We start from the raw sequence: 115,223 nt of genomic DNA on the forward strand, positions 1-115,223 counted from the left end.
CCAGTTCTTAATGAGCATTCAGTTGCAGAATTGTGGGCAGTATGGCATAGTTTGCAGAAACTCTCCCTTGAGAGAAAGCTGAGGAGCTCCATCAGCTGGTAATCAAAGAGCAGGCATGTGGAAAGTACATGATCCAGACAACCTATGATGCTTTCAGTGACCAGGGCCTCTGCTATAGATATTGGGTTAAGTGGACTCAACTGGCTTTGTGCCTCAGACCTAGAACCAATGTTTCAGGAGAAGCTGGTGGACATTGGTGGAGGGCAACAGAGAATCTACTAAAAGGTATAGGTTCATTCCCCTCTCTCAACCCTCACAGAACGAGGAGTGGCCTAATGATTAGAGCACCAGTCTTGACATCCAAAGGTGGCCGGTTCAAATCCCACTGCTGTTCCTTGTGATCCTAGGCAAATCACTTAACCCTCCATTGCCTCAGGTACCATCTTAGATTTTGAGCCTCCTGGGACAGAGAAATAGGAGAGCATAGCTGAAATTTCTGTGACTGTCCCAGATGACCTTCTGGTAGGAGGAAGGCTGAATTTTTCCAGGAAAGGCATCCCCTTGTAACCTCAAACTGGTCGGATTTCAAAATAGTCTGGGCAGGTTACATACTGTAATTTGAAAGATCCACTCCAAATTATCCACCAAGAGAATCAAAATTAAGCTCTCAGCAGCAGGAATTGCTTACAAATAAACCCTTTTCCCTTTTACATGCTAGCACTTTTGAACCCATTCCACCAGAGGAAAAAGGGAAGGGACTTTATTCCAAGTACTTCTTGGTCACCAAAAGGATGGGAGTTTTCCATCCCATCCTATATTTAAGGACAATGAACAAGTACATGACCAAGCAGAAGTTCAGGATGGTTTCCATGGGCACCCTACTCCCCATGATTCAGGAAGGAGATTGGCTATGCTCTCTGGACTTGAAGGATGCCTAAATAGATACTTCCCAGTCACAGGAAGTATAAGATCCTGAGTGGGAAAACTCCACTACCAGTACTGTGTTCTGTCATTCAACCTCATATCAGCACCCAGGATCTTCACAAAATGTCTAGCAGTAGTTAAAGTGTCACAATGCAGACTGGGGGTGCACGTGTTTCCCTACTTAGGCAATTGGCTGGTCAAGAGCACATCAGAGGAAAAGGCAAGAGAATCAATGCATACAACCATTCAGGTGATAGAGCATAGGCGCCCCGTATAAGAAGAGGCTTGGGGAGGCTAAGCCTCCCCAACCTGAACCGTGACCTTACCTGCATGCCAAACCCACTGCCTCTCTTCTCCCATCTACCCCTGATCTGCAAACGTTTGGCTCCCTCCCGTTGCACTGCTGCTACCGGACCAACGCTCAAAAACAATGATAGAAGAGCACAGGAAGCTCTCTGCAACACCGCTAGCGCATCTTATGCCAGTCCCGGAAGTTTATATCGGAAGAGGCAGAACCGTCACAGGAAGCACTAGCGCTAGTGGTGCTGTAGAGAGTCTGGTCCCGCGCTCTTCTATCATTGCTTATTAGCGCGGGACCGGTGGAAGAGGTACAAGAAGAAGGAAGAATGAAACTGTGCTGCAGGGTGGCAGTGAATAGGTGGGGAGGAAAACAGAAAAGAAGCGTGACTGGATGGGCGGGGGTGGGAGAGAAGAGAAAGTGTAGTGCAATACTGGATAAAAGTGAGGGAGAGACAGAGGCTATGGGCTGGAGAGTATCTGAGACTGTGGATAGAGGAAATTCTGCTTAGGAGGGAGTGAGATGGAAATAGGGACGATGATGGGAAGAGAGATAGACAGGGACATAGATAGATTGTAAGCTCTTTGAGCAGGGACTGTCTTTCTTCTATGTTTGTGCAGCGCTGCGTATGCCTTGTAGCGCTATAGAAATGCTAAATAGTAGTAGTAGTAGTCTCTTGTAACCAGAGCTAATATTGTGATGTCATAATGCCTCAGGCCACCAATAAGAGCCAACCTCATCAGTGATGTCACAATGGCTTGATTGTCCTATACTTGGCTTACTTTTATTACATAGCTCTTTGAGCAGGGACTGTCTTTCTTCTATGTTTGTGCAGCGCTGCGTACGCCTTGTAGCGCTATAGAAATGCTAAATAGTAGTAGTAGTAGTAGACAATGATGAATAGTGTGGAGAGTAGAGGAGAGAGAGAGAGACAATGGGCAGTGCTGGATGATAGGGGTATGAGGTATGTGGAGAAACATAGAGGAGATATTGGTTGCAGGGAGAGACAGAGAGGAGGTGAGAGAGGCAGAAGCAAAACTGCATGGGGGGGAGAGAAGGGGCAATGCTGGATGGTGGGGGTAAGGGAAAGAGACAGAGATGAGATACTTTATGGTGGTAGGGGCAGAGATACAAGAAGGGATGATAGCTGGTGGGGGAGGTGAGAAAGAGAGACAAGAGACGGGATGCAGTTTGGCAGGTGGGAGAGAAAGAAGAGAGGTAATGCTGGATGGTGGTGGGAGAGGTGATAGAAACAGAAATGGAGGAGATGCTGGATGGCAGGGGTAGAGAGGGGAAATGCAATGCTGGATGGTGGTGGGAGAGAGAGGAAAGATGCTGGATGGCAGGTGGGAGAGAAAGAAGAGAGGTAATGCTGGATGGTGGTGGGAGAGTGAGAGAGAAGATACTGGATTGCAGGTGATAGAAACAGAAATGGAGGAGATGCTGGATGGCAGGGGTAGAGAGGGGAGATGCAATGCTGGATGGTGGTGGGAGAGAGAGGAAAGATGCTGGATGGCAGGGGATAGAAACAGAAAAGGAGGAGATGCCGGATGGCAGAGGTAAGGAGAGAGGAGACGCTGAATGGCAGTGGGAGAGAGAAAAAAAAGCTAGTGAAAGACTGAGGAATAAGAGAAAGGAGAATGGTAGGGCCAGAGTGAGGAAAAGAGATGAAAAGCTGTAGGTAGGTGCAGTAAAAAGAGGGGGATGGAAGACAGGATAATATGAGTGAAATCTGAATGGCTAGGTAACAAAAAATGGAAGAAAGCTGAAAGGAACAGATTAGTGTTGATGTTAGTTGTTATGGAAGAGGTGAAGAAGACAGAAGAAGAGAACAAAATGGCACTTGGACAGGAGACCTATGGAAAGAGAATTAAAAGAAAACAGGGAAGCAGTAACCAGAGACCAGGACCAACACAATTAGAAAAATTAAATGGGCAGACAGCAAAGGTAGGAAAAAGAATTTTATTTTTAATTTAGGATGAAGTAATGTGGCAGCCATGTTAGTCCACTTTAAAAGTTAATAAATAGTTATAAAATTAAAAAAAAAATAAGGTGACACCTTTGTATTGGATTAAATACATTGTTGTGACTAGCTTTCGGAGACCAAAACCTAATTCTCCAGGTCAGGACAGTATGCTCGTTCTGACTTAAAGGAATTTTTGGCCTCTGAAAACTAGCCAAAAATGTTATGTTAGTCAAATAAGAAGATATCACCTTATTTTTTGGTTTTGTTTTATTTGCTAATTTTTAATGTAGCAATTGAAATATGTTAGTTTTTTTAAAAATTTACATCTGCTCTCTAGATTTCCCACGGTACAAAGGGATGTGTCGCTGTTTCTATTTCTTTGGTTTAGCATTGTATGCAGAGTATGGCTTCTTTGAGTTCAGTTTAGTTTTTGTCTAGATATTTCTATTTTTAGTTTGTGGTTACTTATTCTATACTTGATGAGGGTCTACTTGTGATCATGTATGAAAAAGGCTGGGTATTCTGTTAGCATTGAGTGTCTGTGTAGGACTGATCTGTACTAATCCAGCTTGTTTAGCTTTCCAATAGGTATATTGATGATGTTCTGCCCACTGCAATTCACGGTGACTCCTGAAGGTTAGTGTTATGGTCGAATTGCTTTATAGGTCCTAAGTGATTTTTGTTGGGTTTTGTATTACTTCACAGCATAGGCGGTCGGTGGCCCAACTGTTTGGGGAGGCTAAAGGGGGCGGGGTTATGGGTGGGGCCAGGGGTGGAGCTTAAATCCATAATTGTCTGATAACACGCAGAAAAAATAAATAAATAAAAATAAAAGTCACAATTAATACCTTTTATTAAATTTAGATATTAGATATGTATCATATGTGAAAGAATAAAGTGGTTGCTCAAAGCATATTCTAACCACAATCGCTCAACTGCAAAACACTATGCACAATTTTGTCCAAAAACATATTCAGAACCTTACTGTACCATTAATATTACACTGGGCAGCCCTAATACACCAATATACCACCCATACGGAAAATGCAGACTGTCAACAATATGAAATAAGGGATCATATCATCACAATTCTCATGTAGAGCCACAAAACACCCTAATTCATGTTTAATGTGGGATAAAATGCCATAAATAAGTAAATAAATATACACTTTTAATGTTGAGCACCTGATTCTCAAAGTGGACATATTCCAAACATTATAATGAAAATAAAATGATCTTTTCTACCTTTGTTGTCTAGTGACTTTTTCTGATCATGCTGGCCCAGTATCCGTTCTGCTGCTATCTGTCCTCAGTGCAGGTCAGGAAGTCATCCTCGTTAAATATCTCCCTGGCAACCCAGGACACCTCCAGCCAACCCCCCCTGCTTTCCCAGCAGTAAGGTAAACAAACCATAAACCAATTTCTACAACTGCTAGAGGGCTTTCACTGCAGCTCCTGCTGTGAGGATGGAGGTGAATCAACAATTTAATCCCCTCAGAGCAGCTGGACTCCACAGTTGATCCATTCTGCTGCAGCAGGGGGGGAGGCTTAGCCTCTCCAAGCCTCTTATACCGGGCGCCTATGCTTCACAGTATGCCTGGTACTGGATTTTGGATTTAGTTCATGCCTTTTTCAACTGTAGCTCAGTGAGACATATTAAGATGCAGTAGGTGTTTTCCTATCTGTGGAGGACTTACAAATTTGTGCTAAATAATTATATATATTTCCAGAATACTGCAAATATTGGCCTGTTTAATATGTTGTATTATTTTGGTTCACTATATTCATTTTTTGACACATAATTCCTGGAATGTATTCAGTGTGCATATTACAGAGGTACTGGGGAGACAGCTCATAGAGCTGCACCAAAACCACACAGTGAAGTATTCATTCTTAGCAGTGTTCAAAAGTTCTCCACTATCCTTTTACTGCTGACATAGGTGTTTCCCCCCCCCCCCCCCCACTGCAAGGATTTTAACATACTCTGTCCTGTTCCATCTGTCCCATACCATGATCTTGGCCCCGCCCTATAACTTCATCTAGCCCCACCCTCTTTAGCCTCCCCAAACAGCTGAGTCACCGACCGCCTATGTGCTAGAGCTACTAGGGTTTGTCGTAAAACTACTCCACATCCCATCTCAGCCATGCCAGTAATTGGCATTCATTGGAGCCCTGCTAGATTCCACTCGGGGGATGGGCGTTTATGGCGGGAAAAACCGCCACACCGGAGGAACAACCGGGATACTGACCGGCCTCCAAACTGACACCCAACAAGGGCGAATCAGACTTTAAGACCCCCGCATCCCCGCTAGAAGCGCACACGCGGTCCAGGGAGCGATTCTTCGCGCCCTCGCCCTCCGACGCCATAGGCCACGTGGAGATCGATCGGGGAACCCCCTGCCCGCTATGAAAAGGTAAGAATTACCTGCTTCTCGCTCCGAGCTGTAACGAACTGGTGTCCCAGTGAGTAGCTGCAATAAACGTTTAAATAAACGTTGAAAAAACGCCCTTAAGGACGTCCAAAAATTTTTTTTTTTTTTCAACGGAGCCAGCGGGAGGGGGGAGAAAAGGAGGGACCTGGCACCACCAGGTTTGCACTTGCTCAAGAAGAGCCCTCAACCCCAGGTACTCAACAAAACCTAAAGATTAGGCTTGGAGACCTAGCCAGAGCTGCTGCTGTGTGTGACCACCACCTGCTGAGATAGAGAACATACTGAGGAGTTTCCAGCAGCACATGACCACATATAGGGAGGCAAAAAGATTGCTCTCTATCTCCACCTGCTGGTAGATGGACACAACCCAGTCTATGGATTGATCAGCATGATGATATGGAAGCTATGCTTTTCTCCGAAGTCAATGAATAGAGGCTCTCACCTTAATGGTTTGGGAGGTGAACCAGAATCAGCAGGTGTCAACTTGGCAGATGTTGAGATTGCTAGGGCACATGACCTCCATGTTTGGGTTACCTGAAGCAGCTAACAGTGAAACACAGTCCATGTTGGGACCTTTTATCTGTCTAAAGATAAGGTCTGTTAAAAAGTTACAAAAGAGAGGGTAAAACAGCATACAAGTATAAACAGAAACAGAAAAAAAAGCACCACTGGACCTTCAGGATGGAATAAATACAGTCCTTTTTATTGTGAAAATGACCCGACACGGGCCGTGTTTCGGCATACAAATGCTTGCTTCAGGGGTCAAAAGTTCTTATAAATATAATCACAGAAAGTTGGAAAGAACCAAACAGTCAGGGTATATTGCCCAGAGTGTAGTAACAATCCATGTAGTCGTCAACAAATGCTGTCGGTAAAAAAACTTATAAGAACTTTTGACCTCTGAAACAGGCGTTTGTACGCCGAAACACAGCCCGCGTCGGGTCATTTTCGGAATAAAAACAACTGCATTTATTCCATCCTGAAGACCCAGTGTTGCTTTTTTTCTGTTTCTTTTAAAGATAAGGTCTGAACATATGTTATTGCCTGTTGCAGACATCAGTTGTACCCCTCTTTTCTTTTCAGACATCCTGGTAACTAGGTATTCCCATTAGTGAGAAGACTATATCCTGCTTGTCCTCGGAGAAAGCAAAGTTACTCATCTATAGCAGGTTTCTCCAAGGATAGGCAGGATGAATAATATGCTCTCTACTCCACCCATCTCAGAGTTGAATTCTATCAGCTTTTGTATCAGATTGAGCTGGTCAAGATGCAGGCATGTGCAGTGAGCAACTTCCAAAGGCTTCTGGAACAGACACTGGGGAGCATTCCCTGTGCTGGGCTCCACTGGACAATGTCAAAATACTCATCATGCTGTCTTCGAACACCTGCTACAGGTGAGTAATTTCACTTTACCCACCAGAACCTTTGTCATTTTAAAATGTTTTCATTATTCCATGGAATAATGAAATAATAATTACACTCAACATGTAATTGGGCTTTGGAATTCATTGCCAGAGAATGTAGAAGGGGCGGTTAGCTTAGCGGAGTTTAAAAAAGGTTTGGATGGCTTCCTAAAGGAAAAGTCCATAGACCATTATTAAATGGACTTGGGAAAATCCACTATTTCTGGGATAAGCAGTATAAAATGTTTTGTACTTTTTTGGGATCTTGCCAGGTATTTGTGACCTGGATTGGCCACTGTTGAAAACAGGATGCTGGGCTTGATGGACCTTTGGTCTTTCCCATTATGGCAATACTTATGTACTTATGTAATGAGAAAAGTCACGCTCCTCAATTAACAGTGGTTACAACTTAGAATTTACGCATAGTTGGCTATATTTGTGTTCTTCAGAAAATAATCTTACATGTTTTTTCTTCCCATTCTGGGAAATTTGAGAAAAAATAACATAGTTAAGGTGATCTAGGTAAAGTTAACTGTGTGACTCACTTAAATTTTACTCATATTGGGCAAGTACTTGGTACCAATGTTCTAAAGTTTCATAATCGATATTTTTATTTCAAAACTAGCTGTGTTGAATTTGTTTTCTGGTTAAGCAAGGAAGGATGTGAAAAGCTTGCATATACATGAATTTTCCAGTACTTTCCAACTGTACTCTATAGGCTGAGTTGTTTTTCAACAAAGTAACCTATAGGTTCACGATTGTCCTTTACCCAAATTTCATCCTGTTTAGTCCACTCTGAGGAAAGATTTGGTACCTCTGGACAAATGTACAGATGAATGAATGGATCTAATTCTCATGGAAGTTCCTTACTGACTTTGAGTTGAGAAGCACTACAAAAGAATTTTTATTAGAGTCCAAACATTATGATGATTGGTTCCTAAGGAAGCAGTCAAGATACCCCTAGGGTGGTGAAGACCTTTAAGAGATGGTTATTTACCTACTGAGAATTTGTTCACATTAAAGAATGGCTTGGGAAGAAAGGACGAAGTCTCATTGTTAATACCTTGTAATAGCATAATATATGATAACAGCAGTGTATCATGTAAGGCATGGCTTAATTGGGGGGAAGGGGGGTTGGGCGGAAGGGGGTGGAGGGGGGAGAGGGTAAGGGAGAGGGGGGAGGGTAAGGGAGAGGGGAATGTGGGTAGGACAGTTGAGAAGAGAAAAGGGGGATTGCATTATCTTGGGGGCGTTAACTGTTAACTTTGTACTAAAGCAGAGTAATTGATGTGCAAAATTGTAAACACACCATGCATGAAGTTTGTATTGTATTATTTTGATTTATCTATAATAATATGTTGAAACATAAAGAATGGCTTGGGAAAGGAGAATGTAACTTTGTGGGTCATGAAGCCACATAATGACTTATGTTCATTCAGGTATTCTTGCAATCAATAACACCAAGTTGAAGAAAAATTTGGAAATTGACTTGAAGTCCTATGAAAATACAAATAGACAGTCTTCTATCTGGCAAAATAACGCGGATCACTGAACATCCCAGATTTCACAAAGAAGAGGTGTAAATTTATGATCGTTCACTCTCCATGACATTAGCATCTCTGCATGATGATGGTTGAAAGTCCGTAGCTCCGTGAGACGTCCCAGGAGGCGAGCAAAGTGCTGAGGGTTTTCAGGATGTTGCACCTGGCAGAGCTTCTGTAGTACATCAAGGAGTGGTTCCTGCAGTTTTTCCACCGACTCTTTATCTTTTATGTATTGTCGATCTGTTTTGTGATAAGGAAGATAATAGAATGTGCATTAAGGTGTCAACTTTCTTATATATGTGCTTCGATAAACATAAAACACCAACCTGCTTATAATCGAACGAGAAAAACGCCCAAGTTCCGACCTAAATCGGGAGATGGGCGTCTTTCTCACAAAAACAAATAAAGCGGTATAATCGAAAGCCGAACTTTGGACGCTTTCAACTGCACTCCGTCGCGGATGCGGACAAAGTGGACGGGGGCGTGTCGAAGGCGGAACTGGGGCGTGGTTATCACCCGAACAGAGATGGGCGCCCTTCGCCGATAATGGATGCGTTTGTAGCTAGAATTTAGGGCACTTTTCCTGGACCCTGTTTTTTCACGAATAAGGCCCCAAAAAGTGCCCTAAATGACCAGATTACCCCCAGAGGGAACCGAGGATGACCTCCCCTGACTCCCCCAGTGGTCACTAACCCCCTCCCACCACAAAAAATGATGTTTCACAACTTTTTATTTTCACCCTCAAATGTCATACCCACCTCCCTGGCAGCAGTATGCAGGTCTCTGGAGCAGTTGTTAGGGGGTGCAGTGGACTTCAGGCAGGTGGACCCAGGCCCATCCCCCCCCTACCTGTTACAATTGTGCTGCTTAATGCTTAGTCGTCCAACCCCCCAAACCCACTGTACCCACATGTAGGTGCCCCCCTTCACCTCTTAGGGCTATAGTAATGGTGTAGACTTGTGGGCAGTGGGTTTTGAGGGGGATTTGGGGGGCTCAACACCCAAGGGAAGGGTGCTATGCACCTGGGAGCTCTTTGACCTTTTTTTTTGTTTTTGTAAAAGTGCCCCCTAGGGTGCCCGGTTGGTGTCCTGGCATGTGAGGGGGACCAGTGCACTATGAATCCTGGCCCCTCCCACGAACAAATGCCTTGGAGTTATTCGTTTTTGAGCTGGGCGATTTCATTTTCCATTATCGGTGAAAAGCAAAAACGCCCAGCTCACACCTTGGCGAATAAAACATGGGCGTCTATTTTTTTTGGAACATACGGTTCACTCCGCCCCTTCACGGACCCGTTCTCGGAGATAAACGCCCATGGAGATAGGCGTTACTGTTCGATTATGCCCCTCCAAATGTTCCGAGCACTTTTCTCAGACACAAAATGGGAAACTCTTCAATACTTCTGGACCATAATGCGCTCAACCTACTTATTGGATAGAGATTGAAAATGTTGAGACTTTTTTTTCTCTTTTGAATTGGACAATCACAATACTTTAAAACTGCCAGTGAACGTTAAGGATGCAACCACGGTGGTAAACAGACTTGCTTTTGATAACTATATTGTCCACTTAGGGACAATATACTACACAGCAGTGGCGTAGCCAGACAGCCAGTTTTGGGTGGGCCTGAGCCCAAAGTGGGTGGGCACAAAATGTTCTCTGCTCCGCCCTCCCTCCACCACTATACCCACCATTTCTCCCTCCTCTCCACCCCTATGCCTACCATTTCTCCCCCTCCCCACCTATCCCCTCTGTATGCAGCATGTGTCCCTCCCCTCCACCTCATACACAGCCAAGACTTCTCCCTTCCTCACCCCTCCACCCCTTTGCTGCATCTCCCTCACCCACCAACCAAGCCTCATCTTTCCATCTTCCCTTCCCCCTGTGCAGCTGCTGTGTCCCCCCCCATCTTCCCTCCCCCATGTGACATCTCCCCCCCCCCCCCCATGCAGCTGCAGCATCTCACCCTCCTTGCAGGCCCACCCAGCAGCAAAGTTCCTGACGGCGATTCCAGTCGCAGCAATTCCCACACGCTGCCTGCCGGCTGCCGCTCAACAATCTCCTCGCGCTACTAAGCGCTAACCCGGAAGTCTCTCCTGCAGAGGAAAGACTTCCGGGTTAGCGCTTAGTAGCGCAAGGAGATTGAGCGGCAGCCGGCAGGCAGCGTGTGGGAATCACTGCGACTGGAATCGCCGTCAGGAACTTTGCTGCTGGGCGGGCCTGACCCGAAATTGGGTGGGCCCAGGCCCACCCAGGCCCGCCCGTGGCTACGCCCCTGCTACACAGTCTGTGAAAGAATTGGTGAGACTGTTAAATCATCAAGGAGTAAAAGGGGAATTTTTAACAAGTTACTAACCATAGTCTTCAGAGATTCATTTTTACCCAGTCTCTTGCTAAGACAAATAGTAACATAGTAACATAGTAGATGATGGCAGAAAAAGACCTGCACGGTCCATCCAGTCTCCCCAACAAGACAAACATATGTGTAAACCTTACCTTGATTAGTACCTGCCTTATTCAGGGCACAGACCATACACAAGTCTGCGCAGCAGTACTTCCTGCCTCCCAACCACCAGTCCCACCTCCCATCACCAGCTTTGGCACAGACCATATAAGTCTGCCCTCCACTATCCTCGCCTCCCAACCACCAACCCCTCTTCCCCCCACCTGCTCCGCCACTCAATTTCGGCTAAGCTTCTGAGGATCCATTCCTTCTGCACAGAATTCCTTTATGCATATCCCACGCATGTTTGAATTCCGTTACCGTTTTCATCTCTGCCACCTCCTGCGGGAGGGCATTCCAAGCATCCACCACCCTCTCCGTGAAAAAATACTTCCTGACATCTTTCCTGACATCCAGGCTAGCTGGAGGTTGGGCATGGACCTTTTTGAGATTCACATCCTATGTATGGAATGAGCTATCAAAAAATATTTGCTTAGAGGATATGTAGGTTAGGTGAAACAGAGACCTGGCTTTTAAAATTTATAGATGGCATTTCATGTTTTTTATTGGTGCTTTTATGACTGCTTTAACTATGGGGGCTTTTACCAAAGTATTAACAAGACTCTAGTTTTGTAGAATGCTGACCATAACAGGGTTCCAGGCTTTTTTTTTTGGTTCATAGTCTAGAATTTCAGTTTAATCCAGTATTTTAATTAAATTATAGCAAACAACCTTCAAGTTTTTCTTGCTTATCCCCCTGCTTACAAAGCCACGTGGCAGTGCCGACACAGTCCATTCAAGCTGCTAGCACGGCTTTGTAAACAGGGGAGTTAGTGATTCCCTTCCCTCCTTGTACCCACACTTTCATCCAACTTTATCCCAGCCCCCTCCCTGTACACAGATACCATCCATATTTTCCAGCCCCCACACTTCATTCACCTTACTGTCCTCCTCCCTGTACAGATACCATCCACTTTTTCCAGCCCCCACACTCCATCTTTTTCCAGTCCCCCTACCCCGCACTCACTAGTCCAGCATGGGGGGAGCTGCAGAGTACCTCTTTGGGCAGGAAAGAATCCCGCTCTTTCATGCCCACTGCCACTTCTATGGCCAGTACCAAGTTCTTCAAAATGACCGCCAAGACTTTCTGTGGCAGCCTCATAAGATTGCCACCTGAAGTCCTGGCTAGGGTTACCATATGGCTCCAGAAAAAGGAGGACGGATTGAGCCAGCCGGGTTTTACTTCCATTGCTTTCCAAAGCAATGGAAGTAAAACCCGGCTGGCTCAATTACTTCCATTGAAAGCAAATGCTTTCCATTGAAAGCAATGGAAGTAAAACCCGGCTGGCTCAATCCTTCCTCCTTTTTCTGGAGCCATATGGTAACCCTAGTCCTGGCGGCCATTTTGAAGAAGTGGCAGTACCGGCCAGTGGCAGCAGTGGGCAGGAAAGAGGCCACTTGTCCACCAGGGCACATTAAGGGAGGCCCAGAGAGAGCCCACCGAGGCTCAGGGGTGAAGTGGGATAGCCTTCCTAATTATCCCCATTACCACAGGATAAATTGTGGTCACCGTTCCTGTGGTGCTACCACAGTAGTACCGTGTGAGTTTTAAAAAAATTCTGTGCAAAAAAGTAAATCCTGCATGGCCGGGGAATTCTGGGCAAAGTTTGCATTGTGGTTGCACAGAATTCCACCAGGCGTAGGTCATGGGATGGCACTGCAGGGGGAGCCTTTTCAGCCCTCCTGCCCTCAGGGGAGGGGGCGCTTAGGGCCTCACAAGCATGGTGTGTGCTTTCCCTACTGCATGGGGGATCAAAGGGGTTATATTGGGGGGGGGGATGCATAGGCTCCGACTCCATGGGTGCTCGACCACCCCCAATATTCCACCCACCGGAAGTTCGTTCACCCACAGGAAGTTCGTTCCCTCCCTCCCTTCCTCCCTTCAAGTTCCAGGCCCCCTCCCTCCAAATTTTAAAAGTCATCTATTTTACCTCGTCGGGGTTAGGGCGGCAGCAGCAGTAAAAAGCATGCAGGCTCGGCTCGGTGCTTAGTTGTTTTCCCTTCTCTCTCTCTCAGCTCTGGCTCTGCCCTTGCGGAAACAGGAAATGAGGACGGGACCAGAGCTGAGAGAGAGAGAAGGGAAAACGGAACTAAGCACCAAGCTGAGCCTGCATGCTTTTTACCGCTGCTGCCGCCCTAACCCCGATGAGGTAAGATAGATGACTTTTAAAATTCAGAGGGAGGGGGCCTGGAACTCGAAGGGAGGGAAGGAGGAAGGGAGGGACGACGACCCTGGAACTGGGAGGGAGGAAGGGGGGCCCCTGTAACTCGGAGGGAGGGAGGGAGGGAGGGTGGGGGGCCCCTGGAACTCGAAGGGAGGGAGGAAGGGGGCCTGGAACTGGGAGGGACTGGAACTGGGAGGGAGGGAGGGGGGCCTGGAACTCAAAGGGAGGGGGACAGGGGAGGGGGAGGGAGAGGGGATGAGGGAGGGGGACAGGGGAGGAGGGGGAATACACCACCTGTAAAAAAATTCAGCACCCCCACTCATTTTGAAAAGTTGGCTCCTATGATTCCATGGGGAGGTCACCTGTTTGGGGGTTTGTTGATCAGGGAGGGGAGTGATGCTGTAGGGGAACAGTTTCCTGAGGGAGCAGTGATTTTACAAAGCTGTTCCAACATCTATGTTTGTATGGGGGGGGAGGGGAGCTATATTTGATTTCCCCATATGCAGCTTTGTGAAATCAGTGTTCCCTCTAGACAAGGAAGGGCAGAGATCTCCAGCCCCGCTCCTGTTTTACAAGAGGAATGCTACATGTCCTGACTTGGATGTCTGAATTCCCTCTCTACACCCCTTCCTAAAATCTTGCTCCATACCTCCATGTACCAAAGAGGCTTTGCAATTATTGCACATAAAGTACTGCAGCTAAAGTTCGGTAACTGCAAATTATTATCTCACTTGAGTAAAAGACCTCTATTTTAAGTGTGTTTGCTTTTAGAGGAGGCTAGTTTGTTTCGGGTAGTGTCAGTGGCGTACCAAGGGGGGGGGGGCGGTGGGGGCGGTCCGCCCCGGGTGCACGCCGCTGGGGGGGTGCCTGTTGCCCTGTCTCCGAGTTCGCAATTCGCTTGTGTTTACTGCTCCCTCTGAGTCTGCCCCGGAACAGGAAGTTCCGGGGCAGACTCAGAGGGAGCAGTGAACACATGCGAATTGCGAACTCGGAGACAGGGCAACAGGCGCGCGCCGTGGCACAACCCCCCCCCCCCCAGCGGCGTGCACCCGGGGGGGGTGTCATTTTGTCGGGGGGGGGGGCGCATCGGCGATCCGCCCTGGGTGTCAGCCAGAGTCGGAACGCCACTGGGTAGTGTTACTAATTATGTTTGGATCTGTTAGCAGTTACCTTACACCCCCCCACCCCCACCCCTTTTACAAAGCCAAGTGGTAGTGCTGGCAATGCCCATTCACTTTGAATGGGCTGTGTTGCCATTACTACATTGGCTGCCACTAGTGCAGCCTTGTAAAAGGGGGGGGGGGGTTAATTTGTAATTTATCAGCTGTTTTTATTTTTGCTGTAATTGGACTTTATAATTTGGGTTTTGATTGTAATCTATATTTTAATTGCATATCAGTTTGAGCAATGAATGTTATTAGAAATGTCTATATATTTACAAAATAGAATAAAATGAGCACTTAAAAAAAAGAAAATGTATAGTGAGCTTTGTTTATCTAATCACAGTTACAGATCACTTTTGTCTACAGACCAGAGGTGATGTACACACACAATAGAAAGATACAGAGCACACTGGAAACCCTGTGGTGTGTTGAACTGAAGTTTGGATCTCTTTCTTTCGTTTGCTGGATACCCAGTTTAACTGGTGTTTGCTTAAAATTACCTGGAGTTAGAATAACTACAGCTGTGAGAAGAGAATATTCTTCTTGGGTCATTTTCAGCTCTCCAAGACTTTTATAAAAATTAAACATTGGCGTAATGTAGTCGTTGGACATACCTGTAAGAAAAAAACATTCATTTCAGGATAATGATCCCTTTGGCAAAACTCCTATCAAACCAGAACCTCAACCCATACATATATGCTGATGATGTGACAATATACATCCCTTTCAAGCAAGACATCAAAGAAATCTTCAACGAAATCAATCAAAGTCTACATATCATGAACACATGGGGCAGATGCATTTCGTCTGAAATTAAATGCAGAAAAAACTCAATGCCTGATACTCACCTCCCAATACAACACGAAGGAATTTACCGCTATAAACACACCAAACCTAAACCTTCCAATCTCAGAAACGCTAAAAATCCTTGGAGTCACTATCGACCGCCACCTAACACTCGAAACTCACGCAAACAACACAACTAAAAAGATGTTCTACTGCATGTGGAAATTGAAAAGGATTAGACCATTCTTCCCAAGATCCGTCTTTCGCAGCCTAGTGCAATCCCTTGTACTCAACCATCTGGATTACTGCAACTCACTATACGCAGGTTGCAAAGAGCAAATACTGAGGAAACTTCAAACAGCCCAGAATACATCAGCTAGACTCATCTTCGGAAAACCAAAATATGAAAATGCAAAACCATTAAGAGAGAAACTACACTGGCTTCCACTCAAGGAACGCATCACTTTTAAAGTATGCACATTTGTTCACAAAATCATTCACGGCGAAGCCCCAGCCTACATGTCTGAGTTAATAGACTTACCACCCAGAAACGCTAAAAGATCATCCCGAACCTTCCTTAACCTCCACTTCCCTAATTGCAAGGGCTTGAAATACAAGATGCTACACACATCAACCTTTTCTCACATGAGCACTCAGTTTTGGAATACACTGCCGCACAACTTAAGAACGATCTACGAGCAAGCTTCCTTCCGCAAATTATTGAAGACCCATCTTTTTGAAAAAGTTTACGGAAAGAGCCAAAACACATAAAGTCCACACTCTCTGTTCATTAATGCATCATACATCCACTTCTGAACTCTCATCCCCCGTAATCTCACATCACTCATACCTTTACTCACAGAAATATGTATACCATATGTCTTCCTGTCTTAATATTGCCCTTTAAGCTTCCCATTGTCTCCTTCCAATGTTTCAATGTTTGTGTTCCATTGTTATATTCCTCAACGATACTTCAATTGTCTCGCATAACTCTGCACAATGTAATCCATAACCAAGTTGTAACAAATTGTATTTCCACTATTCATATCATATTGTAAGCCACACTGAGCCCGCAAAAAGGTGGGAAAATGTGAGATACAAATGCAATAAATAAATAAATAAATAAATAAAAATAATGGACTTAATAACATCCATTTAAAACATTGATTGCCCATTTGAGTTTTCCCCAAAAATGCAGTAACATGGCCAAAATTAGGAAGGGCCCTTTTACTAAGGCGCACTGAAAAATGGCCTTTGCTGGTGTAGGCGCATGTATCGGACACGTGCAGGTCCATTTTTCAGCGCGCCTGCATAAAAGGCCTTTTATTTTTCCAAAAATGGACGTGCGGCAAAATAAAAATCAGCACACATCCATTTTGGGCCTCAGACCTTACCGCCACCCATTGGCTTAGTGGTAAGGTCTCACGCGTTAACCAGGTAGTAATTGTCAGCGCATATACACTGCCGATTACCGCCCAGTTAGCGCCACACGGTAGAAAATAGAGAATTTCTGCCGTGCATTTTGGACCCACGTCAAAATTAGAATTACTGTCTGGGGCCTGTGGTAGCCAGATGGTAATTCTAATTTGATGCACATTGTACATGGGTAGACCAGGGGCGTAGCTACATGGGGCCATGGGGGCATAGCTACGTGGGGCCACGGGGGCATAGCTACGTGGGGCCACAGGGGCATGGGCCCCCACGGATTATGCCCTGGCCCCCTCTACATTTGACCTCCCCCCCCCACCGCTGCCGCTGCATCAGGTACCTTGTTTGCTGGCGGGGGTCCCCAATCCCCGCCAGCCAAAGAGTCTTCTTCAGCGCCGGTCAACTCCGGTGCCTTCGTTGTGTGATCATCTGTTTCTGACACCTTAAGTCCTGCAGGATGTAAGGCGTCAGAAACAGATGATCACACAACAAAGGCGCCGGAGTCGACCAGCGCTGAAGAAGACTCTTCAGCTGGCGGGGATTGGGGACGCGCGCCAGCAAACAAGGTACCTGATGTGGCGGCGGGGCAGGGGGGCGGGCCGGGTGGGCAGCGGCACGGGGCGGTTGCGGCAGTGGGCTGGGTCCAAAGTGGTGGGGGGAGGCGGCGGCGGGGGGAGGCGGCTAAACAGTGCCCCCCCATCTCGGGCTCTGGCCTCCCCCTCCCACCGAGGTCTGGCTACACCCCTGGGGTAGACGCCTACACATCTTAGTAAATAGGCCCCTAAGGCACTTGTTTTCGAAGCATATGGACATCCATGTGCTTGAAAAGTCCAAATCCCAATTTTGCAAAGGCAGGATGTGCAAATAGCAGGGGGAGTGTTGCGTGTGTGTTTTGGGTCTGACTAGGGAAGCCTCAAAATCAGGATGTCCAACAGCAATTACCAAAAAGAAGGAAACGTCCAAGTCTAAAAAAAAAAAAAAAAAAAAAGGACGTCCTTCAAGCTGTTTCAGTTAGGGCCGCCAAGCGACAAAGCCGGGCCCAGGACAATCTTATGGCCCCCTCCCCCAACCCCCTCCCCCCCCCCCACACACACCATCAGTCAAAAGTAACATTTTTATAATATTTATAACTTAATATATTGTAAGCTTTGTCAGCTTTTTTGTTGACAGATGTTTCTATGACAGTGTCAGAGTTGATGCATCGTCCTAATTCAGCCTCAATGGCAAGCAATCCTAAACTGCTGAGTCTCTGCTGCCCCATTGTTGATCAAAGCATGCTTTTTACTCCTTTCAAGGTGGTGAATTGATCGATTGGCCTGAGCCACAGATACTGGTAGAGTACAAAATATGCATAAAGCAATACAGACATTTGGAAATGGTGACAACAGATTCAAACACTTTAACTTGTTCAATAGTTCAAGTGGTTCCAGTGGTGTGCTGGAGCCGGCTCGCAACAGCCGGTTGTGTAGAAATATGCTGTCACTTGCTCTCAGTGAAATACAGGCCAAGGGCTCAGGCTAAGAGCTAGGCCTCTAGAAATCATAGATCACTTCTGACACAGATACATTTCACTGCAGCAAGAGCTGAAGTAAGTTCTCAGAGAGCTGACTGGGGACTAGCACTAGCAAGAAAGTCATAAGCATGGATGCTTTGGCTAACCCCCAAGAGAGAAACTTCACTGGCTCCCACTTAAGGAACGCATCGCGTTCAAGATCTGCACGATTAGACACAAAATTATTCACACAGACATCCCAACCTACATGCTAAACCTCGTGGACCTGCCTCCCAGAAAAGCCAAAAGATCATCCCGCAAATTTCTCAATCTGCACTTCCCCAGCTGTAAAGGACTAAAATACAAGCTGATACATGCCACTACCTTCTCATACACGAGCACGCAGTTGTGGAATGCACTACCCACTGTCTTGAAAACTATTGACGAAATAACCAACTTTCGCAAAGCTCTGAAGACACATCTCTTCAACAAAGCCTACAAAGAGAACCCATAGCCTTACTAAATTACCTCGCTACCTACCCAGTTATGAAAGTCCACTTTGTTACTTACCTGACTCACACTTTTCCTCTTTCCTCTCCCTTACTTAATCTTTGTACTTCACTAATTGTATCGGCTATCCTGGAATGACAATACCATAACAGGACTCTGTAAGCCACATTGAGCCTACAAATAGGTGGGAAAATGTGGGATACAAATGCAATAAATAAATAAATAAAAATAATGAAAGATAGCAGTGCGTCAGGTGCAAGTAGAGGGGGGAGCTGAAGAGGACGAAGTGACATGTGAAGTCATTGATTCACAGATGTTGCCATGAACATCTTTTGGAAACATATGAACTCATCGTTATCAACTGATAATGGCCAAAGAGTTCTGGTGAGAAAGTTGAATGGTACCACAAAAGTATAAAAAGGGTAAGTCTGCTGGGGTATAGTCGGAGAAGAAGCAGAAGGCTGGAGAGAGAGGACAGACTGCACCTGCCGTGTGTCGTGAAGCTGTGTTCCACCATGTTCCAGAAATGAATGCCCACTTGCCTGTACTGCCTTTGGGTAAGATACTGATGCTAATAAACCATATTATTATATCTGCTGACTACTGGGTGTCTTTGTGATTATGAAGCTTATTAGTGCACAGACGGTGTAAAACAGTCTGAACAGATACTAGGTCAGAATAATTAATCATCTAAAGAGAACATGCCATTCTATTCAGGGTAGAAGAAATCCTATTGCTTCCCCTACCCAAACCGTTAATAGTACGGCCCTATAGCTTCCGCAGCCCCTATTATATACAGTTGTTAAATTTTTTTAAGATCTTGCGAGCCGGTTGTTCTGCATGGCGAGCCAGCTCCGGTAAACGAGGTAAGCATGGCAGGAGGGCGCCACAAGCCATGCTTATCCCGCTTACCTCATGTTTGCCTGCGCCCGCACTGCCCTGGGGGGGGGGTTAAATCTTTTTTATTACCTCCGTCGAAGCAGCCGTGTCATTGAAAGCCCTGCCCGTCTCCAGCCTTCCCTTTGTGAGTTCGTTCCCTCAGAGTCCCGCCTTCTGATGTCATTTCCTCTTTCCGTGAGGGTGGGACTCTGAGGGAACGAACTCACGAAGGAAAGGCTAGAGACGGGCAGGACTTTCAATGACGCGGCCGCTTCGACGGAGGTAATAAAAAAGATTTAAACCACGCAGGGTGGCACTGTGGCAGGAAGATAAAGGGGGATGTTGGGGGGAGAAGCAGTGGCATAGCCAGACCTGACATTTTGGGTGGGCCCAGAGCTAATATGGGTGGGCACTGTGCATATAGGTATGAATAGTGTTTCTTGGGATACTACAAAATAATGCCTTAGAATGCTGGCCAACAGCTGCCCTGCATCGACATAAACCACAGACATACTTAATGGAAAACCCAATATTTTTAAATATATTTACATTATGCCATATCAAATTTGACCAGACATAGATCTACTATAATGGCAAACATCTCAATGCACATGACAGGATCCTGCAATATAATTACAACAATGACGTATAGCAATGTATTCAAATTCTAATAGCACCTCAATAATAGCAACAAAATCCCTTCACTGCCAGGTACTTTGTAAAGTAACACTAAATCCTGCAAAGAGGCTTCTCAGATCCTATGCTGCAAACCTTAACACCAATTTCAATAACAGTACCTTTACAAAGGCAGCAGTGAATATACACAACAGCAATACACATCTCATTGGAAAAGCCAGACAAGTCATACTCATAGATCCCCACACAAACCACATGCCAGCACAATCTCTCACCTACTCGGACACATGCAGGACATACACAGACCAACCCTCATCAATTACAGAATAATGGACCAAAAATTAGAAATTGTTCTTTAACCTGGCATCAGCTTTCCCCCTCCCTATTCTAATACTACTACTACTACTATTTAGCATTTCTATAGCGCTACAAGGCGTATGCAGCGCTGCACAAACATAGAAGAAAGACAGTCCCTGCTCAAAGAGCTTACAATCTAATAGACAAAAAATAAAGTAAGCAAATCAAATCAATTAATGTGAACGGGAAGGAAGAGAGGAGGGTAGGTGGAGGCAAGTGGTTACAAGTGGTTACGAGTCAAAAGCAATGTTAAAGAGGTGGGCTTTCAGTCTAGATTTAAAGGTGGCCAAGGATGGGGCAAGACGTAGGGGCTCAGGAAGTTTATTCCAGGCATAGGGTGCAACGAGACAGAAGGCGCGAAGTCTGGAGTTGGCAGTAGTGGAGAAGGGAACAGATAAGAAGGATTTATCCAAGGAGCAGAGTGCACGGGAAGGGGTGCACCCCCCCCCCATCCATCTCCGTAGCCCAGAATCTGCCCTTCTTTTACTTCCCAGTAGCCCAGCATCCATCCCATAGCTAGGTATCAGCCCTACCCTACCCCCCACCCCTCTCTGTAGCCTAGCATCAGCCCTGTCCTACCCCCATCCATCCTCCCCATGGTCTGGCATCTCCCCACCCCCACCCTGAAGGACACATGCATTAAATATAAGACCTTTTTTATTTTAATGTCCTGGGCACTGCAGAGCTCACCTCCACCCAGAAACCCACCTACATTAAATTTACAACTTTTTCTTAAAATTTTAACCAAGGCACTGCACTGCAAAGACCAACCGCATCCAAAAACCCACAAAGGCACCAACCTGGGCACTATTAAAATTTATTGTTGATGGGTTTCTGGGTGGGGATAGGCTCTTCACTGCCTAGGGGGAAAAAAGGTGTATTTAATGATTAAATACAGTGCAATCCGCTTAAGTGCAAGGGGCTGGGACCAAAGAAATATATGCAGTTAACCGGAGCGTGCACTTAGCCGTTGTGACCCAAAGAAGCTTGACATCTGATAAACATATGTACAGTACTGTTTATTATACATACAGTATACAGTCTCCATTAACTGATGTTATACAGTCTCCGTTAACTGACGTTAGGCTTACTTGAAGTAATCAGTCATAGTCCTCTGTACACTCTTGTGTCTGTGAGTTCCATAGACTACGTCTGCCAGACGGTAAAAACTGTCATAGCACTGACATCCAGTGGCCTCCAGATAGGCCCACATGATGTTGAGACTCTCCAGCACTTGCAAAAGTGACAGGAGGTTGTTGAATTTCGTCAGCATGTGCCTCGCTGCTCATTTCATCATCTGTTTCATCATCAGCCATTGCCTGCATGTAGGCGCATAATTGGACATCAGTGCTGCGGTCAGCTGTTTGTAGATCATAATCAACAACTACGTAGTGATGAAACACCTCTTCAGTAATACCGGCTGGGATGTCAATAGCCTGTTCATCTGACGCGTTTGCAACAGCTGCATCTGTTTCGTCCCTCTCCACATCCCTAACAAAGCTTGCCCGCTTGTAGCAGTTCACAATGGTTGCCTGTGTAACATGATTCCAGGCTTTTTTCTGCATATGTAGGGAATCCAACAGTGATAGATTACGAGCCAGTTCAACAGCAAGTTTATCCTTTCCAGTCTGGTCATCCATAACGCTCATCAGACGACGTAGCACAAGAGCCCGATAATGTTGTTTGAAATTGGCTATTATGCCCTGATCCATAGGTTGGATCAGAGAGGTAGTGTTTGGTGGCAGGAAGACCACCTTGACGTTAGACAGCCTGACATCATCCCTGTGTGCAGCACAATTATCACAAAGCAACAAAATCTGACGCTTTTGTGCCCGCATTCTAGTGTCTAGCTACTTCAAAATTTTCCCAGTCATCCATGAATTTGCATTAGCCTCGTATGACACAGGAAGTCGCTTAACATTCTTGAAGCAACGGGGCTGTTTGTGCTTTCCAGTGATGAGTGGTTCCAACTTCTCACTCCCATCCATATTGCAGCAAAGGAGGATCGTCAGTCGGTCCTTCGACGTTTTACTTCCTGTCGTTTCGGCTTGTTTGAATGCAAGTGTTCCATCAGGAATCGCTTGCCAGTAGAGACCGTTTTTGTCAGCATTGAAAATGTCACAAGGTGCAAACTCATTCAAGATGGTAGGAAGAACTGAAACAACCCAATTTTCAGCACCAAAGTCATCAGCGTCTTGTTTTTCACCATGCTGTTTCTTGAATTTTATGTTGTTCCTCTCCTTCCATCTTTCCAACCATCCAACAGTGGCTTTGAATTCAGTTAGTCCAGGACTTTCATCTAGCTGATTAGCTTTCTCCATAAGCTGTGGACCACTGACAGGAAACTGTCTGCTCCTGACTTGAGAAAAACACTGAAGAAGAGCATCTTCTACTCCTCAGCTTTTCACGCCCGTTTTCGTTTCGGTGTGGATTTGTATTGTTTTGCCAGTCTTCCAGAAGCTGGTCTTTCTGCTTCAAGATACGTGAAATTTGACTGGGATTGACACCATATTCTTTAGCAAAAGATGCTTGACTTTGTTTGTTTTCTAATTTTTTAAGAACTTCTATTCGTTCAGCCAGTGTTAAAGTCTTACAGTTGCGCAACAACGATGACGACAACTCCAGTGTACACTCTAACAACATTCTTTCGCAGTTAACCAATGAGATTTCAAATTTACCGCCCCCTTGTCACGCGCCAATCGGCTTCCATATTCCGTGTGTGCACTTATGCGGAGTCTTTCCTGCAGAGCAGCGGTCTTAAACCATGCATATAAGCGAATCTTGCACTTATCAGTGGTGTGCTAAACCGGTTTGTCCCCATAGAAATTGGTGGCGCCAAAAACGGGACCGAACTACAGCATGCAATTAAACAGAGCATGCGCTTATCCGACGTGCACTTAAATGGAGTGCACTGTATATCTTTTTTGCCTTACGCAGTGAAGAGCCCACCCTCACCCAGAACCCCACCACCAGCCAGCATTAGACTGTACTCATTAAAATTTTAAAAATATATTTTACCTGGGCTGGGTAGCTGGGCTTTGGTGGTGGCAGGCACTGGTGCAGACTCAGAAAGTACTGTGCTGAGTGCTCCGCTCCGTGTGAGCTGTTGTGGGGCCGCAGGGGAGTACTGAGGCTAAGGCCTTGAGGGGGGGGGAGGAGATCAACAAAAAAGGCTGATTCATCCATCGAGGGGTCAATGAGGAACGCGACACTGATTGCGACGAAAGCCAGCAGATTTTCCCATGCAGCACTGCAATGCCATCATGCGTACTGTGGAGGAGGAGCACAAAGCAGCAGATTCCAGAGTGAAACCAGACAGGGAGTGAGCGACAGAGTAGCGGTGCCGATGTGCGTGCTACAATGGCCGCCGCCTACGCCTATCCATTTCCGGATCAGGACCCGGCCCGCACTTTAAAAAAATGTGGTAGGTAAGAGGAAGACTGGAGAGCTGTCAGTTGCCTGGGTGGGCCTGAGCTGAGATTGGGTAGGCCTAGGCCCGCCCAGGCCCACATGTAGCTACGACCCTGGGGAGAAGAGGGCGGGCAGATGGATATGAATGGGAGGGGAGGATGGGGACAAAGGAGAATCGCTGGACATGGATGGGAGTGGGAGGGGAGGGCAGGGGAGAGAAGAGAATTGCTGGATATGGATGGATGGATGGATGGATGGAGGGTAGGGGAGAGGAGAGTTGCTGGACGTGGGTGGATGGAGGGGAGAAGAGAAGAGAGTTGCTGGACATGGGTGGATGGAGGGGAGGGGAGAGGAGGGCTGCTGGACATGGATGGATGGAGGGGAGGGCAGGAGAGAGAGGAGGGTTGCTGGACTTGGATGGATGGAGGGGAGGGCAGGGAGAGAGGAGGGTTGCTGGACTTGGATGGATGGAGGGGAGGGCAGGGAGAGAGGAGAATTGTTGGACATGGATGGAGGGGAGGGAAGGGAAGACAGGAAGGAGATGCACATGGATTGAGGGGAGAGAGAAGAAATTCTGGACATGGATGGAGGGGAGGGAAGGGAAGACAGGAAGGAGATGCACATGGATGGAGGGGAGAGAGAAGAAATTCTGGACATGGATGGAGGAGAGAGAGAAGAAATTCTGGACATGGATGGAGGGGAGATAAGACAGAGAAAGGAGTTGCACATGGATGGAGGGGAAGGGAGAGAGAAGAAAATGCTGGACATGGATGGAGGGGAGGGAAGAGAGAGGAAGTGTACTATGAACCAAAGGACCCAGGTTCAAATCCCACTTTAATTCTCTTTTCTTCTGCCTGTACCTGCCACCGGAAGACTGAAAAAAGCAGCTTTTCCGATTGCCGGTGCTGGGTCCCCATTGAAGGCTGGGCCTGGGGGAATCTTGCCCCCTCTCAGCGGCCCTGGTTTTAGCCATGTCTAGTGTACAAAAAAGGTGCTCTGATTGAGCAGATGGCCACTGGAGGGATTAAGATACAGCACAATCTTAATCCCCCAATGTCTGCTGTCCCCCTTCCCCTCCCCTAAAAATGAAACTGGAAAGAAATACTAGACTCTGTGACAGCTTCAGGTATTATGGGTATTCTGAACAGCGCTGCATGCAGTTCTGAGGAGTAGCCTCGTAGTTAGTGCAGTGTACTATAAACCAAAGGACCCAGGTTCAAATCCCACTTTAATTCTCTTTTCTTTTTTTAAAATTGTGTGCCCTCCAGGAACAGAAAAATGCCTACTGTACCTGAATGTATAAGACATCTGCAAGTCTGAACCTTTGAATAGTGTACATTCAGGCATTCAGGTATAATAGGTATTTTTCTGTTTTTGAGGGCTCACAATTACAAAAAAAAAAACAGTGTTATATGAGGCTGGGTCCCTTGGTTTACAGTTCACTGCACTAACCACTAGACTGCCCCTCTGCTCTGCGACAATGTCTGTTTGGTCATTTTCTAAGAATGCTGCCATACAGATGTCCATCCCCACCCTCACCCCCATTCATAATTTAGACATTCCAGTTTGTAAAAATTCTCCATGTTAATACTTTTTTTTATTATTATGACATTTGTATCCTGCATTATCCCAATCAGAGTTCAGGTTCAGTGTGGCTTATAATCCAGTTATAAGCAAGTACTATCTCTGTCCCTAGAAGGCTCACAATCTTGGTTTTTGTATCTGAGGCAATAGAGGGTTACAGAGTCAGAAGGAGCTGCAGTGGGAATCGCACCCAGGATGCTGGGATCAAAGTCTGCTGCATTAACCATTAGGCTACTCCACTTTTCAGCATCTAACTTTATAAGATGGACTTCACTGTTTAGTGGTGCAACAATCCAGCTGTAAAAGACAATAAGCAGGAAGCAGGGACAGAGTAGCTGCTATATCCCAAATAAGTCTATTTTGAACTGTGTGGCAGCCAATATTAAGCATCAGGTTTGTATGGACCATATCTGCTCAAAACACTATCTGTCCTTCTGGTGAACTCTTTCCATGTGTCTTATTGTATTTCAATGAATAAAAATTCATTAGAAAACTTTTGCATGGTAGATGTATAAAATGGAAAAGACTGCAGCTTAACGTCAGTGTACAAAAATTATTTCCAAATGTGTAATGCTTGTCTATGACTGAGAGTGCAATACCAGATACAACCACACAATGCCAGTATTGTCAACGTTTTTTTCATTCGTTCTTGCTATTAATCTTTGCTATTCTTATCTTTTTGGTGAACACTCAACAGTTTGTTTGTTTGTTTGTTTGTTTGTTTGTTTGTTTGTTTATTTGGATTTTGCTCACACTTTTTTCAGTAGTGGCTCAAGGTGACTTACATTCAGGTACTCTGGATATTTTTCTGTCCCAGGAGGGCTCACAATCTAAGTTTGTACCTGAAGCAATGGAGGGTTAAGTGATTTGCCCAAGATCACAAGGAGCTCTTGCTTGATTTCAGTGAAGCATTGCTCATTTGAGCACTTTTAAGGTGCAACTTTGATTCTTTCTTTTAAAAAAATTGAATGAGTTTCAAGATCAAAATTTGACATTAATTTGACATAAATATTGGAGGGGCATTAACCATAATCCCAGATTTGCTTGTGCTTCCAGGTTCATCCTCCCCAATCTTTGATCTGAATTTTTTTGCTCCCCCCCAACTCAATCTTTAAACCTCACCCCTGCCCCCCCCCCCCCCAGAAAATAAAAATTCATGGTTTGAACTGTGGAGTACCCTGTTGCCATGCAGAAGCTGCCACTCATAGTTCAGACTGTAAGTACATAAGCATCGCTATGCTGGGACAGACCAAGGGTCCATCGAGCCCAGCACCCTGTCACCGACAGCGGCCAAAAGAACAAGCAATTTGTCCCGCCCATCCTAGAAATACTGTATTCCCTCATCCATTCAAAAACATTCTATGGCATTTTCCTCCAGGAAGCCGCCCAACCCTTTTTTGAAGTCCACTAAGTTAACCGCCTTAACCACCTTTTCTGGCAGCGAATTCCAGAGTTTAACTACGCATTGAGTGAAGTAGCCTAATGGTTAGTGCAGTGGAGAACTGGGTTTGATTCCCACTGCAGTTCCTTGTGACCCTGGGTAAGTAACTTCACCCTCCATTGCCCCAGGTATGTAAACTGCTTTGGTTGTATCACAGAAAGGTGGTATATGAAATACATGACCCTTTACACGTATTGAAGCCAGCCAGTAGACATGTGCTGTCCTCCATGAACTAATGGGGGAGGATTGAGAATCAAGACAGGAGGAGGGAAGACCATGATTATGCATTTGAGAGGTAGCTGTGGGTACAGCCTTCAGACCGACGACCCTCTCAACCCTCTCTCCCGCCGCCAACCCGCCATCGCCTACCTTTGCTGGCGGGGGACCCCCAACCCCCGTTAGTCAAGGTCCTCTTCTTCCTTCATTCTGTTTCTGAGTCTGACGTCCTGCACGTTGTAAGTGCAGGATGTCAGACTCAGAAACAGAACAAAGCCTTGCGATCTGCAAGGCTTTGTTCTGTTTCTGCGAGTCTGACGTCCTGCACGTATAACGTGCAGGACGCCAGACTCAGAAACAGAATGAAGGAAGAAGAGGACCTCAGCTGGCGGGGGTTGGGTCCCCCGCCAGCAAAGGTAGGCGACGGCGACAGAGGGTTGGCGGCGGGAGGGGGGTCGATAGGGTCGTCGGCGAGGGGGGGTCAAAGTTGGTGGCGGGGGGGGTCGGCAATGGCGGGGGGGTCAGCAGCGCGGGGGGGCTAAAATGTGCCCCCTCACCTCAGGCGCTGGAACCCCCCTCCCGCCAAAGTCTGGCTACGCCCCTGCTTCAGACAACTACTAAAATTAACAACATGTATGCAATGCATTGGAGATGGAGGGGGGGGGGGGGGGTTAACAAAAGGTTCTTTTGTGGTGCTGAGCTGATATTATATGTGCAGCAGAGTCAGTGCATGTAGGACCTTGTTCAGTGGAGGCCTTTGTATAAAACCTGTGGGCGATAAACAGATATTTCTCAAGTCAGCTGCTGTGGAAGATTTGTGACACGGAACTAGACACATTTTGAATGTCCCTGCATAACCTTGTGGGCTGTTTAAGTAAGCAAAAAATGACTCTGAAGCAGAGTCCAAAAGTACCATTGCATCAGAATTGGAGAAGCAATGCAAAGTGCTGCTGTTTAGTAGGTTTTGGTGAATACGATCTTTTAGTGTACGCCCCATAACACTAGATAATGAGGGCAATTTTCAAAGCAGTTGCCATGAGTAAAACAGTCCTTTACTCACAAAAATGATGTATCTGAAAATGCCTCCCCCCCCCCCCCCCCACTTGTAGATAAAAGTACCTGCACTGGTTATAGCATATGTACTTCTACCCATGGCTTAAAAGGGGCAGGGTTAGGTCAGAGGACAGGCAGTGTACGTAAGGCTTTCATTTTGAGAGGCCCTATCCATATTTTCCCATAGCTGCCAAGATTTTCAAAGGAAAAGTCCATGGCGAGTTTCTCTTTGAAAATTGTCTTGCAAACTTGTGAAGAGAGACGTGTTTGTATTAAGTGAAATTCTGCACGTTCACATACCCAGCTAAGATATAATAGAACCTAACTTGGATAAGGAGCGATATTTATTTGGCAGTCTCTGTATTTCGAATTCTGTAATTGTTTCAACGCGGGTGCAACAACCTCTTAAAATCAGCACGATGACTAAGTAGTCGCACCACAACTAAAAATAAATCACAGTAAGACACCATTTGTGGATCATCTGGTTGGCTTCTTCAAGACCAAATACGGTGTATAGTCAATTCATTTCATTGAGAATATACTTATTGTCCAGATTTTAGTTAGAAATAATACATCTGATTACATTCTCTCTCTTTTAAAAACCAGAAATTATTTAACAATACATATACTTAAGTCTCTAATGAATTAGATGAGTAATATCTGGGGATAATCAGGTTAATACCATGTTTTCTTTTTTCTGTTTACTGTTTAATTGATCTCCTTGTCTTATCTCACTCTCCCTATTTTTCTTCACTTTGTGGTCTAAGAAAGAGAAAGATTGTATATAATCCATATATCTAGTTGGGATTGTTTTCTTCTTATATTGTATTAATGTGCAGTCATCTCTGTATTACTGTTTGCAAGTGACCCTTGTAAAATGAAAAATTATAAATAAATGATTTTAAAAAAACGCCATTTGTGGAATCCACCATCGGAATTAAATGCAGTAAGAGCTTCCCAGCTAATGCCAGCTACATGTGGTGGGATTTATTTTATTTTTTTATTTTGCTGTGCTGACAGCTTGCAACCCACAGTTTGGGATCCACTGCCATACAAGTTCCCATACGTATGGGCCGATTCTCTGAGTTTGCTCACACATTCTTGTGTGCTGAACACACTGCGCAGGACAGGGCGACACCATTTTGAAGAGGGCGGCATCAGAAGCAGGGTCAAGTGGGCATCGCTTTTGCCTCTTATGAGTTATAGGGGTTGGGGGGAGGCCTGAGGCTTGGGGAGGGGTTGGGATGCCACTAGACACCAGGGATTTGGGGGGGGAAGGGGAGGGGGACTTGGGGGGGGGGGAGGGGGAGGGTTACCATATGGCTCCAGAAAAAGGACACATTGATCCAGTCCGGGTTTTGCTTCCATTGAAAGCAAAACCCAGACTGGCTCAATCTGTCCTCCTTCTTCTGGAGCCATATGGTAACCCTAGGAGGGGGACTTGGCGGTATGGAGAGGACTACCAGAGAGGGGGAGTCTGGGGCAGGGGCGTAGCCAGACAGCAGATTTTGGGTGGGCCTAGTCAAGAAGTGGGTGGGCACCAATTGTCCCCCCCCCCCCCCCAATGCGATGAGGCCAGTATCAGCAGCTTAGGAAGCTTAGACTGCTGAAGTGGAAAGCAGTGTTTTCAGCACCATCAGGGGGAGGTCTTCAGCTGGCGAAGCTTGGGATCCTCACTAGTTAGCACTAAATATGTGCTGCTGTTGGGTGGGCCTGAGCCCTAAGTGGATGGGCCCGGCCCACCCAGGCCCACCTGTGGCTACGCCACTGGTCTGGGGGTCCAGTAGATGTGTATCTTCTCGATTGTATTTCTGCTTCTTTAGATGACATCTCAAAAGAGTCCTTTTTATTGCTTAACAGATGCTAGATGTGTAATTGCTCGGCTGTGGAAGTCACAGACACCTGCTTTGGTGGAATGGAGGCCTCATTTACGACACCTGTTTTTGATGGAAAGGTTTACAGCAATTAATCATGAGAGGGAACCGCAGTTTGACCTTTCGTGGGCACTACTACAATCCTACTTCTTTACTTGATGATGTTTAAGTTTTGTGGTAGCTCTTATAACTTTTATTTAGTATATGAATCTTCTTTCTCTATCTTTTTTTTTTTTGCGAGGGGGGGCGGTTTTTTAGGGGGAGGGAGGAGGGTCTAAGCAGGGGGATGAAGTTTGCATTGTTGTGGGTTTTTTTATTACTGGTGGTGGTCTTCTTTCTGGATTTTTACCTATTGTATTTCTGTGACTCCTTACTGGAAAATGTTTTCAATAAAAATTTACATGAAAAAAAAAGGAAAGGGGGGGTCAGGTCAGGAGGGGGTCCTGGAGTCCACTAGACCACCAGGGTATTTTTTTAAAATATATCTTAGGGGAAAGGGGAGTGGGATATGTGGGGCTGGGGTGGGTGCTGCTAGACAACAGGAATATATTTGGGGGCAGAAAGAGGTGTCGGGTTGTTCGATATTTGGGGGTCACTTGTTGCCGTGGCATGCTTGTGTATTTTTTTTATGTCAACTTGCCTGAGCCAATCGCCACTCAGGTATTGACAGGAAAGTTGACGCATCTCCGGCACTATGTAAGCCACATTGAGCCTGCAAATAGGTGGGAAAATGTGGGATACAAATATAGCAAATAAATAAATAAATTTAGCACTGAGTCTCAGATTGCTGGCACTATTTTAACGCAGCAGTAATCTGCATGTTCAGTTTGAGCATGCCGAGAGTTCAAGCAGTAGCCTCGTGAGACTTCCGCAGAAGTCTTGCAAGGTCACTGCTTGAACTCTCAGCAGCCATTTTGAAGTGGCACCGGGAGCAAGACAAGAGGGGGCTCTTTCCTGCCCTGAAGAGGCCAGTAGACCACCAGGGCATTACAGTAAGCTAAAGGAGGGAGGGGTAGTGAATGGAGTCATGTGGGTGAAGGGAGGCTGAAAAATTGGGGAGGGGATATACATGGGGGAGAGAGAGGGAATGTGGCTCTCTTTAGGGGGGGTGTCCTCTTTTTTTTCTTAGTCTCACGTATGGTGAATACATCAGATAATTACTTTAACTAATATGGATTTATATATTTAGATTTTGCTCATACCTTTTCAGTTGTAGCTCAAAGTGAGTTACATTCAGGTAAACTGGGTATTTCCCTTTCCCTGAAGGACTTATAATGTAAGTTTGTACCTGAGACATTGGAGAGTTAAGTGACTTGCCCAAGATCACAAGGAACAGCAGTGGGATTTGAACCAACCACCTCTGGATATCAAGCCTGGTGCTGTAACCACTAGGCCACTCCTCCACACCAAATCTGAGATCCAATCTTTAACAAACATAATTAATGTGCTATCCAGTTCAAGGTTGGAGATTCTGGGACAGTCCTCAATTTCTGACCACCCTATCCTGATGCATTATGGGACTTGCAGCACTAATTTCAATGGACAGGATCAGCCACTACAAATCCCACACTGCTTTGGGATATAAGTTCAAACCATTACTGGCCCAAAATCTCCAGTCTGGAACAGGATAACTTGGTATTTCACTGTTTATTCAGTGGGGGTGGGGGATTGTTTTAATTAGCACCAAGGATGTTTTCTTTCATATTGACAAAAAGTCATCTCATCCGAGTGCCAAGTCTTGTGAAGGGGGCCTGTTTTTAATCAAGAAATGATGGGCCGAGTCAACAAGAAAAAAAAAAGATTTACAAATTACTCATTAAATTCTGGCTTATCTTCAGAAGTATCTGTCTCAACAGCGAGGCTCAGAAACTTTCATTAAAAATCCTACTTGCTTTTGTTTTTTTGTAGTAAACAGAAACAAGAAAAGGCATATCGGATCTGAAGAGCTACAGGAAATATGGGATGCAGCGAGTGTGGAAAAATTAACTGGAGATTTCAGAGGGCAACCAGATTAGGCTATGGGCTCCTTTTAGTTCATTAAAAAATATATATATGTATGTGTACATATATATATAATTTATTTTATTTATTTATTTCTGCAATTTCAAACACATGTAAAGCTTGTTACATGAAGCCAAGATGAGCACTTAAGTAAAAAAAAAAACAATTCTCTACAATTCAAAAAAATACCCCTGAAAAGCTACAGGCCAGCCTACTTTTAGACTCCAATAAGAGATGGTTGGGGGGGGGGGGATAGGAGTCAAGAAACTATGGCCCTGTTTACTAAGGTGCGTTAGTGTTTTTAGCGCGCCTACACTTAGCGTGCACGCTAACCATGTAGGCGCCTACAGTGATATTGTGGGCACATATATGGTTAACAAGCATTAAAAACGTTAATGTGCCTATAACGCTGCCTAGTAAACAGGGCCAAGTAAAAGAGATAGAGCAGCTTTTAAACTAAAATGGAGGAGGGGAGCTGACAGTCGCCCAGGAGTGCATGGTTTGGTGTGGAGTATCCTTGAAGGATACTAGTGAAACAAGACATTTAGGGAATCCCAATAGAGAAGTTTCAACAATGGTGAAAGAAAGCCAGGAATGTTTAAGGGGAGAATAGAGTCAAGGATGTAAATTATCCCTGTCAACTTCTAAGCAGATTAAAGATGCAATGAAAAAAAAAACACAATTTGAAGTGTCTGTATACAAATGCTAGAAACCTAAAAAACAAAATGGGAGAGTTAGAATATATAGCTCTAAATGAAGAAGTAGCGCTTTCTGATGTAACATTTATCTAGTCAATATTGAGGTAATGGAAATCACCTATTATTATACTGTTGCCCTGTTTGCCAGCTTTCCTAATTTTCATAAAATGTCTTCATCTGTCTGTTTGTTCTGTCCTGGCAGACGGTAGTACAGCCCTACCAGTACATTCCTTCCCATCACACATGGATTTTCTATCCATAAGGATTCCACACTGGAATCTGTTTCATGTGGAATGCTTATTTTGTTTGATTCAATTCCGTATTTAACATATAGCACAACCCCCCCTCCAATATGATCTATTCTATCATTGCTCTATAATTTGTTCCCTGTTAACAGTGTCTCATTGATTGTCCTCCTTTCACCAGGTCTCTGAGATGCCTATTACATCAGAAAGCGCTAGGCAGGTAAGATTCCTAGTTGTAATAAGTGACTGCTTCTTAGAGCAACTGGTCCAGGAACAGACAAGACGTGGAGCTATTTTAGATCTAGTCCTGGGTGGAATGCAGGGCAAGAGATAACAGTGTTGGGTCTTCTGGGAAACAGTGATCATAACATGGTCAAATTTGAGCTAATATTTGGAGTGAAGTCACCAAGGAAATCTACGGTAGCAGCTCAGTGTGCGGCGGTAGTCAAAAAAGCAAACAGGAATGTTGCCTACTATTTGAGGTTCTACATGAAATGTTGCTCGTGGAGGAGTAGCCTAGTGGTTAGTGCAGTGGACTTTGATCCTGGGGAACTGGGTTTGATTCCTACTGTAGTTCCTTGTGACTCTGAACAAGTCACTTAACTCTCCATTGCCCCAGGTACAAAAAAGTACCTGTATATAATGTGTAAACCACTTTGAATGTAGTTGCAAAAACCACAGAAAGGCAGTATATCAAGTCCCATTTCCCTTTCCCTATTTGAGATTCTACATGGAATGTTGCTGTTGCTACTATTTGAGATTCTGGAATGTTGCTACTATTTGAAGATTCTACATGGCATGTTGCTAGTGGAGGAGTAGCCTAGTGGTTAGTGCAGTGGACTTTGATCCTGGGGAACTGAGTTTGATTCCCACTGCAGCTCCTTGTGACTCTGGGCAAGTCACTTAACCCTCCATTGCCCCTGGTACAAAATAAGTACCTGAATATATGTAAACCGCTTTGAATGTAGTTGCAAAAACCTTAGAAATGCGGTATATCAAGTCCCATTCCCCTTTCCCTATTTGAGATTCTAAATGGAATGTTGAGATTCTGTTGCTACTATTTGAGATTCTACATGGAATGTTGCTATTCCACTAGCAACATTCCATGTAGAAGCCTGCCCTTGCAGATCAGCAATGCGGCTGCGCAGGCTTCTGTTTCTGTGAGTCTGACGTCCTGCACATACGTGCAAAACGTCAGACTCACAGAAACAGAAGCCTGCGCGGCCGCATCGCTGATCTGCAAGGGCAGGCTTCTACATGGAATGTTGCTACTGGAGGAGTAGCCTAGTGGTTAGTGCAGTAGACTTTGATCCTGGGGAACTGAGTTCAATTCCCACTGCAGCTCCTTGTGACTCTGGGCAAGTCACTTAACCCTCCATTGCCCCAGGTACAAAATAATTACCTGAATATATGTAAACCGCTTTGAATGTAGTTGCAAAAACCACAGAAAGGCAGTATATCAAGTCCCATTTCCCTTATTATTAGATTTTTATGTTCAGTGGGTACCATTTTGCAGGAAATGTACATGTATGGAGTTGAAAAAGCTATCTATATATATACTTATCCTACCCTGACCTAAACGGGCTGCCAGAAAATCCTCTAAGCACCTACAAGGGTAACCATTGTAGGACTTTGTATAGGTTTTTAGCAGCACCGAAAGGGCATTTTTCAGACAGCTGGTTAACATGGAACAACACCTTTTATGCATGTGAATCACTTTGAAAATTGCCTTCTTGATGCCTAACTGCCTGTGGTACAAATTCAAATTCTTGACCCCATATATTTTGTAGATAGGGCTGCCCTACGGCTCCTTTGTGGGGGAAAGAGGGTAACCCCCTTCACGACTGTGAGAGTGGGGAGCAGTTCCCTTTCAAAGATATGGCCCTTCTCGGTCTTTTGATTCAGCCCATTTTTACATTTTTTTTTTGTTGTATTTAGAATGTTATTAAGTTGTATGTATTATTTTAATTGTTTTATATTTGCTGTTTTTGCACCGTTGTGAACCACATTGGCTTACCGTAACAGGGAATTCATGAATAAACCTGAATCCGAAGGATATATCTATAGATAGAGCATTCAGTTTGCTCCTGCTGCTGTGTTTATTATATAAAGTGCTCTGGAGGCATAAACAAATCTAGCCAGCAAAAGACATTCTGTTACTTTGGAAATAAATAACAATTTTTTTTTTTTTAATGGAACGTATCAACCTCCGATTAAAAACTGATCTTCAAAGGTCATCGCTAGATCTGCTGCTTTGTTTTTCTATGATAAAAAAAAAAATAGGCTTCCATTCAATTCAGCTGCTGAAGGGAAATCAGAATATTAATAAAGGAAAGCATTCTCCAGTGAGCAACATGACAGCCATCGGGAGACTGCCTCTTTGTGACTTTTTGACAAGGGCCTTCCATTGTTCAAGGTGAAAATGTCAAAACTGGACAATGGGACCGTGCAGCTATTTTTTTTTAATTCTTTTTTTTTTTCATTTGCATCCAAAAGATACCCTTTGCTACACGTCATTTTATGAAAGCTGGGATTCTGGTTCAATTTTGATGGTTCATATGGATATTTATCAGACGGTGCATTTAGAAGAACTAAGGGCCCTTTTTACAAAGCTGAGGTAAAAGAGGCCCTGCAGTAGCATCAGCAAATGGATTTGCCACTTTTACCTCAGCAGGTTTAAAAAAAAAAAAAGGGAAATGACCATCTCTCTCCTCTTCAATCTGTTCAAAATTCTCCTGCACGATTAATATTTCGCCAAAGTCGCTATGCCCATATCAGCCCTCTTCTGAAGTCACTTCACTGGCTCCCTATCCCCTTCCGTATACAGTTCAAGCTCCTTTTATTAACCTATAAGAGCATTCACTCTGCTGCCCCTCACTACCTCTCCACCCTCATCTCTCCCTACACTCCTTCCCAGGAACTCCGTTCACTAGGTAAATCTCTCTTAATTGCACCCTTCTCCTTCATTGCTAACTCCAGACTCCGTTCCTTTTATCTCGCCACACCTTATGCCTGGAATAGACTTCCTGAGCCGTTATGTCAAGCTCAACCCCTGGCCGCCTTCAAATCCGGGCTAAAGACCTACCTGTTTGATGCTGCTTTTAATTCCTAACTTGTCGCCTGCTCGTAACCTTTATCTTGTCTTCCTCTCTTCAATAGTCCCTTTTCCCTATGTGTCCTATCTGTCTGTCCTACCCTTATCCCTTGTTTGTCCTGTCTGTCTGTCCTGATTTAGATTGTAAGCTCTTTTGAGCAGGGACTGTCTTTCCTTCATGTTCAATTGTGAAGCACTGCGTACGACTGGTAGCGCTATAGAAATGATTTGTAGTAATAGTAGTAGTAGTAGACTGTGCAGAAAGTACAAACTTGTCATGTGATCATTTCCTAGGAGAACCCTTACCGCTTCCCATTTAGGAGGCGGTAAGGGCTCCCATGCTAACCCGGCAGTGACCATTGCCTTTTTGAATCCTCAAAGCATTGCTGGTTTGTCCTAGGAAAGCCACTGTCCACTTCCCACTGTCGTTATGTTTTGTTCTTCTTGTGGGATTCCAGTGTTCCCCCAATACCTTTCTGTTGACATTAGTGCACAGCCATATATACGAAATAGAAAAAAGCCCCTTTTGGCAACCACGTTAGAAATGGGCTTAGCAGGTGGGAAAGGTCCATGCAGTGGCGTACCCAGACCTCGATGTGTGTGGGGGGGTACATTTTGGCCCACCTCCTTGCTGCCACCTCACATTGTCCATTAAGCCATTAAGAAAGTATATATTGTTTTTGAAAGTAATTATTAGGTGAGTGAACACAAGCACCTACCACTATTGCGAATTCTCTCCTCTAACAGGTCTGCGTGTCCGTGTGGCATTTTCCTGTTGAAAATTTCAGCTGATCGAAGAAACATGGCTTCCACTGCTGAACCCTTCAACAAAGCAATCTGGTCTTCATGGTCAAGAGTCTGGAAGCCTAGGGTAGAAGCATTTATATTAGCAAAAATGGCTAAATGCGTTGTATGGAAGCAAAACTGAATGTTGCATTTGTCATGTACATAACAGGGCTACCGAGAGGGAGGGCACAGGGGCCAAATTCCCCGGACCCAGGCCTCCAAGGGGGGCTCAATGCCGGGGTCAGGCCGCCGGCACTGCAGTCCCCAGTCTCACCTGCCTGCCTCCACGGCTCCGGGCCCCCTTCATTCAAAGCGGCAGTCACAGATCGCCTCTCTTCTGGCCTTCCCTCCCTGTGTCCTGCCCTCGCGGAAACCGGAAGTTACATCAGACGAGGGCGGGACACAGGGAGGGAAGGCCAGAAGAGACGCGATCTGCGACTGCCACTTTGAATGAAGGGGGTCCGGAGTCGTGGAGGCAGGCAGGTGAGACTGTGGACTGCAGCGGCGGGGGGGGGGGGGTGTGGCGGGGCGGCCTTGGCCCAGCCTAGTCTCTCGGCAGACCTGGTACGTAACCCCTCATTCTACAATCTTAGTACCTAAATGTAAGCACCATTTGCACACAAAAGGGCCGGTATTCAGACCGCGGGAGGCAGTCTGGCTAACTCCCGCAGTCAGTGGTGAGCCTGGATATTCAATGCCGGGCCGTTTCTGGTGACCAGCATTGTATATCTGGTTTATTTTGGCTGGTAACCAGTCAAGCCAATATTTAGTGCTGGTTGGTTACGTTTATAACAGCCATTTCTAAAGATAGCCTGTTCTGTGTGAGCTGCCGAGAAACAGTGCCGGGCCTGAGGCAGGACCGCCGCTGTGGCCCCCACCACTGCCTCCCCACTCAGGATGCAGTTGCCGCCCCTCCCTTGATAAAACTGAGTATACGCGCAATGTGAGGGGAAGCAGGGCAGGCAATGCAGCGGAGAAAATCACTGGAGGAAGGCGTCTGCTCGCAGGGTTTGGGGCCCCCTACCAGCCAAACCAGGGGCCCCAAATACAATTTGAAATCCTGTGTCTGCTCCTCCCCGGCCTCTGGGGGGGGGGGGCCCAGTGTCGGGGTCTATCTTTCTCCTACTTCTGTCGGGACTCAGGTGATTGCATTAACGCGATCACACAAGTCCTGTTAGGAGCAGGAGAGAGACAGATCCTGGCACCAGGCCTCCCTTGGAATCCGGGCCCGGGAGAATCTTGCCCCCCCCCCCCCCCTCTCAGCAGCCCTGCTGTGTGAATATTTTAAGCCAGGGTACCATTTGCCCATGTGTGCAATGTAGTGAAAAGGAGAGTGAGTTTTCAAGTTGACTCTCCTCACTGAAAATTGGGGTGGGGAATTGAATGCAAATCAATCTCATGAATATTCATTGTGGATATCCTGAAAATCTGACTGGCTGGGGTTCCCACAGGACAGGTTTGCCCTGTCCACTGAAGAACCTGCTACACAATGTAAAACAAAGACAAGAGGATCCAGAAAGCAACAGGGCAAACGATCCGCAAAATCCAACGAGGAGACAAACCGAGCAGATCAGATAATAATCCCAATCAATCTTTATTTATAGGGTAAACACCTTAATAAAAAGTGCCCGACACAGGCTGTGTTTTCCAGCGATATTCAATAGTATTAGCTATACGCTGTCATTCTCTGGAGCGCGCTTTTTAGATCAAACCTTGGAAGCTGCCTGTATGTTGGTTTTTTGCCTGCAATTTTGATTTTGTTTTTTTATTATCTATCCACTGCATTTGGTAGTCACTAGGATATAAAAAAAGGCATTCTTCTCTCTTTGGAAACTGAAGCGTATAAAACCTTTTTTCCCTAGAGAAGTATTTTGCAATTTAGTGCGGTCTCTTGTTTTGAGTCATCTTGATTACTGCAATGGTATCTATGCAGGGTGCATGGAACTACTTCTTAAAAAATTGCAGACGGCTCAAAATACCGCTGCAAGATTGAGTGGAGGAGTGGCCTAGTGGTTAGGGTGGTGGACTTTGGTCCTGAGGAACTGAGTTCGATTCCCACTTCAGGCACAGGCAGCTCCTTGTGACTCTGGGCAAGTCACTTAACCCTCCATTGCCCCATGTAAGCCGCATTGAGCCTGCCATGAGTGGGAAAGTGCAGGGTACAAATGTAACAAAAATAAAACAGATACTATTGGAGATTCTACATGGAATGTTGCTACTATTGGAGATTCTACATGGAATGTTGCTATTCCACTAGCAACATTCCATCTAGAAGGCTGCGCAGGCTTCTGTTTCTGTGAGTCTGACGTCCTGCACATACGTGCAGGACGTCAGACTCACAGAAGCAGAAGCCTGCGTGGCCACATTGGTGATCTGCAAGGGCCGACTTCTACATGGAATGTTGCTAGTGGAATAGCAACATTCCATGTAGAATCTCAATAGTAGCAACATTCCATCTAGAATCGCCAATGGTAGCAACATTCCATGTAGAATCTCAAATAGTAGCAACAGTGGAGGAGTGGCCTAGTGGTTAGGGTGGTGGACTTTGGTCCTCAGGAATTGAGTTTGATTCCCACTTCAGGCACAGGCAGCTCCTTGTGACTCTGGGCAAGTCACTTAACCCTCCATTGCCCCATGTAAGCCGCATTGAGCCTGCCATGAGTGGGAAAGCGCAGGGTACAAATGTAATAAAAATAAAAGACAAATAGGAGAAGTTAGAGGAGAGATGCAGATCAAGATAGCAGGTTTTTAGTTTTCTTTTTGGCATACCTGGGAGTTTTTTGGTGAATTCCACAAGCACTTGCACATGACTTGTAGCCATTTCTGTTAGGAGTAGAAAGTTTTCTTCAGCACTAAAATCCTCTTGCAACTAAATTTATAAGTAAGAATAAAACATGCAGCAATGTGACAATGAATCAAACATAGATGAGCAGGTCTGGTGTTTTCGTCCTCCGACACAGAAATGCATCCAGCAATATCACGCGTCAACCTTTTCCTACAAGAGCACTAAGTCTTGGAATACATTACCGCGCAACCTAAGAATGATTAACGAACAAGCCTCCTTCCGTAAACTACTGAAGACACACCTGTTTGAACAAACTTACGGAAAGAGCCAAAACACATAGAGACCACTCACCGTTCACAATGCAATACACATCCACATCTGATCCATCATCCCTTTATCCAGTCAATCATACATTCACCCACGGAACCATGTACACTATATGTCTAGGTGCCTAATAATGCCCTTTTTTCCCATTGTCTCCTTCTAATGTTTCTATGTTGTTGTCCCACTGTTATACTACCAATGATATTCGAATGTCTCGCACAACTCTGTTCAATGTAATCCATAACCTAGTCGTAACAAATGTATTTCTATTATTCAAGTCTTATTGTAAGCCACACTGAGCCCGCAAATAGGTGGGAAAATGTGGGATACAAATGCAATAAATAAATAAATAAATAAATAAATGAACCAATCTAATCCTAGGATCCCTTCTACCCAATACATTTCCAGAAGACAACGATAATGACTCAGGCTATATCTCCCACCTAAATTCCCTATACTTTTCCCTGTCCCATCCCCCTCCCGCCCCCTCTACCCCTCCTCCAATGCTCATCTACCCCTTGCTCATACCTCTCCTACTCCTTTCACCCTTCCCCATCTTTAACTACCTATCTCTTTTATTATTCTGCTATTATTAACCTATAGTTTCTCTATCAATACTCTGTAATCCATATTGTTATGTAAGCCGCATTGAACCTGCTTTAAGTGGGAAAGCGCGGGGTACAAATGTAATAATAAATAAAATCTCTACTTTATGTGCAACTTGAACAAAAAAATGTTTTCTACAAACCCTTTTTTTGTTTTGTTTTCTTGTGTGTTATTGTTTGTTTCTTGGGTGGTAGGGGGGTGCAATTCTATATTGGAGGGGGGAGGGAGCGGTTTCCTCTGCTCCATGTGGTTTTCCAGTTCAGTCTGAACTGGTTGACAGTGGCATGAACCTTCATTCACACCTACCCAAGGATTTTCCCCTTATTTTCATAACGTTCCCTATACCAGTCATTGACCAGGAGCCACTAACTGCTATTCTCTCTGGAATTTGGATTGCGTGTAACATAGATCCAGCCGGTACATGTCGCTGTTAAGCAATATTTCTGCTAAGGTGTGTGAGAGACCACCAACACCTTAGCACCTGTGCTCCAGTCATCCAATGATTGCATGTGGCCCCATAGTCTATGGAAGGTGCCAACCCCATGCACATTAAGCTGCGGGATGACTGCCTATTGAAGAAAAATTTGTCAACAGTTTGCCATGCAGTGTTATAGAACTCGGGGGATCCATGGCCAATTTAGTTGAAGGTATATACACCAGGCTGCCGTTGGTGTGAATTCTCATGCCCAAATCTGGGCGCGGATCTCAGTGCCAGATTCTGAGTGACATTTCTTGAATAGCGCTTAGAACTAATGCTTTATTGGCACCCAAATTTGAGCACCATTTACAGAATGGAGTCCTAAATGTTAAGAAGCCCAATGAGTACCTATAGGCTTCTTAGCATTTAGAGCACGCAAATCTTTGGTAAAAGAGCTCCACAATGTTCCAGTCAGATTCAGTCTATATTTATAGTCAATTCTCATACTCACAAGTTTTCTGGTTATATATTGAGGAATGCATTGTCTGTTATATGAATCCATGATATAGTGTAGAAGACCCTGCTGCTCTGAGGTAAGTTCCACCTTCACCTGTGCTGACAGAAAGACGGACACTTTGGGTTGACTGTACCTTGTAACAATTACTTCACAAGACATGCATTTCCTTTATTTGTGCTAACGGGAGTGATTTTATTGTACGACAGCTATAAACATTTCCAAAAACTTACCTAGTTTTATGTCTATTGACAAAGGCCCCCACAAAATATATGCTCACTACAAATTACTTTGCATATGGTGGACCATTAGAAGACTGAAATCAACAGAATCAAAATTTCTCCAACACACCGTCACTTTATTTCCTCATAGATCCATTTAATACTTCTTCTACAAGAATTCACACTCCAAAAGATAAAATGCATGCACTCATCTTAAAAAATAGTTCTTCCTGTTCGTGTGCAAACCATCACACTTGTGTGAATTAGTGTGCATATCCATGCACTATTGGAGAAGAGTGTGCCCTCTTTGCAACTAGTGTGCACTATTATTTGCACATGAAAGAACACAAAGGGCTAGATATTCAGCCAGTAGCGATCAGTGTTTTGCTGACCACCACCAGCGTCATATCCAGAGATTCAATTCCGGGGCTATGTCCGGGCTCCGGCAATGAATTTCTGGGTATACAGTAGAGAGTTGCATGGAGACAGAAATGTAACTCATCCCCCCCAAGGAATCTAATCCGTCCCCGCCCATCCCTGTGGGAATCTAACCCGTCGCCGCCCGTCCCCATAAAAAGCTAACCTGTCCCTGCCACAAGTAATCTCTACTCCCACCCGGCCACCCAGCCCCACCCCTGTCGCACCGCATCTCAACTCGCTGCACGGTCACCTTGGACCCCCCCCCCCCCCCCCCCCCCAGGAAAACCAGATTCTATAAATACTGGTAAAAGTAACATAAATGTATTTTCTTCCATACGCTGCTAAATAAAAAATATTTTTAAAAATGCACATTTTGAAAAAAAGCAAATTATTCCTTGAGCAACATGACCCCCTTTATTTTCCGTTCCTTTACCTCTCATACGTGAGAAGCATGTCACCCTCTCCTCTCCATCTCCTTCTATCCTATATATTCTGTTTCCCCTTTTCCTTTCCTCCCTCTACATGTATGCTCCCTCCATCCCTCACTCCATTTTTACAGTCCCCTTGCTCCCTCTCACCCGTGCCTCCACAATGCACGACTCCATTAGCAAATGGTAAAAGACAGATACAGCGGGATTCCCAGGATCTTTCCAAATCCTCTTAGAAAACCTTTAAAAGTTCACCTTTTTCTTGCACAAACATTGAGATACAGACATTTAACATATATTCTCCTTAAAGAAAAAAAGAAAGAAAAGAAACGTGTTGATGTTTTTTTAACTCTGTGGATTATTCTCCCCTCCCCTCTCCTCCCCTCCCGCCCTGAGTGCCCTCAATGAACATACCTCAGTACATCCAGGTGGTCCAGTGGGGCAGGAAAGATCCCCACTCTTTCCTGCCCGCTGTCGCCGATCACCTATCTGCTGCTGTTTCTTTAAAATGACTGTACAGACTTCAATTTGTGGCCTCACAAAAAACTTACACCAACTTTGGATTTTTCTACCTTTGTGGTCTGGTGACTTTGTTTTTCTGATCATGCTGGCCCAGTATCTGATTCTGCTGCTCTCTATCTGTTCCCTTGACTCCGTTTCCAGGGCTTCCTTTCCATTTATTTCTTTTCTTTCCTCCTTTCCTCTTCATTTCTGGTCCTCCGCAGACTTGACTGTCCAGTGAATCCAGCTTCTTCCTATTTTCTCCATCCATGTGCAGTTTTTCTCCTCTCTTCCTTTTCCCTCATCTCATCTCCTTTCTTTCTCTTCCCTCCATGTTCAGCATTTCTTCTCTCTCCCTTCCCTCTCCTCCATCTATGTCCAGCATTTCTCCTTTCTCCCCTCCATTCATGTTCATCTCACTTCCTCTCTCTTCCCTCCACTCCATCCATGTCCAGCATTTCTCTCTCTCTCTCTCCCTTCCCCTCCATCCATCTGCATCTCCTTCCTGTCTTTCCTCCCCTCCATCCATGTCCAGACTTTCTCCTGCCCTCCCCTCCATCCATGTCTTGAAACTCTCCTCTCTGCCCTGCCCTCCCCTCCATCCACCGATGTCCAACAACCCTCCTCTCTCCCCTGCCCTGCCCTCCATCCACCCATGTCCAGCAACTCTCATAAGTACATAAGTAATGCCATACTTGGAAAAGACCAAAGGTCCATCAAGCCCAGCATCCTGTCCCCAACAGCGGTCAATCCAGGTCAAGGGCACCTGGCAAGCTACCCAAACGTAGAAACATTTTATACATGTTATTCCCGAAATTGTGGATTTTTCCCAAGTCCATTTAGTAGCAGTCTATGGACTTGTCCTTTAGGAAACTGTCCAACCCCTTTTTAAACTCTACCAAGTTAACCGCCTTCACTACGTTCTCCGGCAACAAATTCCAGAGTTTAATTACGCATTGGTTGAAGAAACATTTTCTCCTATTTGTTTTAAATTTACTACACTGTAGTTTCATTGCATGCCCCCTAGTCCTACTATTTTTGGAAAGTGTGAACAGATGCTTCACATCCACCTGTTCCATTCCACTCATTATTTTATATGCCTCTATCCTGTCTCCCCTCAGCCGTCTCTTCTCCAAGCTGAAAAGCCCTAGCCTCCTTAGTCTTTCTTCACAGGGAAGTCGTCCCATCCCTGCTGTCATTTTCGTCGCCCTTCGCTGCACCTTTTCTAATTCTACTATATCTTTCTTGAGATGCGGTGACCAGAATTGAACACAATACTCAAGGTGCGGTCGCACCATGGAGCGATGCAACGGCATTATAACATCCTCACACCTGCTCTCCATATCTTTCCTAATAATACCCAACATTCTATTTGCTTTCCTAGCCGCAGCAGCACACTGAGCAGAATGTTTCAGTGTATTATCAACGACGACACCCAGATCCCTTTCTTGGTCCGTAACTCCTAACGTGGAACCTTGCATGACGTAGCTATAATTCGGGTTCTTTTTTTCCACATGCATCACCTTGCACTTGTTCACATTAAACGTCATCTGCCATTTAGCCGCCCAGTCTCCCAGTCTCGTAAGGTCCTTCTGTAATTTTTCACAATCCTGTCGCGAGTTAACGACTTTGAATAACTTTGTGTCATCAGCAAATTTAATTACCTCGCTGCATACTCCCATCTCTAAATCATTTATAAATATATTAAAAAGCAGCGGTCCTAGCACTGACCCCTGAGGAACCCAACTAACTACCCTTCTCCATTGTGAATACTGCCCATTTAACCCCACTCTCTGTTTCCTATCCTTCAACCAGTTTTTAATCCACATCCTATCCCATGACCCTCCAATTTCCTCTGTAGCCTTTCATGAGGTACATTGTCAAACGCCTTTTGAAAATCCAGATACACAATGTCAACCGGCTCCGCTTTATCCACGTTTGTTTACTCCTTCAAAGAATTGAAGTAAATTGGTCAGACAAGATTTCCCCACACAAAAGCCGTGCTGACTTGGTCTCAGTAATCCATGTCCTTGGATGTGCTCTGTAATTTTGTTTTAAATAATAGCCTCTACCATTTTCCCCGGCACCGACGTCAGACTCACCGGTCTATAATTTTCCGGATCTCCCCTGGAACCTTTTTTAAAAATCGGCGTTACATTGGTCACCCTCCAATCTTCCAATACCACGCTCGATTTTAAGGATAAATTGCATATCACTAACAGTAGCTCCGCAAGCTCATTTTTCAGTTCTATCAGTATTCTAGGATGAATACCATCCGGTCCAGGAGATTTGCTACTCTTCAGTTTGCTGAACTGCCCCATTACGTCCTCCAGGTTTACCGTGAATTCAGTAAGTTTCTCTGATTCATCCGCTTGAAATACCATATCCGACACCAGTATCCCACCCAAATCTTCCTCAGTGAAGACCGAAGCAAAGAATTCATTTAATCTCTCCACTACGTCTTTGTCTTCCTTGATCGCCCCTTTTACCCCTCGGTCATCCAGCAGCCCAACCGATTCTTTTGCCGGCTTCCTGCTTTTGATATGCCAAAAAATTTTTACTATGTTTTTTTTGCCTCTAATGCTATCTTTTTTTCGTAATCCCTCTTGGCCTTCTTTATCTGCGCCTTGCATTTGCTTTGACACTCCTTATGCTGCTACTTGTTATTTTCAGACAGTTCCTTCTTCCATTTTCTGAAGGCGTTTCTTTTAGCCCTAATAGCTTCCTTCACCTCACTTTTCAACCACGCCAGCTGTCTCTTGGACTTCCATCTTTCCTTTCTAATTTGCGGAATATGTTTGGCCTGGGCCTCCAGGATGGTACTTTTGAACAGCATCCACGCCTGTTGTACAGTTTTTACCCTTTCAGACCACCTCTGGAGCCTCCATAGAGACAGAACTGGCCACCAATTCTATGCCAAGCCCCGGAATGGCCCAGGATCATTCCAGACCCCAGGTAAAAAAAAAATAATTAACAAAACTGAACACAATACTCCAAGTGGGGCCTCACCAACGACTTGTACAAGGGCATCAACACTTCCTTTCTTCTGCTGGTTATACCCTTCTCTATGCAGACTAGCATCCTTCTGGCCGTGGCCACCGCCTTGTCACATTGTTTCATCAACTTGAGATCTTCAGACATCATTACCTCACGGTCCCTCTCCTGAGCCAAGCTTACCAATCTCCCCCCCCCCCCCCCCCCAATCTGGTACATCTCTTTTGGATTTCTGCACCCCAAGTACATCACTCTTCACTTCTTGGCATTAAAATTTAACTATATATTCTTCGGGGATTCAATAAGTTAACCAGAATTTAACTGCCAGACACTTGACCATTCTTCCAACATTTGGAGATCCCTTCTCATGGTTTCTACTGCCTCCAGGGTCTCCACTCTATTGGCTATCTTCATGTCGTCCACAAAAAGGCAAACGTTCCTTCTAACACTTCAGTAAGGTCTCTCAGAAGTATATTAAACAGAATTGGCTCCAGCACTGACCCTGAGGCTCTCCACTACTAACCTTCTTTCTTCCAAGCAGATTCAATTTACCACCACCCTCTGTCACCTGTCGGTCAACCAGTTTTCAATCCAGTTTATCACTTTGGGTTCTGAATTCAGCCCTCTCAGCTTATTCATGAGTCTTCTATGAGGGAAATCTATTTGATTAATTCAATACACCTATGTGTAGCTTTTGAGAGCTATTTTCCCTTATTGGGACAGTCAGGAGTATAACTTCATCACAGATGTATTGGATTAACCCAATACATTAGCCATCACATACAATGTTTTGATTTTTGTGTGTTCTTCTGAATGTATGGTAAAAATCACTGAATTGTACTTCAGTACCAAACAAACATTCCACAGGCCAAGGCATTTCAAGTGTTTTTTTGCCATGTTAGTCTACATAGGAACATGGAAATACAGATCAACAAACAAGAGCGACACCCTTTTATTGGGCTAAGTCAATACATTTGTGATGTGTAATCACAAGTTATATTCCCTTCAACAAGCCAAGACAAAATCTGTACACTGACCTGATAGAGAGCAGAATACTTGAAAATAAGCCATAAATGTATAAAGTTAGTCCAGAAAAGAGGTATCACCTACAATTTCTTTATTAACCTTCATTTCTAAGGAAGCAAATGACAATTTGCATTACCCCATTAAGTTTTGTTGTAGAAGTCACTTGCTTTGAGTCAGCTCCATTGCTATCTTCATTGCGTGATTTCTCAGATGGTTGCTTCACATTTTTCCGCAGGCGTTTTGACTTGCATTGTATTTCTGTTAATAAACCTGAAATAGAAAGAAAACTTTGGAACTATACACAATAGAGGGGGAAGTTAGTGTATTTGCTCCTTGGTACAAAGATACTACTAAGGGCCTGATATAAAGGTACTCGGAGCCCGATATTCAGCTGGTGTTGGTCAGCGATTTTTAAGACCTGTGTCTTTTAGGTAATCTAGTACAATACTGATTGGGTTATCAATCAACTGGGGTATGTGGAGGTAGGAGGAGGGTCTCATACAGCTACAAGCCTTTATTTACTGCATTAACCGTTAGGCCGCTCTTCCACTCAATGATACAATAATACAAATCCATGTGTATACACTATGCACATATGTTTTGCAAATTTATGGTATGCCCATAGTTGTCTCTCCTAACCTAACCCTGCTTTCTAGACTGACCATTTGTTGAGGGGTTAAGACACCAAGTGAAACTAGGTAAGTAAAGGCCCTGTTTACACAAGCATGCTAGCCTGTGGGAATGACCAGAGTGATGAGCCAATAATTATTCCACAAATCTTTATTTTGTATAGTAAGGCAACACAACAGAAGCATGAACTCTACGCGGTCTTTTGGCCTGTGCCTTCATCAGGAGTCCAGGCATGGAAACAATAAAGTTAGGGTACTTGAAATAGCAAACAAACACTAGTCTGAGCCGGGGCTCAGTGGCAACCCATGTTATACAGTAGTTAAAAACCAAGCAAACGTCTTACTGTACAAAATAACGATTTGTGGAATCATTCTTGGCTCATCGCTTTGGTCATTCCCACCCTTTTGATTTGCAAAGTGTTTTACATCTTGCATTCAGGCACTTTTTCTGTCCCTAGTGGGCTCACAATCTAAGTTTTTATACCTGGAGTAATGACTTGACCAGGGTCAGAAAGAGTTGCATTGGAAATTGAACCAGTTCCCCAGATTCTCAGCCCACTGCATTAATCATTAGGCCACTCTTCCACTCAATGAGAAAAAATCATTAATAACAAAATTCATTTTTTTATAAGTTAAAAAAATGTTTTAACTCAGGTTCAGAAAGTAGTAATACAAGTTCCACTTTTTGCCATCTGTCTACTAACTACTGCAATACTTAGATGACTCTGATGCTTAATTGATGAGAAACGTGAGCTTCTCAGCAACAGGGTTCAGTGTTTCCATTGCGGAGCAAATTCGAGTGGCAGTAACTATTGTGTGTCTTTGTTTCACACATACCAAGCTGAGAAAATAATCAGCCACCTTCAAAATTTCATGTGGCGTCCTCTGTCAGGTTTCCTTACAGTGATCTATTTCTTTCTCCACTGTTTTGTTTGTTTGTTTGTTTGTTAGTTATGTATTTGGACTCTGAATTTCCCCTTTAAAAATAAGCTGGAATTGTATTCCTCAGGTTTTTGTCTTTTGTAGCACACACTGACTTGGAAAACGCTATCATTATCATGGTGACATTTAATTTGCATGGTTTATTAGTTGCATATCTCTTGTGAATGTGCTATATCTTGGGATCTTTGCAGGCTGTCTAAAATTACAGAATGAAATATTAATTAGGCTTGCAAACCTCTTCCAAATAAACCTGCAAGTAATTGTTTTTCACAAAGCTAACTGTTCACATAACAGCTCCAAATCAAACCGCTAGATATTGTCAAGTTATATTAAAACTGGAAGTAGATTAATTTCTCATATGCATCTCTACACACGATGTTATGTTATATTATATTAAAGTGAGTCCCTTCATTATAATCCCTGTGGAGAGTTCTTGTGGCTCGGTTGATCCTGGAGATAAATGAATTTTTATCGGACTAACAGAAGAATTACTCAAGAAGACAATGTTATAATAACTGGTATGAAAATTGGCTTTTCCCTTTTTTCATTTTTAATTTATAATCTGGATGTAGAAAACACATGCCCGGAAAGAAGGGAACCTTAGCATGTTCTATTTTTGCTTCTGTAGGAGTCTATAGTACCTCATCCTTTTACCTATTCATGCGTCATATTTACTTTCATTTTTAATTTGAGTTTCTTGGTAAATATAATTATCTGCTTTTGATGTTCATCTCAAAGTGGAACTCAATAACATGAGTATGTTGCCTGGAACAAATAAAACACAAAAAAAAGGCGAAAGACAACCCAAAACAGACCAAAAACAAGGGAGTTAGAGTGCCAGAAAAGTTTAATAGGACCCTACACGGTCCGTGTTTCGGCCAGCAGGCCTTCCTCAGGGGTCCTGAATCTGACGTTTACAGGTATTCCTCCAAGATATTCGTGAAACAAAACCTGTAGATATAAACACTAAGACTCCGGTGGCTTGTAGGCATCCCGTCCTCAACACGCGCTAAGCCAATTCCTATGTAAAATACAAATATCTGAAGGGCTTACCGCTGTATGCCTGGAACAAATAGACATATATGCACAGGGCCATGGATTTCAGCTGATCTCTGGATTTTGTCTAAGTAGGATCTTAGCAATGTATAATCCCTGACACTGACATTAAAAAAAAAAGTTTGCCGGTTAGCTTCAGATACCCAGATAGGGCTAAATTCTATATATGGCACCAAAACAATTGGCACAGATGGAAACGTGCTTACATGTAGTCTACATATCACGCGGTTTATAGAATATGCGTAGCACCATCCATGCGACTAAAATTTGGGAGCAGAACGGGTTATTCTATAACACTGCATGTAAATTTTAGGAACGCATACTGTATGACTCGCCCATGTTCCTTCCGTGGCCATGCCCCCTTTTGAGATCCAAATGATAAAATTTATGCAAAAGTAGTTTGCATAAATTTGCTTAGCAAGCAGTGCATGTAAATTCTAATTAATTCCAATTAACGCTGATAATTGCTTGTTCACATCCAATTATCAGCACTGACAGGCTTGTTAATCAATTGAGTTGCGTGCGTAAATCAGAATACGCCCAGATTTTCACGTGTAACTCTAGTCGCACTATATAGAATTTGGGGAAGATTTTGATTTTCCTATCCTGGTTAATTTATCTCTGCAAAAAAACTCTGTCTGGATAGAAGAATCAGTGAAATATAGGCAGGCAAAATTGACAGAGGCAGGTAGTACCTTATAGACGAAGCAATTTAATGAGGTTTGAGCATTGGAGGAATAGAGTTGGCTTCATCAGATGACAGTACTCTGCTCTTCAAAAGCTTATACCTCAATAGATCGATGAGTTTATAAATTGTCACCTGCCTTTGTTAATTTTATTACACAGATAACCCCTTTTGGAGCTTTTATATTGGAGGGCAGAAAAATGTGCCCGAGGTGCAGTTATTGTTATCTAGGTAAGTACTTGGCTTAAGGTTCATAAGAACATAACAGTAGCCATACTGGGTTAGACCAATGGTCCATCTAGCCCAGTATCTTGTTTTCCAAACAGTGGCCAAGCCAGGTCACAAGTACCTGTCTGAAACTCAAATCGTGGCAACACTCCATACTACAAATCCCAGGACAAACAATTGCTTCCCATGTCTGCCTCAATAGCAGACTATGGACTTTTCCTCCAGGAATATGTCCAAACCTTTTTTAAATCCAGATACACTAACCGCTGATACCACAGCCTCCAGCAAAGAGTTTCAGAGCATAGCTATTCATTGAGTGAAAAAATATTTCCTTCTATTTGCTTTAAAAGTATTTCCATGTAACTTCCTTGAGTGTCCCCTAGTCTTTGTACTTTTGGAACGAGTAAAAAAATTGATTTACTTCTACTCGTTCTACAGCACTCAGGATTTTGTAGATCTCTATCATATCTCCCCTCATCCATCTCTTTTCCAAGCTGAAGAGCTCTAACCTCTTTGGCCTTTCCCCATACAAGAGGAGTTCCATCCTCATTATCATTTTGGTCGCTGTTCTTTGAATCTTTTCTAATTCCGTTATATCTTTTTTGAGATACGGTGACCAGAACTGAACGCAATACTCAAGGTGCGGACGCACCATGGAGTGATACAAAGGCATTATAGTGTTTTCAGTCTTATTCACCATCCCTTTCCTAATAAATTACTAGAATCCTATTTGCTTGTTTGGCCATGACCGCACATTGAGGTGCAATGACACCCAGATCTTTTTCTTGAGCGCTGACCCCCAAGGTCGACCCTATCATCAGGTAACTATGGTTCAGATTATTCTTATCAATGTGCATCACCTTGTATTTGTCCACATTAAATTTCATCTGCCATTTGGATGTCCAGTCTTCCAATTTCCTAAGGTCTTCCTTCAATATTTCACAGTGCACACATGTTTTAACAACCTTGAATAGTTTTGTATCATCTGCAAATTTGATCACCTCACTCATCGTTCTGATTTCCATATCATTTATAAATATGTGAAATAGTACCGGTCCCAGCACAGATCCCTGCGGCACTCCACTGTCTACCCTCCTCCATTGAGAGAAATGACCATTTAACCCTGCCCTCTGTTTTCTGTCCAATAACCAATTCCTAATAATCCACACCAGAACCTTGCCTCCTATCCCATGACTCTTTAATTTTCTCACGAGTCTCTCATGAGGAACTTTATCAAAATCTTTCTGAAAATCTAGATACACTACATCAACCGGCTCACCTTTATCCACATGTTTATTCACATCTTCAAAGAAATGAAGCAAATTGGTGAGGCAAGACTTCCCTCAGCTGAACCCATGCAGACTCTGTCCCATTAAACCATTATCAGATAAATTATGAGATTAACTTTAACTGGGTATATTCAGTGGCAGGGGCTTGCAGGGTTTTTTTTTAATGCATCTCCATGTGTAAATCGTGACATTGCAAATAATGATTTTAGAAAGCTGCTATTTACATGTGGAGATCCACATCATGTAGCATGATTTGGGCAGAGAAAAATGCTACATAAAAGGAATAGTCAACAAACAACTCTCTACGTCGAGACAACAGCAAATCAAAAAGGAGCAGAGGATGACACAGATGACGATCAACCGTAGAGACAGTATCAGATATCTTTATCGAAGAAGCACCAGCAAAAACAAACCTGGCACAGGCCATGTTTCGGTGGGCACAGTCACCTGAGTCAGGGGTCACCAATCTTTTTAAAGCACAAGCAGAAAAAAACTTCTGGTGATCTATGTTTTTATGATCTGTTCCTAATAGAGCACAAATTTATATCTGTGCCAAAGGTATAAACATGTGGTTGTGCTTGATGTGTTCGCATGTGCAGTGCCGTAGCGAGGGCAGCTGACACCCGGGGTGGGTCACCGCTGCACACACCCCCCCTAGTGCATCATGGCACACCCTCCCCCCTCCGGAGCACACCCCCCCCCCCCCGGAGCGCGTACTTACAGGGAAAGCAATGAGGGAAAGCGGCAAGGGATGGGCGGGAGGGCCGAACCGCCCCGAGTGCATGTCGCTGGGAGCTGCATCGGCTCCGCTGGTTCCCTGCTCTCTCTCTGCCCCAGAACAGGAAGTAACCTGTTCCGGGGCAGAGAGCGCAGGGAACCAGTGGGCCGACACCCCCCCCCCCCCCCCCCCCCCCAGCGGCGTGCACCAAGGGCGGACCGCCCCACCCCCCCCCTTCCTACGCCACTGCGCATGTGTATATTTAAAAATACATATTATTATTATTAGCATTTGTATAGCGCTACCAGACGCACGCAGCGCTGAACACCTGACACAAAGAGACAGTCCCTGCTCAAAAGAGCTTACAATCTAAGTAATACAGACAGACAAGACAGTTACGGGTGAGGGAAGTACTGGGTGAGAAGGAAGGACGGAGCAAGGGGAGGGCAAATGAGTAGAGGCCAGGAGCCAAAAACAGCAGAAGAAAAGAACTACAATAGCTGTTATGCAGTTGTGTGGCCAAATCTGTGCACTGCGAGAAACCAATCATAATTACTGTACATGTATAAGCACATAAGCACCGCCATACTGGGAAAAGACCAAGTATCCTGTCTCCGACAGCGGCCAATCCAGGCTTCAAGAACCCGGCAACCCCCCCCCCCAAAAAAAATTTAATATTTATGTATTATTAATTTATAAACCGCTTAGCCGTATCTGACAGTTTAAACTGTATAGAACATCTGGAATAAATAAAATAACTTTTCTTGGTGTAAAACTTGCAGAAAATATATTATATAATTGCTCCCAAATCCATAAAAATAGATAGAAAATTGAGTCCGAAATCTACAATATAGCCCTTGATATATGCAACAATGTTTTCTTCTTTTGGAAAGCTTTTTGGACGGTAGGATATAATTATACCTACATTCTGCTAACATCCCCATCTGTTTGCATTTCCGCAGTCGGCATGCCTGGCATTTTCTTCTCATGTACATGTCCATTTCACAGTTCCCTCCGTTTTTGCACTTGTAAACAGCATTTTTAGTGATGCTCCTTCGGAAGAATCCTGTTAGCATACACATGTATACAAAAAAAACAACATTAGGACATTTACAAATGTTCCTGCTGCTTAGTGGAGGAAGAATTAGAATTAAGATGCAAATCAAGGGAGAAACGTAAAGTTTTCTGTGCCATTGTGTTCCTACAGAATAGCTGTATTTTTGACTAGTTTAAGTTTTAACTGCTGTCTCCTCAGCTCGAAACCTTGGGGTCATCTTTGACTCTTCTCTCTCCTTCTCTGCTCATATCCAGCAGACCGCCAAGACCTGTCGTTTCTTTCTTTACAACATCCGTAAAATCCGCCCCTTTCTTTCCGAGCACTCTACCAAAACCCTCATCCACACCCTTGTCACCTCTCGTTTAGACTACTGCAATCTGCTTCTTGCTGGCCTCCCACTTAGTCACCTCTCCCCTCTCCAGTCGGTTCAAAACTCTGCTGCCCGTCTCATCTTCCGCCAGGGTCGCTTTACTCATACTACCCCTCTCCTCAAGACCCTTCACTGGCTCCCTATCCGTTTTCGCATCCTGTTCAAACTTCTTCTACTAACCTATAAATGTACTCACTCTGCTGCTCCCCAGTATCTCTCCACACTCGTCCTTCCCTACACCCCTTCCCGTGCACTCCGCTCCATGGATAAATCCTTCTTATCTGTTCCCTTCTCCAGTACTGCCAACTCCAGACTTCGCGCCTTCTGTCTCGCTGCACCCTACGCCTGGAATAAACTTCCTGAGCCCCTACGTCTTGCCCCATCCTTGGCCACCTTTAAATCTAGACTGAAAACCCACCTCTTTAACATTGCTTTTGACTCGTAACCACTTGTAACCACTCGCCTCCACCTACCCTCCTCTCTTCCTTCCCGTTCACATTAATTGATTTGATTTGCTTACTTTATTTATTTTTTGTCTATTAGATTGTAAGCTCTTTGAGCAGGGACTGTCTTTCTTCTATGTTTGTACAGCGCTGCGTATGCCTTGTAGCGCTATAGAAATGCTAAATAGTAGTAGTAGTAGTAGTAGTGAACACAAATGGAAAGCTCTGGGTTACAGTTCAGGCTCAACTCCTGCCTGGTCTCCCCTCTCTCACTTATCTTCTTGCCAAGATGACAGGATATACTTGCAATTTTGAATTTCACACCTAGCAGACCACAGAAGGGTTTGCTATATATTGTCACAAGATCAGGGAGGAGTTGAGGGAGGAGCAAGGCAGTGGCTCAGCTGTCCTGTTGATTTCAGTACCAGCTACAGAAACATATACCTGTCCCACCCTCCCCCACTGTTATTTTAGTTTCAAGTGCTGTCCTTAGTTACAATAGTCATCTTGCTGTGTAAGTTGATTACAATGTAGCCAAAAATCAATATTTATCACAGCACACGCAGAGCGAGGTACCACAGCCAAACAGAATACCCTAATGCTATAAACTTGCAGATATAGAGCATTGATTCATTATCACGTGCAGATGTGACTCACAGTTTTTAGACTTTAACAATGAAAAACAGAGACAGCACTACAGATGCTATGTGATGGCCATAGCTTTATTAGCATAATCTAAAAGGTGAGCAGGATATCTACTCTGCTACCCCCAAAACTAACAAGAATGCCAACTGCTCTCATCCGCCATGCTCTTACAAGCTGCACTGAGCAAGAGCACGTTGCATGACTGTAAAGCTCGCTAACCATAGGAGTCATGATAGTCAAGCTAGACCCCATTCCGTGCTCACTGCCTCGTGCCCCTCATTTGGAAGGCTAATGACCACCATGAGCACTATCTGCCACCACCATCAAGAGAACTCAACTAGGAAACTCTACCAAAATGGCCAGCTGAAGGACTCTGCCTCTCATTGCCTTCATAAAATTATTGAGGGTAATTCTAATAGATTGCCTACAGTTAGGTACTGGGATGATGCGCTCTAAGTGTGAGTAGAATATTGGCAATTACTTGCACAATTGCCGTTACGGAACCCTAGAGTAAGTCTGCAGTTATGCACCTAACTTTAGGTGCAAGAACTTACACTAGCTCAATGGCTGGGGTAAATGCTTGCACCTAAATGTAATGATCAGATTAGCGGACCCCTTTCATATAAATATGTGGGGACTATAATATGAATATATTCTACATTCCAGCTCATTTTCAAAAGAGATCGCTGGCGATCTTCTGACACAAATCGGGAGATCGCCGGCGATCTCCTGATCCCGGCCAAATCGGTATTATCGAAAGCACCCCTTATAGAATAGCGTGTAATGACAATTCCCAAGCCCACATTTGGACACCAGGACTTACACCTGTTGAAAACCAGGTATAATTCCCGGCGCCCAATTTGGGCACGCATCTGTGGTATTCTATACCATTGTGTGCAAATTTCCAGAAGGCCCATGATCTGCCCATGCCCCTCCTATGGCCATGCCACCTTTTGGATTGCGCGCTATGGGATTTGGGTGCACGATTTTACAGAATAACGTGTAGTAAGATGCGTGCACAAATCCAAATTGGTGCCAATTAACATCAATAATTGATTGTTAGCACCCAATTATTGATGTTATTTGCCTCGTTGCCTAATTTAGTTGCATGTGCATCTTAGTATCACACCCAAATTTGCATGTGCAAATTTGAGCACCCTTTATAGAATTCGGGAGTATGCGTCTTTATAAAACAGACTTAAAATAAGCACCTTCTTGCCTTCTCAACCTAGATGGCCTATTATAATATTACACCTTCCCCCCTCTAATATCCAGAAGCCAGCCTATGGGATTTATGGTCTCACATGCAAATTTCAGCTGGTTCCTGCTCTCTTCTCTTTATCCTTCTGAATTATAGTAACTTGACTCCCAAAATAGATAGCACTTATCACTACAGATAAGGCATAGCTCAACAAAGCAATCTGGTTGCAAGATGGAGGCAGCCAAATCCTCCTTCTCTTGGTTAATAGGGGAAAATTATTGCTCTATTTTTTGATTTACATTGCAAGCTCAAGATCTAGAATGATACCGCTTACTTTCTCGAGGTAATATATTTTTAAGGTTTTATGGTGTTTTTGGAAGCCAAACAAAACCTCATTGAAAAACAGTTTAAAGAATATTTCAGCACACTTACAGTAGCAAACCATTCACCAGATGTTCCTAGCCTCATAAAGCATATACATGCAATTATTATCCAGACAGTTAAACCCACAGTAATCCAACATCCTGAATTTCAATTGTTTATTGCAATATAAGTAGAACAGTACTTACAGCAAGGTTGTAGATGAGCTTACATTTATTGTAGAGAGATGGGTATGGAAGGTCTGTAAAATGGACTGATCTAATGCAGAGATGTGCTCAATGGGCTGTGCTTAAACAAAGAAGAAAGTGTGAATGGGAATGCTTGTAAAGAAAAGGGTAAAAAGGGAGTCCACTTTCTCAGGAAGAGAGGACACAGCAGAGTCGCACGCTCAAGATGGAAAGTCTGCCGTGCAGAAAGGAGAGGGGCAAGAAGAAGATCCACAAGGATAAAGGACAAGGAATGGGACCAATAGAGTCAGTGCCTGATACTAGACCACAATGAAGGTCACTCAAGGTCATTGAAGGCAGTACTTGATTGCAGGGAGAAGGGCACATGCATCTGCCAGGAGTTCAGGTGACTGCAAAAAGAGCAGGTCACATGCAGGGACTGACACATCAGACCACACATTGTAGGGACAATCAGGAAGTGGCAGTGGAGTGATGAAAGACCCAGGCTCTGCTGAGAGGGAGGAAGAGACCATATGCAAAAAAATGACCACTAGGAGTCATGATTACACACTAAGCAGAAAGTAACTGCAGTTCAAGTTCAAGTTACTGCTTATTTGATAGCCCGCCAAAGGTACAAGCCATCATAGCAGTTCACAATTCAATAAAGGAAGCAAACCATAGAAAGGAACTACATCATGTATAGGACAGAGGAAAAGGGGGAAAAAGGAAAATGAGAGGGGAGGGGCAGGAAAGGGAAGGTGGAGGGACAACAGAAAGGGAAAAAAAATATAGAGTAGCAGGTCATGCAGTAAGCAAAGATCTCTCCAACAGTGGCACCAAACAGGCAGCCATCTCATACACCTGTCCAAACAAATAAGTCTTGAGAGCTATCCTAAATTTGGAATGGGAGCAGCTGTAATTGTAGAGCCCTCTCATTCCAAACGGTAGGCCCTGAAAGAGGGAACATTGTCCTTCAGAGGGAGGCCAACGGAATTTGTTGAGCAGTGGGAACCACCAAGAGATGCTGATCAGAGGAGTGAAGGGTTCAAGAATGGATGTAGAGCAATAAGTTAAGTAAAAGGATAGACGTTTGGCCAACACAAAGCATTTTATGAATCAGGAGTAGAATTTTATACTGAACACATGTAGAAACAGGGAGCCAATGTTCTTCTCACAGGAGAGGGGTAACATGATGATATTTACAGGCGCCAGTAATCAACTGACTGCTGTATTCTGTAATACCTGAAGGCGGCATAATTCATGCTGATGGAGACCAATAAGAAGGGAGTTGCAGTAGTCGATGTTAGAAAGTATTAAAGCATGTACTAAAATGCAAAGAGCCTTAGGCTCTAAGTGGGATCACAGAGAATGAATCAGGCAAAGGCGATAGAATCCCTTAGAAATAACAGTAGATATACGTGAGCTGAACGTGAGAACAGAATCTGTGGTAACACCCAGGATTTTAGGAGAGTCAAGTACCAGAATAATAGTTCTGAATAGGAATAGAGGAGGCACAGGGGAAGTAAAATGAGTACGGGCAAAGATCATGGCTTTTGTTTTCCCCATATTCAATTTCATTCTATTAGACTGTATCCAGTTGCATGCTGAACTTCAATACAAATAATACACTGCATGTACATTGAGGGGCAGATCATCGGTCATCTACTACTGGTCAAGAAAGTACTTTCTCACTTCTGGTAAAACATCTGGTTCAGGTAGAAAGCAGAATAATCAATTTTGAAGTTGATATCCAAAGCAATTTAACCGACCAGAAACAGCTCCTGACCAGTTAAATCACCTGTTAACTGGTTAATGTTGCCGAACATAACCGATTAGCACCAAAATTAAAACTGGCTATTTGGGGGGCATTCTGGGGCAGAGTCAGCATTTGGCCGATTAAGTGTCAATATTCAGCACTTAATCAGCCAGGTTAACTGCATAAATAGGACTGCATAAAATTCAGTCCTATCTTTATTTGGTAACCCATAGTCAGTTAAGTGCTGAATATCGCACTTAACATTCTATGCATTAGCCAGCTCTGAAAACTGGGAAATTAAATGCCAGAGCCTAGACATGACCCAGCATTGAATTTCCAGGAATAAAGCCAGTGGCTGTCAGCAAAATGCTGATTTCCACTAGATGAATATTGGGCTGTTTGATTCTAAGATTGAATGGCTACTACGCACAGTCAATATGGGACAGTAATGTGAAAAGGTTTTCCCCCTCTTGATTTCCTTTATTATTGCATATATGTTACAATGAATGTTTTCTCATCTTTAAATAAAATGTACTATAAAGGGAGCCTGAGAAAACCCATAACACAGTTTTTAAATTATTAGGTAATTTATTTAAGGATCAAAGTTATCCAACTGCTGTACACCGCCTTGGGTGATTCTCTTCATAAAGGCGGTTAAGAAATATCAATAACTAAATAAAAAATAAATGAATAAAATAAAAACCCATATCACTCGTGTGAAAAACTAACTGCCTCTTTAGTTACTCAGTCAACCAACTAGAAACATAGAAACATGACGGCAGATAAGGGCCAAATGGCCCATCCTGTCTGCCCTTCCTCAGTAACCACTAACTCCTCCTTTTCCTAAGGGATCCCACATGCTTTTCCCACGCTTCCTTAAATTCTGACACAGTTTTCGTCTCCACTACCTTCACCGGGAGACCATTCCATGCATCCACCATCCTTCCTGTGAAGGATTGTTTTCTTAGATTCCTCCTAAGCCTTTTTCCTCTCAACTTCTTCCTATGCCCTCTCATTCCAGGGTTTTCCTTCACTTGAAAAAGGCTCACCTCCTGTACATTGAGGCCACTGAGGTATTTAAATGTCTCTATCATATCTCCTCTCTCCTGCCTGTCTTCCAGTGTATACATGTTGAAGATCATAAGCCTGTCCTCATATGTTTTATGATGGAGACCGCTTACCAATTTTGTAGCCGACCTCTGGACCGACTCCATCCTGTTTATATCCTTCCATAGATACAGTCTCCAGAATTGCATGTAGCACTCTAAATGGGGCCTCACCAGAGACTTATACTGATCAAATTTAATTGATAATTAGATTTAGCACATAGAACAGAGCCGGGTTTGATTGCAGCTAACCCTCTTGAATCTAAACCTCACTATATTACTTTGAGAGTGAAATAGTCACTACAAAGTTTCTACAAGAATGCTATACCACGATCAAAGGAAATTTCAGAAGAGATGAGAAAAAAAGTCTGGAAATGGTTACAAAGCCATTTCTAACATTTTGGGACTCCACCGAACCACAGTGATAGCCATCATCTCCAAATGGAGAAAACTTGCAACAGTGGTGAATCTTCTTAGGCATGGTTAGCCTGCCAAAATTACTCCGAGGGTGCAGCGACAGCTCATCTGGGAAGTCACAAAACATCCCAGAATAACATCCAAAGAACTTCAGGCCTCTCTATTCTCAGCTAAGGTCAGCCTTCACGACTCCACAATAAGAAAGAGACTAGGCAAACATGGGACTCATGGAAGAGTAGCGAGGTGGAAATCACTTCTATCCAAGAGCAACATCAATGTTCATTTCATATTTGCAAAAACACACCTGGATGATCCCCAAACCTTTTGAGATAATGTACTGTGGGCAGATGAGTCAAAATTAGAACTCTTTCAACAACACAGGTTCCATTATGCCTGGTGTAATGCAAATACAGCATTTCACAGTAAGAACATCATAGGAACAGTCAAACATGATGGTGGAATTGTGGAGGTATGGGGATGCTCTGCTACCTCAGAATTTGGACATTTGCCATTATTGAAGGCACCATGAAATCTGCATGATACCAGAACATTCTTAACAAGAATATCTAGTTATAATCTGTCTGTGAGCTGAAGGTGAAGCTGAAGCTGAAGTGTAATTGGGTCATGCAGCAAGTCAATGATCCAAAACACAAAAGCAAGTCTACATCTGAACGGCTGAGAAGAAACAAAATTAAAGTTTTGGACTGGCCTAGTCAAAATCCTGACTTGAATCCAACAGAGGTGCTGCGGCAAGACCTGAAATGAGCAGTTCATGCGTGAAAACCTACAAATGTGTCTGAATTAACACAACTCTGCAAAGAAGAGTGGACTAAGGTTCCTCAAGCAATATGAAAGACTGATTTCAACTTATCGGAAGCGTTTGCAATTATTGCTGCTAAAGGGGGCACAAACAGTTATTAAGTTTAGGGGACAGTTACTTTTTCACATGGGTTGATATGGGTGTTGGATAACTGTTTCTTAAATAAATTAAGCAATAATTTAAAAACTGTGTTATGGATTTACTCAGGCTCCCATTTTGTTTAAAGATCAGAAACCATTCAGCGTGACATATATGCAATAATAAAGGAAATTGAGGGGGGGGGGGATTTTCCACATCTCTGTATATTAACAGCTTTTATAGCAAAACAGCAAAAGGATTCAGATCAAAATGAACATATGAGAATTGTTGCATAATTTTTCCTTCTTCTGTATTTATGTAACCACTTCTCTCACTTAGGAGGGTTAAGCTCAGGAGTATACTCCGTGAGCTGATCTTGGTGTTTGGGAGACTGGGAGTGCGGTACTCACTTCAGGGTCCCTCTGGATCACACACCGGAACCATACAGTAGTCAGGAGAGTCAAGAAAAGTAACTGAAATTTATTTAGCAACTGGAACACTGCATCAATTGTCATGGAAGTCCTCAGCACACAGCTATGATGGTAAACGGACTCAATCTTACAAACTCACAAGAGCATAAAATCTTTCCTTCTTGGGTCAAGCACTTATGCCAGACTCCTTTAGCCTGACCTGCAGCCAGTTGACACCCCACAATCAACTTCTCTGATGTAGTACCAGTCCCAACAGATAATTGGATTCAGCATTAACTGTCCAAGCCTTTCAGAGGTTTACCCTGAAAGAAATCTCCAGCCGCGGGCAGACAGCAAACTACCCTTGAGCCCAGTTTGCGGCGAGACTTCCCAATCTCAGCCCACAGGTCGGCACCTCTATTCGGCTCAGGAAATTAACAGCAATGACCCTGATCCTGCTCCTCTATCGGGGTTGGCTCAGCAGGTACCCCTCTTTCATTGCAACGGGTCACTTGGCAAGGGTTATAAACTTCTTAAACACAGGCTACCAAGGACAAATCTTACTGTACTGTCCTTCCTTATGTAGTAGTCACCAGCTCCACCCCACACTGAGATTCCACGAATCAGGACATCCTCAAGTGTGAGATGGACAAATGACTTTCTTCCATGCTGGACTCCTCCCACTCAGGGCTCCAATACAGCAAGGGATTACATTTACAGTTATTTGCTTTCTCTTCAGTTGTTGTACCCCTGTTTTAAAGAGCTAGGGGCTGAGGGGCCAATGCACAAAAGTTGCCAATAAATTTCCATGCAAGCCATCCCTTTTGTGCATCGGTCGCTGTTTGCAACTGGTGAACTGTCAAAAGCAATTGTCACCACCATGGAGTTGTTTGAGTTGTGGGAGCGGGGGGCTTGAGAGGGGAGGCTTGAGAGAGGACCCCCTTTTCAACCCCCCCCCCCCCCCCCCCGTGCAACTTTTAAAAAGGAGACTCCTATTTGTCTAGGGTATCATATGAGATGTTCTTTTATATAGAGGAAAAAGCCTCAATCCAGGCGTGTACTCCTTGTGTTATATAACTTAGGGAGCATTGCCCGTTCATCACTGGCTTAAAAACCTCTACTAAGTATCCCACTTTTATTTCACAATAAATATCTTAAGGGTTACTTAGCTTGCTGCTGAAAACGTTTTCTAAGCAGTCTCGTCCTCAAATACAGTCATTTCTGACCCATCCACGGCACGACTTCAGCCCCAGTTTCGCCTCCTTCCTCAGGGTCCGTGGGCTATTAGGCTGTATTTCAGAAAAAGCTATCTTCGCTTCAGTCAGAAATGACTGTATTTGAGGACAAGACTGCTTAGAAAACTCATATGATACCCTAGACAAATAGGAGTCTCCTATATTTTTGTGTGTGTATACATTAAAGATTGGACTACCTATAGCTCTATTTAGATTTGTATTACAACTTTTAAAAAGTCCATGGTGGTCCAGTTCCCCCCTTCCCTTCACGAAAATCCCTAGTGGTCCAGTGGCTCCCCCTCCCACCTCCAAACCCCCATGACCCCAGGCCCAAAAAAATCCCTGGTGGTCCAGTGGACCCCTCTCAAGCCCTTCCCCAACAAAACTACTCCATGATGGTCTAGGAGTTTCTTCCTTATATGGCATTTAGCCTCTCCCAGTGCATCCCAGGATGCACTGGGCAGGGGCTATGTGCCACCATTTTGAGACAGGCGGGCCCAGAAGCAGGAGGGGGACTAGGCATTGCTCCTGCCCTCCTGCCTCCAACGCTGTAAAGTATGTGGAGGGGAGGGAAGGGGAGGGGAGGTTGGGTCACTAGTCCACCCTGAAGTAGTTTGAGTGAAGGGGGCTCAAGAGGGGTCCACTGGACCACCAGAGGGGAGGGGGGTGGGCCCAGAAGGAGGGGGGGTTGTGGGGCCCAGGGGGTTCAAGGCACAGGGGAGTTGGGAGGGGTTACCATGCAAAAACTTAACAACAATTGGAACGACCTGCCGTTAAGTTTTGCACTTTAAAAAATGCATGGAAATGTCTGAGCATTAGCCAAAATGCTCATTTTAGTAATGATGAGCTCGTTTGCATAGGGTGGTAGCTCCTACGGGGAACAGTAAAAGGGACGCAGAACCCCTTTGTGCATTAGACTTTAAATAACATTTGCATTAGACTGACTGCAACCAGTCTAAAGCAAACGTTGCAAGTACAGTAAGCTTTGTGCATCTCCCCCTGAGTCACTAAAATGCACATTAAAGGGTGTTCATCCTTGGTGGTCTAGGCACAAGCAGGGAGTGCTGGCCTTTTAACAGGTGTGTGCTCTCTGACCTGAGATCTCATGCACTATCTGTTTCGAACAAAGTACAAGAGCTGGTTAGCACAAAGGAATCCCTATCCTTCCTCTTTCATTCCACCCTCAGACGCCAAAAGACAACCTCTTCAGTCACCCCCTTCCATCTCATTCTCCACCCATCACAGCAAAGATAAGGAATCTGGTATCCTGGTCCCTCATCCTTCCACCAGTTCCCGCCTCCCCCATTTCTACTCCCTATCACATGACTCATTAAGGATAGGGGCTCTGGCTCAGTCTCTTTCCCCTATCTGCCAGCACAATGGACTGTAGCCATTGAACCCTCCCCCCAACTTCCAAATCTATGGGCTCTGCACCCCTATCCCTATCTTGCTCCTGATATCCAAAGGTAGGCTTAGGCAATTGCCCCAACAGAAAGGAGGGCAGTCATCATCTCTTGGCACCGCTGCCGATATCAGAAAGGCATTGCCTAGCAACGCTTCACTGTGTGTCATGCCATGGAGACAAGGATTTGCTATATTTCCCCATCCCCCAGAGTGCCTTACCCCCATTCTCATACTGGTGTCTGCCTTTCCTCCTGCCAGTGAAGATTCCCAGATCTGAAGGGCAGGTGAGTGGGTATTCCAGTGGCGTTCCTAGGTCAGCTGCTTCCTGGGATGGATCGCTACTGCGCACCCCCCAGCACATCACCTCCACCCCCTCCCCCAAGTGCATCGCTCTTACCTCCTGGGGGTGCAGGGAGCAGTCGCACGGCTGTCGGCTCTGCCAGTTCCCTGCCCCAGAACATGAAGTAACATCAGGGTGAGCAGGGAACTGGCAGAGCCGACAGCCATGTGGCTGCTCCCTGCACCCCCTTGCAGTGTACACCCAGTGCGGACCTCCCCTACCGCACCGCCCTAGGTATGCCACTGCAGGTGCCCAAGCAGGGTGGGTGTGAATGGGATTGAAACATATTGCACCCCTAAATTTAAATGTTGGGGAGGGTAACTTGAGGCCTGAGATACTATGGTCAATATTTTAAAGCATTTAGGGGTTCTTTTATCAAGCCGCGGCAAAAAAGGCCCTGTGCTAGCGGCGGGAGCTGTTTTTCCGCACGCTGAGGCCCTTTTTACTGCAGCGAGTATAAAGGCTGAAAAAAGACATGGTCATGTAGTAAGATTTCACTTACCATGTGGCCATGTGGGGGGAGCACTTAACAGCACCCACTGAAGTGGTGGTAAGGGCCCCCAAGCTAACCCAGCGGTAACTGGGCAGCGTGCAGCCCATGTTGGGCTTACCGCCGCTTTGTTAAAGGGCCCCCTGTCTGGGTAACAATACCAAGTACTCAGATAAATGCTGCTGAGAGAGATCCTTAGGGGCAGAGTCGAGGCGGAGACACAAGTTTTCCTGACAATAGCAATTTTCAGCACCACTGTCTGGATAATTATTCAGATAACTTAGCACAGAAATAAAACTGACCCAAGTGCTTTTCAGATAAGCTATCCAGATAACTGCTGAATATCACTGCTATCCAGGCAGCACACCACTTTATCTAGATATTCATCCCAGCTACTATCCGGATACTACTTCATATAGATGGATCCTGCGTAAGAATCAGATTGAAATCACCCAATCACATGCATGCAATTCTAACCAAGCAGGGGGTCTGTTTGTCAACCAATCACATAACAATGCTGTTCTTTGGAGGAAAGTTGTGGGAACTATATAAACGACCAAATCACACTAAGTACCATCATTATTACTGAACATCCACAATGGGGAAAGCAGATTTTTGTCACCGATGACCGAGGAAGGTTAGTCAAGCACCAAAATAGTGAAAAAAGTAGCCTGCAGTCAGAGTGCAGTAGTTAAGGTTCTAAAGAAGATACAGAAGACTGGATCTGTGGCTAATAGGGTGCATTCAAGCCGTTCAGTTCGCAGGTAAGATCAAACTCTTAGATGCACCTCCCTAGCTGACCTCAACCTCACACCTCAGCTCCTAAGGCAGTGGCATGAAAAGTGTAGCCTGACAGTGGCTTGGGGGTACATGGCTGCAATTGGATGCCTGCACATCCTCAAGGTAATGGAGAATGCAATGAAATACATTAACATACTGCAGACCACGCATTTACTAGCAACTACATCCAAGTCGGCTCAGCCAACAGAAAACTTGTGGTATAAAATTGCAGTTGAGATATCCAAGCACCAGCCATGCAACAAAAGAAAGCTAATAGTCTCTCATCGCAGCTTGGTACTGCATTGCCGCCAGAGCAGGGGCTTAGCCAGACAACAGATTTTGGGTGGGCATAGGCAAGAAATGGGTGGGCACCAAGTGTTCTTCCCAACCCCCACCAGAAAAATATCTGAGCTGGTGGGAAAACGCTTCTTTCCACCTTGGCAGTCTGCAGTAGGCATGCGCTGAAAACTGAGCATGCACAAGTGCCAGTATCGTGGAGAGCAGCATTTTAATTACTATCAGGGGGATGTCTTCAGCTGGCGGAGCTTGGGATCCCCACCAGCTACTGCTAAACGTGTTGTTACTGTTGGGTGGGCCTGAGCCCTAAGTGGGTGGGCCCTGGCCCACCCAGGCCCACCTGTGGCTACGCCACTGAGCCAGAGACTACCTTATCAGCTGGTCCATTCAACCTCCGCAAGGTTCAAGGTCATTTGCAAAAGCAAAGGATGGCCATCAAATACTAAGCTATCACTGACACACACCAGAGGGCCATTTTCATAGCCATTACAAAAAAAAAAGAAAAGAAAACAATTTAAACTATACTATACAAACGATGTACTTATGTGGCTCAGCCATAAAGTATCATAACTGAAACCAGTAATGGTAATATTTTCACCACCGCATTCCCTTACCCAGTTCCGTACCGTGTGTAACTCGTACAACACACGTGACGCTGGAATTGCTTTGACATAATAGTTGGCAAAACAGTCTGAACTGTTGATGTAAACATTTTGAGTGTCACTTTGCAAGAAACAGGTGTCGAGAATATAAAATTGCTCATTTTCCTAATTTTTGTCTACCTATTTTAGATTTTTGTAGACCACTGTACAATCCTTACTATGTACTAACTTACGGTGCACATTGACAACATTTGTTATTTTGCATTTTTAGTAAGTATGTCTGATTAGAAATAATGGGAACCTCGGTAAACGTGCTGTATTTCCCAAGATTCCCTTGTTTCTAATGGTGCAAACTCACTAACGGAGAGCTGTAATGCTCGTTAATATGCATGACCACCTTAATAAACAGAATCTTTAATTAGTTAATCATTTTCTTGAAAAAGATTATTTTTTAACTTGAATCAGCTCACATAATTTAGTTGGTCAATCAAGTGCACTTGGTCTCCAAAAAAATGTTTCACGCCATGTGGAGGCTCCGGCGCATACGATACTTCCTCACTAGAGATTTGTTCCGTACCCTTGTCCACTGGCTTGTCCTCTCCCACTTGGATTATTGTAGCGGAATTTATGCGGGCTGCCAGGTCTCGCTGATGAAAAAGTTCCAAACAGTTCAGAACACTGCTGCGAGACTCATCCTAGGAGAACGACGCTTTGTGCATGCTGAACCCTTGCGCTTCAAACTTCATTGGCTGCCTGTACAGGAGCGCATTGCCTTTAAGCTCTGCTCCTTAACCCATAAAATCATCTATGAGGTTGCTCCGGATTACATGCGCCCCTTGATCGACCTCCCGCCCAGGAATGCCAATCCCTCTGCCCGATCCTATCTCCAACTGCACTTTCCGAACTGTAAGGGAGTCAAGTACAAGAAGATTTTTGCCTCGTCCTTCCGCTACTGTAGTCCTAAACACTGGAATGCTCTCCCGCAACACCTTATAACTCAAGCGGATCACACCCTCTTCAAGAAGTTGTTGAAGACCTACTTCTTTGCCAGGACTTACTCCCCACTTGTCACTGCTGATTGATACACCCTCCTGACCCTTGCCCTATTTAGTTTCATACTGTTAGATCCTGTTGCCCTGTCTCCTCCTTGTATACTTCTCTAAGTTGCCTACTTTGTAATTTTACTTAACTTTCTGTAAGCCACATTGTGCCTGCATGAGTGGGAAAATGTGGGATATAAGTGTACAATAAATAAATAAATAAAATTTATTTAATTATTGCATTTGTATCCCACATTTTCCCACCTATTTGCAGGCTCAATGTGGCTTACAGTAGTGCATCATGGCCAGAGTCACGCAAGCGTAGGTAAACAATTAGGTTACATACAAAGAAATAAATGTAACATAATGGATATAATCAATTCAGTAAATCAGAAAACAGTTAACCTATCAAGAAGTAGTGATTCATTGGCGTTCTTATTAATGATTATTATGGTAAGCCTTGTTAAAGAGATAAGCTTTTAGTTAATTTAGTTTTTAGTTCAATATGAAATTCAGATACACTAGGTAGTCCTACCTTTGCACCCTTCACAAGTTAATGCATTGTAGTGGTATCCAGAAGCTTTATCTCCACAAACCACACACAAGTCATCTCCTTTTATCCTCCCTCCAGAGGGGCCCAGTCTGGATTTCTTTTCTGTTTCCATATCTACTAACTCTGTGTCTCTTGTACAAAAAGTCTCAGAGGGTATTCTTCTCAGGTCATATATCCCAGGTGAAAACCAGTCTTCATGATACTGAGGATAGAAACCTATGTTGGAATAGTAGGGTGATGGTGAAATCTGTGGCTGATCGGAGGAGAATTGCATTGTGCTGTATGGAGATGTATATGGAGACACATCTTGATCTTGAAGGGGGGAATTTGATTGTTCTGGAAATATACCTGAAAAACACAAACATATGTGGTTAACTTTGTCATCCCTTGCTACAGCATTCCCATATATCATCTCACAAGACAACAAAAAATAGTGATAGAACGAGTGCAGGAAGAATATGACATAAACCCATTTTTAAAGGGTTTAGCTCTATAGCTATGGGAGCTAGACAATAAAATTGGCTCCTTCGAAAACTGAGCTGAGCACCTATATTTAGGTGCCTTGGAAAGATATGGTAGTGTTGGAGATACCAAGCAAAGAGGCCTTCCAGGAGGATGGGATGGTGCCCTTTATTGGAGCTTGGAGGGAGGGTAAAAATCATAGAAACTCCCTCCCAGTAGCTTTCTAAAGCCAAAAGGCTAAGAAGGTCATGAAAAAGACAGAGGGTTGGGAACCTCTGGACCCACTTGTAATCTGAGCAATGCAAAAATACCATCATGTAAGTCAAACTTGCAAAGTGTAGATATGGAACTTGTGCCCAGTTTTTATACATCTCTCTTTCTATATGAGGTCCAACCCTTACAAGCAGACTCATCTTATCCCTGACTAGAATCCTTAGTGCTGATCTAGCTCATAAAAGACCTTTTCTGTTTATACAAAGCGATTACTACTCCTTGAAGCATATATGTTACAAAGATCAACACACATCCTGGGGGGACCGAAAGCCTTTAGTTTTGTGCTCTACAACTCAACTAGGGTGTATAACAACCCAAGAAATACATTTAGCATTATGGAGGCACTTCTATAACTGAGCAACTCCATTTAGGTTCCATGAAGGGCATGGTATGAGCCTATTCAAGTAATAGAACCTGGATGCCTAGGTCCTATTATAGAATACAAGGGAAACCAATATCAGCATGGCTAATATTTAGACACCTGCAGTTACGTCAGTCATAGAGCCGTCATACATTGAGAAGCCTAAATGTGGCAGGGTTGTGTGTAACTTATTTACTTATTAACTTATTAACTTACAGTATTCTTACAGTATTCTGTAAGTTACCCATGTAAGTTGGAGCCTACCTATGTCACACCCATGCTCTGCTCCATGTATGCAAAGTGCAAGAAACAGCAGATCCAGGTGTAAAAAACAAAACAGCACTTTATTAAAGCAAAACCTGATGTGGTCCACGTTTCACTGCTTCAGTGGTATAAAACTACAACAACCAAACATAATTAAAACAACAATAAGTAATAAATAGAACAAAAAATGTAAAAGAAATAGTAACATATAAAATGTGCAGATTCCAAGAAAATTCATGTGTATCAAAAGTATACCAAGCATATGACTATGCATACTAATCAACAAAAAATCTGTGCAATGTACGCATCATATTAATTCATATATATACAGAGTATATGACACGTGAACACTTACCGCTTCGCTATGTCTGTTCCAGTCTAACAGACTGAAATAACAACTGATGCTAGCATCACCATTCCAAAAGACAATTCAAAATCAGAAGATCTTCAGCTCTCTAGTCCCCATTCTTGGAGTCAAAATATGGAACTCTCTACCTATTCCCATCAGAAGAGAAAACAGCTACCTCAACTTCGGGAAGAGGCTAAAAACCTTTCTCTTCCCAAAGACTGCTTCATAAAAACCCATCATGACTTCTACCTCCTAGTATCATCCATTATCCTTTCCTCTAATGTTTTTGGTCTCATGCATTACACCAATGGTCTCTAATGTTTCTCATACCTCACACTAACACTATTTTGCTTTTGTATCAACTAAAATGTAAACTGCACTGAACCCTGGCAAGGGGATATTAGTGGTGTACAAGAATTGATTTGAACTGAATTGAATTTGAATCTTCAGCAAAAATCTTTAGATGTGCATTTCTAAAGATTTTTGCTGAAGATAAGTGTTTGAAGATTCAGTATGACTAATTAATGCTGATAGCTTTTTTTGAGAACTACAGATGTATACTCTACAAATTTCAAAACTTTTTTGAGTGAACATTTGTAAGAATTTTACTAAAAATATTGACCCAATGGGTGATCTATTTCTTAGACGAACTGTCAACGTAATGTTTTGCCTCTAGGAATTCACTTCTAAAGGCCCACAAAATTAAGAATATCTATGTAACTAAGAGGTATATTGGGTTAATGTGTGAACAGTGATTTTTGAGTACCTCATATTGAATATTTTCTGTGTTAGTGCCAATTTATAGTATTATTCTAAACATTTACATGCATAGCACATGTATAAATGTGGGCACCCAAGTTACAGAATTATCCTTTCTGTGTCTGTGATGAAACTCTTCTAAAAGCAGGGCATAAATATCAAGAATTTATAATTATAAGTAATTAAATCAAAAGCAAAGAAGCAAACTAAAACAATTTATGCTAAAATGTCAGAAAGTCATCCAACAGGAACGCAAAGAATTCTGTGACTCATCATTTTATTCATCTTATTTAAAGCCCAGCTATCAGACTCTCATACTTTAACAAGTTGTCTTACAATTGATGGTGCAACATAGAGGGTGAATCATGACTGGTCTAATGGGGGTCCGTTGGGGCAGGAGCAATAATATAATAATATATGGTACCACTTATGGTAATACCGTGAGACTGGGGTGAACGGTCATGGCTCCTGCCCCAACAGATCTCACTAGACCATCGTGGATATTCAGGTAGGCCTGGGGGGCCTACGATGAGTGGGAGGGATTATCTGCTGTTGGGCAGTGACAGATGGGGGGGGGAGGAATGCCAGATCTCACTGGCATATGAAATCCTCCTGTCATAGGCCAGTGAATCCCTGTCCATTTTTGTTTGCCAATGCCAGGAAACGACAGAAGAAATGTGGTTGATATTCTTTTGTCATCATTAACGGCTGTCCAACATTTCTGGAGATCAATTGGTCAGAAGCAATTGAGGAAACACAAGACCAACAAGTTTATGTTTGTGTTTATTCCAGTCTTGCTATACCGCTTTTGTTGATAGGCGGATCAAAGCAGTTTATAAATAAAATGTATTGTATAGACAAGAACGCCAGCAATTAGATAGAAACCCTGGCTTCCCTGGTTCTCAGTAACCACTAGGTACAGATAATACATATTCCCAAACATGGAGGAGTGGCCTAGTGTAGGGTGGTGGACTTTGGTCCTGGGGAACTGAGGAACTGAGCTCGATTCCCGATTCAGGCACAGGCAGCTCCTTGTGACTCTGGGCAAGTCACTTAACCCTCCATTGCCCCATGTAAGCCGCATTGAGCCTGCCATGAGTGGGAAAGCGCGGGGTACAAATGTAACAAAAATAAAATAGATACTATTGGAGATTCTACATGGAATGTTGCTAATGGAATAGCAACATTCCATGTAGAATCTCAAATAGTAGCAACAGTGGAGGAGTGGCCTAGTGGTTAGGGTGGTGGACTTTGGTCCTGAGGAACTGAGCTCAATTCCCGCTTCAGGCACAGACAGCTCCTTGTGACTCTGGGCAAGTCACTTAACCCTCCATTGCCCCATGTAAGCCGCATTGAGCCTGCCACGAGTGGGAAAGCGCGGGGTACAAATGTAACAAAAAAATGTCTAGTAACTAGTAATAAAGACCATGGAAGCCAAACTGATCTAAAGCTTTAAAAAGAAAGGGCCAAGAAACAAGAGCAAAAGCTTTTTCAGCATCTTAACTAATAACCTAAGCTTCTGTGCCCTTATATGTGGAGAAGTAGCCTAGAGGTTAGTGCAGCAGATTTTGATCCTGGCGAAAGTGGGTTTGATTCCCACTGCAACTCCTTGTGACACTGAGCAAGTCACTTAACCCTCCATTGTCCCAGGTACAAAATACATACCTGTATATCATACATACACTGCTTTGATTGTAACCACAGAAAGGCAGTATGTCAATTCCCCTATATACCATGCTCCCAGGCTGTATTTTCCTAACATTAAAAATAGCATGCCTCTTCTGCACAAATCCCACCTGATCTGGATTGATAAGGCACGGCAATATATCATTCAAGTGCAAGGTCTACATTAAGTAAGGAAATAGGCCTATAACAGGCTACCAGATTAGGATCCTTGCCCACTTTAGGTATAAATTTTATAAGAGCTGTGTTAGCCTCCACTGTGAAGCAGTGGCGTAGCCACAGGTGGGCTTGGGTGGGCCAGGGCCCACCCATTTATGGCTCAGGCCCACCCAACAGTAGCACATGTTTAGTGGTAACTGTGGGAATCCCAAGCTCCGCCAGCTGAAGATTTCCCCTGATGGTAACAAAAACGCTACTCTCCACGACACCGGCACCTGCTCAGTTTTCAGTGCATTCCTGCTGCCAAGGTGGAAAGAAGCGTTTTCCCACCAGCTGAGATTTTTTTTTTTGGAGGGAGGGAGAACACTTTGTGCCCACCCAATTCTTGCCTAGGCCCACCCAAAATCAGTTTTCTGGCTACGCCCCTGCTGTGAAGGCACCACATGTTGTTACGTGTGCAAAATAAACTTCTAATTGGGATTCCAGCAGTCGATAAAACTTACCAGAATACCCATCTGGTCCTGTAGAGTTACATAATTTGAGTGAATGAATTGCCTGCTGAATTTCTCCTGATGTTATAGGCCCATTTACTAACTCTAATTCAGTTGCAGTTAAATGGGGAAGTTGTAACTTATGCAGGTCAAATGTATTATTAATATGGGCACCATCCGAAGCTGAATAAAGATGACTACAGAACCTTTTTAAACATGTAGAGATGTCTCTACTCTGAATGATAATAGAGTCATCATCATCAGCGTGAATTGACTCTATCGGATCGATATTCAAAGCGACCAGCCACAAAGAGCTCCTAGCCGGTTACATTGCTTGTTTGAGGCTAACTGGTCATCTTCAGTCGCACTCAACCAGTGTGGAAGATGTATCTGCCTGCCTCACGTGCTCACTCTTCCCCTTATAAAAATGTAAGAACATAGGCATTGCTGTACAGGGTCGGACCGAAGGTCCATCAAGCCCAGTATCCTGTTTACAACAGTGGCCAACCGGGGTCACGTGTACTTGGCAAGATCCCAAAAGAGTAAAAACAGATTTTATGCTGCTTATCCTAGGAATAAGCGGGGGAGGGGGTGTATCTACAATGAAAGCACAGACACACAGCTCTTTCTTTCTGAAGAAGTTTCTTGGAACACATTCAAATCTGGCTCCATTAGAACAGCAGCCTGTGAGTCTAAAGTCCTCAGAGCTCTAAGGCCGTACTTGATTTTTTTCAGTGAAAGCTGTTAATGTGTTATGGGAAAAGTGTTTACTTTACCAGGAATCTATTTTTGATTGTGCATTAATTTAGAATGATTGCACTGTAATTCTTCTTTAAACACGAATTGAAGTTGAACTCATTAGGGCTAATTTCTTGGCTCTGTGGCATCACATTTTGGTCTTATGCCCAGGTCCTTCTTCCTTTTTTTTTGTACTACATTTTACTTTATTTTTTCAATAAATGTTTTATTAAAGTTTCAAATGGAAGAACTACAAACACAAAATACGATGCACTCCAAAAAGTAGGTAACCAACAGTGTACCCCTAAAGCTTTCCCCATCTTCCAAAATATTTATCCCCTTTTCTTTCTCCTAATCCAACCCACCTCCCCCTACCTTTTTGAGGTTTGGTCGTGAAAAAAAATGGACCAAGTAAAGTCGGCCAAGTGCTCATCAGGGACGCCCTTCTTTTTTCTATTATCGACCGAGGACGACCATCTCCTAATCACGCCCCAGTCCTGCCTTCGCTACCCTGCCGACACACCCCCGTGAACTTTGGTCGTCCCCATGATGAAAAGCAGTCGAAGGTGTCAAAATATCAGCTTTCGATTATGCCAATTTGGACGACCTTGCGAGAAGGACGCCCATCTCCCGATTTGTGTTGAAAGATGGGCGTCCTTCTCTTTCGAAAATAAGCGTACTATTACTCATTTTTTGAAATTGAATAAGCAAAAAAACAAACTTCTTCGGTTTGGGGATTTTGATTTACTTTCAGAAAAGAATGCTGTATTAGTTTCTGGAGAAAGTTTGAGATCATTCGGGGGGGGGTCACGTGATGCTGCACTGCTGAGCAGACATGGGTCTCTTAGGCTGCGTCCCAACCGCTGTTAAATAACGAGCAAACCCCAGCAAAACAGTACCCCTACTCATTTACTGCAGGGCTTTGAGGCGTGGAGCTCGTCGGTGATTTTGGTACCTGCACCATATCGGAGGGTGACATATCTGGATGCCGACTAAAACTCAGAGAGCGGGGAACGACCGCGTTTCATGCACAAGCTCCAAGATGGCGATGGATCAGGCCGCAGCGATTACGGCTCCTGTGGTGACGCTACAAGAAGAAGCGGTCAGAGAACTTACAAAACAACTTACTGTGGTTTAGGACAATAGATGATCTAAATTACAAGCATCAGTAGACGATATCCGAGAAAGTATGGAACGACAGGGCTCATGGCTGCAAAGAGCAGAGGAGCAGATCTCCAGTAAAGAAGACCGCGTGGCAGGGGCGGAGGCTCGCCTCACTGCTCTGGAATCTCAATATAAGGCGGTATTACAGCAGGTTGAGGACCAGGAGAACAGAGGGCAACGGAATAATGTTTGCATTATTGGCTTTCCTGAGTCGGTTAAGGAGCAGGAGTTGTGGGATTTTATGGAGCATTAGTTCCCTCATAAGCTGGGCTCCTTGGCACCTGACCTCTGTATGAAGGTAGAACACATTCATAGAATCAGGCCGCTAAAGGAGGGAGACACGAGACCACGACCGGTTATGGCCAGAGTCCTAAATTATGCAGAGAAGGAAAAGCTTATGCAGCTTTTTCAGGCTCAGAGACAAGTAGATTATAATGGGGCTCGGATTCTACTATTTAAGATTTTTTGCCTAGAGTGGCGGAAATGCACAAGCGAATGGGTCAACACTGCAAGCATCTGTTTAACAAAGGAGTGAGGATTGCGATTTTGTATCCTGCCAAAGTGCGAGTCATCCACGACAACAAAACCTTGTTTTTCTCAGACCCCGCAGACCTGAAGAAGTTCATCGCAAGAGAGTGTGATGCAAAGTGGTTGAGAAAGAGCCCTGGCTGGAGGAGGTGTGGAGCTCGAGTACGCTTCAGTTTGCTGTTACTTGGTTTTACTGAACTATGAGTGCTTGCGTTACAGTGTGGGTTCCCAGCTTATCGGAGTCACGTATCTGGGAATTACAGGATCTTGATATCTCTGGACAGACACTGAGTTGGTATATGCATAAGGGGGGTTTGTCGGCAATACCTTTCATGCTGTTCTTTTACGGGGTTTGCATCAGAATATCAGTGGGAGGGGGGGGTGGTTAAAGTTTGACTGGAGGTGAAGTTAGGTATGTTGAGGTTGAGGTGGATGAGAGGGCTGTGGCGTGTGTGGAGGGATGTAATGGGGGGAGGGCGGGGGTGTTTCTATGTCTATCTTTATTTCTATTTTTGTTGTTTTCCTTCTTATTTTGTTTTTTGCGGTTCTGGATTTGGGGGTGAGGGGGAGAGTATCAAGGATGTGTCTCCTATTTCTCCTTTTCTTTTCAATTAGGTGGTGTCCCTTCATGTTCCCTACTTGTGTGGGTTCTGGTATGTCAGATGGTTGGGCAGTGGAACTGTGAAACTGTATGGGAGGGCCTGGCTAGGAGGTCCTGGGGCTGCACACCTGAGTGTCAATCATTTTTTTTTCTTTAGAAGTTTGGCTTAATTATAACCATGTCTAATATTAAGGTAATATCTTTAAATGTTGATGGTGTTCACTCACCTGTTAAAAGAACTAGGATCCTGCAAGCACTGAAAAGGAAACATACCGATGTTGCTTTGTTACAGGAGACCCATCTTTCAGTGGCGGAGCATTTGAAATTAAAGCGGGACTGGGTGGGAGACATATATTTTGTGTCGTATAATGGGAGCCAGCATGGGGTGGCAATATTGGTTAACAGGTCTCTTGTGTTTACCCTGCACACACTCCATCAAGACCAAGAGGGTAAATTTGTTATAGCTGCGGACGAGCTGCAGGGGGTTAGAGTAGCTCCTAACATTTATTCACATAGATTTTTTTTCCTTGCTCCTGGCCAAGCTGGCCTCCATGGATGAATACGCCCTAGTGATGGGCGGGGACTTCAATATTACGAGCCACCCTACCATTGATTGTAAACCACCTAATTTCCCATCAGGAAATTTTGGTGAGAGAGGAGTTAACTTCTTGATAATATACAGAGGGAATTTACACGTTTCTATGAATCTCTTTACGAAATAAGCACTTTTTCTTCAGAAGCATGTTCAAAATTTTTGGGGCTCTTCGCCTCCCTGTGCTGTCTTCAGACTAGCTTGAGAGCCTTAATGCCCCTTTCGATGGATGTGAAATACAGAGGGATATTAGGAAACTCAAAAATGCAAAGGCCCCGGGTCAGGATGGGCTAGGCCCCAAGTTCTATAAAATACTTCAGGATCTCAAAGTTCCTTCTTTTGTTCAGCTGGCAGATGCGATTCGAGATACCCAGGACATGGGGCTAGCATTAAATCATGTCTTTATAACAGTCTTGCCCAAACCCGGGAAAGATACGGAATTAGTGGGATCTTATAGGCCTATTTCTTTACTTAACCAGGACCTTAAAATAATTGCCTCAGTCCTGGCGTCCCATTTGGGCTGTTTTTTGCCGCATGTAATACATCCAGATCAGGTAGGATTTGTGTCAGGGCGATTTGCGTCGGCAAACATCTTAAAAGTGAGCCCTATTCTCTATGAGGGTAGAGGGGCTCCTGGAGACGCGATACTAGCCAGCTTGGATGCTGAAAAAGCATTTGATGTCTGGGAATACCTTTTCTGGGTGCTCCAGCAGTATGGGATCACTGGGAAATTTCACGACTGGGTGAGGGTACTTTATAGTAACCCTACAGCCCAAATTCTGGTTAATGACACCTTGACGGATACGATTCATTTGGGTCGGGGGACATGGCAGGGGTGCCCTCTATCTCCGCTTTTATTTGTTCTTGCCTTGGAACCTTTAGCTGAAAAAATACGTCAAGATCCTAATATCAAAGGGATACAGATGGGGGGCCGGGAATACCGCATTAACCTATTTGCGGATGACATGTTGCTGCTGGTTGATGGGGCTGCCTCATCACTACCAGTTATTATGCGTATCATTCGGGAATTTGGGTCGTTTGCTGGGCTATGCATCAATTTCAGTAAGTCTGAAGCCCTGCCCATCTCGCATCCGTGTATTAGTGCATCTAGCAAAGAGTTCCCACTCTCTTGGGTGACTGTCCTGCTTATAATCGAAATAGAAAAACGCCTATATTGTGACCCAAATCGGGAGATAGACGTTTATCTCACAAAAATGAATAAAGCGGTATAATCGAAATCCGAATTTGGACGTTTTCAACTGCACTCCATCACGGATGTGGACAAAGTTGATGGGGGCGTGTCGAAGGCGTGGTGAAGGCGGAACTGGGGCGTGGTTATCTGCAGATCAGAGATGGGCGCCTTTCGCCGATAATGGAAACAAAATATGCGTTTTTAGCGAGAATTTAGGGCACTTTTCCTGGACCCTGTTTTTCCACGAATAAGGCCCCAAAAAGTGCCCTAAATGACCAGATGACCACTGGAGGGAATCGGGGATGACCTCCCCTGACTCCCCCAGTGGTCACAAACCCCCTCCCATCACAAAATATGCCGTTTCACAACTGTTTATTTTCACCCTCAAATGTCATACCCACCTCCCTGGCAGCAGTATGCAGGTCACTGGAGCAGTTATTAGGGGGTGCAGTGGACTTCAGGCAGGTGGACCCAGGCCCATCCCCCCCCCCACCTGTTACACTTGTGCTGGTAAATGGGAGCCCTCCAAACCGCCCCCCAAACCCACTGTACCCACATGTAGGTGCCCCCCTTCACCCCTTAGGGCTATAGTAATGGTGTAGACTTGTGGGCAGTGGGTTTTGAGGGGGATTTGGGGGGCTCAACACACAAGGGAAGGGTGCTATGCACCTGGGAGCTCTTTTACCTTTTTTTTTGTTTTTGTAAAAGTGCCCCCTAGGGTGCCCAGTTGGTGTCCTGGCATGTGAGGGGGACCAGTGCACTACGAATCCTGGCCCCTCCCACGAATAAATGTCTTGGAGTTATTCGTTTTTGAGCTGGGCGCTTTCATTTTCCATTATCGCTGAAAAACAAAAACGCCCAGCTCAAAAAAAGATAAACGTCCAAGTTTTTCGAAAATACGGTTCGGTCCGCCCCTTCACGGACTCGTTCTCGGAGATAAACGCCCATGGAGATAGACGTTTCCGTTCGATTATGCCCCTTTGTGGGTATCAAATACTTGGCGGTCTTCTTGAGCACAGATTACAAATGGGTTTATCAAAGGAATGTGAGAGACAAACTAGAGCAGGTGCGGAAATTAAGTGTTGCTTGGAAGGATCTCCCTATTAATTTTATGGGGAGAGTTGCCCTGTGCAAGATGATCCTTTTGCCTAAATTACTATACCCGCTGCAGATGGTGCCAATGTGGATATAGAGAAAGGAAGAGGCCCTTTATCGTAAGATAATTGGTTCATTTGTGTGGCATTCCAAAAGGCCTAGAATAGCTTTTTCCAAATTAACAGCTGCCAGAGACCGAGGATGGGTAAGGTTGCCGGACCTGAGAGTATATAATGTTGTTTATTTATTACGGTGGCTTCATGAATTGCATTCGGGTGCAAAACATGTTTGCCCCCGCGGAGTTTTGGCAGAATTGGAGTAAGGCGTTTAATGCTCTTTCAGCTGTGGACCCACAGCAGAGTAAGAAGATGGGCATGATAGGCTGAAACCAATACGTGCGTGCCCTGGGGAAGGCGTGGTCGTGGTGGCGAGGAACTATTGGAGGGGCCAGGGGGTATAACCCTTTCCTGTCATTGACGGGGAATCCTGATTTTTTTTGCCAGGTATGGACTCAATGGCATTTTCTAGGTGGAAAGTTGGAGCCTGTAGATATTTGAGACAGCTAAAAGAGCTGGGTGGTAAGGCATTCCCTTCGTTCGAGCAGTGCAAGTGTGCATGGAACCTCCCAAATAATCATCTTTTTATTTCATGCAAGATAGACATTATTTCCAGTCCTTTGAGCAACAGCCGTTACAGCCATTACGATTTACCTCTAATGACCAAATTTTTATGTCTCTCTCACCCAGATTGAATAAGTTGACCCAGTGGTACCAGTTGGCCAGAGATAGTAGGACGATGCCTTATTTGGAGACCCTAGCAAAGCAATGGCAGAGGGATTTGGTCGAAGAGATCTCGAGCCCACAGATGCAGTTGATATTCCAGGAACTTCCCAGGGTTACCCCAAACGCTGCTCTTCAAGATATTCAGTATAAAATAGTGCACAGGTTATATATAACACGCAGGAGGGGGTGGCGTATGGGCCTCTGGGGAGATGATATCTGTAATAAGTGTGGCACCTCCCAGGGCACATATATACATTCTTTTATGGAGTGCATGACTCTTTCTCCTCTGTGGACACATGCGTTGAAGGTTGTTGAACAGACCTTGTGCTCTGTTACTTGGACGTACCGGGTATTGTTAGGACTTTGAAACTAAAATAATTGGGGAGGTTTTTCTGCCTATGATGACAGCAAGCACTCTTAAGAGTTAAGAGTTAACTACTACTACTTATCATTTCTAAAGCGCTACTAGACGTAGGCAGCGCTGTACACTTGAACATGAAGAGACAGTCCCTGCTCTACAGAGCTTACAATCTAATTAGGACAGAAAAACAGGACAAACAAGAGATAAAAGAATATTAAAGTGAGGATGATAAAATAAGGGTTCTGAACAAGTGAATAAGGGTTAGGAGTTAAAAGCTGCATCAAAAAGGTGGGCTTTTAGCTTAGATTTGAAGACAGCCAGAGATGGAGCTTCACGTACTGGCTCAGGAAGTCTATTCCAGGCATATGGTGCAGCAAGATAAAAGGAACGGAATCTGGAGTTAGCAGCTCTTGTGCCCAGAAGCAGTTCAACTGTGAAGGAGTCTATTTTTTATAGTATAAAACTGAAAAATTAGAACATTGATAATACCTTTTTAAAAGTGGTTTAAGTTTATTGGGAGCCTCATCTCTGTAATATTCGTGGGAAGAGGATGATTTTTTAGTTGGTCAATAAAATTAACCCATATGCTAAAATGATGTTCAACTTTCACCCCGAGAACTGACCTATCCTTGCTAAATTTATTAAAGGGTCCTTTTACTAAAGTATAGGGGCCTTTTTACAAAGGCGCACTAAAAAGTGGCCTGCAGCAGTGTGGGCGCGTGTATTGGACAAGTGCTGGACCATTTCTCCATCATGTCTGGAAAAAACGGGGCTGTTTGGGGGCAGGAAATGGACGTGCGGCAAAATTAAAACCAGCATGCGTCTATTTACTGCCTGAGCCCTTAACGCCACATTGACTTAGCGGTAAAGGCTCACGTGTTACCCACATGGTAACCGTCCAGCGCATGCCATCTGCCGATTACCACCGGTAACGACCCCGCGGTAGAAAATAGCAAATTATTTTCTACTGTGAGTTTTCAGCGTGCACCAAACTCTGAATTACCACCAAGCACATGCACTAGCCGGGCATTAATGATGATTCGACATGTGCTGCACACGCATAGGCCCCTTAGTGCGCTCTAATAGAATTAGTGCGCACTAAATGCTAAGAAGCCCATATGTATGAAATTGGCTTCTTAGCATTTAGCGCATGCTAATTTGGTTAGCGTGTGCTAAACTTTAGTAAAAGGGCCCCTAATTCTGGTCTGTGGATATAACTGCAACTGACAAAAGATCTATTTAGCCTGCTATCTTTTTTTTGTTGTTGTTACATTTGTAACCCTGCTTTTCTCACTCATGGCAGGCTCAATGTGGCAGGCAATGGAAGATTAAGTGACTTGCCCAGAGTCACAAGGAGCTGCCTGTGCCGGGAATCGAACTCAGTTCCCCAGGACCAAAGTCCACCACCCTAACCACTAGGCCACTCCTCCACTGTTGCTACTATTTGAGATTCTACATGGAATGTTGCTATTCCACTAGCAACATTCCATGTAGAGGTCAGCCCTTGCAGATCACCAATGTGGCCACGCAGGCTTCTGCTTCTGAGTCTGACGTCCTGCACATAAGTGCAGGACATCAGACTCACAGAAACAGAAGCCTGCGCAGCCTTCTACATGGAATGTTGCTAGTGGAATAGCAACATTCCATGTAGAATCTCCAATAGTATCTATTTTATTTTTATTATATTTGTACCCCGCGCTTTCCCACTCATGGCAGGCTCAATGTGGCTTACATGGGGCAATGGAGGGTTAAGTGACTTGCCCAGAGTCACAAGGAGCTGCCTGTGCCGGGAATCGAACTCAGTTCCCCAGGACCAAAGTCCACCACCCTAACCACTAGGCCACTCCTCCTGTCCAACTATTAAGAAACAGGAATGTAAAGGACATGTTCGTAACTGAGAAATTTGTTCCCTGGGCCCCTGGCAACTCATATCTGCAGAGGATACAAATGTGCTGAATCAGCCTTTAATTCAGAGGAATCTATGTAACTGAGGGGCCCTTTAACTAAGCTGCGTAAACGTCTACGTGTGCCTAACGCATGCCAAAATGGAGTTACTGCCCGGCTACAGCACGGCTCTTGCGGTAATTTCATTTTTTGGCGCACGTCCGATACGTGCGTCTGAAAAATAATTTTTTAATTTTCAGATATGCATATCGGGCACACGCCAAGTGGCATTTGATGTGCGTAGGTCATTACCGCCTGGTTACCATGTGAGACTTTACCGCTAGGTCAATGGCTGGCGGTAAGGTCTGAGACCCAAAATGGACACCCAGCAATTTTCATCCATTTTCAGCAAAACATTTTAAAAAGGCAATTTTTGCACATGCGCTGAAAAATGATCCTGTGCACGCCCAAAACACGCGTCTACACTACCGCAGGCCATTTTTCAGTGCGCCTTTGTAAAAGGATCCCTGAGTTTAGGGAAATGCCAATTTCTGCTGAGTCATTCCTCCACTCGGAGGAGAAGGAAGCCCATATGATAACGTCTGGTCCTGGTGGGAACCACAAGGTGACTGAATAAGAGAAAACTGAACAGAACCCTAACTCTGACAATAGCGACATTTACAAAGAGAGCTTCTTTCTTATCCTGAACTAAAGGTGAGTTACAGATTCAGGTACAATAAGTAAGTTGCCTGTCCAAGAGGAATTATATTCTAAGTGTACCTGAGACAATAGCAAGCAAAGTGGACCGGCCCAAGTCCATAAGCAGCCTGCTCCCCCACTCCTCCACCTTGTTTGTCGCCCTTTGCGTTTACATTTTTACAATATTAACACAGTGATAATTACTTCATCCACTATATTTGTCAAGTGTTAGTAGCCAGCAGAAAAATAAGCACATGTAATATTTCTCAGCCTAAGCTTCAGAAGAGTTGAAGAACTGAAAAGTGCAATTTAAAACACAAACCAACTAGTTAGCCACTGAAATCCGGGAGTCTTATTCCTTTTTTTTTTTCACTGCAGACATTACAAAATTCTGGTGCAGTCTGCCTCCAATCAGAAGAACTCATAAAGCCTCTACTCGGTAAACTGCCAGAGCTGGGAAACGCCGTAGGTAAGAGTTCCATGCAAATCGTTAATCAATTGAGCCTAGGCGTCTTGTCCCTTTGAACTACATCCTACCTTCAGTGGACTTCATGCTAGATATTTCCATGGCAGGTTGAAGCCGACAGATGCTGTTTCCTGAAGACCTTTTTGTCACCTATTGTCCGATAGTCTATATCTTCTGTTGGGGTCTGTCAGTTAGCTTTTCTGGCTGGCAATTCACCATCTTGTTGCTGTGTCCACGGGAACTGAAAATATATGCTTACCTTGAGTCTAGTTGGCTAAGGTGTGACCTGGAGGAGCAGTTATAAGGAGCTTACTGATTAACTTCCTTACACTACAATAAATTGTAATTAAAAAGGTATAATCTTTGTTGCTTTCGACATGCTAACTTTGTCCCTGAGAAAGTGTGTTCTGCCCAGAATAACTCTGCTTGTTACACCCACGTTCATGTTCTTGATCCACCCCATCCTTTCAAGGCTATCAACACACTTCTCTCATGTAAATTTTATGTTAATTATTACTGCAATTCTGTTAATCATTTCAGGACAATAGAGTATAATCTGTTAAACCCATACTTCATTCGGCTTTATGATGCTAGCTCTGCTGGCAGTTTCTATTACAAAGCCCGACTATCAAGTCATATCACTTTCACTTTGATTCTCTCCTCGGTATTTTGTTGCAAGATGTTTGTACGTTCTCTTCAGATGTTCTTCAATAAACATAGTTGCAAAAAAAAAAGATGCTTTCATGAGAAAACCATCATGAACGTTACTTAAAATAAGCTAAAAGAGGAAGACGTGCTGCATTATCAATGTTTTTATGGATCCCACCTTGAACATTTTGGGAGGATGGGCTATACTGAAATAAATGAAATGAAACTCGGATATCTCCATTTTACAACAGCAAGTTCAGTTCACATTTCTGTACTGGTGCCATGTTTTTACTTTGAATGAGACTTGAAATAATATAAACGTTTTGAGGGGCAATTCTACAACTGGGCATGCAGTAGGAGCCTATTCTATAAAGGAATCAACGTGCCTACGAGACTGGGAGACTGAGCATCCGAATGGCAGGTGACGTTTAATGTGAGCAAGTACAAAGCGAAACATGTGAGAAGGAGGAACCCGAACTATAGCTATGTGATGCAAGATTCCACAGTAGGAGTCACCAACCAGAAAAGGGATCTAGGTGTCATCGTTGAAGATACATTGAAACCCTCTGCTCAGTGTGTGGCCAGAAGGACACTAGGCTGTATAGAGAGAGGCTGATGGTTGATGGCTGATGGTTTCAACAGTAGTTTCAAAGAGGAAGAGCTGTAAATTTCTCTGGTTTGGAACACAGCCTGGATTTTGAACTATTTTTGGAATGGATTCAGAAGAGTAAATGGCTCCTTAAAGCAAAGGCTTTCCAGTAATTGATGATCCCAACCCAAAAGCTGTTTCCAGATATTGCAGGGAATGACTGAGCAGTAGCCTCAGAAGTATTTTGGTTTTTGTTTCATGAATATCTTGGAGGTGTACCTGTAAACGTCAGATTCAGGACCCCTGAGGAAGGCCTGTTGGCCGAAACACGGACCGTGTAGGGTCCTATTAAACTTTTCTGGCGCTCTTACTCCCTTGTTTTTGGTCTGTTTTGGTTTATCTTCCGCCTTTTTTGTGTTTTGTTCTGTTTTCACGGGAGATTTGGACTTCTTTTTCGTGTGCTTAGAGAGAGGTGTAACCAGCAGAAGAAAGGAGGTGCTGATGCCCCTATACAAGTCATTGGTGAGGCCTCACCTGGATTATTGCGTTCAGTTTTGGAGGCCGTATCTTGCTAAAGATGTAAGAAGACTTGAAGCAGTCCAGAGGAAGACAACAAAATTGATATGGGGCTTGCGCCAAAAGACATATGAGAAGAGATCTGAAGATCTGAATATGTATACCCTAGAGGAGGGGAGGGACAGAGGAGACATGACACAGACGTTTAAATACTTGAAAGGTATTAATATAAACACAAATATTTTCAGAGAAGGGAAAATGGTAAAACTAGAGGACACGAACTGAGGTTGCAGGATGGTAGACTTAGGAGTAATGTCAGAACATTCTTTTTCATGGAGAGGGTGGTTGATGCCTGGTATGCTCTTCCGAGGGACATGGTGGAGAAAAACATTGTGGTGGAATTCAAAAAGATGTGGGATGAGCACAGAGGATCTCGGAATGTATCCTTGGGAGCTTAGCCAAGTTTAGGTGGCAGAGCCGGTGGTGGGAGGCAGGGATAGTGGTTGGGAGGCGGGGATAGTGCTGGGCAGACTTATACGGTCTGTTCCCTGAAGAGGACAGGTACAAATAAAAAGTAGCACATATGAATTTATCTTGTTGGGCAGACTGGATGGACCGTGCAGGTCTTTTTCTGCCATCATCTACTATGTTACTATGTAATTAGAAAATGAATGGTATAAAAAAACAAAACTTAAAGGGCTGAATGTGGGTTTGCATGTCAAGTGGTGCTTAGATAACAACTCTGGCTGTATCAGCTAAGGCCAGTGCTGGGCTGGCTTATACCATCCGAGTCCCACATATAGAAATCCAGTTTAGGATGGGCCGGAGAGAGCTTCAATAGAAACTCCAGTAATTTGGAAAGCGAGGACAATGCCAGCCAGACTTACGGTCCATGTCCCGCAAATGAAAAGACGGATTCAGATAGGTTGGAGTGGGCTTTGATGGTAACTCCAGTAGGACAGAGCTGAGCAGACTTCTACAGTCTGTGTCCCAGAAACAACAAAGAAAGACCATGATCACCTACATAATATCACGTTCATTGTTGATTTATTCTTGAATTGAGAATGAATGTGACTTAATCTGCAGTCACTTACTATGTTACTAATACTTGCCACCTAGATCTGGGCAGCTCCCTATAAAAATTACTCCCTTATCCCCTAATATTCAGCCCGCAGCGGGCGCCAAAACTGAATATGGCCAGTGCCCACACAACTGTTGGCTCCTTCCCAAGTCCATCCATGGCATTGTATAGTTAAGTGTCTTAGGATATCCGGGGATGGCTCATTTGAGTGGGCTTTCAGCAGCAAGAGCTTCTCCTGCCCACTTAAACCCTGTTGAATATTTACCTTTTGATATAGAACCAAAAGAAAAGTGAGGAAAAACCAAGTTAGGATACCAAAAGATGCTTTATTTGTAAAACCAATAAAGCGTCTTTTGGTATCCTAACTTGGTTTTTCCTCACTTTTATTTTGGTTCTATATCTCACGGTATCGAGAGGGTTTTTACCTCGAATATTTACCTTTTAGCATTTATAGCAGCAGCTTTGATAAATCATTTCAAGAAAGTGGTCAATGATCAGATTTGGTATTAGAGCTAGAGATGGCATCGCATGAAAAGCGATATACAAACTAGAACAGAAGCGAGATGAAAGCTAGCAGGAAAAGCTACTGACTCTGTGAAGTCCCTTAAAATTCCACTTAGATGTAAAAGTTCCATAACTTTCAAAATACAATATAGTTTTGATTATCCAACCTTCGCTAATCCAACCATCTGGCATATCCGACAGCCCCCCCTCCCAGTGATGTAATTACATTTATTTCTATTAAACATTTTTCTTTTAGAACAAGCACATGTACAGTAATTATGTTCTGGTCGCCGCATCTCAAGAAAGATATAGTAGAATTGGAAAAGGTGCAGCGAAGGGCGACTAAAATGATAGTGGGGATGGGACGACTTCCCTATGAAGAAAGACTAAGGAGGCTAGGGCTTTTCAGCTTGGAGAAGAGACGGCTGAGGGGAGACATGATAGAGGTATATAAAATAATGAGTGGAGTGGAACAGGTGGATGTGAAGCGTCTGTTCACGCTTTCCAAAAATACTAGGACTAGGAGGCATGTGATGAAACTACAGTGTAGTAAATTTAAAACAAATCGTAGAAATGTTTTCTTCACCCAATGCATAATTAAACTCTGGAATTCGTTGCCAGAGAAAGTTGTGAAGGCGGTTAGCTTGGCAGAGTTTAAAAAAGGGTTAGACGGTTTCCTAAAGAACATGTCCATACATAGGAGCAACTTTTCAAAATTATTGGGGGTGCTAAGCCCAATGGAAATTACCCCTCCCTGGACAAATACAAGGAATTTTCTCAATATTGGGGGTGCTCAAGCACCCACAGAGTCGGCTCCAATGTGTCCATAAACCACTACTAAATGGACTTGGGAAAAATCCACAATTCCAGGAATAACATGTATAGAATGTTTGTACGTTTGGGAAGCTTGCCAGGTGCCCTTGGCCTGGATTGGCCGCTGTCGTGGACAGGATGCTGGGCTCGATGGACCTTTGGTCTTTTCCCAGTGTGGCATTACTTATGTACTTATGTAGCACTCCAATCATGCTGCAGAATGTGCTATAGTGTTGTTAATAAACAATTTTTGAAAATTGGGAACGCTATGCTTTTGTTTATGCATTGTTTGAGGGGTTACCATTGTTTTCACTTATCCGACAATGGGTCAGTCCTGTTTACATTGGATAATCAAGACTGTACTGTACACTCGTTCATGTCTGTCAATAGTAATAGAGAGCGGTCAATTTTCTTTTGACCACTGTAAGGTTTTTCAAATACTGTATGTAGATTCATCAGATTTATTGATTCAGCTCTTGCTGCAATCATTTTTCTCTTCATCTCAGGTATACGAAACATTCCTATTAAGATATCCTACTGCTACAGGATTACGATATAAATGACAACTTGATAGCATGTTTTCCTTTCATGCTATTTCTATTTGGAACAATCTGCCTCTCAATACATTACAGCTGAATCAAACTATGCTCGATTCTGAAAGAAATCGAAAACTTTTTTATTTGATACATTTTCAGGATTTATCTTGCTGATAGCTCTAGAAGGATGTAATTTTTTATCATTTTAATTTTTTATGATGATGTAATTTCCCATTGGTAATTATATGGGTCTCTTATTCTGTAAGCCGCCTAGAACCTCCAGTTCGAATTTGTGCGGTGAATACGTTTCAGATTAGATTACATTTGGGAAGCTGGCATATTTTCACTGAAGGCATGCCATGACACTATCAGCCTCACATAGTTGTGCAATGGATTTAAGGTTCTTGATATTAGTATACTTCAACAGAACCACAGACTGTTAATGATGAACAGTAGGATCCCGCCTACAAAACGCCAAGTAGTGAAACATCACTGGGATACACATGAACCAAAAAAGAAATCCCTGAGTGTTAACCGAAACGATCACACTTTAGTCCAGTGGTTTCCAAACCTGATCCTGGAGGCACCCCAGCCACTCAGGTTTTCAGGATATCCACAATGAATTTTAATGAGAGAGATTTACATGCACTGCCTCCACTGCATGCAAATCTCTTTCATGAATATTCATTATGGATATCCTGAAAACATGACTGGTTGGGATGCCTCCAGGACAAGGTTTGGGAACCACTGCTTTAGCCTCAGACAGTACAGAGACCAAGCAACCAGCCTTACTGTACAAGTTCAACTCCCACCCACCTCCCACCCCCAACACACAGGGTCAACCCTAGGCAAGACTAGGCCAGTGTCTAGGGGCAGCAAAAAGCAGCTGCAGTGAAAGCAAAACAGTAAATCCTGACAATCACATAAGCGCAAAGAATCATCAGCCCCTACTTTCACCTGCAAAACAAAGTTCAATATTTTAAAGTATGATGTCCAGTTATGCTTCTGTATAGAACGGTTGTAGGGTCATCAGAATTGTCTGGAGATTAATTGGAGGGAGGCATAACTGAAGGTTTGCCTAAGGCACTGAATACTCTTGCAGTGGTCATAAGAATACACACGCACATTTTCTCTCTCTTCCTTCCCCCAGTTTTCACTTTTGCTCTTTGTCTTGTCTCGCTTTTCCTCTTCACCTAGAACTTTCTTTCTTCCTAACTCCCTTCTAGCACACAGAGCTGCTCAACCTGATCTTCCCTGTTGGGAGCTACTCTAAATACCGTTTCATCCCAAAGTGAATATGATCCACCATAGTGTTTTCCTAATTCTTCATGCCATTTCAGAGACTGTATCCATGGCTTGACCTTGGAGGCCCCATTCTTCGGGTTCCACCCCATCGGCTGGGAACTTATTGTGGCTGCTGAAGGTCAGTTCAGCAATGGAAGCCACGGCATCGAACGAAAACAGAAGTAGGAAGCATAAAAATGCCAAACTAAAAAGTTACAGGTAATATTTTTCTCCGTTGGACCAATACCTTATCAAAATGAATCACTTTGTTAGTTGATATCTATTTTTAATGTATTCAAGTGGATTCATATTTATTTATTTGTTACATTTGTATCCCACATTTTCCCACCTTTTTAAAGGCTCAATGTGGCTTACATAGTACCGTAAACGGTGTTAGCCGATTCCGATATGAACAAGGTGATATTGAGGTACATGTATGTTAAAGACCATTGGGGGGAACTTAGAGAGAGGAAGGATTAAGATATGTCCAGTTACGGTCTTTGGTTACGTTATGTCGCTGGTATCCCTTGCCAGTCAGGATTTCAGGATATCCAAAATGGAGTATGCATGAAAGAGATCTGCATATAATAGAGGCAGTGTATGCAAATCAAGATCATGCATATTCATTGTGTATATCCTGAAAATCTGACTGGCAAGGAGTATTCCAGAAACACTGATCTAAATGGCAAGTCTCATATGGAGAACACAAAGTACTCCCCACCCCAAACTAGGTTTACAATCTTTTTCACAGGGACAAAGCATTTGTGAAGTCATAAAATGGCAGAGTTGGCAAACAGCAAAATTTTGTACCCACATTGCTTTATTCAAAGTAAAAGAAAACCTTATTGTTAAGTTGGCTACAATTATGTCTAGAATAAGTGGTTCAACCTTCTGGGCCATGATAAAAAGCTATTAGCAGATGACTTTGGCATACAGTCTAATGATAAGTATTCAGAAGAGATTGGGGGTCCTTTTACTAAGGATCTTGCCAAGAGATATTTTCCGATCCCTGATACATTCATTGGTCCTAAGCCACATCGACTACTGTAGTGGTTTATTCGCTGGCTGTACACGCTATATTCTGAAGAAGCTCCAGACGGTTCAAAACACCGCGGCCAGACTAATCTATGGAAAAACTCGCTTCGACAGTGCGCAACCTCTCCGTGAGAGTCTTCACTGGCTGCCCATTCGAGACCGTATTGTATTCAAAATCTGCGCATTAACACATAAAATCATCTACGGAGAAGCACCAGTTTACATGTGTGATTTGATTGATTTACCACCCAGAAATTCATCGGTGTCATCTCACACTTTTCTTCTTCTGCACTACCCTGCCTGCAAGAATCTAAAGTACAAGTCAATCTATGCTTCATCCTTTTCGTTCATCAGCTCGCAATCCTGGAATGCCTTGCCGAGATAATTGAAAGAGACAACGGATCACCCAACTTTAAAAAAATTACTAAAACCTTATTTGTTTATTAGAGCCTATCCCACTGTCCCCAATACTCTTTAATCCCATAATTCCGTTTTGTCAGATTTCCCCACTTTTTGCCTTATGTCTGCTTCCTCTTGTTGCTCCTGATTTCCCGTCCGTATTCTCTTGTTTGGCTGCTTAAGTTACTGTGTTTGTTACTTTTTATTTAACTATTATATCCTGCTGTATTATGTAATTTTCTTGTAACTTTGTTAGCCACATTGAGCCCACACATGCTGGGAAAATGTGGGATACAAGTGAACTGAAAAATGGCTGCCAATACTGTAGGCACGGGTTTTGTGCTTGTGCCAATCCATTTTTCAGTACACCTGTAAGAAAGCCCTCTTTTAAAGTTTTCCAGAAAAGGGACGTGAGGCAAAATGAAAATTGCCGCACGTCCATTTTGGGTCTGAGATTTTATTGCCAGCCATTGACCTAGCGGTAAAGTCTCACATGGTAACCGGGCGATAATGACCTATGTACGCCAAATGCCATTTGGCATATGTAGCTGATGCACGCCAGAAAATAAAAAATATTTTTCGAGCACGCATAACGGACGTGCGCCAAAAATGAAATTATCACAAGGGCCACGTGGTAGCCTTGCAGTAACTCCATTTTGGCATGCGTTGGGCGTGTGTAGACACTTACACAGCTTAGTTAAAGGGCTCCTGGATATTTAGCTTTGGGTCCAATTTTCACTAGTAATTTGTGTACAGTACTGTGTTATGACTTGATTTAGAGCTTACCAAATATCTGAGTACCTTCTGAAAGAGAATATCCTTCCAGGGGTGCTAGATGGGAATGGCCCAACAGATTAATTTCAGGTTCCATCTAGTCTGTCTGTGCAGGAAATGCACCCAAATATAATTGTAGCTTGAAGCTAGGGAAGATCTAGAAGATAAAGAGAAACAAAATGTTTATTTTACTTTTGAGTTGTAAAAAGCTAAGTAGAGCTAAATTATAAGAAATTAAAAGTTGCAACAATATTTAACTGTTCTCTCGCCATATTCATATGTACAATTCAAGTTACTAATGAACTAGGAAATGTCATGAACAAGAGAAGAACAAAATTTTTCTTTTCCATTTCTGTTTTATGAGTAGAAGTGTTGCCATACTGAGACAGACCAAAAGCCCAGTATCCAGGTCAGAAATACCTGGCAAGATCTCAGAACAGTAACACAGATTTTATACTGCTTATCATAGAAATAAGCAGTGGATTTTCTCAAGCCCATTTTAATAATGCCTTGTGGACTGGACTTTTCTTTTAGGAAATTATCCAAACCTTTTTTAAACCCTGCTAAGCTAACTGCTTTACCACATTCTCTAGCAATAAATTCCAGAGTTTAATTACACGTTGAACGAAGAAATATTTTCTCCAGTTTGTTTTAAATTTACTACTTTGTAGCTTCACTGTGTGCCCCCTAGTCCTAGTATTTTTGGAAAGAGTAAACAAACAATTCACATCTACCCGATCCACTCCATTCAGTATTTTACAGACCTCTATCATATCGCCTCAGCAGTCTCTTCTCCAAGCTGAAGAGCCCTAGCCGCTTTAGCCTTTCCTCATAGGGAAGTCATCTCAGCCCCTTTATCATTTTTGTCACCCTTCTCTGTACCTTTTCTAATTCCACTATATCTTTTTTGAGATGCAGTGACCAGCATTGCACACAGTATTTGAGGTGCGGTCGCACCATGGAGCGATACAAAGGCATTATAACATTCTCATTTTTGTTTTCCATTCCTTTCCTAATAATTCCTAATATTCTATTTGCTTTCTTAGTCGCTCACAGCATACTGAGCAGAGGTTTCAATGTATCATCAATGATGGCACCTAGATCCTTTACCTGGGCGGTGACTCCTAACATCATGGACTCATGGGCAAATGCATTTCAATTAAAACTCAATAAAGAAAAAACCCATTGCCTCATGCTCTCATCCCAACACAGCGCGGACAACCCCACAAGTATCAACACCCCAGACTACACCCTTCCTACATCAGACAACCTGAAAATCCTCGGCATCGCAATAGACCGCAACTTAACACTAGAGAACCAAGTGACATCCACAACAAAGAAAATGTTCCACTCAATGTGGAAACTCATTCTTGAAACACGCTTGAAACAATTCTTCCCTAGGGAAACATTTCGCAACCTGATACAATCAATGGTGTTAAGCCACGTAGACTACTGCAATGGAATTTATGCAGGATGCAAAGAACAAACCTTAAAGAAACTCCAGATCGCTCAAACACAGCAGCTAGGCTTATATTTGGAAAAACGTGATTTGAAAGCGCAAAACCCCTCCACAAAAAACTACATTGGCTCCCAATCAAAGAACGCATAGCCTTCAAAATCTGCACCCTGGTCCACAAAACTATCTATGGTGAAGCCCCGGGATACATGACAGACTTGATCGACCTACCAACTAGAAAGACATAAGAATCAACACGATCACATCTAAATCTGCACTACCCAAGCTGTAAAGGACTTAAATACAAATCGACTTACGCATCCAGCTTTTCCTATATAAGCACACAACTGTGGAACGCATTACCAAAAGCCTTGAAAATGACATACGACCACCTAAACTTCCAGAAATCGCTAAAAACCAACCTTTTCAAAAAGGCATACCCCACTGATCCAACTTAGATGCCTAATCCCTGCAACACAACAAAACTAAAGTACGTAATGGACAAAACTCAACTCTTCCATTGTACGTTTCCCTAATGTGGCTATGCCACTTGAACTTTATCTGACCACTACATCACTTTATATTTGTTCTCACCGGAGTCTGCAAACGCCTCTCCGGTACTATGTAAGCCACATTGAACCTACAAATAGGTGGGAAAATGTGGGATACAAATGTAAAAAATAAATAAATAAATAGATAATGCGGAACCTTGCATCACGTAGCTAACTAAAACAATTTTACATGCATTATTTATGAATTTGTTTTCAGTGCATGTTATTAAAAATAAAGGTCCCCATTTTGGCAAGATTTTACACTTTCTGCACATTAATTGGCAAACTTAGGGGCCCTTTTATAAAATGTGCCTAACACAGCTTAAAATAACGTAATGTGAGACATGCTCAGGTGTCAAGCGGTAAGTGCCAAATCAGTACGCGCTAAGCACGTGCTAATTATTTTTTCAGGGGGCATGTCAGGGAGGTAGAGAGTGGGTGTTCCTGCGCTAACCAGTTAGCGCAGCTAAATTACCAAACAATCACTGGTTAGCTCTTATTTACAACACCAAATTAATCACAAGTTGTCTACTTTGAATAAGTTTATAAATGTGTCTGTATGTTTTTAATTTTAAATGGCAAAAATTATTTACAACACCATTTATGAATTTGTTTTTATACTGTTCAATGATTTATTATTTAATATATACTTGTTTAATAAGCTTTCATGTGTGTTTAAAGTGCACATTATTCAAAAGAGTTGATTTACATACTTTACATTAAGATATCCATGTGATGTTCATTATTATTTTAGATATGTAAAATTTCTTTGTAAAATATTTTTAATTGTAGACTCCTGAGGAAGGCGCTTTCTAGCACCAAAACACAGCTGTGTCGAGTCGAGTTGTTTCATTGTTATTCTTGAAATAAAGGTTTGATTCACCATATACGTCTACCCCGGTTTCTTGGAGGAGCCTACCTTTCCTACTCCTTGCTTTGTAGCTCTTATCACCTACATAATGGGAAGCAGTGAGTACACATGTCATAACTTTTTTAATACAAAACATAGAAATGGCCTTACTGCGCAGGAAAAACCTGCATAAGAGTGCACTAAGACCATTTTTTGCCCTGCGGTCCAGGTATCTCTTCCCCTTCTCCCCACCATGGTCTGTTCTCTCTTTCCAAAATTCATCCTTTCCTTTCTGAGCACACTACCAGAACCCTTATCCACACTCTTATCACCTCTCGCTTAGACTATTGCAACTTGCTTCTCACAGGTCTCCCACTAAGTCATCTCTCTCCCCTTCAATCTGTTCAAAATTCTGCTGCACGACTAATATTCCGCCAGTGTCGTTATGCTCATATTAGCCCTCTCCACAAGTCACTTCACTGGCTCCCTATCCGTTTCCGCATATAGTTCAAACTCCTCTTATTGACTTACAAGTGCATTCGCTCTGCAGCTCCTCAGTACCTCTCCACTCTTATCTCTCCCTACACTCCTCCCCAGGAACTCCATTCACTGGGTAAATCTCTCTTATTTGCACACTTCTCCTCCACTGCTAACTCCAGGCTCAGTTTTTTTTTTAATCTTCATGCACTATATGCCTGGAATAGACTTCCTGAGCCTGTATGTCAAGCTCCATCTCTGGCTGTCGTTTTCAATTATGTGGCGTTCTTTGGCTTCAATCAGAAAACTCTTTACACTTGTATAGATTTTGGTTTTCTGGTGCTGGTTTTCTTCTGGATAGATATTTGAGGGCCATTGTAGGAGCCATTGTAGTAAGATGCGAGGCAGTATTTCCTGGAAAGCAATATCAAGTACTAGACAGTAAAGGAATGCATAAAGATGGCCAGCGCCATTGTGTATGGCAAGCTCAGAGGAGAGGGACAAGAGTAGGAATGCAAAGAGGGAAAATGTATTATAGCTTATGTCAAGTACCTTTTGAAAACCAGGGCTTGAACTAAGAAATTTTAGATTACATTTAACTCCCAGGCAGAAAAAAGTGCAATAAAAAATGCTAAAAGTCTGCTTGTTAATTTCTTTGCAAGGTTTTGAAATAGCACATCATTCCATTTTCCGCAGCTTCAAAATTCCACAGCACATAAATCTTCAATGTGCATAAGTACGTAAGTACATAAGTAATGCCACACTGGGAAAAGACCAAAGATCCATCAAGCCCAGCATCCTGTCCACAACAGCGGCCAATCCAGGCCAAGGGCACCTGGCGAGCTTCCCAAACGTACAAACATTCTATAAATGTTATTCCTGGAATTGTGGATTTTTCCCCAAGTCCATTTAGTAGTGGTTTATGGACTTTAGGAAACCGTCTAACCCCTTTTTAAACTCTGCTAAGCTAACCGCCTTCATCACATTCCGTCTTCACCGCATACTGCCACTTTTCTCTCCAGTTCCTAAATATAGCACTTTTTGGATAAAAGTCCCAGAGTTCTTTTAATTTAAGATTTATCCATACCATTTTATTTTCTTGTGGATTTTTTTCCACAGATGCAAGAAATCAGTATTTGGGCAAAAGAATGCATCGTTTCAGAGCTCTGCATGCATCCTGACTAACAGGATTGTTGCACAGTTTTGTTAAAACTTCAATCTGGTTCTTTAATATCAAATAAAAAAGTAAAATCAAAACACTCCTTCCATAGCACGTGTTAACAGATTTGGATCAGAATTTTCTCAGCACACATTTTTTTTTACACAGTTCAGACACGGATTCTATATATGGCACCACGAGTTACATGCGATAAATTGGGTGCGTGCCCAATTTACTCGTATAACTTAATTAATGAGCCAATCAGCACTGATAATTGGGTGATAACAACCAATTGTCAGTACTAATTGGCAATAATTAGGATTTACGCACATATCATATTCTATAACAATCTGTGTATAAATCCTAATGTGTAGAAATATTTGGGGGGGGAGGTGGATAGGGGTGGTTCTGGGTATGTTCCCAAAATGTATGCACAATGATATAGAATATGGGCAAACCACGCCTAATGTAGATACCAGCATTTAAACCTGCTTATAGCAGGCCCAATTCCAGGTACCTACATTTAGGCGCAGTTTATGCCCTAAGCGTGATTTTTAAACAACACATACTCCTTATAGAACCACACTAATCACGTTAAAGTTTTGGTGCTAATTTTTTGGCACAGCTAGAATTTATCCCAATGAGAATAACTCAGAAAGGCAGCCTTTTCTTAAAAATCTATTTATATATGGGCAGTGTTGCACTTTCCATTCTGCCAATCATGTGTAAAACCAAGCCAGCTTTATTATACAATCGTTTCCAACAGGATTCCTATTATTATATCTACTATAATAAAACTCACCCTCAACATTCTGAAGACAACGTTCTGAAGTCACTCAGACACTCCCTGAAGGGTTCATGGATTCATGGTGGTGAAGCCACAACATTGACCATGTCTCTCTGCCCCGCCCTCGCATGACGGACCAATCAGAAAAAACATCCTCAACATTCTGAAACACAAAGGACCATCACAACACCGTTCCCAGGCAACACTAAGCAACGTAAGACAGACCAATCAGAGGAAACTACGTGACAATAAGGGAGGAGCATTCCCCAGCAGAATGGCTCATTATCTGTGCAGCACGGAGAGCACAGAACCACCGCTGGAACGAGAGAAGAATATTCCTGCTGTGGGTATGTGCAAAAATAGACCGGGGGGGGGGGGGAGAAACACTCACTCACTCACACACACATACACAAAATAACTCTGTGACACATACACACACACACAAAAAAAGCCACATGCTAGTGCCCGTTTCATTGGTTTCGGAAACGGGCCTTTTTTACTAGTTTGTCAATAATACTAAACTAGTCTACTACTCTGGCTAGGATCATCCAAAAGACAGAAACATGATCACCAATTCAACTCTGCATCTCCAGGAAGAGTTTTATTGGGATTGGTAGGGGAGGGGGGGGAGAAAATTTTAATAACTATTTCTGCATGTAGAATGGTGCTTTACCCACTAAAATGGACGTCTATAAATACCTTCCTGACATGCTGGTAGGTGCACACATGTAAATCCTGTGTGTGTGTAAGTTTATATAGACTGTCAGAGGCGTAGACAAGGGTGGGACCCAGGCCCACCCACTTTGGGCTCAGGCCCACCCAGTAGCAGCACACTTATGATGGGGCTGGCAGGGATCCCCAAGCTCCACCAGCCGAAAACTCCCGACAACTGTCTCTGCTGCATACCTTGTAAATAGCAGATCTTCACCTGCATTGAGCAGTGACTGATACATACTGCTCGCACCGGCCCCACAGCCTTCCCTCTGACGTATTCCCACCTATGTGGAAACAGGAAGTTGCATCAGAGGGAAGGCTGTGGGGCCAACATGAGCAGTGTGTATTAGTTGCTGCTCACTGCCAGTGAAAATCTGCTATTTAAAAGGTATGCAGGGGAGGGAGGATATTTGAGAGACCATATGGCATACAGTTGAGAGAGGGAGAGACCAAATCACTTGTAATCACCTATATGCACATAAATTAATTAGGTCAGAAAATGTGTGTGTGATAAAGAGCAGGTATAAATGTAAATACATAGGTTTTTGGAGGTAATTTTCAAAAATGGAAATATGTGTATACCTTCCCTTTCAAAATCTGGCTGAGTCTGCAGAGTTAAAATTATTTGCAGGCTTTTTATTCATGCACATGGTTATAAAATGATCCTCAAAGTCTAGCTAATAAAGGGACCCCTTTACTAAGGCACACTTAAAAGTGGCCTGCTCTGGCGTAGGCGCGTGTTTTGGATGCGCGCAGGTCATTTTTTCAGTGCTCCTGTAAAAAAGGAATTTTTTGTGGCCAAAAATGCACTCTAAAATGTGGCAAAATTAAAACCAGCACACCTCCATTTTCAGTCTGAGACCTTACGACCACCCCTTGAATTAGAGGTAAGGTCTTATGCGCTAACCGGGCGGTAAGCAGCCAGCAGCAGCATTCTGATTACTGCCGGCTAAGCGCCACGCGGTAGAAAATAGAAAATATTTTCTACCGCCTGTTTTGGACGCACATAAAAATGGAATTACCGCCCGGGGTATGCGGTAGCCGGGCGGTAGTTCCAATTTGGCGCGCTGGATGCGCGTAGGTACCTACACGACTTAGTCAAAGGGCCCCATAAGCAGGTATGGGCAACCTCTTGATGAACATTACTGCACAAGAAAGTTAGACCTTCTGTACGTTCTTGCAGTGGATACAATCATTTTAAATGATTATAATATTCATAAGATATGTTGTAACTAAAATGAGTTTCTGTAGCACCCAGAAAATGTATTGTCACATCATTTCATAAACCAAATGGATTTCCTTCTCTGCAAAATGTTTAAGGATCACTGTCAAATCTCAACATTGAAGTATTCATTCTTAAGCCAAGCTTCAAGCCCCTTTTACTAAAGGGCATTAAGGCCAGATGCACTAACGAGCCCTTAACGAGCAAGTAGTAAACCCTGGCATGCACTAAAGACTTGTTTCCAACTACGACGGTAGCAGCTAACGAAAACGAAATGCAGATGAGCAAATTGTGTAGAAACCCCATTGTAATGAGATGCACTAAACTTTTCCGATTGCCTTAACGCTGGAAAATTTAACGAGAGGTCTGTACCTCTCGTTGGGGCTGCGCGGGAGCTACAAAAGTAAAGATCGGCAAAAAAAAAAGTCAAGTGCTCGTCAGGGACGTCCTTTATTGGCGTCCTTCACTCACTAACAACGTCTTCCCCCCCCCCCCACCGAAGACGCCACACTGCTCACCCCCCTCCGATGCAGCTCGATGCAGAGGTGCAGGTGAGGACGCCCATTCAAAAAAAACCGCCCATTTTGGCCGTCTTTCCCACCTCGCAATAATAAAAAAGTCTTTTTGGCCGTGCTTAACTCAGCTCAGAGACCAGGAAGTCTGTGAGCCAATCACAGCGCATTTAGGATCAAATTCTACAAATAGCGCTGAAAAATTGATGCTGAAAAAAACTGCGCTAAGCACTATTCTATACACGGTGCAGAAAGTTAGGTGCTTAGCACCGGGATTGGCACCTAACTTTAGATGCAAGAATTTACACCAAGTAAACCCTGGTATAAATCCTCACATCTAAATTAGGCACACAGATCTCCCTTATTCTATCACAACGCACACCAATTGTAGGAGCGCCCCTGATCAGCCTATGACCCTCCCATGGTCACGCCCCCTTTTGGGAGCCATATATAAAGTTTACACATGGAATCCCCACACCAAATAATAAACACATAAATTTCAATTAATGCCAGTGCCGATAATTGATAGCACTCAATTAGCGGTACTAATTGGCTTGTCATACAGTTTAAAAATTGTGCATGAAATTTTAAGCGCCATTTATAGAATTTCAGGGTTAATGTGTGGAAATAGACCACCACTTTAATGGGTTTTGTGATAATTTGCCTATTTTTGTGCATTAAACTGCACATTGTTGAATTTCTCACCATTTTTCATTTGTGGAGCAAGGCATAGACAGAGTTGGCATGGAAGCAGTAGCCAGCTAGCGCATTACATTAACTGCGCTAACTGGCTAACGCATTGTTAACACAGAGCTTCTGCATTAACTCGATGCAGGTAAGTATGCATTAATCCAAATGTTAACAAACGACCTACAATTAAAAATTAGTCGGAATGCACCCTCTTGATGCAGCATTCATTATGGGCTTGCTAAGCATTAAAGTTTAGCGTTGTAGCATGTTAAGCCCAAAACTCAACACATTTTAGTAATAGACCCCCTTCATTATTATCTTTATTGACATACACCTTTGCTGAATTCTTTGTGGTTTTCTAAAATGGCTTGTCAGCATTTGCAAAGCGTGAGCAGGGCCGGCTCAGCCTACGGACCAGGTGAGCCACTGGTTCAGGGCACCAGTGATAAGGAGCCGGTCTATATCTCTCCTGCTCTATTCCCTCCCTTCCCCCCTCTGCCTACAGTTCAGTATCCACTGGATGGTGGAGATTGAGATTCTGGCCCCTTTTATCACGGAGGGGGGACTTGAGAAAGGAGGGATATATTCAATCATGGGTGGTAGTGGGGGGGGGGGGGGGAGATCATTGCAAAAGTTGGCTCAGGGCTCCTCAGTCCCTTGAGCCAGCCCCGAAAAGGAAACTTTTCCCTTCATAGCTAACAGCCCTGCTCAGATACACTGGGGCCAGACATAGGTTTCTGGCAGAAGTGAAACAAGAAAGGGGTTAAATTCCTGAAACTCAGTTGGACTGTTCAGTATTTTGCCCCAATTAGTCCTTGTTTGTATATGTTTTTTACTCACCCTCTGGATGAGGAGATCTATAAGAGCAAGTAGTTCTTGTTGATAGTTTTTTTTATGATCTTGTGTATTGATCTTCACTGATTTCTGTGCATCACAGTCACTTTTTAAATGGCACAATAATTTGCTCAGGGTTTTAATATTCTACAGTATCAAAAAGTGGAAAAGACCACCAATTCTACTACTACTACTACTTATCATTTCTATAGCACTACTAGACGTACGCAGCACTGAACACTGAGCATGAAAGAGACAGGCCCTGCTAGACAGAGCTTACAATCTAATCAGGACAAACAGAACACAATTCTGGAATGCGCTGCCGCGCAAATTAAAAGCGATCTATGAATTAGCTAACTTCCGAGTTCTACTGAAGACGCATCTCTTTAACAAGGCATACAACAATGATCCACAAGTATAAACTCCTATACGCACATCCAAAACTGCCTCTACCATATCTATTTGCCAAAACACTACCATGTTTTTTTCACTATCATGATACCCAAAATCCTGTAACTACTACTAAATGTATACTTTCTTATACAACTCTTATATATTTCTTAAATACTTCTTAATATGTTTGTTTGTTAACATACTATCATGTTTTATCATTATCATGCTACCCAAAATCCTTCAGTTATCACTAAATACAGTGGTGTGCTGTAGCAGGCTCTCACAGGCTCTTAAGAGCCGGTTGTTAAGTTTTTAAGAATTTTGGGAGCCGGTTGTTAAAGTAGGGCCCTCCATGGCTACTTTAACAACTGAATCCCAAAATGTGGGCTTGGGCCCCCTGCTGAATTCTCTTTTACTTTGCTGGTGGGGATGCTGAGCCCTGCCAGCCAAGTAAATAGACTACTGCTGCTCCCCACTCCTTGTTTCCAGCTCTGGGCAGCAGGCTGAGACTTCTGGAGCATGTGAGAGAAGTTCCAGCATGCTGCTCAGAGCAAGACGTTGGGAGTGGTGGCTGCCAGCAAAGGTATGCCTAGCGTGCCTGCACGAAGGGAGGGAGGAGAGAGAAGCAAGTGTTGCTCCCCCCTCCCACCCGGCCACCCCTGGCCCTTCCAACTGCAGAGCTGGCTACGTCCGGAGAAAGAGCCTGTTGTTAAAAATTTACCAGCACACCCCTGACTAAATGTATACTTTTTCATGCATTTCTGTTACTCATGATGTATTGTAAGCCACAGTGAGCCTGCAAAGAGGTGGGGAAACGTGGGATACAAATGCAACAAATAAGCACTGAACACTGAACATGTAAGAGACAGTCTCTGCTCGACAGAACTATCATACCAGTGAAAACCTGTGCAGAAAAACAGATGGAGAACTTCCACACAGTTCTTCCCTGTTCAGGAACAAGTCTCACAGTAACTGTAGCAGAAGTGTATAGTGCATTATCCCTTCCTATCTTTGTAGAAAATAAAAAAGCCTTGAGTAACACTTGCTCTGCTTTGAAATTGTCCACAATGATACCCCCCCCCCCAGATAATATCCAGTAGAACAAGGGACAAAGATACTCTATGCAAACTAAATGGCAGTATTCCGAATACCTGACATTTCCACAATAGCATTTCCCTTTTACTGGTTTCTGAAGATCAATGGATGCGTCTTCCCCCTAGGTAATGATTGATCAAGGAAAGCAGATTTTTGTACATTATATTATGAATAAATGTTTACTTACGAGGCAGCACGTTTCACAAGCAGATGTTCTTCATCTAACTCCGCTTGTTTAAATCCTAATTTTAAGTAACTTCCTGCTTTTCTTTCTTGGGGTTTACTAGAAACTCTCCTGATAACATTCTCAGTTCAGACTCAGGCCTTCTCCTCATTGGCTCAGTGCCCCAGCAGACAGGGATTACTCATTAACTCTTCTTGCCTCATTATCTGGATGCAGATTGTGACTATTAGGCTACTGAACACCAATGAAAGTTTGTCGTAGAAAGGCTGAAAGATGTTACAGTTGAGTTTGTGCACCACTTTTCACAAGAAAGAATGAGATTTTAGGTTCTAGCGGAAAAGAATAATAAATGAAAGCAAAATTATTTTAGATCATTTCATGCTTAGTCGTGCTGCCTTTAATAACCATATTTTCTATTCCTCATGTGGACGTGGAGGAGTAGCCTAGTGGTTAGTGCGGTGGATTTTGATCCTGGAGAACTGGTTCGAGTCCCACTGCAGCTCCTGTAACTCTGGACAAGTCATTTAATCCTCCATTGCCCCAGGTACAAATAAGTACCTGTATAAACTATGTAAACTGCTTTGAACATACTACTACTACTACTACTACTTAGCATTTCTATAGCGCTACTAGGGTTACGCCGCGCTGTACAAGTTAAAACATGGGGAAGGACAGTCCCTGCTCAAGAGAGCTTACAATTGCAAAAACCATAGAAAGGCAGTATATCAAGCAGGGGCGTAGCCAGACACCCAATTTTGGGTGGGCCTGGGTCCAAGATGGGTGGGCAGAAGAACTCCATTTGTCACACAGGTGATTTGGTCTCTCCCTCTCTTGCCTGTATGCCATATGATCTCTCAAACATCCCCCCTCTCCTGCATACCTTTTAAATAGCAGATTTTCACCAGCAGGGAGCAGCAACTAATACACACTGCTCATGTTGGCCCCAGAGCCTTCCCTCTGATGCAACTTCCTGTTTCCACATAGGCGGGAATACATCAGAGAGAAGGCAGTAGGGCTGGTGCGAGCAGTATGTATCAGTCACTGCTCAATGCAGGCGAAGATCTGCTATTTACAAGGTATGCAGGAGGGACAGTCGTTGGGAGTTTTTGACTGGTGGGGCTTGGGGATCCCTTCCAGCCACATCATAGGTGTGCTGCTACTGGGTGGGCCTGAGCTCAAAGTGGGTGGCCCTTGGCTACGCCACTGATATCAAGTCCCATTCCCACTGCAGCAAAAGGGGGCCTGTACTGGCGTCAGCGCATATTTTGACACGCACTGAGGCCCCCTTTTACTGCAGCTGGTAAAAGGGTAGTCTTTCTTTTCTGCAGGAAATGGCCATGTGGCAAATAAAAGCACTTGCTACATGGCTATTTTGGGGGGAGCCTTCACCGCCACCCATTGAGCTGGTGGTAAGGGCTCCCACACTAACCCAGCAGTAGCCAGGCAGCGCGCAGCACTGCCTGATTACTGCCGGATACACCCTGGCGCTACAAAAATAATTATATTTTTGTAGCGCCAGGGTGTACCCAGCAGTGCTGTGGTAGAAGGTCAACATTTAATGCAGCTTTAGTAACTTCCTCCCTCAATGAAATAGAAGCAGTTAATTTTGTAATGTGATACTACCACTGTTTACAAACATATCAATAACTTTTATTTATTTATTTATGTTTTTTTAAAAGCTTGTTGTCCACTAAGCTGCATAAAGTGCCCCTTTTACAAAACAGTGGTAAGCCCAACGTGGGCTTACCATTCGCTAAACAGGAAGTACCCCCGGGCTACCGCAGCAGCCCGGCGGTACTTCCCACCCCCAGTATGCCATCACGCACGCACGCACGCCATCACGCACCCCCAGCACGCCAAATATGATACTGTAGAATGCTATAAGTTACCTGTGTATGTCCAGCATTTAAGCACTAATATAGACTGGATGGACCATACAGGTCTTTTATCTGCTGTCATTTAGTATGTTAATATATTTATAACGTACTCCTATTAAATATTTTCAATAAATTTATTCAATATTTCATGACACAAATATCAATACCCTATAACCCTCAATACAATCTAAGGAACTCACTCATTCAAACCTTTCACTTCACCATTCAGCCGCTATACATACTACATGCAAGTTAAAGTATTGCTCAACCTGGCTCAATTACCCACTCGCCCTCAACACATTATAAATGTTTTTCCAACAGTTGCCTTTAAACTGTACTATGACGGTATTAAAGAGCCTAGGTCTAAAAGCCCTGAATTAAGGATCAATATCCTTATGTCCTTGCATTGTCCATGTGCGTTATGCAAATGAGTTAGATCTTTTCTACTGAAGAATGATGTCCTCTGTGAGAAATATAGTCCTCCAGCCTGGTGAGACTCCTTCAATAAACAGAATGTCCTCACAAGTCAGCTCAATGGATCAGCGCGGCTTGAAGAGGGCTTCCTTTTGACTGCATAAAACTTTCATTATATACGAGATTTGTACTCTTAGGAAATATAGTTTTCCCCTTATAGGTGATTTATCTAGTATGTTACACCAGCTCCTCGGCTGGCGTTAAATGCTCATGCCTAAAAGTTAAGCACATATATACCTGGTTAGGCTAGCATTCTATAAAGGGAAGTAGACACCTATGCTTCTTTACAGAATAGGCTCCTCCCAGGTCCGCTACCCTATGCATAAACATACATATTCTCAGTGCATTTTCTCTAGCAAAAAAGGTGCCGGTACTCAAATCCTAGACCACTCTTCAGGGGTGGGGTGATCACTGAGGGACCCACCCCACAACAGCCAGGCCTCCTGCAACCAGTCAAAGAATCTATGACAAGGCAGAATTGGTGTGTAGAGCCTGAGCTCTTTCATTACAACTTGGGGACCATGGGTCAATTTTAGCAGACAATGGAAAAGGTGCCGGTACTCAGTACCCCCAAGTACCCCCTCAAAAAAAGCTTTGTATATTCTAGAACTCTAGCCAGCTCCACTCAAACTAGTGCCCTAGAAATGCCTACCTGTAGATTGCATTAAAAAAAAGGTGTTTTGCATGCGCCAACTTTTGACATGTCTATCCTCAGGTGCAATGTTATAAGAGGCTGTTTCCCTGTGTAAAACATGCCCTACAAATGGAAATGGCTTTATAAAATTACCCCCATAAAGGTGAAGTGGAGGGCGGAGGCTTGTACTTTCTGTTTTGCCAAGAAACGGCGAGTTCTCTAATCCTTTTTATTGTCCTCATTTCTGTTCACTATGACCTTGAGAATCTAGTTGATTAAATTATTTGCTCAGGGAAACAAGTACTGTGCCGCCAGCACTCTGTAAATATCGACGGGGTTTCCACACTCAGCGATATGCACGAAGCAAGTGTTCTATTAACCCTTCTTCAGTACCCTGCCATTCGGTATCTGAGTGGCTGCACATGTGAAAGTGAATCTTCTGGGCTCATGTGGGATTGGGGGCAGGAGGAAATATTGCCACTCCACAGTCTTATTACTGTGGACGCTCTCTCTCTTGTTATCAGCAGAATCCATTATCCCAAGGCATGTGCAATCCAGTCCAGGTTTTGTCTGAATAAAAAATAAAAGGCCTGATATTCAAAAGGGCTTATACGCATACCGGGGGCTGGTACACATAGAAGACTGCTGGCTGCTGATTTTCAATGGCACTGTATGGATTGTAAGGGGTGGAGTTAGGCCACAGCATGGGTGTGATCCGAAGATAATACATATAATAATGATTTTCAGCTGCTATGCATGTAGATGCTGTGCATATAGCAGTTGAATTTTTAACCCAGTTGCCCACATTTATGTGCACGTTACATGTATAACTGTTTAGATTACTAGCAGCGAAGGGCAACAAAAATGATAGCGGGGATGGGACGACTTCCCTATGAGGAAAGACTAAGGAGGCTAGGGCTTTTCAGCTTGAAGAAGAGATGGCTGAGGGGAGACATGATAGAGGTATATAAAATAATGAGTGGAGTGGAACAGGTGGATGTCAAGCGTCTGTTCACGCTTTCCAAAAATACTAGGGACTAGGGGGGCATGCGATGAAACTACAGTGTAGTAAATTTAAAACAAATCGGAGAAAATGTTTCTTCACCCAACGCGTAATTAAACTCTGGAATTCGTTGCCGGAGAACGTAGTGAAGGCGGTTAGCTTGGCAGAGTTTAAAAAGGGGTTAGACGGTTTCCTTAAGGACAAGTCCATAGACCTCTACTAAATGGACTTGGGAAAAATCCACAATTTCGGGAATAACTTGTATACAATGTTTGTACGTTTGGGTAGCTTGCCAGGTGCCCTTGACCTGGATTGGCTGCTGTCGGGGACAGGATGCTGGGCTCGATGGACCTTTGGTCTTTTCCCAGCATGGCATTACTTATGTACTTATGAGCATATGCGTGCACATACCCAACTAAGTGCTAGCAGGGCACCTAAGCACTAATTTGCAAATACCTGCTTACCATTCAGAGCGGGTATCTGCAAGGAGGGCACACATGGAGGCGGAACATAGGCAGGAGATAGGCATTGCTGCCAGAATATTGTAACTTATGTGCATCCCTGCAGCATTTAGGAATCCGCACTTACACCAACTCTATGACAGGTTATGTTTGTATTCTATACAGGCCCACTGAGAGGGGGCGGGGGAAGATTTCATGGGCCTGGCTGTCATAGGGGGCCGGCTGACATGGGGGGGCCTGGGCCCCTCCACTTTGGATTCAGACCCTCCCAGCTGCAGTACCCTGAATGTCTGGGTTCCAAGTCCAGCCAGCCAAATAGCTCCACAGCCTGAACCTCCCCTGGCATGAGGCAGTCGGCAGCTCGCTTTCTAGCAGCTGACGCCAGCACTCCACGCATGCTCAGTTTGGGCCATGGAGCTATTTGGCTGGCGGGGCTTGGGCATTCCCGCCAATAAAGTTACATTTTTAATGGGGCGGATGAATTCAGGGTTAGAGCAGAAAGAATGGGCAGCCTCCCAGTTCCTCCCAACCCCCCCCCCCCCAAAAATAAAAGGGCTGCTGGCTATGCCCCTGCTTTACAATGTGACTGATGGTGTGGCATGATGGAGGCCCCCCTAAGACTGTTTGTCACGGGCCTGATTTTGTCTCTTAGCAGCCTTGGTTCTATAATGGAACCTAGGTGCCTATCACTCAGCCTCGGGGAGGTACTCGGTTATAGAATTGCCTCCTATCTCCATCATTCTATAGCAGGTCACCTAAATTTAAAAACCTTTTGAACTCTTAAATTTAAACAATACTGTCATCCACGTAGGTTAGTGTATATTCATGCACATAAGTGGCAGAAGCATGCCTAAGCACTATTCTATATATATACTATATATATACTAAAATGGCATAGTATGTAATTGTTAGAGGGCATTTGCAGGGGAGATGCACAGGAAAGGCATACACAGGCCAGCACTTAACGTAGGTATAGCAGTCTGAGAGCACGGGGGTGGGCACAAATCCTCCACAGACACAGCTACTCAGAGGGATAACCCAGCACACTTTTCTAGTGAAAAAGGTGCCGGTACTCAAATGCTAGGCCATCCTTTCACTAGAAAAGTGTGCTGGGTTATCCCTCTGAGTAGCTGTGTCTGTGGAGGATTTGTGCCCACCCCCGTGCTCTCAGACTGCTATACCTACGTTAAGTGCTGGCCTGTGTATGCCTTTCCTGTGCATCTCCCCTGCAAATGCCCTCTAACAATGACATACTATGCCATTTTAGTATATATATAGTATATAGTATATATATAGAATAGTGCTTAGGCATGCCTCTGCCACTTATGTGCATGAATATACACTATTGACCCTCTCCACAATAGCCAGGCCCCCTGCAACCAGTCACAGAACCTATGACAAGGCAGAATTGGTGTGTAGAGCCTGAGCTCTATCATTAAAACTTGGGGTCCATGGGTCAATTTTAGCAGCCAATGGAAAAGGTGCCGGTACTCAGTACCCCCAAGTACCCCCTCAAAAAAAGCCCTGGGATAACCTAAGAATAAAAGTCTCTTGGAATTCAATTAGAATCTTTCTGCAGCTTCGTCCCTGACAGAGCCTCACCATCTCAGTGTGCACTTGTCTTTTGTCTTCAAGTTACCCAAAATGAAGCCTCGCTCTGGCCTGGCCTCCAGGAATAGGATTTCATAACGTTCCAAAGTAAAACAGCTTCTACTGCTTTCACATCTGTGGTGGAGGCATATGTTAGAGGGTTTCTCTTGTCTTCCCTGGGCCTCCTTGGTCTGCCTGTGCTCAGAGTTTTTACCTGGCTGACTGAACCATGCTCTCCCTGCTCTGCCCCCTTTCTGCTCTGTAGTGCAGGATTTTATGTGGCTCTGTGAGGGAGAGTTGTTAAGGAGAACTGGTAACTTCCTATATACTACATCACACACCCTCCCCTTCAGCTCAAGGGTAAGGGTAATGCATTTTATATACTGCCTTTCTGTAAGGTACAACCAAGGCAGTTTGCATATTATATACAGGTACTTTCTCTCACCCTAGTGCACTAGTAATCTAAGTTTTGTACTTGGGGCAATGGATAATTAAGTGGCTTGTCATGGGTCACAATTTTGGGTTCTGAGCCCATTGCACTTAAAAATTTGGTGACTCCTCCACTTTCTCAGCCATGTCTTGTTGATTGCCTGCATTAACAGGGCCCACCACCCAAGAGAGGAAGTCACCATTCTGATGCTTCCTACAGCCTGGTGCCACACATCATGATTTGTCTGTTGATTTCTTATGGTAGGCCAGACACTTGAGGGGCTCAGGGTCTGTTATCAGAGGAGAGGGACACCCTAGCAAATAATATCAGAACATTTCGAGTGCCCATGACAGCCAGGGTCCCCTTCTCAATTACAACGGAGGTTTTCTAACGAGAAAGCAACTTCCAATAAATGAAAACCATGGGGTGTTCTTCCCCATCAACTTCCTCGGGCCAGGGATACACCAATGCCTAAGTCAGATGCATCAGTTTGCACCACAAATGGTTGATTGAAGTCAAGGCTAGTCAGAACTGGCTCAGAACAGAGGGCATTTTCAAGCCTTGAGAAGCAGCATTCAGCTCAGAAGACCAGCAGAACTTATCTGGAGCCGCCCTCTGCATAAGGCGAGTCAATGGCTCTGCCTTCTCTGCAATACCTAGAATGAACCGTTGCTTATACCCAACTAGTCTCAGAAATGCACGAACTTGCTTCTTGGAATGAGGAATAGGTACTTGAGTAATCACCTCCATTTTCTAGATCTGGGGTCTCACCACTGTTCCCTCTAAGCTGAGCAGGAGTCCTCCAACTGCATTGCTGCCAGTGGGGGGGGAGGGGGGTGCTTCAAAATTTTGTTTTCAATCACTAGGGACAGGTAAGTTTTGAATCCTTTAGAACTTGCCTGTCCTTCACTATTGAAAATGTAATAGTGAAACAGCACCTCCCACTGACAGAACTGTAACACTTCTTTTTTTTTTTTTTTTTTGTTATATTTGTACCCTGTTCTTTCCCACTCATGGCAGGCTCAATGTGGCTTACATAGGGCAATGGAGGATTAAGTGACTTACCCAGAGTCACAAGGAGCTGCCCATGCCTGAAGTGGGAATTGAACTCAGTTTCTCAGGACCAAAGTCCACCACCCTAACCACTAGGCCACTCCTCCATGCCAACTCTTTGGGTTTGCTGTCAACCCAGATGCTCTCAGACTAGACAAGACGGCTTCTACCTGGATCAAATGAGTGTATCGATCTTTACTGTAGATGGCAAAATGTCATCCAAGTATGCCGTCACATAATTGTCATGCTGTCTCAGCAGATGATCAACCAGGTGCTGAAATATAGAGAAAGAGACCCATGAAATCTGAAGGGTAGCATCGTAAACTGGAACATCCCCTGAGACACAGAGAAGGCCGTCTTTTCCTTGACAGCTGGAGTAAGAGGCATCTGCCAATACACCTTAGTCAGGTCCAACATTGAAATGAACTGGGCTCCACTTTATTTTCAAAGGATTTCTGGATTATATATTTCACTTGGCTTTTGTGGTGTAGGATGTGGATGTATGGGACAACACTGTTTTAATGCATTTTAATTATACGCTGTATGGCAACAAAAGGTGAACATTGTAGACTTTCTATAGCTACTATGCATAGTGAGAGACAAGGGTAGTTGACTGTAAAAATCAGTTCTAAAGAAATTGCAAAAATACAGTAGACTATGAGGCATATTTTCAAAGCACTTAGACTTTTGATATGACGTCCAAGTCAGACTTTGGACATTTTGCGCTAAACATCCCAAATCTGAATAGAAAACATGATCATTATGAAAAACGCAAGACATCAATCTTTTTTTTTTTAAATACCATTTGTAACAAGTTTTTGTGTTCTGTGTGTTTATCTTATCAGACCATTTTCGGAAAAAAAATATACAAGTGAAAAACAGAGAAAATCAAGCCATTGAGATGAAGGAAGGGCCAGCATTTCTAGTAGACTGGTCCCCCAGACATCCCAGGAGAGCAATGGGGCACCCTAGGGGGCACTGCAGTGGAATTCATGTAAATGCTCTAAGGTACACATCTCACCGTTGCTCCTTTATCTTGTCTGCTGAGCCCTCCAAAACCCACTCACAACCCACTACCCCCAACTGTATACCATTACAATAGCCCTTATGGGTGAAGGGGGAACCTATATGTGGGTACAGTGGATTTCTGGTGAGTTTTGGAGGGCTCACAGTTTCCACCACAAGTGTAACAGGTAGGGGGAGGTATGGGCCTGGTCCAACTGTCTACAGTGCACCGCTAGACTACTCCAGAGACACGCATGCTGGTCTAATAGACCTGGCTATAATATCTGAGGCTGTCATAGAAGCTGGTAAGTACTATTTTTATTCACATTTGTGGGAGGTGGAAGTGGGTCAGTGACCACTGGGGGAGTAAGGGGGTCATCCCTGATGCCCTCCAGTGGTCATTTAGGGCACCTTTTTGTGCCTTATTTGTTGTAAAAACAAGTCTATACCAAAGTATTTAGATTTTCACACTAGACGTTTTCATTTTGTTCCATTATGGCTGTAAAATGTCCAAGTGTTAGGTATGCCCTAATCCCGCCTTCAAAACATCCACGATACACCCCCTTGTGATTTGGACACACTACAGACAAATTGCATAGACAGACATTTGCAAAACAGGTTTCAAAAATACTGATTTGGATGTTTTGATAAGATTTTCATCCAAATGCTGCTCTATGATTCTTTAAAAACATTTTTCTCTTTCAAAAATGAGCCCAAAAGTAACCTATGGAACTTTGTAAGTCTAAGTGCTTTGAAAATGAGCCCCGTGGAGGGGCATAATCAAAAGGGGCGCCCAAGTCTTCCGGTGAAGGGGCGGGGAAACCTGTATTATCGAAACAAGATGGGCGTATATCTTTCGTTTTGATAATACAGTCGGGGACGCCCAAATCTTGACATTTAGGTCGTCCCTAGAGATGGTCATCCTAAGACTTGGCATTTCTGATTTTTGGCGATAATGGAAACTAAGGATGCCCATCTCAGAAACGACCAAATGCAAGCCCTTTGGTCATGGGAGGAGCCATAATTCGTAGTGCACTGGTTCACCTCACATGCCAGGACAGCAACCGGGCATCCTAGGGGGCACTGCAATGGACTTCAGAAAAAGCTCCCAGGTACATAGCTCCCTTACCTTGTGTGCTGAGCCCCCCCCCCCCAAAAAAAAACACTACCCACCACTGTACACCACTACCATAGCCCTTACAAGTGAAGGGGGGCACCTACATGTGGGTACAGTGGGATTGTGGTGGGTTTTGGAGGACTCAAATGGGCCTGGGTCCGCCTGCCTGAAGTGCACTGCACCCACTAAAACTGCTCCAGGGACCTGCATTCTGCTGTCATGGAGCTGGGTATGATATTTGAGGCTGGCAAAAAAATTTTTAAAAAATGTTTTGAGGGTGGGAGGGGGTTAATGACTACTGGGGGAGTAAGGGGAGGTCATCCCCAATTCCCTCTGGTGGTCATCTGGCCAGTTTGGGCACCTTTTTGTGACTTGGTCCAAGTCATCCAAGTGTTCGTCAGGATGCCCATGTGTTAGGCATGCCCAAGTCCTGCCTTCGCTACACCTCCGACATGCCCCTAGGAACTTTGATCGTCCCGCGACAGAAAGCAGTTGGGGACGCCCAAAATCGCCTTTCCATTATACCGATTTGGGCGACCCTGTGAGAAAGATGCCCATCTTGCGATTTGTGTCGAAAGATGGGTGTCCTTCTCTTTTGAAAATAAGCCTGAAAGTCACCTTTTTTGCCTTTATCACACACATTTTCTTTTACATTTAAAAAAATCACAACCAGGGCACTATAATTAATGCCTTAATTGTACTGATAATTTTTAAAAATAATACTGCTTTTTTATCTTCACAATGATGCATTGACAAAGATGTTCTCCATCCATTGATCAACACTGACATGAAATTATAAACACTATTATCTGCTGGATCAAATAACATCAACCGTTGCCCATAAAAACGATAAATGTTGTTTAAACTATTGCAACTCACTTCTCTCAAGTCTCCCATGGGACCATCTTTTCCCATTTCTAGCAATTCAAAATGTAGCTGCATCACTTATCCTTCAGTGTTACTCACGTCCATGTAACCCCTTTCCTGAAGTCACTACATTGGCTCCCCATTCACTTCCATACAGTTCGAACTACTGTGTGGCGCTTACCTGGCGGTAATCGGCAGTGTACGTGAGCTGACAATTTCCACCTGGTTAACGTGTGAGACCTTACCGCTAAGTAAACGGGTGGTGGTAAGGTCTCAAGCCTAAAATGGACGCGTGTTGGTTTTAATTTTGCCGCACATCCATTTTCAGCCACAAAAAAAGGCCTTTTTTGCAGTGCACTGAAAAATGGGCGTGCACTTATCCAATACACATGTCCACACCAGCACAGGCCATTTTTCAGCGCACCTTAGTAAAAGGGCCCCTAGGAGACTACATCCCTTTCAGTTTATTGGCAGTGGTAGTGGTAGGGGAGGGAGAATAAGAACAGTCTTACAGAAACAAACTCTGGCAGAAGACGTGGTTATACCTGTAAATATCTTCAAAGTTCAAAAACTTCTGAACCTTTGTAAACTTTGACGACATTTCTGAAGCAAAATATCAAACACTGGCCCACCACCCCCTTGAACACTGGAATCAGATCAAAGTTGAATCACATTCCATAACCACTCCGAATTTAAGCTGACTTAGGGGTCCTTAAACAAAGCTGTGGTAAAAAGTGTTCTGCGGTATTGTGGACACGTCTTTTGGGAGCGCGCTGAGCCATTTTTTAGCGCGGCTGGGGAAAAGGCTATTTTTTAATGGGCCTGTGCTAATTTTAAAACTAGCATGCACCTATTTGCGGCCTGAGCCCTTACTGCCACCCATTGACCTACCAGTAAGGGCTCACATGCTACCCACATGGTAACCATGCAGCGCCTGCCAACTTGGGCGTGCTGCCAGTCATCACCAGGAGCACCCTCCTGCAGTAGAAAATAGAAAATTATTTTCTACCGAGGAATTCAGCATTTGCCGAAATCATAATTACTACCGGGAGCACTCACTACCCCAGCAGTAGTGCCGATTGGGCTAGGGGCGTAGCTATCGTGGGGCCACAGGGGCACGGGTCCCCGTAGATTTGGCCCTGGACCCCCCTGCCGTGACCCTCTCGACCCCCCCTTGCTGCCGCCAACCCTCCCCCGCCGCCGTCGCATACCTTTGCTGGCAGGGGACCCCAACCCCCGCCAGCCGAAGTTCTCTCCTCGGCCATGCGGCGTTGCTTGCTGAATGATCTGATCAAGTTTCTGTGCGTGCGTCTGACGTCCTGCAGATTGTACGTACAGGATGTCAGACGCACGCACAGATTAACTTGATCAGATCATTCGGCAACGCCGCACAGCCGAGAAGAGGACTTCAGCTGGCAGGGGTTGGGGTCCCCCGCCAGCAAAGGTACGTGGCGGGAAAGGGTTGGCGGCGGGAATGGGGGGTTGAGAGGGTTGCGGCAGCGGCATGGGGGTCAGCAACACCGTGCGGCCGAGAAGAGGACCTCGGCTGGCGGGGGTTGGGGTCCCCTGCCAGCAAAGGCACACGGCAGGAGAGGGTTGGCGGTGGGAAGGGGGGGTCGAGAGGATTGCGGTGGTGGGTGGGTGAAAGTTGGCAGTGGGCGGGGGGGTCGGCGGCGCAGGGGGGGCTAAAATGTGCCCCCTCACCTCGGGCTCTGGACCCCCCTCCCGTCGAAGTCTGGCTACGCCCCTGGATTGGGCACACACTACCTGTGCATTTGCCCTCCCATGCCTTTGCAAAGGGCCCCTTTGTTAAGCTTTGAAGTAGTAGGTTGGCTATTTTACTAGGCTCGAACCTGAATCCAAGCTGTGTGGAGACCACCTTGTCTGTTGCTAATACGCAAAAGTATTTATGGACAATAATAAGCATGTTCTGACTGAGAGAAATAGGAAAAACAGGCTGCAAAAAACTATTTAAAATATTTATTTAGATTTTACTCATACCTTTTCTGTCGTAGCTCAGGTTGAGTTACATTCAGGTGCACTGGGTATTTCTCTGTCCCTGGAGGGCTCACAATCTACGTTTGAACCTGAGGCAATGGAGGGTTAAGTGACTTGCCCAAGATCACAAGGAGTAGCAGTGGGATTTGAACCCACGGGTGCTCTAACCACTAGGCCACTCCTCCACTTGACTGGTAGCCAGTAATATCACCAATTTACAATAAATTTTTATCAGACTTAGATAACCAAGTAATCCTAGTAGATAAGGTCCTGACAGTTCAAATAAGTAAATACATCAGAAGAGCACTACTGTGTGATGATTTATTCAGATAGACTGCAGAAGATATTACGAAAGTTATGTAGTGATTTGACCCTACTGGTCTCGTGGTGTATATTTTATGATTGATTCACTTATGAAATGGAACTGCTTCTCAAATGTAATTTTTT

General features: G+C 44.0%; 1 protein-coding gene across 4 annotated transcripts; it reads right to left on the reverse strand.

Moving 5' to 3' along the window:
• Positions 1 to 7,411: 7,411 nt before the first annotated feature.
• Positions 7,412 to 102,596, reverse strand: NR1H4 (nuclear receptor subfamily 1 group H member 4). 4 transcript variants are annotated; one of them, XM_030215208.1, is made up of 10 exons: positions 102,271 to 102,596; positions 91,371 to 91,500; positions 68,244 to 68,609; positions 53,595 to 53,735; positions 47,259 to 47,392; positions 41,530 to 41,628; positions 39,655 to 39,754; positions 36,819 to 36,965; positions 14,895 to 15,008; positions 7,412 to 8,807 (listed from the first exon to the last, which is right to left on the reverse strand). In XM_030215208.1, the coding sequence occupies exons 2-10, from the start codon at positions 91,438 to 91,440 to the stop codon at positions 8,569 to 8,571; spliced, it is 1,410 nt and encodes a 469-aa protein (XP_030071068.1). In that variant the 5' UTR covers positions 91,441 to 91,500; positions 102,271 to 102,596; the 3' UTR covers positions 7,412 to 8,568. The 4 variants fall into 4 exon arrangements, with proteins under 4 accessions (XP_030071068.1, XP_030071067.1, XP_030071070.1 ...); XM_030215207.1 differs by having other exon boundaries at positions 91,356 to 91,500; XM_030215210.1 differs by lacking the exon at positions 91,371 to 91,500.
• Positions 102,597 to 115,223: the final 12,627 nt, after the last annotated feature.

This window comes from Microcaecilia unicolor, chromosome 9 (genome assembly GCF_901765095.1).
Source record: "Microcaecilia unicolor chromosome 9, aMicUni1.1, whole genome shotgun sequence".
NCBI lineage: Eukaryota > Metazoa > Chordata > Amphibia > Gymnophiona > Siphonopidae > Microcaecilia > Microcaecilia unicolor.

Coding starts and splice junctions, on each gene's coding strand:
- NR1H4 (XM_030215207.1), bottom strand. CDS start 91,440: ATGGAACCTGAAATTAATCTGTTGGGCCATTCCCATCTAGCACCCCTG. Junction 68,610..91,355: donor AGAAGGTACTCAGATATTTG/GTAAGCTCTAAA, acceptor TGTGTTTTTCAG/GTATATTTCCAGAACAATCA. Junction 53,736..68,243: donor AACTTGTGAAGGGTGCAAAG/GTAGGACTACCT, acceptor GTATGCTAACAG/GATTCTTCCGAAGGAGCATC.